Source organism: Muscardinus avellanarius (assembly GCF_963383645.1).
Source record: "Muscardinus avellanarius genome assembly, chromosome: 3".
Classification (NCBI taxonomy): Eukaryota; Metazoa; Chordata; class Mammalia; order Rodentia; family Gliridae; genus Muscardinus; species Muscardinus avellanarius.
The window spans coordinates 20844993-20979054 of NC_137788.1; the positions used below are offsets into that span (position 1 = coordinate 20844993).

Sequence of the window (134062 nt, forward strand, 5' to 3'; positions counted from 1 at the left end):
TGTTCTAGCTTTTTTGTCATTACTTCCTGAGCAATATAGTGTAATACCTACTTACAGGCTGGGTGCACACTTGTTATCCCAGAGGTTGGGAGGCTGAGACAGGAGGATCACACAGATTTGAAGCCAGCCTCAGCTACTTAGTGAGGCTCTCAGCAACTTAGTGAGACCCTGTTTCCAAATAAATTATAAAATAGAACTGGGGGTGTAGCCCGGAGGTAGAAAGCCTCTGGGTTCTACCCTCCAGTACCACACACACACACACACACACAAAAAAAAAAAATATATATATATATATATACACATATATTGTGTTGGATATATTAAAAAAAAAACCCTACTTACATAGCATTTACATTGTATTAGGTATTATAGGTAGTAATATTGAGAGAATGGTGGTTTGGTTTTTATTTTGAAACCATCTAGTTAGTTAAACTGGCCCCAAATTTCTGGTCTCAAGCAATCCTTCAGTCCTGGCCTTGGCCTCCTGAATAACATTAGTTACAGTTGTATACCACTTATATAAAATGTAGAGAAGGGTGTTAGTGGGTATTATAAATACTGCACCTTTTTTTGGGGGGGGGGGATCTGGTACTGGGTCTTGAACCCAGGACATTCTACCTCTGAGCTAAACCTCCAGCCCTATTTTATTTTTTTATTGGGAAACTAAGACTAAATTGCTGAGGCTGCCTTCTTTTTTTTTTTTTTTTCCGGTACTGGGGATAGAACCCAGGGGCCTTCTACCTCTGAGCTATACCCCAGCCTCCCCCCCCCCTTTTTTTTTTTTTTGGTGGTACTTGGGGTGGAACCCAGAGGCTTTCTACCTCTGGGCTGTACTCCCAGACCTTTTTTATATTTTATTTGGAAACAGGGTCTCACTAAGTTGCTGAGAGCCTCACTAAGTAGCTGAGGCTGGCTTCAAACCCGTGCGATCCTCCTGTTTCAGCCTCCCAAGCGCGGGGATTACAAGTGTGCGCCACCATGCCCGGTTTACCCCAGCCCCATTTTTAACTCTTTACTGTGATTTTTTTTTTTTTTTGGCGGGTCTGGGGATGGAACCCAGGGGCATTCGACCTCTGAGCTACACACCCTGCCCTATTTTTTATCCTTTTTTTTTGAAACCGGGTCTCACTGAGTTGCGGAGGGCCTCACTAAAGTAAGTAGCTAAGGCTGTCCGCGAACCGCGATCCACTGGGTCTCAGCCTCCAGAATGCTGGGATTACAAGCGTGTGCTACGACGTCCAGCTAACTCTACTTTGAAACAGGGTCTCACTGATTTGCAAAGGGCATGACTAAGTAGCTGAGGCTGTCTGTGAACAGAGATCCTCCTGTCTCAGCCTCCCAAATGCTGGCATTACAAGTGTGCACCACCACGCCCAGCTCTGAGGCTGTTTCAGCCTTCCAAGTACTGAAAGGATTTTTTTTTTTGTCGTACTGGTGATTGAACCCAGGGGCATTCTACCTCTGAGGTACAACCCTGGCCCTATTTTATTTTATTTTATTTTTTATTTTTTTAAATTTTTTTAAATTTATTTTTTTATTGGTGCACTGTATTCATACATCATAGGAGGATACATACTTTTGTAGACATACATGCACACTTTTCCCAGTCAGCCCCCACCCAATCCCCACCCCATTCTCTCCCTATCCCTCCCTCCCATGCTTGGCTTAGTAGTTGACATCTAGTATTATGGCAATTTATCTAAAATTAAAAATGATAATCTCACATAACAGTTTCATTTGTCTGATACCAAGCTTTTGATGACTTAAAGATGACATTTCAATATTTCTTTTTGCTTTCTTTCTTACCAGAGAATATTTTTTTTCTATTTTTTAGGTGAAACTATCATATATTTATATATTTATTTTTCAGAAAAAAAAAATCTATCCTAATATGGAATATGGACTCTAGGTACCCAAAACGATCTTGAAAAAGAACAAAGCTAGAAGATATATATTTTCTGATTTCAAACCATATAAAGCCACAATAATTGAAACAGTGAAGTACTATTCTAAAGGCAGATATATAAACCATTGGAGTTAAATAAAAGCCAAGAGCTAAATTTTTCCCTATATTGTCAAGTTATTTTTGACAAGGTTTCCACGAACATTTGGTGGTAGAAATATTAATCTTTTAACTAAATATTGTTAAAAAATAATAATTACATGGAAAAGAATAAAATTGGACCCATACCTAATCCCATATACAAATATTAACTCAAAATAGATAATAGACCTAAATATAAATCTTAAGACTATAAACTTTTAGAAGAAAATCTGGGTCATTAAACCTCACAACATTGAAATTGGTAGTGATTTCTTTTTTTTTTTTTTTTTTTGGTGGTACTGGGGTTCCTGGAAGCCCTTCTACCTCCGGGATACACTTCCACGGGCTACACTCCCAGACCTATTTTTTAACTTTTTTATTTGGAAACAGGGTCTCTTACGCCAGCACGGCTGGCCTCGAACCAGCGCAATCCTCCTGTCTCCGCCTCCCAAGCGCGGGGATTACAAGCGTGCGCCACCACGCCCGGCTTGGTTATGATTTCAATGGCACAGGCAACAGAAGAGTATACAAACTCCCTAAAAAATAAAAAAAATATTGTATATCCAAAGACAATGTAAACAGAGTTAACAGTTACTAATAGAATGGGATAAAATATTTCCAATTGCTATATCTGAAGGTATATTGATATTCCAACTAGAAATCCTAAAAATTAACAACAATAAAGGCAAACAATACCCTTTAGAGATAGGTAAAAGACTAACATAAATAATGAATCTCCACAGATAACCAATCTTAGTTGTCTTTTGGATGGAAAATCTTGTTTCTCTAGTTCTGGAGTGTGTTACCTATTTCTTCTTTGTAGTTAATCTCTTTGAGTATTTTCTCTAGCGCTGGTTTTGAAGACATAAATTCCTTCAGTTTCTGTTTGTCATGGAAGCTTCTTGTTTCCCCATCTAATTTGATAGAAAGTTTTGCTGGGTAGGAAATTTTTGGCTGGAAGTTGTTTTCTTTCAGAATTGGGAGTATGTTACTCCAAGCCCTTCTGGCTCTCATAACTTGGTTTGGGAAGTCTGGAGTGATTCTAATTGGTTTGCCTCTGAATGTCACTTGGCCCTTTGCTTTTGTTGCCTTTAAGATTCTCTGCTTGGCTTCCACATTGGTCATTTTGACAATTATGTGGCGTGGGGATCCTCTTCTCCGATCCTGTCTAAAGGGAGTTCTATAAGTTTCCTGGACCTCTGTATCAACCTCTTGCTCTATGTCTGGAAAATTTTCTGCTATTATTTCCTTGAAGAGATTGTTGATCCCTTTGGTTTCACTTTCTTTTCCCTCCTCTATTCCAATTATTCTTAGGTTAGCTCTCTTAAAATGGGCCCATATTTCTTCAATATCAGATTCCTGCTGTCGGATATTTTTTTCTAGATTAGAAACTATGCGTTCATTTTTGGATTACTCATCTTCTAAGAGCGAGATTCTGTTCTCCATGTGGTCTAATTGGTTGTTTGTGCTTTGAATTGAGGCCTTTACTTCATTAATTGCATCCTTTATCTCTTTTTGGCTCTCTCTGAGTTCTTTTCGAAGCACCTCTAATATTTCTACAGTTATTTTCCTGATTTGATCTTCTAGAAATCTCTGATTTTCAGTTTTATCGGGTTCTGATGTTGTGGGGTTGTGGGCATTCATTGCTCCAGTATTATTCCTCTTTCCCATGATTTCCGATGTTTGTGCCTTCTCTGGGTTCTTCCCTTGGGTCACTATGACTTCACTTAAGGTGTTCTGGATCTCGAGTCAGTAGTATCTCAGACCCCACTATTCCTTTACTGGGTTGTATCACAGAGTCTCTGACCCAGAGAGTTGATAGAGGCTGCTTTAGACTGTGGGGGGTGTCTGGTTGCAAATTCTCCTATGGTGTGATATCTCTGCCACTGCCCCTCCCCCACTGGGTCAAGTCCCAGGGAGTACAGTACTGGGATTTCTCCTCTGTGGCCCGCAATTTGACTCACTGTTCTTGAGTACGCAGATGTAGCTGTACTGGCCTCGCTGAATTCGGTGCTGCTGCCGCAGGTGGCAATATGGCGCCGCTGCTACGCCCTCGGCTATGGGGCTGGCGTTTTTCTTCTTGGTTTTGATTTCCACTCTGAATCCCTGCAGCATGTGCTGAGCTCGGCCACTGGGAGCTTTAGATGCTCTCTGCGCGGAGAAATCCCGCCTGGCTGTTCCGCAGTGGCTCACCTCGGCTTGCTGTAGCCGTCCCGTGAATTCGCCGGTGCCGCCGGCAGTATGGCGCTGCTGCCGCTGCTGCCGCGTCCTCGGGCGTGAGGCTGGTGTATCTCCTCTGTGGCTCTGTTCTCAGTCCGCTTTCTCTCTGGAGCCTGGTGATTTTTTGTTTCACTAGTGATGGTGTTTTCTGGCTATGAAAGGCGCTGATTTTGTGGTAATGGAGATTAGTTGTTAGCAGGGCTCTTAAGCCCCGCTTTTCTCGGTCGCCATCTTCCCAGAAGTCCCTTATTTTTTATTTTGAAACAAGAATTTCGCTAGGTGATTCTCATTACTTGCTGAGACTGTCCTTGATTCTGTAATCCTCGGGTCCAGTCTACCAAGCACTGGGATTACGGGAGTGTGCCACCATGCCTGGCTCTGAAAGGATTTGGATATTGCTAATAATTACTAGGTAAGCTAGGTGTGATGATACACATTTGTAATCCCAGTATTTGGGAGGCTGAGACAAGAGGCTGGGTATGTAGCTCAGAGATAAAATGCCCCTGGGTTCAATCCCCAGTAATGCAAAAAAAAAAAAAAAATCACTAGATAGGTAGGTAACTATCCTTTTATGTCATTATTTTTTTGCTAGCTGTATGTTGAAGCTTTTATTACAGAACAAAAGTTCTTTTACTCAGTATGTAAAGAAATGGTGGTGGTACATGGTGCCATTTCTGTTTTACATGCAGTGAATTAGTGACCACTCGGGTTGTTGTTACTAGGAGAAAACTATAGAGGTCAGTAAAGTACACTAAAGAATTAACACCATCATGTTACCATATACTATGTGGCATGTTTTGTAGCTGGGCATGATGGCACGCTGCAAAAAAAATTATGTTTAGCTGGGCGTGGTGGCGCACGCTTATAATCCCAGCACTTGGGAGGCTGAGACAGGATGATTGCACAGGTTCGAAGGCAGCCTCAGCTACTTAGTGAGGCTCTCAGCAATTTAGTGAGACCCTGTTTCCAAATAAAATATAAAATAGGTTGGGAGTATAGCCTGGTGGTAGAAAGCCCCTGGGTTCCACCCCCACTAGCACCAAAAAAAAAATTGTGTTTTGTCAATTTTCCCACATTCTTTTGGGGTGCTTACAAATTCAAAGGTTCTAGATTCATACTTCTTTCTTCCAGGGAGTGTACTGTACCACTTTTTGTTTTATTTTTTATTGACATAAACTGCCAAGTAATAATAACAGTAAACATTATAATGTTTCAGTTCTTGTTGTAAGTTAAATATAAATGACTTAGGACAAATCAGATTTTGTCTTTATTTTTATTTATTAATTTATTATGTATTTATTTTGCAGTACTGGGGATGGAACCCAGGGACATTCTACCTCTGAGCTACACTCCCAGCCCTATTTTTTATTTTCTTTTTTTTGAAACAGGGTCTCACTGAGTTGCAAAGGGCCTCACTAAGTAGCTGAGGCTCTCCACGAACTGCATCCTCCTATCTCAGCCTTCCAAATGCTGGGATTACAGCTGGGCGTGGTGGTGCACGCCTATAATCCCTGTGCTTGGGAGGCGGGAGACAGGAGGATCGCATAGGTTCAAAGCCTGCCACGCTGGCTTAAGAGACCCTGTTTCCAAATAAAAAAAGTATAAAAATAGGTCTGGGAGTGTAGCCCAGAGGTAGAAGGGCTTCTTATTTTGAAAGGATCTAACTACCTGCCGAAGGGCTAGACCGGTGCTGGGGCCAGCAAGGCCGGCATCGGAGCCTACCGTGAGGCGAGGCCAGCATCGGAGCCTGCCGTGAGACATGGCCAGTGCTGGGGCCTCCTAACCCGGGAACGGAACCTGCCGAGGGGTTAGGCCGGTGCTGGGGCCAACGAGGCCGGCATTGGAGCCTGCCGTGAGGCTAGGCCGGTGCTGGGGCCTCCGAGGCCGGGATTGGAATCCTGCCAAGGGGTTAGGCCGGTGCAGGGGCCAATGGCCAGCATCGGAGCCTGGCGTGAGGCAAGTTCACTCCTGCGGCCTCCAAGGCCGGGACCAAAGCCAGCTTAGGGGTTAGACCGGTGCAGGGGCCAGCGAGACCAGAACTGGGGCCTCCCATGAGGCAAGGCCGCTGCTTGAGCCAGCGAGGTCTGGATCAGTCCACTGAGTAGCCAGGCCACTACTGGGACCATCAAGAGTGGGATCGTTACTTGCAACGCAATATGCACAGAGAAATATCGCAGAAAATATAAATCAGACGCTTCTCTTAATCAGCAATAAATAGGAGGAAAAGGGCAACAGGAAGAGGTTGAGCTATAGAAAGGGCCCTATAGTGAAGCAACTAATGTGACCAATCAGAGGGTATGTAATACTGGAGGAGCCTCTTTAAAACGCAGGAGGTACATAAATAAATGTATCAAAGTAAATCACCAAAGAAGTGTGGGATGGAGGGAGGGGGAGGGAATGGGATGGGGGCTGGAGGAGGGCTAATTGGATGATATGTGCTTGTATATCCTCTCAAGTCTTATACTCCAATGTGATTGATATATGACTACAGTGTACCAATTTAAAAAATAAATTAATAAAAAATAAAAATAAAAAAATAAAAAAAAAAGAAAGAAAGGCTCTAACTAAGTTGTTGAGGGTCTTGCTGTGTTGCTGAGGCTGACCACAAACCTGCAATCCTTCAGTCTCAACCTTCCAAATACTGAGTCTTGGCCACCACACCTATCTTACCATCATTTGTATACAAAGAAACTGAGGCACGGATATATTATGAAATTTGCTGATGTTTAATGTGTTCAGGAATATTTGTTCAGACTTCAAATTCAAGAAGGCAGATCTGAATCTGTTCTGAAGCACTTCCCTGTATAGCCTCGCAAGTATACAAATATAAGATACTATTATTTCTACAGACTATAATTCTAGTGCTCAGGAGGCTGAGACAGGAGGATTGCAAGTTTGAAGGCCAGTGTGTGGTAACTTAGTGAGAACCTGTTTGAAAATAAAAGGGCTTAGGGTTTAGCTTGGCAGTAAAATGCTCCTAGGTTCAATCCTCAGTGTTGAGATCGGCGCCCCGCGCGACAACCAAGGAGGACCCCAAGCCACTCTCTTCATGCAAAAGCAAAGGTTTTATTCTTCCAGCATGCTGGGGCTCAAAGCATGGTCAGCAAAGCTGAACAGAGGCTGAGAGCCCCGAGCTTTGGGCGCAGGGGTTTTTATAGGTCTTACAAACAAAGGAATAAAGGTTTGGCAAACATCAGCAACCTTGTGGTTGTTCCAAGAATACAGTGATCCTTACACCGGCTCCAGCTTCAAGCACGTCTGCATCCCTAGTTTAGTCTCAAGGCTATCTCCAGGTTGTAACTGTCGAGGTTAGCCGGCTATGCAGCTGGAGCACAGTTCTCCCTTTTTTTAACCACAAGTGTGGTGTCAGCACAAGCAGGATAAAGGGGAGAGAAATAGGGGAGAAACGGGAAAGATCCTGTCTTGCTGCCATAGTTTGATCTCCCCTATTTCTTAGTCTGATTTCCCTTTCATCAGTTCCCCCCAAAACCCTCAAAACCTGTTTGTTATTGCTAGTTATAACTAAATCTTTTACTTACAGATAGTAATTAAACTCTGCTGAGTTCTCAGCATCTACTCTTAAATAGAAGGTGAGATAAATGTAGTTTAATTTTATTTTTTATTGGTGTAATGTATTCATACATCATAATGGTATAAAGAAAATACTTTTGTAGACATACATGCACACATCGCCCAGTTAGCCCCTACCCGATCCCCACCCCGTTCCCTACCCATCCCTCCTTCCCATGCTTGGCTTAGTGGTTGACATCTAGTTTTATAGCAATTTATCCAATATTAACGATGATAATCTCACAAAACAGTTTCATTTGTCTGATACCAAGCTTTTGATGACTAAAAGATAACAGTTCAATATTTCTTTTTGCTTTCTTTCTTACCAGAGAATATTTTTTTCTTTTTTTTTAGGTGAAGCTATCATACATTTATTTATTTTTCAGAAAAAATCTATCCTTATATGGAATATGGACTCTAGATACCCAAAACAATCTCGAAGAAGGACAAAGCTAGAAGATGTATATTTTCTGATTTCAAACCATATAAAGCTACAATAATTGAAACAGTGTAGTACTGTTCTAAAGGCAGATATATAAACCATTGGAGTTAAATACAAGCCTAGAGATAAATTCTTCCCTATATTGTCAAGTTATTTTTGACAAGATTTCCACGAACATTTGGTGGAGGAAATACTAATCTTTTAACTAAATATTGTTGAAAAATAATAATTGAATGAAAAAGAATAAAATTGGACCCTTACCTAACATATACAAATATTAACACAAAATAGATAAAAGACCTAAATATAAATCTTAATACTATAAACTTTTAGAAGAAAATCTGGGTCATAAAACCTCACAACATTGAAATTGGCAGTGATTTCTTGGTTATGATTTCAATGGCACAGGCAACAGAAGAGTATACAAACTCCCTAAAAAATAAAAAAAATATTGTATATCCAAAGACAATGTAAACAGAGTTAACAGTTACTAATAGAATGGGATAAAATATTTCCAATTGCTATATCTGAAAGTATATTGATATTCCAACTAGAAATCCTAAAAATTAGCAACAATAAAAGCAAACAATACAATTTAGAGATAGGTAAAAGACTAACATAAATAATGAATCTCCACAGATAACCAATCTTAGTTGTCTGTTGGATGGAAAATCTTGTTTCTCTGGTTCTGGAGTGTGTTACCTATTTCTTCTTTGTAGTTAATCTCTTTGAGTATTTTCTCTAGCGCTGGTTTTGAAGACATAAATTCCTTCAGTTTCTGTTTGTCATGGAAGCTTCTTGTTTCCCCATCTAATTTGATAGAAAGTTTTGCTGGGTAGGAAATTTTTGGCTGGAAGTTGTTTTCTTTCAGAATTGGGAGTATGTTACTCCAAGCCCTTCTGGCTCTCATAACTTGGTTTGGGAAGTCTGGAGTGATTCTAATTGGTTTGCCTCTGAATGTCACTTGGCCCTTTGCTTTTGTTGCCTTTAAGATTCTCTGCTTGGCTTCCACATTGGTCATTTTGACAATTATGTGGCGTGGGGATCCTCTTCTCTGATCCTGTCTAAAGGGAGTTCTATAAGTTTCCTGGACCTGTGTATTGACCTCTTGCTCTACGTTTGGAAAATTTTCTGCTATTATTTCCTTGAAGAGATTGTTAATCCCTTTGGTTTCACCTTCTTTTCTCTCCTCTATTCCAATTATTCTTAGGTTAGCTCTCTTAAAATGGGCCCATATTTCTTCAATGGCAGATTCCTGCTGTCGGATTTTTTTTTCTAAATTAGAAACTATGCGTTCGTTTTTTGAATGATCATCTTCTAAGAGCGAGATTCTATTCTCCATGTGGTCTAATCGGTTGTTTGTACTTTGAATTGAGGCCTTCATTAATTGCATCCTTTATCTCTTTTTGGCTCTCTCTGAATTCTTTTCGAAACACCTCTATTATTTCTACAGTTATTTTCCTGATTTGATCTTTTATAAATCTCTGAATTTCTGTTTTATCGCGTTCTGATGTGGGGTTGTGGGCATTCATTGCTCCATTGTTATTCAACTCTTTCCCATGATTTCAGAAGTTTGTGCCTTCTCTGGGTTCTTCCCTGGGTCACTACGACTTCTCTTAAGGTGCTATGGATCTCAAGTCTATGGTATCTCAGTTCCCACTACTCCTTTACTGGGTTGTATCGCAGAGTCTCAGACCCTGGAGGTCAATCGAGGCTGCTTTAGACCATGGGGGGTGCCAGGTTGGGCGTTCTCCTATGTTGTAATATCTCTGCCACCACCACTCCCCCACTGGGTCAAGTCCCTGGGAGTACAGTACTGGGATTTCTCCTCTAGGGGCCCCAATTTGACTCACTGTTGAGTGCGCAGATGGAGCTGTCGTGGACTCGGTGAATTCGCTGCTGCTGACACTGGTAGCAATATGGCTCCGCTGCCGCGCCCTCGGCCATGAGGCTGGCGTATTTCTTTTCTGTTTTCGAACTCCACTTTGAGTCCCTGCAGGGTGCGCTGAGCCCAGCCCCAGGGAGCTTTAGATGCTCCCTGCGCTGAGAAATCTGCCGAATCCCGCCCGGCTGTTTCGCAGCCGCTCACCTCGGCTCGCTGTCCGCTGCTCCTCTCTGGAGCTTGGTGGGCTGTTGAGTGCGTTGGTCTGGTGCCGTCCAGTGAACTCGCCGCTAACGCCAGCAGTAAGGTGCTGCTGCTGCGTTCTCGGGCGTGAGGCCGGCGTCGAGATAAATGTAGTTTAAGAGATAGGGAAATGGGAAGAAAACTACACATTCCCAGCTAAGGATTGGAGTTCTACTTATGACCAAGAGTTCTGTCCATCCTATGACTAACTTTCATAACTGGAGGAATCTGGGAATTCATTTTATGTTAATGATAATTGTGGCTATATGCCAGGCATGATGGCACATGCTTGTAATCCCAGTACTTGAGGCTGAGACAAGAGGATCACAGATTTGAGGATAGCCTCAGTAAGTAGTGAGACTCTCATCAACCTAGTAAGATTCTTGTTTAAAAATAAAAAGGGCTAGCCAAGCATGGTGGCGCACGCTTGTTATCCCCGCGCTTGGGAGGCAGAGACAGGAGGATTGTGCAGGTTCGAAGCCAGCCGCTTTCTCTGGCTTAAGAGACCCTGTTTCCAAATAAAAATATAAAAATACGCTTGGGAATGTAGCCCAGAGGTAGAAGGGCTTCCAGGAACCCCAGTACCACCAATAACTAACTAACTAACTAACTAACTAAATAAATAAATAAATAAGTAAGTAAAAAAGGGCTAGCTTGGCGTGGTGGGGCACGCTTGTCATCCCAGCATTCGGGAGGCTGAGACCTGGAGGATCGCGGTTCACGGACAGCCTCAGCTACTTAGTGAGGCCCTCTGCAACTCAGTGAGACCCGGTTTCAAAATAAAGAATAAAAAATAGGGCAGGGGGTGTAGCTCTGAGGTAGAATGCCCCTGGTTTCCATCCCCAGACCCGCAAAGAAAAAATAAATAAAAAGGGCTGAGGTTGTAGTTTAGAGGTTGAATGTCCCTGGCTTCCGTCCCCAGTACTCCCCCCAAAAATATTGTGCCTATAATACTTCACCATCAATTTGTTTTGTGGTGCCAGGGATTGAACTCCAGAGGCATTTAACCTTCAAGATACACCCCCTATCCTGATTTTTTAAAATTTCTAATTTGGAAACAGGGTCTCTCTAGGTTGTTGAGAGTCTCGCTATTTACTGAGGCTGTCCTTGAACCTGCAACCCTCCTGCCCAGCCTCCCAAATACTGGGATTACAAGGCATGTGCCACCATGCCTGTCTCACTATTAGTTTTTAACCTGGGGAGAAAAGACTACTACTCATTTTGCTCTAGTAATCTCTGGAGACAGATTGGTGAGGGAACAGGTTTTATTCAAAGCCAGCTTTGAGAAAGAGAAGCTATTCAAGCCAGCTTTGAGAAAGAGAAGACCTTTTGGAGACTTTTTTTTTTGTGTGTGTGTGTGGTATTGGGGCATGAACCCAGGGACATTCTACCTCCAAGCTACACCTCAGCTCTATTTTATTTTGAAACAGCGTCTCATGAAGTTATGGAGGACTTCCCTAAGTTGCTGAGACTGGCCATGATCTGACTTGTCCTCTCAAGTACTGGGATTACAGGCATGCACCACTATGCCTGGCTGGAGACTTTTTTTTCCCCCTTATTTTGATATAGAGTCTCCCTAAGTTGAGGAGGGCCTAAGTAGTTGAGGCTGGCCCTGAACTTGCAATCCTCCTGTCTCAGTACTCCCAAGTACTGGGATTACAAATGTGCTCCACCATGCCTGGCTAGAGGAGACCTTTTGATTTCTCAAATCTCTATCTTGACTGGCCACAGTGATTCTAGACAGAAAAATTGAAAGTTTGAAGTCAGACTGAGCAATTTAGTGAGATTAAAAAAAAAGAGCCGGGCGTGGTGGCACATGCTTGTAATTCCAGCATTTGGGAGGCTGAGATCTTGGTTCACAGACAGATTCAGCAACTTAGGCCCTCTGCAATTTACTGAGACCCTGTTTCAAAATAAAGAATAAAAAATAGGGCATAGGGTGTAGCTCGGAGGTCAAATGCTTCTGGGTTCCAGACCTGCAAAAAAGAAAGAAAAAACAAAGGGCCAGAAGTGTAGCTCAGTGATTGAGCATCCCTGGGTTCAATAACAATATATTAAAAAAAAACTTGGCCAAGTATGATGGCACACACTTGTGGTTTTTTTTTTGTTGGTTTTTTTGTTTTGTTTTGTTTTGTTTTTTTGGTGGTACTGGGGTTCCTGGAAGCCCTTCTTCCTCCGGGCTACACTCCCAGACCTATTTTATATTTTTGAAACAGGGTCTCTTACGCCAGCACGGCTGGCTTCGAACCTGCGCGATCCTCCTGTCCCCGCCTCCCAAGCGCGGGGATTACAAGCTTGCGCTACCACGCCCGGCGATGGCACACACTTGTAATGTGGAGGGAGGGTCAAGGTTTGCGGCCAGCTTCAGCTACTTAGTGAGGCCCTCCGCAACTTAGTGAGACCCCGTTTCAAAATAAAGGATCAAAAATAGGGCTGAGGGTATAGCTTGGAGGTAGAATGCTCCTGGGTTCAATCCCCAGTACTGCAAAAGAAAAAAGGAAGGAAGGGAAGAAGGGTAGAAGGAAGGAACGAAGGAAGGAAGGAAGGAGTAAATCATGAATTCCTGGTCTTAGGCTACTGAGGATCTGCTAACATGAGCTTTTCTGTCATTTTTGAGAAATCATCCCTGCACAGTGAGTTTGCATTATAGACTTTCATCTTTATGACAGGCAAGCTTTAATCACCTGGAATACAGGCAAATATAATTAAAGTTTCATACCCCAACTGGCTTGGGTTATGAAGGTATGAGGAACTTTAGCAGCAAGCTTTTATATTATATTAGAGTTATATTTTAATTCTCCTTCCTTTCTGTCTCCTTTCTACCTATATCTTTGACTTCTGCCCTAGCTCTCTAAGGAGTTGGCTGTTGGCTGGCAGCCCCTGGGTACATACAGGATGGGAGCTGGTTACTAGAAAGACCAAGGCAAGATTTGAGAGGACTTGTGCTCCCAACCTTTGGGGAAGGGAGTGGGTGGAGGTTAGGCCGGCCAACTGAATTAATCACTCTTGCCTAAGTAGTGAATGAATCCCCCATAAACACCCAAAGGGTCAGGTTTGGGAGCACTTCTGGAACATGAACATGTGGTGATTCTTGGAGGGTGGCACGCCTGAGAGGATGTGGAAGCTCTGCAGCTCCTCCCATGTGCCTTGCCCCATGCATCTCTCTATGTGTATCCTTTATAGTAAACCAATGAATGTAAGTAAAGTATTGCCTTCAGTTTTATGAACCACTTTAGAAAACTAGTCAAAGCTGGGGGTGGTGGCACACACTTGTAATCCCAGTACTTGGGAGGCTGAGACAGGAGGATTGCAGGTTCGCAGCAGCCTCAGCTACTTAGTGAGGTCCTCTGCGACTTAATGAGACCCTAAATTTCAAAATAAACAATAAAATTAGGGCTAGAGGTATAGCTCAGAGGTAGAATGCCTCTGGGTTCAATCTCCAGTACCATTAAAAAAACTCCAAAAAACAGAAAACTAGTCACACCCAAGGGGGGCAGTCATAGGAACTTTGATGTACTGGTAGTTGCTCAGAGACACAAATGAAACAATGGAGATTGTAACTGGTATTGGAAGTGGAGAGGTCTTGTAGTACTAAGCTCCCAACCTGTGAGATCTGATACTGTCTCCAGGTTGATAGTATGAGATTGTGAGTTGAATTAGAGAATTCTAATTCAAATGCAGAATTGCTTTCTTGACACAATTAGTGTCAGAAGATCAGACGCTTGTTGTAAAGAGTAAGTATAGTAGATCTGTTCTCTGAATGGTTATAAAAATGTTCCCGTTTACCCGACACCATAGGTAAACGGGAATGATGATGGATGATGTCAGGTAAACGGGAACTGAGTTACAGGGAATTAAGAGGTCCTAGAGAGTTCTGATTGGTTATTCCTTCATTCTGCAGTTTTGTCAGATAGCTGATGGCCATGCAAGAGAAGTACACAAGTGAGAGGACCTCTCATGCCACTTCACCAGGTCAGTAGCCAAAGTTTTCTGGATTAATTTCGGACTCTTATTTCGTCTTCTTTAAGGGAAATTCTGAACACATCATTCACTGATATGCTGGTACTAAAAGAAAAAATAATAATGGAGCTACACTGAATATTAAAACAGATCTGGAGCTGGACATAGTGGTGCATACTAGTAATTCCAGCACTTGGGAGTCTGAGATTGTAGGATCGCAGGTTCGAGATAGCCGTAACTACTTAGTGAGGCCCTCCAACTTAATGAGACCTTGTTTCTAAATAAAGAATAAAAAATAGGGCTAGCCAGGCATGGGGTGCACGCTTGTAATCCCAGCATTTGGGAGGCTGAGACAGGAGAATCACAGTTGGCAGACAGCCTTAGGTACTACTTAGTGAGGCCCTTTGCAATTCAGACCCTCTTTCAAAATAAAGAATAAAAAATATGGCTGGGAGCCGGGCGTGGTGGCGCACGCTTGTAATCCCAGCATTTGGGAGGCTGAGACCAGAGGATCGCGGTTCGTGGACAGCCTCAGCTACTTAGGTCCTCCACAACTCAGTGCGACCCAGTTTCAAAATAAAGAATAAAAAATAGGGCAGGGGTATAGCTTGGAGGTAGAGTGCCCTGGGTTTCATCCCCAGACCTGCAAAAAAAAAAAAAAAAAAAAATAGGGCTGGGTATGTAGTTTGGAGGAAGAATGCCCCTGGTTTTAATCCCTAGTACTGCAAAAAAACAGGTCTCTCAGGGAATAGTTATTTATCCTTGGCCCTGCATGTTTTTCAATAAGACCATGTAATTGTTTAGAGGGGCGGACACAAAAAGAGTTGGGCCAGGCATGGTGGCTTTTGCTTGTAATCCCAGCATTAGGGAGGCTGGAGACTGGAGGATCGAGTTTGTGCAGAGAGCCTCAGCTACTTAGCAGTGCCTCTCAGCCCTTTGCAACTCTGAGACCCTGTTTCAAAAATAAAAAATAAGCTGGGCGTGGTGGCACACACTTGTAATCCCAGCATTTGGGAGGCTGAGACAGGAGGATCGTGTTCGCAGACAGCCTCAGGTACTTACTGAGACCCTCTGCAACTCACTGAGACCCTGTTTCAAAATAAAGAATAAAAAATAGGGCTGGGGATGTAGCTCATCGGTAGAATGCCTCTGGGTTCCATCCCCCGTACCCCCCCCCCCCCACACACACATATAAATAAAAAGAGTTGGAACAGAATGACTTTGGAACTAGTTCGATTTGAAATCATTAAGACACAACATCACTACTGTGTTCTGTGTAGTCTTTGTAGTACTCTGGGTGGGTTCGTCATCTGCTAGCCCACAAAGATCAGAATTCTTGGATGCAAACAGTCTGTTTTGCTGTCATTAGAGACTTGGGAATTTGTCTCTAGGATAGATTTATAAGATTTTAAAAGTTCAGTAGATATACTAAGTAGATATTTTAAGTATATATAGCAGATGTGTAAATATATATGTAGGCATTCAGTTGACAAGGCTTATTTCCAACCAGTAGCATTTTTTATTTTTTACAATTTTTTATTTATTTTTGTTTTTTATTTTTTGTAGTACTGGGGATGGAACCCAGGGGCGTTCTACGTCTGAGCTACACCTGCAGCCCTATTTTTTATTCTTTATTTTGAAACAGGGTCTCCCTAAGTTGTGAAGGGCCTCACTAAGTAGCTGAAACTGTCAGCAAACCCGTAATCTTCCTCAGTACTGGGATTACAAACATGGGCCTCATGCCCAACTATTTTTCATTTCTTTATTGGTGCATTGTAGTCATACATCTTAATGGGGTACAAGATGATGGAGGCATACATGCTCTCATCACTCATTTAGCTCTTCCTCACTTGATAAGTAGCATTTTAGAGAAATAACTTCTTGAATTTTGAGGTATTTATCAAGAAAATACATTTTATTCAGCTAAGTATTTGTTTTATTCAACTTTAAATTCCCATAGTATCTTACTGATAGTAGACATCTGGTACATATTTGTGGTATTCTCCTAGACTTGCTGCCTTGCATACAGGAGGCACTAATATAAGCGTTTGTTGAATCTATTCAAGATTCACTCAATAAATACTGAATATTTTCTGTGTGCCCTGCACTTAGAGATGGATTGTAGTTCTTTATGACATTATGTGTGTAATGCAAGATTTTGGAATGTAGCAATTCCTAGCAAAGCTTCTTGCCTTTCTGATAACTTTGTCTCTGTAGTACCTCACTAAGATTAATAAGAGTCTTTGCTATAGCAAAAACAAAACAAAAACCCTGGGTTTTAATATTTGATAATGATGCAACTGAAAGGACATGTGACTTAACACAAGATTGAGCTTAGGCTGGGGATATTGGTACATGCTTGTAAGCCCAGCTGCTCAGGAGATTGAGGCAGGAGGATCACTCAGGCCAGTTTGGGCACTATAACAAGACTCTTTCTTAAAAAAAAAATTAATTAGCTGGGTGTGGTGGTGTACACTTGTAATCCCCACACTTGGGAGGTGGAGACAAAAGAGACCCTGTTTCCAAATAAAAAGGTATAAAAATAGGTCTGGGACTGTAGCCCGGAGGTAGAAGGGTTTCTAGGAACCCCAGTACCACCAAAAAAAAAAAAAAAAAAAAAAAAAAAAAAAAAAAAAAATTAAATAAATAATAATAATAATAATTTAAAAATTGTTCAGGTTTCAAACTTAAAATTCAAAATAAGCACAGTCTCTATAAATATACAAAAACTTTGATTATTTTTGGTGCTAGAGATCATACTCATGCTAGGCACACAGTCTACCACTGAGCTACATTCCCTACCTCTCAAACATACTTTTATTTTAAAATATCTCTTTAGTAGCTGGACCTGGTGGTGCACACTTGTAATTTCAACATTTGGGAGGCTGAGACAGGAGGACCGCTGTTCGAAGACACTATTAGGGCCTCACTATTTAGTGAGGCCCTTTGCAACTCAGTGAGACCCTGTTTCAAAAAACAAAAAATAAAAATAATAGGGCTGGGGGTGTAGCTCAGAGGTAGAATACCCCTGAGTTCCATCCCTGGTACCGCCAAAAATAAATAAATAAATCTCTTAAGATGAAAATATTGGGCAGGTGTCTGGAAAAGTAGTAGTAATAAGGACAGGAAGATTAGTAGTAATAAAGATTGGTTTCCAGTAGCAGACCAGGAATGTGATTCAAACAGTTTTAACTATTTCAAAAGACCTGGCAAGAATTATATACTAACTAGAGAGATAAAGCCATAATTGACTCACCAAGAGGTCAGATTGCCTTGCTTCTGACTAGAATCACACCAATTTAGTACTATAGTAATGGTCTCTAATCTTGTTGCTTAGAAGCTCTGATGGTTGACTATCTTTTTGTGTATGTATATGTGGGGGGGTGCTGGGGATTAAATCCAGGGGCATTCTACCTCCGAGCTACACCCCCAGCCCTATTTTTTAATTTTTATTTTGAAACAGGGTCTCACTGAGTTGTAAATGGCCTCACTAAGTGGCTGAGGCTGTCTGAGAACCTGTATCCTTCTGTTTCAGCCTCCCAAGTACTGGGATTACAAGCATGTGCCACCACACCTGGCTACTATCTTGTCTATTTTGCTGGGTGTGGTGGCACACGCTTGTAATCCCCGCGCTTGGGAGGCTGAGACAGGAAGATCACACAGGTTTGAAGCCAGCCTCAGCTGCTTAGTGAGGCTCTTAGTAACTTAGTGAGACCCTGTTTCCAAATAAAATATAAAATAGGGCTGGGGGTATAGCCTGGAGGTAGAAAGCCCCTGGATTTTACCCCTACTACCACCAAAAAAAATATTATAAGAGAGGTATGGTAATGCGTGCCTATAAACCCAGTACTTGGAAAGCTGAGATGGATGGATGGCAAGTTCAAAGACAGCCTCAGCAACTTAGTGAGGCCTTTAGCAAGGTAGAGAGACTCCCATTTCAAAATAAAAAATAAAATAGGTCTGGGGTGTATCAGAGATAGTATGCCCTGGAGTTCAATCTCTACTACCCCCACACACACACACACACTACAGATTACTGAGTATGTATAAATTGGGCATATTCTTTCAAATCAAGCAGTTCAGTATGACCCAAAGAATAAAAGTCCATGGGGAAAGTTATTTTGCCTTCAACAGAAAATGGAAGTAAAGGTAACAAGAAGAAAATAAGTTAAAAGATAACAGAAACTGGGCATGGTGGTACATGTCTCTAACCCCAGCACTTGGGAGGCTGAGACAAGAGCACTGCACAACCTCAGCAATTTACAAGACCCTCAACCATTTAGTGAGACACTGTTTCAAAATAAAAAGAGCAGAGCTCACATCTGCAATCCCAGTACTTAGGAGGGTGAAACAGGATTGTAGGTTCAAGGACAGCCTCAATAATTTATACTCTTAGCAACATAGTGAGATGCTGTTTCAAAACAAGAAATAAACTGGGCATAGTGGCTCGCACTTGTAATCCCAGCATGGGAGGCTGAGACAGGAGGATCGCAGTTCCCAGACAGCCTCAGCTACTTAGTCCCTTTGCAAGGAGGATCGTGCAGGTTTGAAGCCAGCCACGCTGGTTTAAGAGACCCTGTTTACAAATTAAAAAAAAAAAAAGTATAAAATAGGTGGGGGAGTGTAGCCCCGAGGTAGAAGGGCTTCCAGGAACCCCAGTACCACCAAAAAAAGAAAGAAGGAAGGAAGGAAGGAAGGAAGGAGCTGGAGCCAGGCATGGTGGCACACGCTTGTAATCCCAGCATTTGGGAGCCTGAGTCAGGAGGATTGCACAGGTTCAAAGCCAGTCTTAACAAGGGGTGAGAGTAGCTTGGAGGTAGAATGCCCCTGGGTTCAATCCCTACTATATAAAATAAATAAATAAATAAATAAATAAATAAATAAATAAATAAATAAATAAAGGTGCCAGGCTCCTATAATCTCAGTATTTGGGAGGCTGAGACAGGATGATTGCAGGTTTGAGGCTAGCCTCTGCAATTTAGCAAGACCTTCAATAACTTAATGAGACCCTGTTTCCTTTTTCTTTTTTCTTTTTCTTTTTTCTTTTGTGGTACTGAATCCATAGACCATCTACTTCTGAGCTATACCCCTTCCCTTTTTTTTTCATTTTGAAACAGTTTTACTAGGTTGATGAGAGTCTACTTGCTAAGGTTGTCCTTGAACCCTCGATCTTCCTGTCTTAGCCTCCCAAGTACTTTGAGGTTTCAATAAATAGTAGCTGCTACTGAATATGATTGTTTTTGGTCCCAGCACTCCTGGGTTCTTGGTCTTATTTCAATCTTTGAACATTCCCACTTAAAATTTCCTAACTCAGCCGGGCGTGGTGGCGCACGCTTGTAATCCCAGCATTTGGGAGGCTGAGACTGGAGAATTGCGGTTCATGGCCAGCCTCAGCTACTTAGTAAGGCCATCTGCAACTCAGTGAGACCCGGTTTCAATATAAAGAATAAAAAAAGATAGGGCAGGGGGTGTAGCTTGGAGGTCAAATACCCCTGGGTTCCATCCCCAGACCCACCAAAAGAAAAAAAAAAATCCTAACTCAGAGTTAAGAGAAATAGGCATGGGAGTGAGACAGGGGTAGAGTATTGCTAATCTCTCATAGGTTTGAGGGATTTTTTTTTTTTTCCGGTACTGAAGATTGAACCCAGGACCTTCTACCTTCAGACTCTACCCTACAGACCCTCCTTTTTTAAAAATTTGAAACAAGTCTTGCTAAGTTGCTGAGGGTCTTTGCAGATTGCTGAGGCTGGCCTCAAATTTACATCCTCCTGTCTCAGCCTCCCAAGTATGAGGATTACAGGCATGCACCACCATACCTGACTTTTAACTGGTTTTTTTTAAAAAAATGGCTCAAGGAGTTACCTCAACTGGTTCACAGTAAAAATAGAAAGTGCTTCTTGTTTCAGGTTCCAATGCAATTCCGAAGGGCAGTTCCTTGGGGACTGAATGGCAGACTCCAGTTATCTCGGAGGCATTTCGGAGCCGCTTCAGCCGATGTTCAAGTGTAGCTGACAGTGGGGACACAGCCATTGGCACATCATGCTCCGACATTGCAGAAGGTAAAGTCAGATGAATGATTTCATTACCAGCACTATGTCATCGTTTCACATTGAGTTGAAGATGTATTGTCATTTTGAGACTATTCATAAGGTCAACTATTCAGTCAAGGAGTCAGCTTGACTCTTCTATTTTTAGGACCTGAAGATGGAAGCTAGGGGCCCTCCACTTCTGTGCTATACCTCTAGCCTTTTGTAGTTTGAAATGGGGACTTGCTAAGTTACCACAAGCTAGGCTCAAACCTCTGACTCTGGCTAGACACGGTGGTTCACGCCTGTAATCCCAGTACTTGGGACGCTGAGACAAGAGAATCACAGGTTAGAGGACAACCTCAGCAAGTAGTGAGGCTCTCATCAATCCAGTGAGAGCCTGTTTCAGAATAAAAAATAAAATAAGACTGAGGGTATGGCTCAGAGGTAGAATGTCCCCGGGTTCAATCCTCAGTACCACAGAAAACAAACAAAAAATCCTGCCATCCTCTTGTCTCAGCCCTCTAAACACTGGGGTTACAAGGCATGTGCTACTAACCCAACAGGTTCCCAGCTATTTTTACTTTTTATTTGGAAACAAAGTCTCACTAAGTTGCTGAGGGCCTTGCTAAATTTCAAAGCTAACCTTCAATCTGCAATCCTCCTGTTTTAGCCTCCCAAGTGCTGGGATTATAGGGTGTACAGGTGGGTAACAGCTAGGTTCAAACCTGTGATCCTAGCTTTTTTTTTTTTTTTTTTTCTTCAGTACTGGGGATGGAACCCTGGGGCATTCTACCTCCGAGCTACACCCCCAGCCCTATTTTTATTCTTTATTTTGAAACAGGGTGTCACTGAGTTGCAAAGGGCCTCACTAAGTTGCTGAGGCTGTCTATGAACCTCAATCCTCCCATCTCTGCCTCCTTAATGCTGGTATTATAAGTGTGCACTACCACGCTAAAGCTGATAGGCTCCTTAGCCTCAAGTCTTTGTGCTGTCAAGATTAGTTTTGTAAAGCTTGAGTTCACAGTCTGCTTTTCCTGCAAATCCTCATTGTTCTCATTACTTGGAGGACAAAAGCTCAAAGCCTTCAGGTGTTCTGTGGCCTGGCTCTACTCAGCTCATTCTAGGATTCGTTCTCTTGGTGTTGCCAAGACTGCCATCTGTATTGTGAAGATACAGACCTGTTTCTTATTTGTTTTTTCTTATTTGTGGTACAGGGATGAAACCCAGGGGCCTTCTACCTATAGGCTACACCTCAGCCCTTTCTATTTTATTTTTTGCACTACTGGACATTGAACCCCAGGGCATTCTACCTCTGAGCTACACAGCCCTATTTTTCTTTTTTCTTTTTTGGTGGTACTGGGGTTCCTGGAAGCCCTTCTACCTCTGGGCTACACTCCCAGACCTATTTTATTTTGGGAAACAGGGTCTCTTAAGCCAGCATGGCTGGCTTCAAACCTGCCCGATCCTCCTGTCTCCGCCTCCCAAGCGCGGGGATTACAAGCGTGCGCCACCACGCCCGGCAGCTTTCTTGTATCTTTATTATCTCTACCCCTTGTTTTTACACTGCTGGACTATACTTTGCCAAGGGTATTTTTTTTTTCCTTTTAGATAATGAGTGCCTGGAGGGTAGTTATTATGATAATAATTAATTACTACTTACTATTACTTTGTGATCAGTACTATGTCCTATTATTACTACATTATTTCATTAGTGCTATTAAGAACTCACTCAGCCTGGTGGTGTATGCTTGTAATATCAGTACTTAGAAGGCGGAGACAGGAGGATTGCAGTTCACAAACAACCTCTACTACTTATTCTGGCTATCAGCAACTTAGGCCCTGTTTCAAAATAAAAAAATAAAAACTAGAGCAGGGGGTATAGTTGAGGTAGAATGCCCTTGAGTTTAATCCCCAGTTCTGAAAAAAAAAAAAAAATTGGGAGGCTCAAATAGCAGGATTGCAGGTTCAAGAAGGACAGCCTCAAAACCTAGCAAGATCCTGTTTAAAAATAAAAAATAGCTCAGAGGTAAAATGCCCCTGTGTTCAATCCCCACCACCTTAAAAAAAAGAAAAAGAAAGAAAGAAAGAAAAAGTAGCCGGGTGTGGTGGCACACATTTGTAATCTCAGCATTTGGGAGATTGAGACAGGAGGATTGTAGTTCACAGACAGCCTCAGCTACTTAGTGAGGCCCTCTGCAACTCAGTGAGACCCTGTTTCAAAATAAAGAATAAAAATTAGGGCTGGGGGTATAGCTCAGAGGTAGAATGCCCCTGGGTACTATCCCCAGGACCACAAAAATGGGTACCATCCCCAGTACCACAAAAATACATATATATTTTTTTTTGGTGGTACTGAGGTTCTACCTCAGGGCTACACTTCTACCTTCTACCTCCAGGCTACACTACCAGACCTATTTTTATACTTTTTTTATTTGGAAACAGGGTCTCTTAAGCCAGTGCAGCTGGCTTCGAAACTGCGCGATCCTCCTGTCTCCGCCTCCCCAATGCAGGGATTATAAGTGTGCACCACCATGCCCGGCAAAAATAATTTTTTCTTTTCTTTTCTTTTTTCTTTTTTTTTTTTTCTTTCTTTTTTTTTCAGGTCTGGGGATGGAACTCAGGGGCATTCTACTTCTGAGCTACAACCCCAGCCCTAGTTTTTATTCTTTATTTGGAAACAGAGTCTCACTAAGTTGATGAGGATCTCCCTAAGTAGCTGAGGCTGTATGTGAACCGCGATCCTCCTGTCTCAGCCTCCCAAATGCTGGGATTACAAGTGTGCGCCACCATGCCCAGCTGTGGGGCCGTATTTCTTTTTTCTTTTTTTTTCTTTTTTTTTGGTGGTACTGGGGTTCCTGGAAGCCCTTCTACCTCTGGACTACACTCCCAGACCTTTTTTTTTTTTTTTTAATTTGAAAACAGGGTCTCTTAAGCCAGTGCGGCTGGCTTTGAACCTGCGCGATCCTCCTGTCTCTGCCTCCCAAGCGCGGGGATTACAAGGGTGCGCCACCATGTCCGGCCATGGGACCCTATTTCAAAATAAAAAATAAAGCCAGGTGTGGTGGCGCACGCTTGTAATCCCCGCGCTTGGGAGGCGGAGACAGGAGGATCGCGCAGGTTCGAAGCCAGCCGCGCGCGCTGGCTTAGGAGACCCTGTTTCTAAATAAAAATATAAAAATAGGTCTGGGAGTGTAGCCCAGAGGTAGAAGGGCTTCCAGGAACCCCAGTACCACCAAAAATAAATAAATAAATAAATAATAAAAAAGGCTGGGGATGTAACACAGAGATAGAATGCCCCTGGGTTCAGTTTCTAATACCAACAACAAAAAACTTAATATCCATTTAATTTTGACTTTTGACTTCTTAAGATTTTATCTACCTATACAGTCATGGAACCTTTTCTTTTCTTTTCTTTTCTTTTTTTTTTTTTTTTTTTTTTTTGGTGGTACTGGGGTTCCTGGAAGCCCTTCTACCTCCGGGCTACACTCCCAGACCTATTTTATATTTTTGAAACAGGGTATCTTAGGCCAGCGTGGCTGGCTTCGAACCTGCGCGATCCTCTTGTCTCCGCCTCCCAAGCGCCGGGATTACAAGTGTGTGCCACCACGCCCGGCATGGAACCTTTTCATTTTGACTACCATCTCTGGCTACTAGTGCCGTGTGTGTGTGTGTGTTTGTGTGTATGTGTGTGTGTGTGTGTGTGTGTGTGTTACTGGGAATGAACCCAGGTTTGGTCTAACACTGAGCCACATCCCCACTCCTTTTTATTTTATTTTGAAATAGGGTTCTTGCCAAGTTACTGAGCCTGACCTCACATTTGCAGTCTTCTTTGCTTTGCCTCCCACATACTGAGATTTTATAGGCATGTGTTGCTATGCCTGGTAAAAAACTGTTCTTGGCCGGGTATGGTGGCACCTGCTTGTAATCCCATTACATTGGAGGCTGAGACAGGAGTATCACAGGTCACAGCCAGCCTCAGCTGCTTAGTGAGGCCCTCTACAACTTAGACCCTTTTTCAAAATAAAGAACAAAAAATAGGTCAGAGATTGTAGCTCAGAGATAAAATGCCCCTCAATTCAATCCCCAGTACTGCAAAAACAACAAACAAAATAAACCTGTTCTTTAACCCAGAAATTGCTTTCTTTTTTGGTTCTAAGAGGCTAATCAGAAATTATTTAGAGCCAGGCATGGTGGCGCACACTTGTAATCCCAGCATTCAGGAGGCTGAGACCAGAGGATCGCGGTTCACAGACAGCCTCAGCTACTTAGTGAGGCCCTCCGCAACTTAGTGAGATCCTGTTTCAAAATAAAAAATATAAAACAGGGCAGGGAGTGTAGCCTCGAGGTCAAATAACTCTGGGTTCTATCCCTAGACCCGCCAAGAAAGGAAGGAAGGAAGGAAGGAAGGAAGGAAGGAAGGAAGGAAGGAAGGAAAGAAGGAAGACTTAGAGCCAGGTAATCCCAGTACTTGGGAGGCTGATACAGGAGGATCGCAGGTTCCAGGACAGCCTCAGCAAGTAGTAAGACTCACTAAGCTAGCAAGACCCTGTTTCAAAATAAAAAAGAGAAAGGGCTGGGTGTGTAGCTCAAAGGTAGACTGCTGCCCTGGATTCAATTCTTAGTACCAAAAAAAGAAAAGAAAAGAAAATAGAAAAATTATTTAGGTTTTTGTTTGTGTGGTTTTATTTCACTGTGGCCTTTATGTATCCCCAAGATTATTTGAATATAGGAAATGAGGTACTCTGCACCTGCTATAAAGAATAACTTGGCTTGCCCATGTTGTTGTTTTTGTAGGAGGAGGAGGAGTAGTTATAGTAGTACGTGGGATTGAGCCCAGAAGCATTCTACCTCCAAGCTACACCCCTAGCCTGATTTTATATTTCTTACTTGGAAACAGGGTTGCATTATGTTTGTGAGAGCCTTGCTAAATTGCTGAGGGAAGCTGGCTTTGAACCTGTTATCCCTCTGTCTCAGCTTCCCAAGTACCAGGATTACAAGTGTGTGCCACCATGCCCACCTTGCCCATATTTTTATTTTTTTATTTGTTATTGTGGTACTGGATATTAAAACCAGGGGCAGAATATTCTGCCTCTGAGTTATACCCCCCAGCCTTATTTATTTGTTTATTTATTTTTATTTTGAAACAGGGTCCCATTAAGTTGATGAGGGCCTTACCAAATTGCTAAGGCTGGCTGTGAACTTGTGATTCCCGACTCTGCCTCCCAAGTACTGGGATTACAGGCATGCACCACCATGCTTGGCTTGCCCGTGTTTTGTTTTGTTTTTGGTGGTACTGCAGTTCCTGGAAACCCTTCTACCTCCTGGGCTACACTCCTAGACCTATTTTTATACTTTTTTATTTGGAAACAGGGTCTCTTAAGCCAGCACCGCTGGCTTTGAACCTGCGCGATCCTCCTGTCTCCACCTCCCAAGCACGGGGATTACAAGCGTGTGCCATCACGCCCGGCCTTTGCCCTTGTTTTTAAACAACTACTTAGAAGATGAAAACTCATCTGTATTTATATAATTCTAGAAAAACTGCAATATCTTTTCTTATTAATTGAATGGGCTCTGTGTTAGTTGATAGAAGAAGACAGATTGATAGTATCTCTTCCCATGTTAGATGTGCTTAATTTGGAAAAAAATACCAGGCATAGTTAAAAAGAAAGATTGTATTTCTTATTCTCTTTCTCAGTTTTCTGCCTGTTAAAAGTAATAGGTAGAGCCAGATGTGGTGGCGCATGCTTGTAATCCCATGGTTGGGGAGGCCAAGACAGGAGGATTGCACAGGTTTGAAGCCAACCTCAGCTACTTAGTAAGGCTTTCAGCAACTTAGTGAGACCCTGTTTCCAAATAAAATATAAAATAGGTCTGGGAATATAGCCCAGAGGTAGAAAAGCCCCTGGGTTCCACCCCAGTACCACCCAAAAAAAAAAAAAAAAAAGTAATAGGTATGTGACCTTACATTCCCATCTTAATTACTTACAGCCCACATTATTCCTATAACCTGTAATCCTCCTCAAAGTAGTGCTTGGAAGTTGGAAATAGGTAGAAAAGTGAACCTTACTGCAGCAGGTTTAATCAGAGAGTTATCTCTAAGACCAGGTAGGCACCAAAAGAAATATAAGTCTAGTCTGAAGTTAAAGAGTTAAAATCACAGTTGAGATTTTAATTTGAGAGGCAGGGGTATGATGGTACATGCCTGTAATCCCAATACTTGAGAGGCTGACACAGGAGGATCACAGGTTTGAGGCCAGCCTCAGCTACTTAGTGAAGCCCTGTTTGTTTGGCTTTGGTTTTTAGAGTCCATGATTAGTATTTATTTGTATAAAAGGAGACCGAGTCTAGTAGAACAAAGGGTTAATTTAGTTTTTTCAACAGATTAAAATAGTATCTTAAAAGTAGGCGTCTGTTATAAAAATTGCAAGAAAAATTAACACAATAATACAAACAGCTTAAGTAAATGAGACCCTGTTTCAAAATAAAAAATAAAGGCTGGGGGTGTAGTTCTGATGTATAATGCTCCTGAGTTCAATCCCTAATATAAAAAAAAAAAATCATAGTTAAATACAAACAAGGGTACAAATGAAAGGTAAAATATAAAACAGACTATTTGATTGTACCCACTTGAGAGTGCTCAAGTGAGAGTGAAACCTGAGAGTTACTAAAAATAACATTGCATATCCAGGCAGTCAGGTCTGGGATGTGGGAGAGAGAACAAAACCCTGACTCAGATGCTGTGCTCCCTGCTTTTAATACTGAGTGGGGCTGTCTGGTTCGCCTCATTCTTAGGTTAATTCCGATTCTTTGCTCACCGTCGCTAGGGAGATTTTAGAGGCCACAGAGTATTCTGGCATCAATCACTTGGAAAGGATATCTTTATTATATTGGATTACAGTTTGGAGTTGCCCTGCTCCAGAAGAGTAGGACCCAAAAGTAAGTGATTTTCTTTTCAGTTTTCAGCTTTGCTTATTGACTGATAGATTTTTATTCAGGTACAGAAGACAGATTATAAGTTAAAAGTGAAGCCATTATTGCCTTCTGTTTGTTTCTCTTCTGAATGGCATTTGAGATCATGGAACACACGTCTCCCAGTTAGGTCACCATGTCTTACTTTCTGATATGTTTAATAATAGTGCCTTCTCTGCATGGTCTGAGGGCAGGCAGAGAACGTCTCACATAGCAGCCAAACTCAAGAAAAACTAGCCGCTTCAGTTTTGACTTATGGAAGTCTATTCTCTCCGCAGATTTTTGCAGCTCAAGTGGCAGCCCTTCTTTCCAACCTATCAAAAGCCACATAACCATCCCAACAGCCCATGTGATGCCTTCCACTTTGGGGACCTCTCCTGCCAAGCCAAATTCTACAGCTGCTGGACCCTCTTCTTCCAAAGTCCCTTTGTCAGGGTTGGCAGAAAGTGTGGGGATAACAAGAAATGGAGACTTTGGTGCGGTGAAACGTTCTCCAGGCCTATCTAGAGATCTCGTGTATTTCTCTGGTGCTACTGGAGAAAATGGGATTGAGCAGTCCTGGTTTCCAGCAGTGGGCCATGAAAGAGAGGAAGAAATGAGGAAGTTTGATATTCCCAACATGGAGTCTACCCTTAATCAGTCATCTGTAATGGAAACACTTTATTCAGATCCCCACTACCGAGTCAACTTCCACAATCCAAGAACCGACACAAACAAGGAGTTATATAAAGTATTGCCTGAGGCCAAGAAGGCACCAGGCAGTGGGGTAGTATTTGAGCGGAATGGACCACACACTAACAGCAGCAGAGTTCTCCCCTTGGGACTCCAGCCTGCTCCTGGGCTCGCTAAGCCTCTGTCCTCTCAGGTGTGGCAGCCAAGTCCCGACCCTTGGCACCCCCGAGAGCAGTCTTGTGAACTCAGTACTTGTCGGCAGCAACTGGAATTGATCCGTTTACAGATGGAGCAAATGCAGGTAGAGACTCTTCTTCTATTTTTAAGGTTACTGTGCAGTTCTTTGAACTATATAGCCTCTGTCCTCTTAAGTTTTAACTCTAAAGAAAACATTTATTAATTAGGAAGATGTTACTAGGCATGATGCACACACCTATAATCCCAGTACTTTGGAATTTGAGACAGAAGAATTGCAGGTTCGAGGACAGCCTCAGCAGTGTAGCAAGACTCATATCAACCTACCAAGATCCTGTTTCAAAACAAAAATAATGCCAGGCATGGTATCGCACACTTGTAATCCCAGTACTTGGGAGACTGAGACAGGATTGCAGGTTTGCTGCCAACCTCACCTACTTAGTGAGGCCCTCTGCAACTTAATGAGACCCTATTTAAAAAAAAAAAAAAAAAATAGGGCTGGGGATGTAGCTCAGAGGTAGAATACCCCTGGGTTCAATCCCCAGTACCACCCCCAAAAAATAAAGGAAAATGTTTGTAGATAGGAAACGAAGGCTTGTGAACTATTAGCCATTGAATCTGAGGGGTCTAATTAAATATGAGATAGGTTCTTGCCAGGCGTGGTGGCGCACGCTTGTAATCCCCACGCTTGGGAGGCTGAGACAGGAGGATCGCACGGGTTTGAAGCCAGCCTCAGCTACTTAGGCTCTCAACAATTTAGTGAGACCCTATTTCCAAATAAAGTATAAAATAGGTCTGGGAGTATAGCCTGGAGATAGAAAGCCTCTGGGTTCCACCTCCAATACCACCACACAAAAAAAATATATGAGATAGGTTCTTTAATATAGAAGATTACAAGGAAACACTCCCCCTCCCCCCTAAAAAAAAACCCAGTGCTAGCACACTAACACTAGCTGCTTACTTATACTATATACCAGTCACTAGATTAGGTACTTTCATGTATAGAATTTTACTTAAGTCTCATAATACCTGATGAGGTAAATGTAGAAACTTACTGGATTTTTAGAATAAATCTGTCTGGGGCCACAGATATGCTAAGTACCAGAACTAGGGTTTAAAATTATCTTTGAAGTTGGGCATGGTGGTACATGCCTATAGTCCCAATACTTGGGAGGCTGAGGCCGGAGGATCACAGGTTTGTGGGCAGCCTCAGTAACTTAGTAAGGACTTCGCAACTTGGAGAGACCCTGTTTCCAAATAAAAAAAAATAAGCCAAGCATGGTGGCGCACACTTGTAATTCCAGCATTTGGGAGGCTGAGACAGGAGGATCACCTTTGGTGGATAGCTTCAGCTACTACTTGGTGAGGCCCTTTGCAACTCAGTGAGACCCTGTTTCAAAATAAAAAGGAGGGCTGGGGGTGTAGCTCAGAGGTAGAATGCCCCTGGGTTTCATCCCCAGTACCGCAAAAATAAATAAAATCAGTCTGATGGTGCAGCTTTGAGGTAGAATGCCCTTGGGTTTAATTCCTAGTACCACAAAAATAAATAAAAATAGTCTTTGAGCTGAGTATGATGGCTCATGCCAGTAATCCTAATAGTTGGGAGGCTAAGGCAGGAGAATCAGGTTTGAGACCTGTTTCAGCACCTTAGGAAGACCCTTAGCAACTTAGCAAGACCCTGTTTCAGTAAATAAATAAATAAATAAATAAATAAATAAATAAATAAATAGGACTACGGGTGTATGTAGCTTGGAGATAGAATGCTCCTGAGTTCAATCTCCAGTACCATAAAATAAATAAAAATTGTTTTTGAATGCCGTATTCTTTCCACTGTATCACTGTTTATTTAGTGGTACTAGGGGTTGAACTCAGGGATATTCTACCACTAAAGTACATCTCCACCCCTTTTTATTTTTTTTGTCTTAATAACAGGGTTTCTCTAAATTGCCCATGCTGACCCCAAACTTGGTGATCTTTCTGCCTCAGCCTCCTAAGTCACTGGAATTACAGGCATGCACCACCACACCTGGCTACTTTAATTTTTTTTTTTTTTTTTTTTTTTGGTACTGGGGTTCCTGGAAGCCCTTCTACCTCTGGGCTACACTCCCAGACCTATTTTTATATTTTTATTTGGAAACAGGGTCTCTTAAGCCAGCAAGGCTGGCTTCAAACCTGCGCGATCCTCCTGTCTCCACCTCCCAACTGCGGGGATTACAAGTGTGTGCCACCACGCCCAGCTACTTTAATGTTTTTAAAAACCCTTTATGCTCTAAATAGTGGGATAAAGAGACTAGGACATATTCCCCTTCCCTTGTTAGTGAGGCCTTTTTTTGTGTACGTGGTACTGAGGATTGAACCCAGGGGTATTCAGCCTCCTAGCTACACCCCCAACAGCCTGTTTTTTTTTTGTTGTTTTTTGGTTTTTTTGGAGCAGGATCTTCCTAAGTTGCTGAGTCTGGTCTCAAACCCACAGTCCTTCTGTCCCAGCCTCCCAAGTACTGAGCTTATACGCATGAGCCATCACGCCTGACTAGTAAGGACATATTAGCTCCTGGTTTGCCTCTGTTGCCAGTTAATAAAAGATAATTGAGATTAGAAACCAGAGCCTTTCTGAGTAGGGAGTGTTTAGTTGGCACAAATCTCCCTGGCAGGTTCTTTCCAGTCATGCATCAGAGCTAAAATTATTCCATAAATATTGTCCTTATCAGGCTGAGCCCAACTGGGCCTTGACTGCAGGCTAGCTGGGTACTGCTCAGGTGTTTTGAGGTCCTTATGCAGTCAAAATCAAGCCCTCTGGCATGTTTGTCTTCCAGCTTCAGAATGGAGCCATCTGCCACCATCCTGCTGCTTTTGCTCCTTTACTACCTACCTTAGAGCCAGCACAGTGGATCAGCATCTTGAACAGTAATGAACACCTTCTGAAGGAAAAAGAACTCCTTATTGACAAGTAAGGTGACAAGAGGTACAACATGGCCAGGCCCTGCTCTCCCAAGCCCCAGAGGGTCACTTAACAAGATCTCCCCAAGGGCCGTGCATCCCCTCTGTCTAGGCCTAGGCCTTGCATCGTGGTAGAGCTAGATTGATAAGGATCCTAGTCTTGTATCTAATGTGATAGAGCAGTTGTGTATCTTTGCAGGGGTTGTAGGAAGCACCGATAGGGAATAGCTGGTTCATTACAGCTGATCTCTCCTCATTTTTCCTCAGTCATCTTTTTCATTTGTTCTTCCTCCTCCAGCAAAACATGATGTCCACAATTAATGTCTTTGTTTATATAATAGGGATTGTTACCTATCAAGAAAAATAGGAGCTCATAAGTGGCAGGACCCCAGACCTCATTCTAAAGTCTTTTACAGGCAGAGGAAACACATCTCTCAGCTGGAGCAGAAAGTACGAGAGAGCGAATTACAAGTCCACAGTGCCCTTTTAGGCCGTCCTGCCCCCTTTGGGGACATCTGCTTGCTGAGACTGCAGGTAAACATTGGCAGTCATGATGGTAATTTTCCTTGTTGTAATTCAGTGTTTTCCCTTTTCTTGGCACCATTAGGTTCTAAAAGATACAAAAGGAGTCAAGTGATATAAGGGTCCCTGCCCTCAAAGAGTAAACATCTTGATTATAAAGGGACCCTTTGATGTGTCTTTATGTGGTGGAAAAGCTTAAAGGGAGAACAAGGTAAAGGTCCAGATGTCTTGGTGTCAGGACATACCTGGGTGAGAAGTCAGGCAGAGCATGGTCAGGTCTTAGAGCTGGTGGTGTTCTGAGAAGTCTTAATCTGCCAATCACAGCCAAGTGGAAGGAGAAGCAAAGGTAATGGGGGATTTAGAGTGTTTCTCATGTTTATTCTTCCATGTTTAAGAGCAACAAAAGAAAGCCATGCTCTCACTGAGGTCACTATCTGTGGAGATTGAGAGCTTGTAAAGAATCCTACTTTGTTGACCAAGCTTTTGCAACTTGGACTTTTGAGTAATGGGTGTTAGGTGTATAGTAGGTGTTTGCCACCTACTAGGCCTGTTCAGGTACTATTCCATCTCATAGAACCAGAATGTTCAGAGCGGGAAGGAGCCAGGCATGATGGCACACACTTGTAATCCTAGTACTTGGGATGATAGGACAGGAAGATCACAGCTTCATGGCCAACCTCAGGAATTTACGGAGGCCCTTCACAACTTGGTGAGATCCTGCTTCAAAATAAAAACTAAAATAGGGCTGAGGGTGTAGCTTAAGTAGAACACCCCTGGGGCAAATCCCAATCTCTCTCTCTCTCTCTCTCTCACACACACACACACACACACACACACACACACAGAGAAAAAAGTAAGAAAGGCCCTTAGATAAAAAATCTAGTTCAGTCCTCTAATTCATAGATGATTTTTTTTTTTTTTTCAGTATTGGGGATTGAACTCAGGGGTATTCTATCTTTACACCCTCAGCTCTATTTTTCTTTTCTTTTCTTTTCTTTTTTTTTTTTTTTTTTATGGTACTGAGGATTGAACCTGGAGCATTCTACCTCTGAGCTATACCCCCAACCCCCCCCCCCTTTTTTTAAATTATTCTTTATTTTGAAACAGGGTCTCATTAAGTAGCTGAGGCTGGCCAAAAACCTGCAATCCTCCTGTTTCAGCCTCCCAAGTACTGGGATTATAAGCGTGCGCCACCACCTGGCTTCTCTCTCTCTTTCTTTTTTTTTTTTTTTTTTTTTTTTTTTTTTTTTTTCGGTACTGGGGATGGAACCCAGGGGCATTCTACCTCCAAGCTACACCCCCAGACATATTTTTTATTCGTTATTTTGAAGCAGGGTCTCACTGCGTTGTGGAGGGCCTCACTATGTAGCTGAGGCTGGCCACAAACCTGCTATCCTCCTGTCTCACCCTCCCTAGTTCTAGGATTACAAGCATATGCCAGCTTTGATGAAAAAATTTGAAAACTAAGAAGAAGGAAGTACTTGTCTAAAATCATAGAGAATGAGTTAAGGGTGCCCAGCCCTGAGCGCAGGTCTTATAATACCTTGTCCTGTGTTCCTTCCATTATACTACAACTCCTCAGGTATTCCTTTAAAGCAATAGTTCTCAAATGTGAATGTGCTTCCAATTAAAGAGCATACTACAACATGGATTGTTGGGGCCTGTCCAGTTTCTGATTCAGTAGACTACAGGTAAGGCTCTGAAATTTGCATTTCTAGCAGAGTATGGCAATAGGTAATGTTGATGCTGTTTGTCCTAGGACCACACTTTGAGAAGCACTGCTTGAAGAAATTCTTGGAGAAAGATCATACTTGACCATGAAGTGTGCTGGGAATAAGTAAAGTACTTGGAACTTAAGGGGAATAGTTATACATTAAGAATATTTTTGGCAGGAATTACAGCGAGAGAATACTTTCCTACGTACGCAGTTTGCACAGAAGACAGATGCCTTGAGCAAAGAAAAGATGGAGCTTGAAAAGAAACTCTCTGCTTCTGAAGTTGAAGTCCAGCTCATCAGGGAGTCTCTCAAAGTGACGCTGCAGAAGCATTCAGAAGAGGGGAAGAAACAGGAAGAAAGGGTGAGCTGAAGCTGGGTTTGGTGGTGCATCCGGATAATCCCAGCTATTCGGGAAGCTGAGGCAGGAGGATTGAAGTTTGAAGTTAGCCTGGGCAGCTTAGCAAGACTTTGTCTCAAAATGTAATAAAGAGGTCGGGAGTGGTGGCACACACTTGTAATCCCCGCACTTGGGAGGCTGAGACGAGGATCGCACAGATTTGAAGCCAGCCTCAGCTACTTAGGCTCTTAGCAACGTAGTGAGACCCTGTTTCCAAATAAAATATAAAATAGGTCTGGGAGTATAGCCTGGAGGTAGAAAAGCCCCTGGGTACCATCCCCCAGTACCACCAAAAAAAAAAAATATTTTTAATTTAAATATAATAAAGGGGGCTGGGATAAAGCTCACTGATAGAATGCTTCCCCGGCATATGCAAGGTCCTGGCTTCAATCCTAAATACCATGAAAGACAGAGGGAGAAAGGAAGAGAGAGAGAACAAGTGAACAGAGGAGCTGATGACTCCAATTCACAAAGGAATTGACAGCCGTCTTTGCCAACAACCTAGGCTGCTTTTGGCTCCCATTCCTGGAACCAGAAGTGAGTTACATGAAACCCTTCACTGGCTTCATACACAGAACCCATCTACTAGAAACAGAGCCTCTCCTTTATGCTTCGTCTTGTTCACACAACTATCACAGTCACAGAGAGTTCTATAATTCCCTTGTTGTGCTGTTGGCTGTCCTGGGTGGAAAACCTGTCTGGGCAGTCATACCTGATGACACTGTTGCATGATGTTTAAATGCCTGTGGTGAATTTGTTCCATTCAGTTTGGTTTCTCCTGACCCTACCTAAAAAGTAGAGAAAGATTCCCCAGAGCAGACTTTGGGAGTTTATGTATGCTCTTAGTGCTCTTAGAAATACCTTCGGGTGAGGTTGGTCATGGGAGAAACTGGTTTAAAATCTTTTGGTCTTTTTGCCAGGCGTGGTGGCGCACGCTTGTAATCCCTGCGCTTGGAAGGCAGAGACAGGAGGATCGCGCAGGTTCGAAGCCAGCCGTGCTGGGTTAAGAGACCCTGTTTCCAAATTTTAAAAAGTATAAAAATAGGTCTGGGAGCGTAGCCCGGAGGTAGAAGGGCTTCCAGGAACCCCAGTACCACCAAAAAAAATTAACTAGAGCAGTGCTTCGCAAACTGTGTGTGTGTGTGTGTGTGTTAGTTACTGGGGTTTGAACCCAAGGGCATTCTACCTCCAAGCTACACTCCCAGTCCTATTTTTTATTCTTTATATTTATATATTTTTTGTGGTACTGGGGATGGAACCTGAGGCCATTCTACCTCTGAGCTACACCCCTAGCCCTATTTTTTTATTCTTTTTTTTTTTTTTTTTTTTCAGGTCTGGGATGGAATCCAGGAGCCTTTAACCTCCGAGCTATAGCCCCTGCCCTATTTTTTATTCTTTATTTTGAAATTGGGTCTCACTGAGTTGCAAAGGGCCTCACTAAGTAGCTGAGGCTGTCTGCGAACTGCGATCCTCAGGTCTCAGCCTCTCGAATGCTGGGATTACAAGCGTGCACCACCATGCCTGGCTTTATTTTTTATTTTGAAACAGGGTCTCCCTGAGTTGCTTAGAGCCTCACTAAGTAGCTGACGCTGTCCGCGAATCCAGATCCTCCTGTCTCAGCCTCCCAAATGCTGGGATTACACACGTGCGCCACCATGCCTGGCTTATTCTTTGTTTTTGAAATGGGGTCTCATTAAATTGCAGAGAGCCTCACTAAGTAGCTAAGGCTGGCCATGAACCTGTGATCTTCCTGTCCCAGCCTCCCAAGTACTAGAATTACAAGCATGTGCCACCACGCCTAGCTAAACATTTTTAGTTCTTGAAACAGGGCCTCATTATGTTGTTCAGGCTAGCCTCAAACTCCTGAACTCAAGCAATCTTCCTGCTGAGTAACTGGGACTACAGGTACATGCCACCATAGCTGACTTCTCAAGCTTCATTGTGCTCAAGAATAATTTAGGAGCGGCATGGTGATACACACCTGTAATCCCAGCTGTTCTGGGGGCTGACGCAGGAGAATTCCAAGTTTAAGGTCAGCCTGGGCAACTTAGCAAGACCCTGTCTACAGATTTTAAAAATGAGGGTTGGGGATATAGCTCAGTAGTAGAATGCCAGTGGATTCAATACCCTGTAATTTAAAAAAAAATTGTTTGGAATCTTGGAATCTTTTAAAAAATGCAGATATAGATCTGGGCCACATGGTGGCTCATGCTTGTAATTCCAGCATTCTGGAGGCCGACAATGGAGGATCACAGTTCTCGTACAGCCTCAGCTACTTAGTGAGGCCCTCTGTAACTAAATTAAATAACCAAATACCATAGGTTTATAATTAAAATTAGTAGTTCTGTGCCCCATCCTAACTCCACAGAGGTATCCATCCTCAGTTCTTTTTCCCCTGATATGTACCTCTATATTTCCAAATAATATTCTTTAGCTTTTTTTTTTTTTTTTTTTTTTTTCGTATTGGAGATTGAACCCAAAGGTTACTCTACCACTGAGCTATATACCCAGCTGTTCTGGAGGCTAAAGCAGGGGTGTATCATGTTTAAGGCCAGCCTGGGTAACTTAATGAAACCCTGTCTACAGATTTTAAAAATGAGATTTGGGAATATAGCCCCCCCTTTATTCAGTATTGGGGATTGAACCCAGGTGCATCTACCTCCAAGCTACACCCCCAGCCCTATATTTTTTTTTTCCTTCTATATTTATTTTGTGGTACTGGAAATGGAACCCAGGGGCATTTTACCTCCAAGTGACAACCCCAGACCTATTTTTTATTCTTTTTATATTTTGGGCATGTATCTCAGGTAGAATGTCCCTCAGCTGGGTGTGGTGGTACATACTTGTAATTCCAGTACTTGGGAGGCTGAGACAGAAAGATCACAGGTTTACAGCCAGCCTCAGCTACTTAGGCCCTCCACAACTTAGTGAGACCCTGTTTTAAGAATAGGCTGGGCGTGGTAGCGTGCACTTATAATTCCAGTACTTGATAGGCTGAGACAGGAGGATCCTGTGGTTCACAGACGTCAACTACTTAGTGAGGCCCTCTGCAACTAGTCAGACCTTATTTCAAAATAAAGAATAAAAAATAGGGCTGGAGGTATATCTCAGAGGTAGAATGCCCGTGTTTCATCTCCAGTACCCCCCCACTATCTATCTATCTATCTACACATACACACACACACACACACACACACACACACACACACACACACATATAAAAAATAGGTTGTAATCCTAGTACTTGGGAGGCTGAGACAGGAGGATCCGGGTTCATAGCCAGCCTCAGATACTTAGTGTGGCCCTCCACAACTTAGTGAGACCCTGTTTCAAAATAAAGAATAAAAAATCGGATGCCGGGTGTGGTGGCGCATGCTTGTAATCCCTGCACTTGGGAGGCGGAGATAGGAGGATCATGCAGGTTTGAAGCCAGCTGCGCTGGCTTAAGAGACCCTGTTTCCAAATTTTAAAAAGTCTTAAAAATGGGTCTGGGCGTGTAGCCCAGAGATAGAAGGGTTTCCGGGAACCCCAGTACTACTAAAAAAAAAAAAAAAAAAAAAATCAGGCTGGCAGCTAGGCGTGGTGGCACACGCTTGTGATTCTAGCATTTGGGAGACTGAGACAGGAGGATCGCAGGTTCATAGCCAGCCTCAGCTACTCAATGAGACCCTGTTTCAAAATAAAGAATAAAAATAGGGCTGGAGGTATAGCTTGGAGGTAGAATGCCCCTGGGTTCAATCCCCAGTCCTGCAAAAAATAAAAAAAGAAAATAGGGCTGGGGATGTAGCTTGGAGGTAGAATGCCCTGGGTTCAGTCACAAGTACTAAACAGAAACCACCACCACAAAAAGAAAGAAAGGAAGGAAGGAAGGAAGGAAGGAAGGAAGGAAGGAAAGAAGGAAGGAAGGAAGGAAGGAGACCAGTACTAGCAACTTAGCGAGACTCTTAGCAACCTAGTGAGACCCTGTTTAAAAACAAAAATTAAAAAGGGCTAAATCTGTCTTGGAGGTAGAATGCCTCTGTGTTCAATTCCCAGTACTAGTAAAATAAAGGTCAGGTGTGTTAACTCTGCAGTTTATACCCCAACCCCAAATTGTACAGTTTGATTACCTTCCTGCCTTCATTGCAGAAGAACAATGTGCATAGCCTTAAGAATAGAGACAGGGGTACTTTGAATCAAAGTTAATGTTCAGCCGGTTGTGGTGGCACACGCTTGTAATCCCAGCATTCAGGAGGCTGAGACCGAGGATCTCGGTTCGCGGATAGCCTCAGCTACTTAGTGAGGCCCTCTGCAACTCAGACCCAGTTTCAAAATAAAGAATAGAAAATAGGGCATGGGGTGTAGCTTAGAGGTCGAATGCCCCTGAGTTCCATCCCCAAACCTGCAAAAAAAAAAAAAAAGTTAATGTTCACAGTCCTAGAAGAGTGAATGGAACATACTTGACATTTTTCCCCAGGTCAAAGGTCGTGATAAGCATATCAATAATTTGAAGAAGAAATGTCAGAAGGAATCAGAGCAGAACCGAGAAAAACAGCAACGTATCGAGACCTTGGAGCGCTACCTGGCTGACTTACCCACACTGGAAGATCATCAGAAGCAGAGCCAGCAGGTAGCAGCAGTGTCTGGGCATACCCAGAGCAAGTAGGGAGTGGCCAGGTGGGGGTCTTCCTCATTATCTACTGTCTGCAATCACCCTGTGACTTCCTGCAAGGAAAATCCCAAAGGAGTCATGTTCAGATTCACATCTATCAGATTTGCAATTAGACTGCAAATTGTTTGGGCTACCTATTCAAAGTCTTCCTTGGCTTATTGACCTGAGCATGGGATCTTATTTCTTAGCTTAAAGATTCTGAGTTGAAGAGCACAGAGCTGCAAGAGAGAGTGACTGAGCTGGAAAGTTTGCTGGAGGAGATCCAGGCAACCTGCAGAGAGAAGGAGATTCAGCTGGAAAACCTGAGACAGAGAGAAGCAGAATTCTCCTCTATTAGTCCTAGGTAAATACCCCTGTGAAATTGAGGGGAGGAGGAGAGAGCTAGGTTCTGGTGCTAGTTACTCCACTTACCTATATGACTTTAAGTGATTGTGCAGATCTCTTTACTTCTTTGAGCCTTATGTTCTTTGGATAGTAAATAATAGAAAAGCATCTTATAGGCAGAGAATATGTCTTTGGAGTGGGGGATGTATAGTGGTGTAGTGGGGGCTTATTGTATCCTTCTGAAGGATCCAACCCAATGCCTGGCATATAATAAATCCTTGGGTTTGTATATATTGAATGAATGAAAATACTTTATAGCCAGGCATGGTGATGCAAACTGTAATCCCAATTACTTCCCCAAGTTGGGGCAGGATATTTATTCACAACTTGAATACCAGCCTTGGCAATTTAGTAAAACCCTGTCTAAAAAAAAAAAAAATGATGTAGATGTAGTGGCACAGGCTTGTAATTTTATTACTTGGGAGGCTGAGACAGGAGGATCAGGGTTTGAGTCCAACCTCAGCTATTTGGTAAGGCAACTTAGTGTGAGACCCTGTTTCAAAATAAAGAATAAAAAAATAGGACTGGGGGTATTGCTCAGAGTAGAATGCCCGTTCTATCCCCAGTACCACCAAAAGAAAAAAGAGTTGGGGATATAGCTCAGTGGTAGAGTTGGTTTATTCCCTAGTACCACAAAAAAAAAAAAAAAAAAATTAATGAAAAACAAAAGAAAGAGCCGGGTGTGGTGGCGCATGCTGTAATCCCCGCACTTGGGAAGCTGAGACAGGAGGATCGTGCATGTTTGAAGCCAGCCTCAGCTACTTAGGCTCTCAGCAACTTAGTGAGACCCTGTTTCCAAATAAAATATAAAATGGGTCTGGGAGTATAGCCCAGAAGTAGAAAGCCTCTGGATTCCACCCCCAGAACCACCAAAAAAAAAAAAAGAAAGAAAGAAAACATTTTTATGAACTAAGAAAATTATCTGTGTTGGGCACGATGGTCCATGCTTGTAATCCCAGCTTTTGAGACAGGAGGATTGCAGTTCGCAGACAGCCTCAGCTACTTAGTGAGGCATTTTACAACTCAGTGATGCTCTGTTTCAAAATAAAGAATGAAAAAATAGAGTAGGGGGTGTAGTTCGGAGGTCGAATGCCCCTGGGTTCCATCCCCAGTACCACAAAAAAAAAAAAAAAGGAGGAGGAGGTTATCTGTTTTTAAAAGTAGATCGTGATACCGAGGCCTGGGAATATTCTACATTTGGAATCTTGAAAGGTAAAAGCTACCAGGAGCATCTGTTTTTTCTTTGCCCTTAGGAATTGCTTTCAATTGCCAGGGCAGGTTCTGAGAACAAAACAAGAAGCCATAATGGGCTCTCAGGGTGTCCTGGGTGCTTTCTCCATATTAATAGCACTTTCTGAACATGTAGAGGCTTGTCTCAGTGGCCTATTGGACCAAATCCAGTCTCTAATGGGTGAATTGGATTTCTCATTCAATATTTAATCACAGTGAGCCATAGTTTAATCAGCAGATGGGCCATGCTTGAGGTGATTACAAGGGACCCATTGGAAGGAGCCCTTGGTTAGAGTCAGAATCAGGATTAGGGGATAAAGTTGGCTTTCCCCTAGACAGTGTGTACCTAGAAAAAAAATTCATTTGAGCCAAGTGTGGTTCGTGCCTTTATTCCCAGCTACTCAAGAGGCTGAGACAGTAGTATTGCAAGTTCAAAGCTAGCCTGGGCAACTTAGCAAGACCCTATCTCAAAATAAAGTAAAAAGGGTTAGGGATATAATTCAGTGAGAGAGTGTTTGCATTATAATCTAAATACACGTGATGCATGCTTATTTATTTATTTATTTATTTATTTATTTATTTATTTATTTTGGTGGTACTGGGGTTCCTGGAAGCCCTTCTACCTCTGGGCTACACTCCCAGACCTATTTTATTTTTGGAAACAGGGTCTCTTATGCCAGCGCGCTGGCTTCGAACCTGCAAGATCCCCCTGTCTCCGCCTCCCAAGCGCGGGGATTACAAGCGTGCACCACCACACCCGGCGTGCATGCTTATTTTTTAAATATCCAAAAGAAGCCAGGGGTGGTGGCGCACGCTTGTAATCCCAGCATTTGGGAGGCTGAGACTGGAGGATCCCGGTTCGCAGACAGCCTCAGCCACTTAGTGAGGCCCTCTGCAACTCAGTGAGACCCTGTTTCAAAATAAAAGAATAAAAAATTGGGCAGGGGGTATAGTTCAGAGGTCAAATGCCTCTGGGTCCCATCCATTCCCAGACCCGCCAAAAAAAAAAAAAAAAAAAATATATATATATATATATATATATCTCCAAAAGAATAAAAGAGCATATGGCAAGTAGAGAATTGATGGCATGGTGTAGATTCTGACCCCTAGAGAGAATCATCACTGAGCAGCTTCTGTGTGACACTGCCTACCTGTTAACAGACTCAAGACACCATCCCAGCTATGACTGGAGGGGTTTGCACATCTTGCCCAGACATACCTTAAATGGCAGAACCAGGAGCCACAGTCACATGCTCCTGAGTCCTTTGAAGAGGGAACTCTTTTTCAGCCTGCAAGATAAGTCTGCGGAGGAAGCCAGTGGAGACAGTCCCAAAGTAGAAATGGAGTCTCAGCGGAAGGAATGTGATTCCCTCCGAAAGGTAACTGAGGGTTTCTAGGCTGTAGTAAGGGGTAGGCTGGGAGGAAAGAGAAGATTGTGTTCTAAAAAGAAATCACGGCCAGACTTGGTGGCACACGCTTGTAATCCCAGTACTTGGGAGGCTGAGACAAGAGGATCGCAGGTTCGAAACCAGCCTCATCTACTTAGTGAGGCCCTCCACAACTTAGTGAGACTCCATTTCAAAATAAAATAGGGCAGGGGGTGTAGCTCAGAGGTAGAATGCCCCTGGGTTCCATCTCTAGTACTGCTAAAGAAAAAAGGAACGGAGGGAAGGAGGAGAGAAAGAGAACAAAAAATCATGAGTTCCTGTCTTAGGCCGCTGAGGATCTGCTAGCATGAGCTTTTCTGTCATTTTTGAGATGCCACCTGCACAGTGAGTTTGCATTTTAGACCTTCCATCTTGGCAAGCTTTACTCACCTCGCATGCAGGAAAAAGTTGGGGGAGGAGAGAGGGGGTGCAAACATGCCTCTCATCATCCAGAGGACCCAAAATGGTGCACTGAATCTTGGTGCACTTCATTTGCAGTTCTGGTTCATGCCAAACTGCTTCAGTTAGGCAGAGTTCTAACCAGTGAGAGGACTTGGTTTCTTAATTCAGCAGACAAGGAGGAGCTGGTGAAACTGGTTGTGGGTCACCAAAAAAGACCTAGAGCAAACATGGCGGCACATGCCTGGGAATTTGGGAGGCTAAGACAAGATTACAGATTCGAGGCCAGCCTCAGCAATTTAATGAGACCTTCAGCACCTTTGCAAGACCCTGTTTCAAAATAAAAATTAAAATAGGTCTGGAGGTATGGCTTTGGAGCTAGAACATCCCTGGGTTCAATTTCCTACTAATATCACGAAAAGCTAAAAGGGGGGGAAAAAAGACCCAGAAATGGTACAGAGAATATCTGAGGTTTGAAGGACAGGAAGCTGGGACTGTTCAGTCTCTCCTTGAATAGTCAGTATAAACAAAACTCTTAAGTAACAAAAACTATCACAGTCTTAGATAGGCAGGCTTCATTAAACTGAATTTTCAGCTGTGACCTTTTCCAAAGAACCACAGTATATAGTGACTATGTATAAAGTAGATTCTACTACAATCATTAGGGTGTTCCCTCTGTTAGGAGTCATCCATACTACCTTCCTGGGTCAATGTCTGTGTGATAGGAGTTATAGGAGTGTGAGACCAGCTAGTCATCAGGTTGGAGCACCTGAGTTAGATGTTTGTAGGTAAAGCTAACTAGTCTTTGCCCTGGTCTCACAAGTAATGGGCTAAAGCTAATGTGACTGACAGCAAGCCCACAGATCCCAGTGCAGCCCCTTGCCCTCTAGCCTCACCAGCCTTGAGCTGGCAGCCTTTCTTGATAACTTTGCCTTTCAGATTGTGGAGAAGCAGCAGCAGAAGATGGATCAGTTGTGCTCACAAGTACAGGTGAGCAGGGATCCTTGGGACATGGTGGGTAGGACTTAAGGTGGAAGCTAGAATTCAGCCTAGCATTGCATTCTGTTCTCTGCCGTGCAATCTGCTTGTGTTAGTGAAACAAAAAGAGTGAAACCAGGTCAGTACTTTTGAGCCTACAGTCTCTTTGAAGCTTCAACCAGTGAATGTTCACGTCACCCTTGAGGCCAAGCACAGAAGAGTCAGTGGAAGGAAGGACGTACAGGAAGGTTTCTGGAGATCCTGAGCCTTGAAGGCTGAGTAGGAGTTAGCCAAGCAAAGAGCTGGGTAGGATGGCACTAAAATTCCAGCGGGAATTGCATCATTAGGAACATGGCGGCGTGAAATGGTATTGTTTGAATGTGCACTGGCCAGCGGTTTGTATTGAAGCACAGTCATATACTGCTTTATGATGGGAGTTTGAGAAATGTGCCGTTAGATGATTTCTTTGTTATGCCAATGTCATAGATTGTGCTTAAATAGACTGAAACAGCTCAGTCCTTAGAGAATTTTTTTTCTTTCTTTCTTCCTTCCCTCCTTTCTTTTCTTTCTTTCTTTCTTTCTTTTTTTTTTTTTTTGGTGGGGCTGGATATTAAACGCAGGGGCATCCTACCTTGGAGCTACACCCCCAGCCCTATTTAAGTACTGGGATTACAGGCTTGCAGCCTCATGCTCAGCTCCTTGTTTTGTTTTGAAACAGGATCTCAGCCAGGCATGGTGGTGTACTCTAGAAATCCCAGTACTTGGGGGGCTGAGACAGGAGGATTGCAGGTTCATGGCCAGATGGCCAGCCTCACCTACTTAGTGAGGCCTTTTTCAACTTAGTGAGACCCTGTTTCAAAAAAAAGAATAAAAAATAGGGCTGGGGTTCTTGCTAGGTTGCTGAGAGTCTTCACTAAGTTGCTGAGGCTGGCCTTGAACTTGTGATTCTCCTGCCTCAGCCTCCCAAGTACTGCGATTACAGGCATATGCCACCATGTCTGGCTCCTGAGAGGATATTTTACAGGACCACTGTTGTATATGTGGTCCATCATTGATTGAACATCATTATGTAGCGCATGACTGGATTCAGTTTAAGGTTGTAAAGGGAGAGCTGGGAGTTCCAGGCTATGGGATAGTTTTGTCTTTGTTTTTTTTTCTTTAGGTGGGTGATGGGAATCTGTTACAGAATTTTTGGGGTATGGTGTGGCAGGCTTGCAACTCAGGCTTGAGTGTGGAAGATTGACAGCACTGAGAGAGGCCCGGGTGGGGGCTGTTGCTCAAATTCTAGATTGGCCATGAGGGACTGTGGCATAAGGAAGCACAGCAGGGACGAAATAGGAAGGGACGAATCAGAGTGGCTTTTAGAAGGAATCAGTGACAGGATGTAGAGTGTTGAAGAACAGGGAAGAACCAAAGTCAGCTCCTGGTTTCTATTTAGGGCCAGAGTGCGAACATCCTTAATTGGGTTCTTCAAGAAATACTGAGTGAAGCAGGTTCACTAAGGTCCTCTTTGAACTCTAAAAGAGGTGTTTGCACCTAAGGAACAAACTGGCATCTGCAGTCCTGCCTTTGATACCGTGTGGGTTGACAGTAAAACCTGGTGAGCATATCATATGCCCATTTGCGATGCCAGGTTTTTAGTAGAGTGTGTGTTTGTGTGTAGGGTGGGTACTAGGGATTGAACCCAGGGGTATTTTATCTCCGAGCTACGTCACCAGCCCCATTTTATTTGTATTCTGAAATAGGGTCTTGCTAGGCCGGTAAGTCTCACTACTTGCTGAGGCTGTCCTGTCAAACCTGCAATCCTCCTGTCTCAGCCTCCGAAGTACTGGGCGTACAGCCTCTGAAGTACCGCATCCAGTTTATGTGTTGATTTGTTTGTTTATTGTGGTGCTAGGAATGAAATTCAGGAGCCTTCTACCTCCAGACCTATTTTATATTTTATTTGGAAAAGGGTCTCACTAAGTTGCTGAGAGCCTCACTAAGTAGCTCAGGCTGGCTTTGGACCTGTGCAGTCCTCTTGTCTCAGCCTCCCAAGTACTGGGATTACAAGCATGCGCTACCACGCCTGACTTATTTTGAAATAGAGTCTTTCTGTGTTGCTGAGACTGGCCTCAAACGTGTGATTTTCCTATTTCAGCCTTTCAAATACTGGGATTACAGGTGTGCACCACCATGCCCATCTTGGCAGTTATATTTTTGATTAATACAAAGTGGAGAAATAGCTGGATATGGTGGCATATGTCTGCAATGCCAGTGAATCAGAAGGCAGAGGCAGAAGGATCCCAAGTGCAAGGCCAGCCTCAACAACCTAGCAAGACCCTGTCTAAAAATAAAAGGCTAGGAATATAGTTCAGTAGTAAGAACCCTTGGGTTCTTATCCCCAGTGCTAAAAAATGAAAGAGGAAAAAGTTAAACAATTTTTTTTTTTTTTTTTTTTGTGGTACTGGGGTTCCTGGAAGCCCTTCTACCTCCGGGCTATACTCCCAGACCTATTTTTTATTTTTGGAAACGGGTCTTTTAAGCCAGCGCGGCTGGCTTCGAACCTGCGTGATCCTCCTGTCTCTGCCTCCCAAGCACAGGGATTACAAGCGTGTGCCACCACGCCCAGCTAACAAAAATTTTTATACTTGTTCAAGTCAGTTTCAAAATGGGCAGAAGGACTGGAATAAATAGAATGAAATTCAAGAAGGTAAAAAACTTCATGAGCTGAGCATGGTGGCGCACGCTTGTAATCCCAATACGCAGGAGGCTGAGACAAGAGGATCGCATATTTTCGGCTAGCCTCAGCTACTTAGGCCCTGTTTCAAAATAAATTAAAAAATAGGTCTAGGGGTATAGCTCGGAAGTAGAATACCCCTGGGTTCAATTCAGTGTCTTCTTCTCTTTGGCTAGATTAGATAACTATGAGTGTGTTGTTCTACCCCCCCCCCTTTTTTGTGGTACTGGGGATGGAACCCTTCTACCTCCAGGCTACACTCCCAGACCGATTTTATATTTTTATTTGGAAACAGGGTCTCTTAAGCCAGCAAGGCTGGCTTCGAACTGCGCGATCCTCCTGTCTCCACCTCCTAGGTGATGGGATTACGAGCATGCGCCACTACGCCCAGCTACCCCCTTCTATCTTTCTCAGTCTCATTCTCTTTCTCCCTCTCCCTCTCTTCTCTCTCTTCTCTTCCTCTCCCTCCCCTCTCTTTCTCGCGTGTGGTTCTAGGGATGGAACCCAGGGGCATTCTACCTCTGAGCTACATCCCTAGCTCTTTTTTTTTTTTTTGGTGGTACTGGGGGTGGAACCTCAGGGCATTCTACTTCTGAATTACACCCTCAGCCCTTTTTTTTTTTTTTTTTTTTTTTTTTTTTTTTTTTTTTTTTTTTGGTGGTACTGGGGTTCCTGGAAGCCCTTCTACCTCTGGGCTACACTCCCAGGCCTATTTCATACTTTTTTTTATTTTTGGAAACAGGGTCTCTTAAGCCAGCACAGCTGGCTTCGAACCAGCGCAATCCTCCTGTCTCCGCCTCCCAAGCGCGGGGATTACAAGCGTGCGCCACCACGCCCGGCATTTATTCTTTATTTTGAAACAGGGTCTTACTAAGTAGCTGAGGCTGTCCACAAACCACAATCCTCCTGTCTCAGCCTCCTGAATGCTGAGATTATAAGCACACCACTATGCCCACCCCTCACCCTGACTCAGCCGAATGTGGTAGCGCACTCTTGTAATCCCAGCGCTTGGGAGGCTGAGACAGCAGGATTGCATAGGTTCAAAGCCAGCCTCAGCTACTTAGGCTCTCAGCAACTTAGACCCTGTTTCAAAATAAAGTATGAGATAGGTCTGGGAGTATAGCTCGAAGTAAGAAAAGCCTCAGGGTTCCACCCCCCAGCACTACAAAAATAAATAAATAAAACAGGGTCTCACTAAGTTACTGAGAGTCTGGCTGTGTTGCTAAGGCTGGCCTTGAACCAACTCTGATCCTCCTGTCTCAGCCTCCAAAGTACTGGCATTACAAGTGCATGGCACCACACCTAGCTTCCCCTTCCATATCTCTCTCTCTCTCTCTCTCTCTCTCTCTATATATATATATATATATATATATATTTTGCAGTACTGGGGATGGAACTCCAGGGGTATCCTACCTCCGAGCTACACCCCCGGCCCTATTTTTATTCTTTATTTTGAAACAGGGTCTCACTGAGTTGCAAAGGGCCTCATTAAGTAGCTGTCCACAAACTGCGATCTTCCTGTCTCAGCCTCCCAAATGCTGGGATTACAAGTATGTGCCACCATAACCTGGCTTATCTTCCATCTCTTTTATTTGGTTTTGGTTTTTGGTTTTTTGGTGGTACTATGGGTAGAACCCACGGGCTTTCTACTTCCAGGCTATACTCCCAGACCTATTTTATATTTTATTTGGAAAGGTCTCGCTACATTGCTGAGAGCCTCACTAAGTAGCTGAGGCTGGCTTCGAGTCTGTGTGATTTCTCTGCTCAGCCTCCCAAACGCAGAGATTACAAGCGTGCACCACCACGCCCGGCTTTCTTCCATCTCTTGAAAAGCATTTCATACACAGTATTGTTATGGGTATTTGGATGTTAGTTCCTCCAAGATGGGACTGTTAGGTGGTCTTTTCAATATTCTCTTTGCCTGTCTTAGTAAGTACTCATACTGAACTGAACTGAATGGCACGTTGTCTACATTCAAAACAGTTAAAGTCAAGTGAAGGAAAGATTCACGTATACAACCAACAGAATGCTCAGCAGGTGTACTCATGACCATGGTGGACACATGAACGACAGGTGACATTAGTATCAACTGGATCTCATTTGCAGATAGAAGGCACAGGTGGGCCCTGGAGGCTCTGTAGAGTGATAGGCAGAGCAAACGAGCAGCCTGAACAAAGAGGAGACATAAGCAATAGCCTTGGAGTGGAGCCTTCAGGGCTGAAGGCTAGTAGTCCTTCAATGTGGCTGGAGTGGAGGCTGTGTGAGGGTCAAAACAAATAGGGATAGGAAAGCAAATAGGAGTTGAATAGCCTGGGATGCCCTGCTGAGAGGCTGGCCTCAATTTGGTATAGGTCTGGGAACTATGTAGAACTATGGGAACTCACAGACCAGAGCTATTCCAAAATAATCTCTTAGCAGTAGTATATGTGGGGGGTGGGACTTCACTATAAGAGTTCTGGCCAGAGGTGACAGGTCCGGTCTAACCCAGACTTGTTAATGCTGCTGTGTTTGCCTTTCGTGGGATTCAGAGCCTCGAGCAGGAAGTGGCTCAAGAAGAAGGAGTAAGCCAGGCCTTGCGAGAAGAGGCTCAGCAGAGGGAGACGGCTCTGCAGCAGCTGCGCACAGCTGTGAAGGAGGTGAGCAGCATTGGCCAGGCCCCCTGGCACAGCCTCCACAAACCCAGCTTCTTTGCATGCTTTCCCCAGCCTCCTCCCAGTATTAGAGAGGTCCCCACTGAACTTTTTGAGTAGAGGAGCTGGAAGATGCTTGGGGTCATTCTTTATATTAAAGGCCTTAAACCTGTCAACCTGTTTTACAGTGACCATAATTACCCAAGTATGCTTTCTAGATGTGGGAAGTTATTTTCTCTCCCTGTCTTCTTGCAGTCACAGATGTGTGGAGTTGGAAGGAGAGTTTCAGAAGACTGAGGGTTTTGTAGTCTTCTTGTAGTAAATAAGAGCTGTAATCAGGGGCCACCAAGTTCACAGCCAGGTGCCTAGGAAGGAGTGTCCAGAGCTAGGATTGTCTCATGGCCTAGTGAGGGTGGAGGGCTGGGATTGGAGGAGGAACTCTACTCAGAGTCTATCTGTCTTTCATTTATTTATGTTCTACTTCTGGGCCATAACCTAGCCTTTTTTAATATTAATTAATTAATTTATTTATTTAGTGGTACTAGGGATGGAACCCAGGGGCCTTCAACCTCTGAGCTACACACCCAGCCCCATTTATTCTTTATGTTTGAAACAAGATGTCACTAAGTTGCAGAGAGCCTCACTAAGGCTGACCACGAACCTGTGATCTTCCTGTCTCAGCATATCAAGCACTGGGATTACAAGCATGTGCCACTCTGCCCGGCTTTCTTTTTTATTTGGAAACAGGGTCTCGCTGAGGTACTGAGAGCTTCACTAAGCAGCTGAGGCTGTCCTGGATCCTGCGATCCTCCTATCCTCCTATCTCAGCCTCCCACGTACTGGGATTACAGATGTTACAGATATGGGCCACCATGCCCAGCTCAGATTTTTATTTTATTTTATTTTATTTTATTTTATTTTATTGGTGGTACTGGAGTTCCTGGAAACCCTTCTACCTCTGGGCTACACACTCCCAGACCTATTTTTTATATTTTTATTTGGAAACAGGGTCTCTTAAGCCAGTGAGGCTGGCTTCGAACCTGTGCGATCCTCCTGTCTCTGCCTCCCAAGCATGGGGATTACAAGCGTGCGTCACCACGCCTGGAACCCAGCTCAGATTCTTTAGAACAGAATAAAGGTAGAGAGGAAAAGAGAATAGATTAGGCTATCAGAAAGGAGAAGGGAAGGAGACACATCCTTAGTTAATAGTTGATTTGTATAGCCTAACTTCCCAGAGGTGAGGGTCTGAAAAGTCAGGACCTTCAATTCTGGGTGCTCCAGGTCTCTACCCTCTCCATTTCTATTCCCAGTATCCAGTAGCTGTCATATTGTCTTCTTTGCCTCCCTTTTATTGCTCTAACAGCCTGTGATCAGGCTGGCTGATGGCCACTTTTGTCAGGGTGGCAGGGAGAGATTGAAACCAGTGTCTTCTCAGGTTTCACTGTTCACGTTAGGCCATCTCTAATAGCCTGGCTAACAGAGCTGGCTGAGGGACTGGCTTCAGATAGAGTTCCTAGGGGCGGGAGCATCCTCTCTGGTTCCTGGACAGAAACCTGGAGGCTGATGACTCAGAACCTGCTGGTGAGCAGCTTCCTGTCCAGTGCTGAATCCCTGTAGGCCCAGCTTACCCCCAGGAGGAAGCAGGCCTGTTAGGAGCTGGGCCTGGGCCTGTCAATAGGGCTAGGAACAGGGACAGGGGATATTGCTGTGACTTGTACTCTCCCCTCCACACACATAAGTCCACGCCCTCACACATTCAAATGTACTCTGCTTCTCCCTGGGCCGGGTTAATGTGCATACCCATCCATTTCCTCAGCTCTCAGTGCAAAACCAGGACCTGATCGAGAAGAATCTGACACTTCAGGAACACCTGTGCCAGGCTCAGCCAGGGTCCCCATCTTCACCAGACACAGCCCAGCTGGCATTTGAGCTGTACCAGGAGTTGGCCAGTTGCCTTCAAGATCTGCAAGCTGTCTGCAGCATTGTGACACAGAGGGCCCAGGGCCGTGACCCCAATCTCTCCCTGCTCCTCGGCATTCATTGTGAGTCCTCAGAAACGTGTTCATTCTCTCAGCCTTGCAGCTTTCCCGTCCTATGGCAATGTGTGAGCAGGGTGCCCGGGCTTAGTTGCTGCCCTCTAGAAGCTTGCTTTACAAAGTAGGTATTCAGTGACTCTGATTTGCAAACTTGCTTCCTTATGGGATCTTTGAATGCAGGACAAACAAAAAAAGTGGGCTTTAGGCAGCAAGTTACCAGCTCGCTGTCCCTAGCTACTTTTTTAGAAGTGCCATGATCCAGGGCTAGGAACATAGCTCATTGGTAGACTATATTTGCCTGTCACGCAGGAGGCCCGGGGTTTAAGCCACAGCACTTAAAAAGAAAAGCCATGTCACAAGATTATGGGCCCCAGGTACTTTGTCACTACTGTCCTTACACATGAAAGCAGCTCCCAGCTGACTAACACTCTTGAAATGTTTCCTCAGCCACACAGCACCCAGGGACTCAGCTAGATTTGCAGAAGCCAGATGTGCTCAGGAGGAAACTGGACGAGGTTCAACAGCTACGCCGTGACATCGAGGACTTGAGGACCACCATGTCAGACAGATATGCTCAGGATATGGGAGAAAACTGTGCCACACAGTGAGGAAGGCTGGCTGTGGGAGAGGCTCTGTTTCCCTAGGGGGACCTGTCTGCTGAGAGCCTAGCCAGCAGGTCCCTGCCATGACAATCCAGCCTCCTGTCTGCTGCTGCTCCCAGAGAATAGTCAGAAAGGGAGAGAAGAGAGCGCCTACATCCGAGGGCCAAGAGGCTGAGGGGAGCGTTCCTACACTGGCTTTGTCTTGTTGGATTATGGTTTGTTTTGTCCTAAGTCACCCTTTGAGGGTGAGTTACCAATTAACTTTTGCAGGTTCAACTGATAAATCCTCATAGCTGTTCCCAGCCTTTGGCTGCCATCAAAGGCAGACAAGCTTCTCACCTCTTCTCCCCATCTGGGATGGATCCACATTCATTCCCACTTCACACCTTGGTCCTGCTGGTGCCCAATAATTAGGCCTGGAAAGCTTGGATGCAAGTAACAGTGACCATTGGGGAATTCTCAAGTGCCCATGTGCCAGCTTTCCTGGACATTCAGCTGGCTTTTTGGGTTTTCTCAGACCCAGTCCCACTGCTCTTCCTCAGGGCCCTAGTTCTTGCAGAAGCCTCAGGGTAATCTAGTCATTAACAAAGTACCCATTAGGGTTGGAGGTGTAGGGATTACAGCCAGGGTCCTTTAAGCTGCCTGCTGTGCCATCTTTACTGGTGGCTCTGCTCCCCAGTCACCCTGTGTCCTGGACCTGGCCACGTGATCAGCACAGCAGCCTCCTCTTTTCTCAGGCCTTCTAGGTAGCTCCTTTTTTGGGCTTTGAGTGCAAACTCTTCTCTGTGGTTCTGGGATTGGGTGTAATTGCCTTGCAGAAGATCACAGGGCAACCATCAAACTGTTCACCTTTTCCCCCAGGAGGGGGTCTGAGTTGTGACTCTCATGTTGGGGACAGTCTTTTTCCTTTTCTGCTTTAGCCTCATTGAGAGTACCCAGCTTTAAAGTGCAGTTTTGTGTTTCCTGTGTTTTTGCTGGTTTGTGAAGGGCTGTTGGACCCTCTGCTTTCTGGTTTTCTTTGCCTCCCAGTTTAGGGAGCATCTCACAATTGTTGGTATCTGGTTGCTGGGCCATCCTCAGGTCCCTCCTAGATGTGAAGTCAAGCCAAGTAGGGGCCATATGCGGGTTTGGGGAGCAAAGCAATTCAGGAGCCCAGAGTCAGCCACAACCAGATTCTGGCTATGCTTTGGGTGGTTGGCAGCATCCTGGACCTCACGCTGAGGCCTGAATGAGCCTCCTTCTTCAGTGTTTTTACAAGTTTGTGTTTTATTTATGGAGTGACTTATCCCTTCCATTCAGAGCAGCTCCACCCGGCTGGCCATCCCCTCAGCCTCTGGGCTCTAGCTCCTGAAAGCAGAGCTGCCTGGTTAGTCTCCACCCTGTGTTGGAAGTCCAGCCACCATGCTCACGGGTATTTTTCCTCATAAAGTTTATAAGCAGTTATTTATATAAATCTTTGTTATGTCAACTGGTTTGTATTGCTTATTTTGATTACAGAATAAAATATTTAACAGACATCAGTTTTCCATACCCTTCATCACCACCATCCCTCCTCCTCCACCCCTCACTTGGCTTGTTGGAGCCAAAGGCTGGGTGTTTAGCCAAGTTCCCCAGGCAGCAGCAAGGAGGGACTTTTGCAGGTCCAGATCTCAATCATTTCTTTGTCATGGAATGGGGACAGAGAAGTTCTCTTCCCACACCACTTTCTGTTGGGCAAAGCTGCCCTGAGTCATAGAGCAAGTTGTCACTGGAAAGAGTTTCGCAGGCCTATCAGAGAGGAAGTCAGTGTGGCCCCTGGGTTTCTGTGAGGAAGTGGCTTCCCCAGAGCAAGGCAGGCAGTTTGCCTCAGGGCGCTATCCCTGGCCCAGGGTGGCTCCTAAAAGACATCATATCCAACCCAGCAGATAACAGTCTCTGGACTGGTTGTAGGAATGGCTCCCTCCAAATTCATGCTGAGAGTAGTAGCAGCCGTGCCATCTGCAGCAGAGAATTGGGTTTGGGGTGAGGCCACCCCAACAAGGGCCAGCCTGACCCCAGGCTCTGGAGTCCTGGCGCCAACCTTGGCCTCCACACTTTGCAGACCTAACAGCCAGGTATCTTGGGCTCCATCTGGCTTCTGGAGGGTGTGGTCCTCGCCCTTCGTGGTCTAAGCCTGCTTAAGCAAGAGGAGCTTTAGGGGAAATCCCTCGGCAGAAACTACCCCTCCGTTGGTGTGCTCCCCATTCAGGAACTTTGGGGTTGAAAGCTGCCCAAGCCTTCCAAAGCCCCAAACTGAGCGACCCTATCCTGGAGACCAAGGGTGGCACGGAGGGTGGGCAGTTGGGTGTATCCAAAGCTCTGAGCTGTGCAGCCTTCGCTAAACACTGGCCGGTGCCCTCCCAGGCTTTTCCTGCCATCTGGTTCTGCCCCGGCCTCACAAAGCGAGCCCCAGATCCGGCCGGGCTGAGGGGGCGGGCGCCCGGCGGGGCGGGGCGGGGCGGGGCTCCGGCGGGTGAGCTGCGCAGGCCCCGCCCCGCCCGCCCGCGCCACCATTGGTTCCCAGAGCGGTGACTCGCGGGCGGAGCAGGAAGGAAACCGCTCCCGAGCGCGGCGCGTCGTCTCCCGACACTACGGCCGCCGCTCCCGCCGGCCTGCACATCCGTCTGCCTGCAGCATGAGCGGCCTGCGCGTCTACAGCACGTCGGTCACCGGCTCCCGAGAAGTAAGTGCATGCGTGGCCGGCGCCGGGGAAGAGCGCGGCCGGTTCGGTGCTCCGCGCCCAGCCTCCTGGGACCCGCCCCCGCGATGGGGCGGGACGGGGTGAGGGGCACTGCAAGGTGCTGGGTCCCGGCTCCACGGCTCCACCCTGAGCCCTTCGCTCCACCGGGCGTCCTGGTCCTCGCAGCCCATCCCCCATCACTGGGACAACCGCCCCCCCCAACCCGCACCCCTGGAGGCATCCGTGGCCCGCCCGCCCTCTCCCCCACTGTGTGCGGGGAGTGCTAGTGCCGCCTCCAGCCAGCCCGTCTGCCTCGCCCGCTGGCTCCTGGCTCTCCCGCGCTGCTCCAGTCATTCCCTGCTTCACTTCCATCTCACCCTCCTCCTCAAAGGTGGTGCTCCCTCGCATCCCACCCACCGCAGTCCCCACTCACCGGTAGCTACAGCCCTGCCCTGGAGTGGGCAGGAGGGAATGAGACAGCGCCGGGTCACACCTGCCCAGAGTCCTTCCTGTAACTCCTCCAGCCTGCCCACTGACCCACCCCACCCTTTGTCCCCAGATCAAGTCTCAGCAGAGTGAAGTGACCCGCATCCTGGACGGGAAGCGCATCCAGTACCAGCTAGTGGACATCTCCCAGGACAACGCCCTGCGGGATGAGATGCGGGCCTTGGCAGGCAACCCCAAGGCCACCCCTCCCCAGATCGTCAATGGGGACCAGTACTGCGGGGTATGGGTCCAGGGATTGGGGGTGGGAATATGTTGTTGGAGGACCCTAGTCAGGATCAGACCTCAGCAGAGCACTTGGGCCTCCTGCACCTGTGCTCAGGTAACCACCCCACCCTCCCCCAGGACTATGAGCTCTTCGTGGAAGCTGTGGAGCAGAACACTCTGCAGGAGTTCCTGAAGCTGGTCTGAAGGGAGCCAGCCCCCAGGCCTGCTGGACTCGGCGCCATGTTCTCCCCACAGACCTCATCGAGCCTTGGAGGACCTTGTGACCAACTCCCTGTCATTCCAAACCTCTGACCTTGGAGTCCCTTCCCCCTAACCTGCACCCTGTCTCTTCCCTCTCTGTAGTCCTCTTTCAAAGGCAACATTCCTTACCCACTAGTCTCAGAAGTTGTCTTAAGCAATAGCCTCAAGGCTGGCTGTTCCCAGCCGGGCCTGGGGCTGCCACCCTACCTGGCACTGGCTGATGGGCACATCTGCTGCTTTCATTAGCCAGAGCTCTGCCAAAGGCCCCGCAGTCCCCCTCCTGGGAGTACCCTAGAAACAATTAAATGCCCATTCCACTGGCACTGTCTGTCTGGTTCTGACCTGGCATCTTGGGTGCCCACCCTGGGTTATGCTGGTAATTGTGATTGTGCTAAAGCTGTATACATGTGATGTCACCTCTGCATGTGATAGTGCAAGTGATGACTGCCACACACATGCCCGAATGGACCAGAGGTTTCTGGAGACAGTGGTCGGCCACTCCAGCTCGCGGCCTCTGGGTGAGTGGCTGAGCACCTGTGTTGGAGCAGATTGGCCAGTGTAGATGTCGTGTGGTGTACAGAGAGCTGTGGTTCAGTTTGAGGTCATGGGTGTAGTTGTGGCAGTGGCTAGAAGTGTCCCTGTGACCTGAGGGGGGTGTGTGTGTGTGCGCATGCGCGCGCACTAGCACCTGCTAGCTATGCACTTGGAGAGTGAGGCTCAGCTGCCTTGGCTGAGGCTGAGAGCGGAAACCCGTATGGGCTGGCCACTCCCTCTTCTAATCCTTCCTTTAGCAGAGTACACTTGGGCCTTCTTGGGAGAAAGAGGAACCTAGAAGACAAAGGCCTGGCCCCCAGCGGGGGCTCAAGTTACTGAGGGGAGGGTCAGCACCGCCCCTCCGTGCCAAGAGATGTGGTGGAGCTGATGGTGTCAGGGGTGGGCACTTTATTCACGGCTGATGCCGAGACTGGGGCCAGCGCGGGAGCCAGAGTGGGAGCCAACACGGGCGCCAGCGTGGGAACTAGGGCCAGGGCCAGGGCCAGGGCCAAAGTTGGCGGTGGACAGCGGGGCTCTGCGTGCCCGCAACAGCAGCGTGGCATTGGGCACCAGGCCTGCAGCTTGCAGCGTGAGTGAGTCGTCCTGGTAGACCACAGGTGGGAAGGTGCTGAAGATTTCAAAGGTGGTGGCATCCGTGCCCCTGGGGGCCCAGGAGAGCTGGTCAGGCCCGGCCATGGGCCAGAGCCTCCTGCTGCCCCAGCCCTGCCCCGAGCCCACCTGGCCTTTGCTAGCAGGGTGCGCACATCGCCAACAGTGTCCTTGGGCCACATCATCAGGAGGAAGGCCTGCTCCCCGTTCTCAGACTTGATGCGTAGCATGGAAAGCGGGGGCGCTGGCATGTCGGGTGCCCCCTGACTCCTACGGGCCCAGAGGCCTTCAGTGCTCCTGGTAGCCAAACTCCCCCAAGCCTGCACCTATGCCCTGCTCTCACCTCTCCCGCTCAGCAGCCAAGGCTGGAGTCTCCACTATGGTCTCCTGGATCCGGGCGGGCATTGGGCAGCAGTTCTAGAAGGCATTGGTGGAAAATGGACAGAGCCCTAGGCCCTGCCTGAGTCGTCCCCCAAGCCTTGGAGGGACTGATTCAGGGATGGGTACGACCAGGGAGCCAGCAGGGTGGGGCTGTTCTGTGTAAACTGAGGCCAAAGAGATGGGAAGCAAAAAAGGCCCTGGGAGGCAGCCCCATCGTTCCCCCTCAGTCCAGCGGGGAGGCAGACGCTCACACAGAGGCTGACCAGGCGGACGTGTACCCAGCCTGGCGGCCGGGGACTTCCCTAGGGAAATGACGCCTGAGCTGGAAGAGCAGGGTGAGTAGAAGTCCTGAGGAATGGAACAGGGCGGAGGTGCTTCCAAAAGCAGGAACACCAATGTTAAGGTCGGGGAAAGCTGCTAGAGGGGGTGAGATACTTGGAAAACCGCCAGCAGTTCACAGCTGAAGCTGGGAATCAGGTTGGACTGTGCACCGTGGTCCAGGCCTGTTACCATACTCAGGAGCCTGAGACAAGAGGATTGCAGGTTTGAGACCAACATCAGCAACACAATGAACCCCTCGGCAACTTAGCAACACCATTTCAAAAAATAGGGGGGTTGCTGGAGGCGTAGCTTGGAAGTAGAATGCTTCTGGAGTCAATCTTCAGTAACAAAAAAGATAAGGTTAGCGAGGGGGGAGTGGCGCTCCCTGCGATGCCCGGCGTGCTCCAAGTACCAGTCAAGGAACTTGGCTTTATCCAAGAATCCTTGGAAGGTTTCAACAGGAAGGCTGCAGGGGAGGAAGGCCAGCAGGGGAGGACACCAGAGCCTAGACTGGGTGGGGGAGTGGCAGCGGAGAGAAGGTGGGCTGGGGAGAAGTTCCAGGGTGGGAGATGGGTGGGGGTGGAGGAGTCCCGAGGACCTGAGCTTGTGGCCTTTCTCAGGCATGGACACCTGGACAAGCAGCAGGATGGGGAATGAAAAGGAAGGGTGCTGGGTCCCAGGAAGGCCGGGGCCTTGGGCACGGAGGGCACGGCCTGGACCCTGGTGCTGGCCCACTTAAGGCCACCCAGCTGCTCTCGGCCCACAGCAGGCCCGCACCAGCTCTGCAGTGTCCTGGAGACTGGCAGCTTCCCGCTGGGACGGGATGGGGGCTGGCCTCACCTGCAAGGTGTCCCTGATGGGGCCCCTGATGTCAACCACTTCACCTTTTCGGATCACAACCTTGGGGAGCCTGTTCAGAAATTTCTCGGCAGTCATCCTGGAACCTGCAGGGAGAGCATAGGGAACTTTGGCCCAGGGAGGCCTGGAGTGATGGAGCAGGAGGCGCCCAGGTGGCATGCAGCCCCACCCCAGCCTTCCGGCTCGGCCTTAGGCCCCGCGTACCTGGGTGCTGCTCCGCTCTGTCTGCAGCCTTGCGCAGCCTCTGTCGGCCCACCACTCGGCCCTCGCCTGGGAATGGGCCCAGCCCATCCTCCGGGTAGACCTGATTGCGCAGGTCGCTTACCTGGCAGGCAGGAAGGGCAATGCGGGAGCCCAGCTCTTCAGCCCGGCCAACCCCCTCCCCGCTTGCTCGAAGGCCTCCGAACAGGCCCAAGGAAGTGGAAGCCTGGAGGCGAGCAGGAGTCACAGCTCAGGCTGTCAGCCCGGGGCCCCACTCCTGTAAGCACCCCTCATGCACGCAAGCTGACACCACGGTGCTGACAACCCCATCTCAGCAGCTCACTGCCGGGAAGGGCGTGCACGTCAGGAGCGCAACGCCCTGCTGTTGTCTGGTCTGCAGCACAGACCCCGGCTGTGACTCACATGCTTCTGAGCTGTGGTGCGCACACTCCCTTACGTGCCCTCGCTGTGGAAGTGACTGCCACCCACGGGGCCACCTGTGCCCCGTGGCGGTGCCTTTCCTCTCAGTCCTGGCTGCAGCCTGGCTCATCTCCAGTCCTTGAGGCCCAGCACTTGTCCTGTCCACCCACACCTGTGGCTTGCGGCACTGCCTTTCACCCCACCACGTGCAGAAGCCTCTGGGGGAAGTGACCCCAAACTCAAGGAGTCCTGAAGGCTGGGGGGCAGAAGGGCAGTGGTCGAGAGGCCAAGGCTGTGCTTCCAGGGTGCCACCAGAGGGCGCTGCTTGCGCCCAGCCTCAGGACCTGGGGCTGCTGTCGCCTGGGGCGGGGCAGCCTCCGCACTGCCTCCCCTGCCTGAACCCTCAGAGCAGCAGGGCTGCGGCAGCAGCCCCTTGTGGAAGCTGTTTACCCTTGTTATCTCCAAAATCCCCACATGGGGAATGGTGGGTGGAGGTGCAGCCCATCACCTTAAAGGGGACCCCGTCCGGGTACAGCCGCTGGAGCTCCGAGGGGAAGAAGCCGTCCAATATATCCCGGAGGCAGCGCTGCCGGGGAGAGGAAGGGTGAGGTGGGCTGGGCCCGAGAGGAGACCCCAGCCGCCTGCTTCTGGGTTGGTCCCGGGGCCACCTCCCGCAGTGGTGGGCGGCGGGTCGGAGCCCCGCCTCCAGCCCCTACCTGTGTGGAGGGGTCGTAGAAGGGCCGGAAGGGCCCATCGAACATCATGAAGCCATTCCTGTAGAGCTTCAGCGGGATGGGCTCCAGGGCGCGAAGCCGCGCCCCCCCAGGCACGGGAGTCACCTGGGCTTCACCCTCCACCACCAGCTCACTGAGATCCTTCAGGCTAGCCAGCAGCCTATCGAAGTCCACCTCAGGGGGCACCACTGAATCCCCTGGCAAGGAAGACAGACCCTGTGAGCCGAGCCGTGGTGCCGTGGCCCCAGGCTGAGCAGTGGCCTCGGTCTCCTCCGGTGGCCACCTGAGGAAAGGGAAGGCTGGCTCGCGCTGGGTCAGAGCAGTACCTCTCGCTGAGCGCTTGGCTTGTGCCAGGGGCTCCGTACCACCTCCCTCCTCTTACTGCCCGTGCTGCACGGAGGGCCTGGAATCATGCCGACCCTCGAGATGAGCAAGCGAGCTGGAGAGAACGGTCCAGCTAGCCACGCGCAGCACGTGGAGAAGCAGGATCTGACCCCAGATCTGTGTCAAGCACGGGCTGCAGCTGAATAGCACAGGACCAAGCTCCCAGCTTGGCCCCGAGGCTTTCGGGGTTCAAATCCTCACTCCTTCGCTTCCCCAGGCATGGGCATGACCTCGGGTCACTGGGGGGTCTGTGCCCCAGCATTCTTTCAGAATGGGATGGCAAGAATCTGCCTCCCGGGGTGGCTGCAGACCTCCACGATGACCACGCAAAGGCCAACTTGGATCACACACTGTGCACATTAGACTCGTACCAGCCCTACCCTGCACAAGTGTTCCTTAGGCAATCCCCGAGGCTAGGAGGCAAGGACTATTTATCTCCACTTTAAGCTTGAGGAAACAGGCCCAGAGATATGAAAAGTGGCTTGCCCTGGGCTGCTTGGTAGGGTAGAGGCTAGGCAGGGACTCGAGCCAGCCACCCCTGCACCATCAGAGGAGGGACAGGTCAGGGTGTCGGGACCGTGCTGGACAGAACACATGTTGAACAAGCCTTGGGTTGTGCAACCATTTCTGTACAATACTCCCTTTGAAAGGTGTGTTGCTTCAGCCTCTTCTGAAACCTGTGCCGAGCGTGTAGCTGCACAAGCTTGAGAGGCTGCAGGTGGGGCGGGGCTACGACAGATGCCAGAGCAGAAAGGGCGGAGAGCGGGAGGATGCTGGCTGGGAGCAGGTGAGAGCCCTGGTGCCCAAGTAAGCTGCCCTGAAGGGCGTAACCCTACAAGCAAGATAACTTTGAGGGCTTCTTGAGAGCTGTTTTCACCAGGCAGCCCAGCTGTGGCAGGATGTGGGTCAGGGCTCTGGAGACCTAATTCTTTTCCCCACAGTGGTGCAGCAGTTGCAACAGAGAAGTACAGAGGTAACTGGCTGTGTTTCTTGTTGCTTTCGCAGCTGTTGCAATGGCAGGCCCTGGTCAGCCTTCCTGCTCCGACACTCCGGCTGTCAGAGGGGCCGTCCACCCCTTCTGGGGACCCTAGAGTCCCTGTGATTCCAGGAAAAACAGAATGTCCTGGGCATCCCTGGAATGATTCAGAATACTGACATCATTTTCCTTGAATAACTATTTCAGAACAAACTGGTAGCCAGGTGCAGTGGCACACACCTGCAACCCCAAGGAGGCTGAGGCAGGAGGATCACAAGTTAGAGACGAGCCTCAGCAGCTTAGTGAGACTTTGTCTCAAAAGCAAAAAGGTCTGGGGGTATACCTCAGTGGCGCAGCAACTTGGGTTCAACCCCTGTACACATTCACACACACACACAAAGAACAAATTGGTGAATTTTTTTAGGGGGGAAGAATGCGAGGTATTGAACCCAGGGGTTTTCTACATCTAAGCTGCACTCCCAGCCCTATTTGTGTGTGTGTGTGTGTGTGTGTGTGTGTGTGTGTGTGCGCGCGCGCGTGTGTGTGTGTGTGTGTGTGGCACCAGGGATTGAACCTTGAACCCAGGGGCATTCTACCTCAGAGCTACACCCCCAGTCCTATTTAGTCTTTTTTTTTTTTCTGGGTCTGGGGATGGAACCCAGAGGCATTTGACCTCTGAGCTACACCCCCTGCCCTATTTTTATTCTTTATTTTGAAACAGGTTTTTACTGAGTTGCAAAGGGCCTCACTAAGTAGCTGAGGCTGTCCGTGAACCGCGATCCTCTGGTCTCAGCCTCCCAAATGCTGAGATTACAATTGTGCACCACCACGCCCAGCTTAGTCTTTATTTTTGAAACGGGGTCTTCACTAAATTGCAGAGGGCCTCACTAAGTAACTGAGACTGGCCAAGAACACAGATCCTCCTGTCTGAGCCTTCTAAGTACTGGGATTACAAGCATGCGCCACCATGCTCAGCTACTATTTTGTTTTTATACAAAGTCTCACTAAGTTGCTGAGGCTGTTCTCAAACCTGCAATCCTCTCTCAGCCTCCCAAGTACAGGGATTATAGGCATGTACCATCACACCCAGCTCCAAATTGGTGAAAAGATCATCCCATGGAATAGCTGCCCCGCCTGAGCCTCTGCACCTGGGAAAGTGAGGCCTAAAAGATCAGATGGCCTGGCCTGGTCACACAGAACAGCCAGGAGCAGCGCCTAGCCGTGGTGACCCAAGCCAGGGCTCCTGCTCCTGCCCCAGGCTGCCTCCTGGGCCAAGGACTTCAGGGACTGACGTATGTGGGGTGGTCAGCCGGGGAAGGGGACAGGAAGAAGCCCAGGGGAAGATGTCAAAAAGCAGCAAAAGGGAACAGGATCTTATCAAGAACACGAGCCCCAGGGTCTGGGGGTGCAGCGCAGTGCTGGAGGGCTTGCATACCAAATGAAAAAGAAACCTGGCCCTGGCTGCTCCCTGCCAGCTGGGCTAGAGCTGAGAAGAGCGAGAGAATGGCAGGGTGTGGTGGTGCACACCCGCAACCCCAGTACTTGGGAGGCTGGGACAGGAGGAATGCAGGTTCAAGGCCAGCCTCAGCAGCTCAGTGAGGTCCTCAGCAACTTAGTGAGACTCTGCTTCAAAATAAAAAAGCCTGGGTTCAATCCTCAGTGCCAGAAGAGAAGCGGGAGCAGGTTCGTGAGTGGCCGACTGGGTGTGATGGACAGAAGCAGGACAAGGGCTGGCATGGAGGAATCACAGCTCTGGACAAACCAGGGCAGGGTAAGGACAGGAAGGGCCCGGTGCTGTGCCCCGCTGCAGAGTCGTGAAGCCAGTGAGCCCGGGCTCACCATGTTCAACAGGGGCCTGACCCCGCAGGGCAGAGGCCCACGCAGTGAGGGAGGCCAGAGGGCAAGCGCCAGCTCCGCCCCAATCCGACCAGGGCGGGATGGGTGAGGCCTCCCCTGAGCCAGTGTTCCTTTCTGTGGAACCAGTAGCCCTGGTGGGGTGCAGTGGTGCATACCAATAATCCCAGCTACTCGAGAGGTGGGTGTAGAGGTTCACAGGTTCAAGGCCTATGTGGACAACTTAGAGAACTTGTTTCAGAAAAATTAAAAAATAAATAAATAAACCTGGGCATGGTGGTGCACACTTGTAATCCCAGCATTTGGGAGGATGAGACAGGCAGATCGCGGTTTGCGGACTGCCTCAGCTATTTAGTGAGGCCCTCTGCAGCTTAGTGAGACCATTTCAAAATAAAGAATAAAAAAATAGGACTAGAGGTGTAGCTCGGAAGTAGAATGCCCCTGAGTTCAACACCCAGTACCACAAAAAAAAAAAAAAAAAAAAAGTTAAAATTAAAGGGTTGAGGTGTGGCTAATCTCAGTCCTGGAAAAAATAAAAAGGACCTTTCCTGCCCACAGGCCTGGCTCTGCGCCTGTCTGTAAGCACCCAGAGGCAAGTATGCCCCATCCCACCTTGCAGACAAGGAAACTGGGCCATGGGTGCCACGCCCAGGGTCACGCAGGGTGCAGGCCCCGGCAACTCAGCCTCGGCTGGCTGTGGCCGTGCAGGTTGGCGCCCAGGCGGTGGTACGGGGCAGGTGTCAGCACAGACTGGTCCGAGGGCAGATTTGAGCTGAGCTTGAAAGGTCAGCACAGGAGGAGGCAGGGCACCTGGGGGTCGTGAGGTGGGAGGGGCCGGGCCTGCCAGGCTGCCGCAGCACTTGCTGGGCCCAAGCGACAGCCCAGGGACAAGCCAAGTGGGTGCTGCTGTCCTCAGCGAGTGTGGCCTGGAGCTGGGGATGTGAACGGGGCACCAACCCAAACGCAGTGGCCTGGGCTTGGGGAGGGCGGGGTGCAGCGACATGGGAGAGAGGGAGGAGGGCAGGCCTCGAGGGGGCATGGGACAGTGACCAGCTCAGTGCCTGGAGCTCTCAGTGCCACCCATGGGACTGCAACCCAGGTCAGGACCGTCCCTTTCTGGTTTCCAGCGCCCTGGGGTGCCCGGCACACCGCATCCTGGAGGTGACCACACCCGCCAGGCTTCCCCTCTGCAGCCCCTTCCTGCAGGAGCACAACCCACTTTCCTTCCTAGGGCAAGAATCCCTGCCTCCAGAACAATCTACTCATCCCGCCTTGGCCTAACACCAAGGGGAGTGGTCTCCAAGAGGGGAGGCCAGGGAATGATCTGAGCAAGACAGCTCAGTCAGTCCTCCATCTTGTGGGGTTAACACACACAAGGAAATAAGGAATTAAGAGAGTGGCCCAGTCTTCATGGCTGTAAAGTTAAGACACCCAGGAGGTGGGAGGAAGGGAAGTCAGCTCAACCTCCAACGGCTATGTGGTCAGCAAAGGCACCAGGACCCAGAGTGAGAAAAAACACGGAGATTCAAAGCAAACGCATGGCCGGGCGTGGGGGAGAGGCCTGTAACCCCATATTGGGAGGCGGAGGCAGGATCACAGGTTTGAGGCCAGCCTTAGTAATTTAGCGAGACTCTCGGCAACCTACCAAGACCGTTTTCAAAACAAAAAAATAAAAGGGCTGAGGAGCCGGGCGTGGTGGCACACACTTGTAATCCCACCGCTTGGGAGGCTGAGAAAGGAGGATGGCACAGGTTCAAAGACAGCCTCAGCTACTTAGTGGGGCCCTGTTTCCAAACAAAGTATAAAATAGGTCTGGGAGTGTAGAAGGCCCCTGGGATCCATCCCCAGTACCAAAAAAAAAAAAAAAAAAAAAAAAAAAGGGTTAGCACAGAGGCACAAGAGCTGCAGGTGCAGCACGGGTTCCCAGGCTGCTTTAGCTGGGGCACTCTGCTCTTGAGGCGCCTTGCTCAGCACCAACACCAAAGCAGAGCGGGCGCAGCGGCGGGGGAATCGTCCACCAAGCCAAGGGTCTGACCCCAGGCCAGGAGGAAAGCTGCTCTCCCGCGAGCAGAGAGGACAGTGCCTGGGGCCAGGCCGTGGCAGAGGCAGGCCTCCAGCCCAGGCCCGAGGAGCTGCCTGCCATGACCGAGCCTGCGGTGTCCCTGTGAAGGCAGCCTCCTCCCTACAGCCATGCTGCCTGGCCTCCCTGACTCCCCCTGCTCTCTCCCAGGTACACGATCACCAAGGCCAGAGATGCCACCTCTGGACCCTCGGCTCTGCCCCCGATTCCTCTTGTCTGCTTGGATGGCTGTGGCCGTCTTAGTCTTGCCCGCCCCTCACTGAGTCTCCAGACTCCAGCAGTGGCTCAGCTTGCCCGTCTGTAAAATGACGGGCCTCTGCGCCATGCCAAGGCCACTTCTGAAAATGCTTCGAAAGCTGCATATCTTGCATGCGTGGGAAGTAACAGCTTAAACCGGCAGTGAGAGGGCTTGCCCTGAGATTTGGTGGGATCTGTTCAACGCTCAGGCCTAAACGAAGGCAGAATTCATGTTTGGAGTGTGGGTTTTTACCCAGGAGACAACTCGTGAAATCAAGCGGGCGCTGTTATCTTCCAGTCAGTCCCCCGAGGAGCAACGTTCCCATAAGAATGCCATTGCCTTCGGATCTCAGAAACAGGCGCTCCCGCTTACTGGGCGCTCTCGGTGAACCCTCTGCTCCCTGCAGCCTGAGGGCAACAGCACACCCCTGTGCTGGCGAGGCACTCAGGGCTCAGGGCAGGGAGCTCGCTTGCCCACGCCACCCTGGAACAGGTGACCTGGGTCCAGGTTTAACTGACTTGAGCCTGAAAGGTATCTCCTCCATTTGCACGCGCATGCGTGTGTGTGAGTGTGTGTGTGTGTGTGTGTGTGTGTGTGTGTGTGTGTGTGTGTGTGGTACTGGGCATGGAGCCCAGGGGCATTCGACCTCTGAGCTACACCTCAGCCCTATTTTTTATTCTTTATTTTGAAACAGGGTCTCACTGAGTTGCGAGGGCCTCACTAAGTAGCTGAGGCTGTCTGCGAACCACGATCCTCCTGTCTCAGCCTCCCGAAGGCTGGGATTACCAGCGTGCGCCACCACGCCTGGCCTTCCTCCATTCTTTGAAGACAAGGGACCCTGTTCCAGAAATGGCCAGTTCTATGGATCCAAACCTAGGGAGGAAGGATGGGCGGCATCTCTCTCTATATCAGCCATGGAGTTAAAACTGAGGAGTGGTACTGAAACAGGAGGGCTGTGGGTTTGAAGCCAGCCTCAAACACTTAGCAAGACCCTGTTTCCAAATAAAATAGGGCTGGGGTGTGGCTCAGAGGTCAAATGTCTCTGGGTTCAATCCCTAGCACCACACACACACACACACACACACACACACACAGCAATTGGAAGAGGCTGATTAGAAGTGTATACAGAAGCTGGATATGGTGGCACATATCTATAAGCCCAGTACTTGGGAGGCTGAATCAGGAAGATTGTAGGTTTTAGACCAGCCTCAGCAACACAGTGAGACTCTCAGTAACCTAGAGAGACTCTGTTTTAGACCAAACCATAAAAAGGGCTGGGGCTAGCTGGGCGTGGTGGCGCACGCTTGTTATCCCAGGACTTGGGAGGCTGAGACAGGAGGATCGCACAGACTCAAAACCAGCCTCTGCTACTTAGTGAGGCTCTCAGCAACTTAGGGAGACCCTGTTTCCAAATAAAATATAAAATAGGTCTAGAAGCATAGCCTGGAGGTAGAAAAGCCCCTGGTTCCACCCCCCAGTACTATTAAAAGGGGGGGGGGGTTGGGGGTATATCCCAGAGGTAGAATGTTCCTCATTTCAATCCCCAGTATAACAAAGAAAAAAAAAAAATGCTATAGAGAGTCGGGCATGGTGGCACACACCTGTAATCCCAACTTGAGACAGGAGGATCACAGGTTCAAGGCCAGCCTCAGCAACTTAGTGAGACCCTCAACAACTCAGACTCTTTTTCAGAATAAAAAACAAAATAGGGCTGGAGGTTAGACCTCTGTATTCAAACCCTACTACCGAAAGAGAGACAGAGACAGACCAACAGACAGATGGAGAGCCAGGCTAGGTGGTGTACTCTTGTAATCCCAGCATTCGGCAGGTGGAGACCGGAAGATCACGGTTCATGGACAGCCTCAGCTACTTACTTAGCAAGGCCCTTCGCAATTCAGTGAGACCCTGTTTCAAAAATAAAAAGACTAAAAAATAGGGCTGGAGGTGTAACTTGGAGATATAATGCCCTGGGTTGCATCCTCAGTACAAAAGAAAGAGAGAGAGAGAGAGAGAGAGAGAGAGAGAGAGAGAGAGAGAGAGAGAGAGAGAGAATATCCCGTAGAAGCAGATAAAGTTGGATGACCTAGCTTGTACATGAACCTGCAAAGGACCACGCTTTGGGGATCGAGGACAGCTTCTGGAACAAAGGGATTGCTTTCTTGAGGCAGCGGCTTTTGGGAGGTACATTCTGTGAACTATGAAGCCCGCAGCAGTGCATCCTGCTGCATCTCGCTGGAGCCTTCACAGATGAGCCTGAGACTCAGGCCTCAGCCTCCCTTGCCCCGCCCCCTCATGCTGGGAGGGGGCATGAGCAAGGGGCCTCTGGAGAGCTGCAGGTCACCAGGAAGCTGCCAGCACCCAGGGGGTTGGGGGGTCCAGGCAGGCCCGCCACTCTACCTGGCTTCCAGAACTTCTTGGCTGTCATCCAGTTCCTCTCGTCATCCTCTGAGATGGGCTTGTTCTCCGAGTCCTCCTGGTCCATGGGCTCACCCACCCACTGCAGGCCATAGTCGCCGAGGAACCTCTGTGGGGAAGAAGGGGGAGACTCGAGGCACCACACCCTCAGCCCTTCCAGGGGGAGGCGGCAGCGCCCGACCCTCAGCCCCAACTCAGTGAGACTCTGTAACCTAGCGAGACTGTTTCAAAACAAACCATGAAGATGGCTGGGGTATCCCAGAGGTAGAGCATGGTGGCACATGCCTGCAATCCTAGTACCTGGGAGCTGAGACAGGAGCATAAGCATCACAGGTTCAAGGCCAGCCTCAGCAACTTAGAGAGGCCCTCAACAACTTAGGCTCTGTCTCAATATAAAAATGGAAATAGAGATGGAGGTATAGCTTGGAGGTAGAATGCCTCTGTGTTCAAACCTCAATGGGGGGGGGGATTCCCATAGGGACAGATAGATTCGATGATCTGGCTCCTACATGAACCTGCAAGGGGCTCTACTGAGGGGACCACCGGGCCCTGTGGTAGAGGAAGGGCTTCAGGAACGAAGGGCTGCTGCATGTGAGGGCTGAGGTGGCCGGAGCAAGCTGCGAAGAGGAGCCCTGGGCTGCCACATCCCACAGGCAGCTCAGGGGCAGCTGTGCCCCCAGCTCCAGGTACAAGTGGGCCCAGAGTGCTCTTTTCCAGTTTGGGGCTTTATTTGCCATACTAGGGACACCCAGGGGCAGTCTACCTCCAAGCTACACCCCCAGCCCTATTTTTTCATTCTTTATTTTTGAAACAGGGTCTCCTAAGTAGCTGAGGCTGGCCGCAAACCTATAATCTTGTCTCAGCCTCCCAAGTACTAGAATCACAAGCGTGTGTCACCACACCTGGCTAGGTTGGGGTTTCAGAAACCTGTTAATTTATTTATTAATTTATTTTTGTCTGTGTATGGCATTGGGGATTGAATTCAGGGGCATTCTACCTCTGAGTTACACCCCAGTCCTATTTTATTTTTATTTAGAAACAGGGTCTTGCTAGGTTTGCTAAGTCTCACTACTTGCTGATGCTGTCCTCGAACCTGTGATCATCTTGTCTCAGCCTCCCAAGTACGGGGATTACAAATGCGTGCCACCACTCCCCAGCTCTAAAAACCCATTTTGCAAGGAGAGGGAGAGGCTGGTCCCAGGAAGGCCGGGCGAGGCCAGAGCACAGAGGAAGCAGGTCTGCCGCAGCCTCCCTCACCCAGTGCCCTCCAGTTCCAGCCTCCCTGAGGACTGGATGTGTGGAAGAAGAAAGGTGACTGAGATGGGGGCCCTGGGTCCTGGTGACCCTGCCTCATGGGGTTCGCAGAGGACGGGGCACCTGCCCTGCTGGAGGCCGGGAGGACCCTGTGGGGTGGGAACGACAGGATGGGCGAGAGGGGGCGGGGCCACAGGGATGGGCCTGGGTCCTGAGGTGGGGAGAGACCCAGAGGAAGGGCCAGCTGGAAGGGAGGCTGCTCAAGATGAAGGGAAGGAGGCAGGCAGGGGCTAGGGACACGGTTGGGGTGGGAGCCCCGAGGATTGTTGAGCAGCAGAGGGGCAAGCTCAGAATTTGACTCAGCCCAAGAGAATTGAGCCAAGGCACCAGATCCCTCCATGGGTCAGTAGCCCCCCTGGCCAGCAGGACTGGAGAGGCGGCTCCACCCAGAAGCCCAAGGGGAGACAGCAGGATCTGCCTCTCACCTCCATCTCCCCGACCTGCCGCTGCAGCTGCTGACACTCGGTCTCCAGCTCCTCCTGCCGACTGAGGGTCATCTTGCCTTCAGAGGAAGACCTGGGTGAGGGTCAGCTGTCCCGTGGGGGGCTGCCAGGTGTTCTGCCGGGAGGGCCATCTGGGGATCCCAAGAACTGCCTGGGGAGCCGTCTCTCTGGCTTCTCCCCTGTCCCCGTGGGGGCACCTGACTGCCTCTCAAGGGACTACCCTATGCCCTCGAAGCCATCTCCAGCTTTGGGTGGCACGCCCTGGGCTCCAAGATGGACGCAGTGCCATGTAGGACACCTCTGGGACACCAGAGGTGTCACCACCCTTCTCTGGGCTCAGCTGTTCAGACCCCACCCAGGAGTTAGCTGGATGCTCTTGGGGCCCTGATACCCGGAAGCCACAGAACCTCCAGGAGCTGCAGACATGTGGGAGGTGTGTGTACCGGGCTAGCGGCCCTCCATGAGGCTCTTACCCTGGTGCTGCTGGAGGTTCTGCACCTGCTCCTCCAGAGCCAGGATCTTCTGATCCTGCAGCAGTGAGACAAGGTGAGCGCGAGGCCCGGCAGGTGAAAAAGGGCAATCTTTAGCCCTTCCAAATGCGAGGTCCAGAATCAGTGCCTGTGTGGGGGCTTCAGGAAGCTCAGAGCCCCTGTCCTTGCCAACTCTGGGAGAGCCACTGCTGCTGTGCCTCAGATAACCGTGGAGATCCCCCGGGTGGGGACAGGAAGGGCCCAGGCTGGCTCCCGGCCACCCCTCGCCATCGACCCAGTCATTCAGTGGGGAGACGGACCCGGAACCCACCCACCCCGGCCCTCTGCTGCCTGGAGTCCTACCTTGGACTGCATCTCATCAGCCTGGGCCTTCACCTGCCGCTCCAGCTCCCGCAGCTTCCTGGCCATGAAGGACATCAGCTCCGACTCCTGGGTTAAGGGGCCTGCCAAGCAGACAGTCTCTAGAGTCCAGGCCTGGCGCTGAGGCTGAGGCAGGGAGAGGGTCCCACGAACAGAAACGAAAGTACTAACAGCGGATGGCGTACAACAGGGACTCCTCAGAACCCCACAAAGACCAGCTTAGGTCCTCCTCACAATACACCTGCGAGGTAAATGAGCTGTTTGGGAAACCGAGGCACAGGAAATAACTTGTCCAAGGCGGGCATGGTAGCACGCAGCTTTGCAACTTAGCATCACTCTCAGTAACCAAGGGAGAACCTTTTTCCAAGTAAAAAGTAAAATTGGGCTGGGGGTATACCTTGGAGGGAGAATCCTGGAGGTTGGCTTTCCAGGCTTGAGTAGATTCACAATGGCCTCTTTGGCTTTGAGGTGACGTGGCCTATGTATTACACCACTTACTTATATACTTCGGACAAATTATATTTATTTTGGTACTGGACACTGAACCCAGAAGCATTCGACCTCATGGGAGGCAAATCCAGACAGGGCCTTCCGTAGACGAGAGGCTGGGACTTGAATACAACCACTCCCTTGTTTTGCTTTGCTTTTGTCTTGTGGGGATTGGACCTGGGCACTCTATTGCTGAGCTACACATCCAGCTCTTTTTATATTTTGTCTTGAAACAGGATCTTGTTAATTGCTGAGGCTGGCCTCAAACCTGCAATGCTCCTGTCTCAGCTTCCCAAGTACTGGGATTACAAGTATACACCACCACACCTGGTTGAGACCCTGTTTCAAAACAAGAATGAAATAAGAGGTAGGCATGGTGGTGCACACTTGTAATCCCAGCATCCAGGAGTCTGAGACAGGACTGTGGTTCACCGCCAGCCTCAGCTACTTAGCAAGGACCTTTGCAACTCAATGAGACCTTGTTTCAAAATAAAGAATAAAAATAGGGCTGTGGGTGTAGCTTGGAGGTAGAATACCCCTGGGCTCCATCCCCAGTACCACAAAAAGAAAAAGTGAATTAAAAATAAAATAGGGCCAGGCGTGGTGGCGCACACTTGTAATCTCCGCGCTTGGGAGGTGGAGACAGGGATCATGCAGGTTCGAAGCCAGCCTTGCTGGCTTAAAAGACCCTATTTCCAAATAAAAATATAAAAATAGGTCTGGGAGTATAGCCTGAAGGTAGAAGGGTTTCCAGGAACCCCAGTACCACCAAAAACAAAAATAAAAAATAAAATAAAATAGGGCTGGGGGCCCTGGTCCGTCTCTTCAGTTTACATCCTGTGACGCACTAGCTCAAGTTTCCCGAAAGCCGTGCTCACGATGATCAGAATGCTTGCATGTGACAGTTGTCTTCTTGGTTTTGCTGCTCAAAGTATCTAATGCAGTAGTCTGTTCTGTAGCTGCTATCCTGCTGACTGTATTGTTGATTTTTTTTTTTTCTTTCAGTACTGGGGATGAAACCCAGGGGCATTTTACCTCTGAGCTATACTCCCAGCCCTAATTTTTAGTCTTTTCTTTCTTTCTTTCTTTCTTTCTTTCTTTCTTTCTTTCCTTTTTTTTTTTTTTTTTTTTGGTGGTACTGGGGTTCTTGGAAGCCCTTCTACCTCCGGACTACACTCCCAGACCTATTTTATACTTTTTTAATTTTTATTCCTTGGTTTGTCTGTTTATTTATTTATTTATTGGTGATACTGGGGTTCCTGGAAGCCCTTCTACCTCTGGGCTACACTCCCAGACCTATTTTTTATATATTTTGATTTTGATTTTTTTTTTGAGACAGAGCACGCATGCTTTATTCCACCTGCCAAATGGCAGAGACCAAGAGCCAGACACATGTTCTACTAGACTGCATCCAAGAACCTTCCAGGCTCAGCAGAATCAACTCCAGTTCTAAGTCGCCGCCTGGTTTAAGTTTCTTCCTCTTCTTCCTCCTCCTCCTCTTCATCCTCATCATCTTCATCAGAGCTGAAGGTGCTGTCGGGCAGGCTGTAGACATGGATGACCTGCTTGCTGGGGTCCTTAAGAATGAGGTACTTGCCCTCCTCCAGCTTCATGCAGATGTCGATGACAACGCAGCGCAGGATGCCCCAGGCGTTCTCCACGCTCAGGTTGATGTGGCTGGCAAACTCATTGGGCTTGAACTGCTGGGAGCCCAGGATGACGTGGCGCGAGGAGTCCTTCACGTGGTACCGAGACACGTATCCAAGCTTCAGGTACTCGGAGTCGGCCAGCAAAGCACAGCAGGTCCAGCGGGCCAGCTTGTAGCTGTTGTTCTTCAGCATGGTGGCGATGACGGCCCCGTGCTGAGTCCAGCTTCTGACGCCAGTCAGCGCCGTTGCAGTGCCTGGAATCCCACTTGTTGAGCGTCTGGATGTTGATGAAGGACACTTCCCCGCTGGCACCGGTCATGACGCCGTCATGCTCGCACCGCACAGAGGTCAATGTCCTCTCTAAGCTTCCACCGGCAGTACCGGTGAGCCACAGAGGCGATTTCATTCTTGTCCATGTCATCCTCCACAAAAGGGTTGGGATTCGGGAAGTTATATCTTTCCTTCCCCATCCGCAGGCACTGCTGGAGAAGTTGTGGTTGATGTAGGTCGCCTCCAGGGCCAGGTTGCGGGGCGAGTTGAAAGAGTTGCCTTCGTCCTGAGGGGGCTCGTTGGCAGTCTCACTCACAGTCAGGAGGTCAAAGTCCAAGTTGTCCCTCTTGTTAAAGAAGAGCTTGGACCCAACTCTCTGGACAACGATGTCCCAGGAATACACAGAGCAGGTGCAGCTCATCAGCGTGGCCAGGATGGCATCGGTGGCGAACACATTCCCCGGGGTTTTTGCCAGCTTGCGGATGACGGGGTCGTCCATGGTGGTGATGGCGTGGAAGATGCGCTCGATGCTCAGGCTTCTCGCTCCACGTGGTGATGCAGTCAAAGGCTTTGTCATAGTACTCCAGGGCCCCTGCGGCTCCGAAACTTCCAAGTAGCACATCTTCATCAACTGAGGAAAATCCATTTCCTCTTTCACCTCCCAGTCCCATTTCTGCCTCACTCCACACTGCTTCTGGAATTTCTTCTGCAGTCGTCTGCATTCTCTTGCTTTTCGCTTGGCGCTCTTAGGCAGGGTCTGCAGGTTGAACTGCAGCATGTTCCGTCGGTCTTTGTCTCTGCGGAGGTTCCGCTGTGCAAATCTCGTCCGGTTCCGCTGGTAGGCGGTCTTGTGTGTGCGCAGTATCCACCAGCTGGAAGCTTGTTTCATCCTCCTCATGGAAATAAGCATACTGACTTCCACCGCCAAACTGAGAGGAGTACTTATTTGTGTATTTTTTTTTTGGTGGTACTTTTTGTGTATCTTTTTTTAGGGGGGGGGGTTCCTAGAAGCCCTTCTACCTCCAGGCTACACTCCCAGACCTATTTTTACATTTTTATTTGGAAACAGGGTCTCCTAAGCCAGCGCGCGCGGCTGGCTTCGAACCTGCGCGATCCTCCTGTCTCTGCCTCCCAAGCGCGGGGATTAGAAGCGTGCGCCACCACGCCCGGCTTATTTATGTATCTCTTATCTTGGTATGTGGCACCCATCCAATCTGCAACCTTTCCCAGCCGATCTCCTTTGCTGAACGGCTGGTTAGGGCATATCCCGAAACTGCTCAGGAACTGCACAGGGACCCCAGCCCGAGGGGTTGTCCTGGATCACAGGTATCATAAACTTCGCCATCTTCTAAAACCTGAAACGGCTTTGGCCAGCCCGGATGGCAACAGGTGGTCCGGGCCAGAGACTAGGATCTGACAAACCCGGCGAGGAGGAAACTTGCACACGCCGAGGCCAGCTATATTTTTATTTTGAAACAGGGTCTCTTAAGCCAGTGTGGCTGGCTTCGAACCTGCGCGATCTTCCTGTCTCTGCCTCCCAAGCGCGGGGATTACAAGTGTGCACCACCACGCCTGGCTACTTTTTTATTTTTGGAAACAGGGTCTCTTAAGCCAGCGCGGCTGGCTTTGAACCTGCGTGATCCTCCTGTTTCCACCTCCCAAGTGCGGGGATTACAAGTATGCGTCACCACGCCCGGCAGTCTTTTCATTTTTTGAGACAGGGTCTCATTGAGTTGCAGAGGGCCTCACTAAGTAGCTGAGGCTGTCCCGTGAACTGAGATCCTCCGGTCTCCACCTTCCAAATGGGGGGATTACAAGTGTGCGCCACCACGCCCGGCTACTGTTGATTATTTTGGTTTTTTGGGTTGGAGGTAGAATACCCCTAGGTTCAATCTCAAATACCAAAATAAATAAATAAATATAAAAAGTCTGGGAAAAGAAAAGAGGGAGATGGTTAGAAGCAGGCCCTCACCACCCCCAGATACTGTCCTCAGTACAGGTGAGGAGGGAATCGCAGCCATTGCCCTGTGACTAGCAGGATGCCAAGGTGGGCTCCGGAAAAGATGGAGGAAGCTGAGCTCCTGAGCACGCTGAGTCACCACATTAACAGCCCTGGCGCTGCCTCTGTGGGCTACACGAACCCGGCTGCTGAGCAGGTGGAGTGAGGGCTCCCTTGGCCTGCAGTCAGAAGTGTCCTATGTGACTTGTAAATCACGTGTGGGAGTGCTCACTGCGACAACATGGAGGCCCAGGCAGGTGGCGCCCACACTGCTTGGCTGGGAAGGGGAGGAGGACCTGGTGGATGAAAAACGGCACCTGCCTGGTCCCTGCTGCTCCAGAGGCTGAGACACAAAGATTGCAGGTTTGAGTCTAGCCCTGGCAATTTAGCAAGACCTTGTCTCAAAAACTAAAAATAAAGCTGGACCCAGGCATGGTGGTATATACCTGTGATCTAGTATTTGGGAGGCTGAGCTGGGAAGATTGCAGGTTCAAGACCAGCCTCAGCAATTTAATTTAGTGTGGCTCTTAGCAACTTAGTAAGACCTTTCTTTCTTTCTTTCTTTCTTTCTTTCTTCCTTCCTTCCTTCCTTCCTTTCTTTCTTTTTTGGTGGTAGCAGGATTGAACTCAGAGACATTCTACCTCTGAGCTACACATACCCCCAGCCTTATTTTGTTTTTGATTTTTTTCAGTACTGGGGATGGAACCTAGGGGTATTCTACCTCTAAGCTATACCCCAAGCCCTATTTTTTATTCTTTTTCATTGAAACAGGGTCTCACTGAGTTGCAAAGGGCCTCACTAGGTAGCTGAGCCTGTTTGCAAACCTGGATCCTCCTATCTTAACCTCCAAATGCTGGGATTACAAGTGTGCCCCACCATGCCCAGCTTTATTTTTTATTTTGAAACAGGGTCTCACTAAGTTGCAGAAGGCTCATTAAGTGGCTGTGAACCTGCAATCCTTCTGTCTTAGCATCTCAAGTACTGGGATCACAAGTGTGCGCCACTCTGCTGAGCTGTGAGACTGTTTCAAAAAAATAAAAAAGTACAAGAAAAATAAGTGGAACAAGAAAGGCATTAGCAGAAACAGAAAACTATGGACAGAAAAACAAAGTGAGGGTCCTCTGGTGACGCCGCGCTTCCAACCTGCCTAAAAACACAAAATAGAGAAGGGAGATAGAGAGGATGAATGTGCTGAAAAGAAGAAGAAAAAAGCCAAGATTAAAGGTGAAGTGGAAGAGGAGGAGGAGGAGGGAGAACAAGATCACTAGAGAAGAGGGAGACATCCACGAAGAAGGCACCAAAAGGACCGTGTTAAGGAAGAGCCGCCTTCGGAGAGCAAGCCAGGACCAGCACTGCGACTCCTCGTCCAGAAAACAAGAAAAAGAGAGCAACACTGAGGACTAAGGGAAGGAGCCGCACCGCGGCGGGGGGCACCCAGGGACTCTCTCTGAGGTGGGCAGGGGCCAGGGAACGGAATCATCCAGCTTTCCAAACTTCCTGTGTCGACATCAGCACTGTTAACCCTGTCCTGTCATCATTTCTTAGAGTCTTAGTTATACAAATAAAAACGTTTCTTTGTATAAAAAATAAAAATAAAAAGTAACAGCTGGGCATGTGCTGCTCGCCTGTAATCCCAGCGCTTGGGAGGCTGAGACAGGAGGATCCCAGGTTCGCAGTCAGCCTCAGCTCCTTAGTGAGGCCCTCTGCAACTTAGTGAGACCCTGTTTCCAAATAAAATAGGGCTGGGGGTGTGGCTTGGAGGTAGAATGCCCCTGGGTCCCATCCCCAGTACCACAAATGAGTAAACTTAGGCACAGTGGTGCACACCTGTGATGCCAGTGCTTGGGAGGCTGAGGCAGGAGCATCATAGGTTCCAGGCCAGCCTCAGCTACTTAGTGAAACCCTGTTTCAAAATAAGAAAAAATAAAAATAAGAAGGGCCAGGGGTAGAGTACATCTGGGTTTAATCTCCAATACCACATACAAAAAATAAAGTAAATAAAAGGGGCTGGAGATGTAGCTCCGTGGAAGACCACTGCTGAGTCTGATCCCCGTGTGGTGGGCGGGGAGGGAAGAGGGGAAGCTGCAGTAGGAGGCAAGACCCTGGAGGAGGGACGGAGAGGCTGGGACTCGGGGCAGAGCAGAGCGGGCGGTGGCGTGGCATGGGGAGGAGGGACACGGTCAGGTGGAGGCTGCTGAGCAGAGAGGTGAAGCAGGACAGGCAGCACCTATTTAAGACCTCGGAGGTAACAACACCGGCAGGGAGCGTGGTGGGGAGTGAGTGACAGAGAGTAGAGACAGGACACGGGCAGGTCCTTTAAGAGGAGGAGCAGTTGCTGTGGTTACAGCTGAACACTTCCCCGCTGGGCATAGGAGCTCCTGGCTTTGTGACTAAATGGATGTGGGACTTGGCCAGGCTTACCCTCTCTCCTTCCACCTCATTCCCCACCGTCACATGGAGGGGGTTTGGTCAAGGAATGCCAGGCCCCTTCCTGTTGCTGACCTTCCGACAGGAGGTCACCACTGAGGGGGCCTTGTGGGAGCCACACCAAGAGGCTCTTGGCTGGCCTGGGCATCCGCCCCCACTTCCCCACACCTGCTAAACACGCCCTCTCTGGAAGGCCACCTGATTATCCCCACCGCACTGTGGATCTCTGCAGATGCTGTGGCCAGGTGCGGTGGGCCACCTACTAGACGCTGGTCCTGCAGGTGCAAGAAGCCTGAGGTTGAGCTTTCTCTTAGGCCCTTACCCTCTTCTGACCCTAAATCCCGGACATGCTGGCGTCACACTTGGTGGGGACTCCAGACCCCCATGGCTTAGCAGGCAGGGAGCGCTGTGTGGCACACAGTCATGGCTGCCAGAAGGGCAGGCAGGAGCAGGCGCTCCGCATGGGCCTTGCCCTTCTCTAGGAGCCCTCTGGTTGCCAGGACCCAGATCCCTCCGGCCTCTGAACTCACCTTGCCTAAACACGGGGGCACCCACGCTGCCATAGCAGGAAGGGATGGAGACCCGCTCCTCGGAGCCGTGTCCGTCATTCTGCATGTCCACCTCATCCTCTGCAGACAGGAATATCCAGTCACTGCCCCGGCAGAGTCCAGACGGCATGCAGACCCCACCCTAGCCAAGGTGAAGCAGCCTACACGCTGCCCCCAAGAGTGTGAGGGTAAAAACCTCAGGAGGCAGTGGGGTGGGGCGGGCAAGGGTCCAACTCCAATGGCCTCTTCTTGGGGTTCTCCCAGTCCAGCTCCTGGGGGTCCTGAGTGGTCAGTGACAGTACCACAGTGGGGCTGAGACCCAAATACTGAGCCCGTGTGAGGATGGGTGTCAGGGGAGAAAGGTAGTCAGGGGCTGGGGAGACCGCAGAGGCTGTGGGGAGGGGCTGGGCCCACACCTCCGCTGAGTACTCTCTTGGCCCTGGCTCAGTCTCTCGGCACTCACAGCCGATCCTGCAATGGACGGGAGGGCTCGGGTTCGAACGTTAGGAGGACCTCTCTGCCGAGGGACGGGGCCTCCCTGGGGGCCAGCTGCCAGGAGGGAGCCAGGCCAGGGAGGGTGAGCAGCTGCAGCACGAGGCAGCCAGCCAGATGCCCAGGCTGAAGACCAGGCTTCTGTCCCTTTCTGCCCAGCCATAGGAGGCCCAGGCACCCTGGTCCCGACACGTGAGGGCAGAGCCCATACTTACCATCTCCGTAGAGTTTTATCCCTCGTCTCCTGGGAACACAAGCAGGAAGGAGAAGGAGAAATGCGAATCAAGACCCCTGGAACACCCCTGGGGGAAGGTTCCAGACCCACACCCCAGCCGAGGCCCGGAAGGATGGAGGCTAGGCCTCTGGAGGACTTCTACTCCTGAGTCCCACCCTCGCCAGGGTGAGCCGAGGGATGCTTGGGAATGCGTGGCTCCTCCCAAGAAGAATGGGGAAGGCCGTGGGCAGATGGGGTTGGGAAGGCGGTAAGATTTCTAATACCCAGAACCCTGCCCTGGCTCGACTTTGAAATCACAGGCCTGTCAGTCTCTCTGGGTCACCTTGGCCTTAGAGTGACTCCAAGTGATATTCAGAAGAGGAAGAAGGAAACGAGGTCAAAAATGTTTTGCAAAGATGACAGTGCTAGTCAGGCCTACTAGTGCAGGCTGGGAGGCTGAGACAGGAGGATTTCAGGTTTGAGATCAGCCTCAGCAACTAGTAAGACCTTGTTTCTACACAAACAAACAAAAAATTAAAAAGGCCTAAGGGTTTAGCTCAGAAGTAGAATGCCCTGGGTTCTATTCCCAGCACCTCCAAAACAAAACCAGCCAACCAAAGCTAACAAACTAAGAGGAAAGTGCTAGAAGATATGAGAGCCCATTTACTTAGAAGCACCGCAGGCCTGGCCCAGGGTGAGCGGGCCATCGGTGTCTGCAGAGTGAGTAAACGAGCAGCTCAGGGCAGGTGCTGGGCTGCTCCTACAGGCTGGGATTTACAGAAAGGTGGTTCAGTGAGGGTTAGTCATAAAGGAGCACTCCCAGAAGGTACAAATACAAAGGTGGCAGCCAGGGAAAGTTACGGAACTCTTGTTGGTAATCCCAAGACATCAAGAGCAATCCTCCCTGGCAGGGGAGGCCAAGGGGCACAGGGGCGTGGACACAGGCCCCGCCAGGCCGCTCTGCTCCTTACCCAGGGCTCGCAGGCTCCGACTGCAGGGGTGTTTTCCGGGTCTTGCTAAGAGAGGCCAGAGGTGAGCTCATAGTTCTAGCAGGGATTCTGGCTGTCAGGAACTTCCTGAGAAGAAAGACGGTCAGCCCTTGATGACAGAGAGGACCCAGAGCTCCAGGACCAGGCGTGGCCTGACGCTCCCTCTTCCGTCTTCTCTTCCTAAGAAGCACTACCCAGGAGCCGCCCAGGCCTGGCGGAAGCTTCTGGAAGCTTCTAACATCTGCCTGCTCCTCTGGGGAGCTGACTCTCTGCTCTGAATTGGAGACCTTCGCCTGGTGATGCTTGGAAGGGGCTGTGGGGGGGGGGGGTCACGCTCCACCAAGCTGGGTTTTTCCCAGACTTCGAGCTGGGCACAAGACTCCACAGAGGCCTGGGGCTTCCGCTCAGCAGCCGGCAAGCTGGCTGACACAAAGCCCAGGCAGCTCTTCCTCTCCCACCAGAACCAGGCACCACCTCCAACATCTCAGAGGCAGAGACGGCAGCCCAAAGGCAGGATTCACTGCAGGTTCAGTCTGCGTGATACGGAGGCTTAGCACAGCTCTCCTGCCCGTGGTAGAACTGGCACCTCAATCCTTGTTGTAAAATGTATATAACGTCAACTATCTAGTCCAGTGCCAGGATCAAACACCTGAAAACTGTGTGTAACCAGGCACAGTGGCATACACCTGTAATCCCAGTACTCAGGAGGCTGAGACAGGGGAATGGCACATTTGAGGCCAGCCTCAGCAACACAGTGAGACTCAGCAACCTAGCAGGATCCTGTTTCAAAAACAAAATACACACTGAGCATGGCGGCGTTCACCTGTAATCCCAGTACTTGGGAATCTGAGACAGGAGGAACAAAGGTTCAAGACCAGCCTCAGCAACTTAGGGCGGCTCTCAGCAACCAAGTAAGACTGTTTCAAAACAAAATTTAAAAAGGGCTCGGGGAGCCTGGCATGGTGGTAACATTTGTATTCCAGCATTTGAGAGGCTGAGACCAGAAGATCGTGTTTCGCAGACAGCCTCAGTTACTTAGCAAGGCCCTTCACAACTCAGTGAGACCCTGTTTCAAACATAAAAAGACACCAGGTGTGATGGCACACGCTTGTAATCCCAGCATTTGGGAGGCTGAGTCAGGATGATTGCGGTTTGAGGACACCCTCCGCTACTTAGTGAGGCCCTTTGCAACTCAGTAGACCCTGTTTCAAAAAAAAAGAATAAAAAATAGGGCTGGGGGTGTAGCTCAGAGGTAGAATGCCCCTGGGTTCCATCCCCAGTACTGCAATAAATAAATAAATAGACTAAAAAATAGGGTTGGGGGTGTAGTTTGGAGGTACAGTGCCCCTGGGTTCAATCCCCAATACTGCAAAAAAATGGGGCCGCGGGGTATAGCTCAGAGGTAGAATTCCTCTTGGTCCATCCCTGGTGCTACAAAAATAAATAAATAAATAAATAAATAAATAAATAAATAGGCTGGAGGTATAGCTCGAGGTACAATGCCCCTGGGCTCCATCCCCAGTACACAAAATAAAACAAAATAAATAGATAAAGTAAAAATTACTTAATAAACCAGGTGTGGTGGCGCACGCTTGTAATCTCAGTACTTAGGAGGCTGAGACAGGAGGATCGCAGCTTTAAAGCCAGCCTCAGCTACTTAGTGAGGCTCTCAGCAACTTTGTGAGACCCTGTTTCCAAATAAAATATAAAATAGGTCTGGGAGTGTAGCCCAGAGGTAGAAAAGCCCCTGGGTTCCACCCCCAGTACCACAAAAAAGAAAAAGAAAAAGAAAATAGGGCTGAGGGTGTAGCTCAGAAGTAGAATGCCCCTGGGTTCCATCCCCAATACCACCAAACACACACACACACACACACACACACACACACACACACACACACACACCACTGCAGTCAAGACACAGACCTATTTGGTCCCCACAAAGGTCTTCCTCCTGCTGCATCTTTATAGTCATACCCAACCTTCTCTCCTACCCAGCCCTAATCCCTGTCAATACTACTTTTTCTTCCATCTGTATATAAATGTTTTACCTCAAGAAAGTTCTATAAATGTAATCATATATAGTTTTATTGAGGGTTTTTTTTTTTTTTTGGTACTGGCTTCCTTTGAGCTATGCCCAATTTGAAACAGGGTCTCACTAGGTTGATGAGTCTCACTAATTGCTGAGGCTGTCCTTGAACCTGCAATCCTCCTGTCTCAGCCTCCCAAGTACAGGGATTGCATGTGTACATCACCATGCCCGGCGTTTTTTTGTTTGTTTGTTTTTTGGAAGTTGAAGCCAGAAGCAGTCTAACTCTAAGCTATATCCCTAGCCTTACTCTGCTACCTGAAACAGGGTCTAACCAACTTGCTGAGGATCTAGCCAGCTGAGGGTGGCTTCAAACCTGTGATCCTCCGGTCTCAGCCTTCCAAGTATGGGGCTAAAGGTGTGTAACACTGAGCCCAGTTTCTACCTTCCCCTTTCTTAACAGGAGCCCATCATTTTACCACAAAAAGTGTCTCTCCTTCCTTCCTTCTTTTTTTTTTTTTTTTTTTTCAGTACTGGGGCTTGAACCCAGGGCCATTCTACCTCCAAGCTATACCTCAGCCCTATTTTTATTCTTTATTTTCAAACAGAGTCTAAGTGGCTGAAGCTGGCTGCGAACCTGGGATCCTCCAGTCTCAGTCTCCCAGGTACTGGGATTAAAAGCATGTGACATCATATTCTGCTTTTGCTTTTGTTTTTTGTTTTTGGTACTGGGGACGGAAGCCAGGAGAATGTACCTTTGAGCTACACCCTCGGTTCTTTTTTATTTTGAAACAAGGCCTCGCTAAATTGCTGAGGTTAGCCTCGAACCTGCAATCCTGTCTCAGCCTCCCAAGTACTGGGATTACGCCATTACGCCTGGCACTTCCTCCCCTCTTAATTCTATCAGTTGCATGCAGGTTAAACACTGACTCTGGTCCATTCCCACTGTTGACCACCTTCGTGAGACACTCGCTACATTTCTCTGGGACTGTCACAGTGGCCCCGCGCTAACTGCCCCGCTTGCGGTCTCACTGCAGTCCAATGCCATGCCCTATCTCCAAATTTATCTTCCCATGAGTGCTAAGAGGCCCCTGAGGGCAAAGATGGGTCTCCCCGTTAGTCTGGGGACTCCTGAGAGCGTGTCTGTCTCTTCCAACCTCAGACAGGGGTGGGTGAGAGGTAAGGGTAGGGCCACCGTGTCTACCGCCTTCACTGAGGGGGCTTCCAGGGCAGGGTGGTGTCTTCCCGTCTGGGTTCCTAAAGGTAGAGCTGTCTCCTCCTTCGGGCGAGCGCTCTCAATCTCTCTGGGACAGAACTCTGTACTGTGCTGGTCGGATATCCTTGGTCACACGTCCTCGGCCTATCTGTCACCTCGGGCCAGAGCGCTCCACGGCGCTGTCTGGCCCAGGCAGTGCACGCTTGCACTCCCCGACCCGCAGAAGGCCGGCTCGAGGTGCGACGCCGCCAGGACCCAGCCCCGCCCCTCCGCCTCCACGCGTGGCCTCTGGGTCCCGAATCCGCTCCCGGGGCTCGGGTGCCTGCTGATGGAGCCAGGCGGTGGAGCTCGCGGGACCTCGGAGCTCCAGGGCTCGGGGCCTAGCCTCCAGAGAGACTTCAGGCGCAGAAAGGCTGCGGGCCGGCACTCACCACAGCGAGCCAGCGAACCGTCCCGCGGCGCCGCCATCTTGTTGTCACGCGGTTTCCCAGGCGACCGGAGCCTGTGCGCTTCTCATTGGCTAATTCGCGGAGGGTCCCTAAACAACCAGCGGTCGGGGGACGGGTACCAACGACTGTGCTCGAATGCTATTGGCTCACCGTGTCCAGCCTCTTTAAGGGACCTTGCAAATCCCAGAATCCATCGCTCTGAGCCGATCACAGAGAACCTGGGGTCAGGCTCAAGAACCTGCTGGGTGTCTGGCGTGGTGGCGGCGTTGTAACCCCAGTGTTTGGGGGGCTGAAATAGGAAGATCGTAGGTTTGAGGCCAGCCTCTGCAATTTAGCAACACTCTCAGTTTCAAAATAAAAATTAAAAAAGGACTGGGGGGGGGTGTATTCATTTCGAGTCACCCCCTCATGCCATTTTGGCATGGGGCTGTATTTCCTTTTTCTGTATTTCTATCTTTTAATAAACTTCTTTAAATCTTAAAAAAAAAAAAACAAAAAAAACTGGGGGAACCGGGCATGGTGGCACACGCTTGTAATTCCAGCATTTGGGAGACTGAGACAGAAGAATCGCGGTTCGTGGACAGCCTCAGCTACTTAGTGAGGCCCTCCGCAACTTAGTGAGACCCTGTTTCAAAATAAAGAGTAGAGCCAGGCTGGGTGGCCCACGCTTGTAATCCCCGCGCTTGGGAGGCGGAGACAGGAGGATCGCAGGTTTGAAGCCAGCCGCGCTGGCTTAAGAGACCCTGTTTCCAAATTTTAAAAAAGTATAAAAAATAGATCTGGGAGTGTACTCCGGAGGTAGAAGGGTTTCCAGGAACCCCAGTACCACCACATAAAAAAAGAAGAATAAAAAGAAAATAGGGCTGGGGTGTAGCTCGGAGGTAGAATGCCCCCTAGGTTCCATGCCCAGTACCGAAAAATAAATAAATAAATAAATAAATAAATAAATAAATAGGAACCTGGTGTGGTGGCACACACTTGTAATCCCAGCATTTGGGCTGGAGTCTGAGACAGAAGAATCGCGGTTCATGGCCAGCTTCAGATACTTAGGCCCTTTGCAACTCAGTGAGACCATGTTTCAAAATAAAGAATAAAAAATAGGGCTGGGGTTGTAGCTCAGAGGTAGAATACCCCTGGGTTCCCTCTCCAGTATCACAAAATATAATAAATAAATTGGGCGTGGTGATGCACACTTGTCCCAGCATTTGGGAGGCTGAGACCTGATGATCGTGGTTCCCGGACAGCCTCAGCTACTTAGTGAGGCCCTTTGCAACTCAGTGAGACCTGGTTTCAAAATAAAGAATAAAACCGGGCATGGTGGCGCACGCTTGAAATCCCCGTGCTTGGGAGGCAGAGACAGGGGGATCACGCAGGTTCGAAGCCAGCCGCGCATGCTGGCTTAGGAGACCCTGTTTCCAAATAAAAAATGTAAAAAATAGGTCTGGGAGTGTAGCCCGGAGGTAGAAGGGCTTCCAGGAACCCCAGTACCACCAAAAATAAATAAATAAATAGATTAATTAATTAATTAATTAATATAATAAAAAATAGGGCAGGGGGTATAGCTTGGAGGTCAAATGCTGAGACAGGAGGATCACAGTTCATGAACAGACTTAGCTACTTAGGCCACTTGCAACTCAGACTCTGTTTCAAAATAAAGAATAAAAAATAGGACTGAGATGTAGCTTGGAGGTAGAATGCCCCTGGGTTCCATCCCCAGTACCGTAAAAAAAAAATATATATATATATATATATATACACACACACACACACACACACACACACACACACACACACACACATGTATATATACCAATGATGGGGATGCAGCTCAGTGAGAGAGTATTTGCCTTGCATTACTGCCAGTACCATGAAAAGAAGAAGAAGATACCTAGTTCCCTTGTGCAAGAACTGAGTAAGGTGCCCACCACTTTGGTAAGTAATTTCCCCTCCCTGAACTTCATGTGTAAACCTAAGGTATTGGATTAGCCTCAAGTCACCAGAGCAACTAAAGGCAGTTTAGTTAAGAGTACAAACTTTAGCATCAAGAGCCCTGATTGAGTCCTTGGGAATGTTTACACCTTAGTTTCTTCATCTGCAAAATGGGGATAATACATACCCCACAGGGTCGCCATTAGGATTAAATTTGATAATGCAAAGCACCTATTATTTATTTATTTTTGTGGTACTGGGGATTGAACCCAGAGGCATTCTGCCTCCAAATTATGCTCCCAGCCCGATTTTATTTCTTACTTGGAAACGGGGGGGGGGGGGGGGGGCGGTGTCTCTCTAAGTTGCTGAGGCTGGCTTCGAACCTGTGATCCTCCCGTCTCAGCCTCCCAGATACTGAGATTACAAGCGTGTGCCACAACGCCCGGCCTTTCTTTTTTAAAATATACTCTTATTGGTGCTAGATAGTCTCACAACACAACGAGAATCATGTTAACAGTGACAGGCATGCACACAACAATTGGTGCGCCCCTCCCTGTGTACGTGTCTTCAAAACATCTGCTATTCATCGCCATCATCTCTCAAGACTTCCAGCGGTTACAGTCTGACTTCTGATCTAATCCCCGGTGCCGCGCCGTCTTCCCAGTCTAAAGCTGAGCACGGCTCGTTTTAGCAGGAATGCTGCACGGCAGACGTTCCCTGGAACGAGCGCACAGCATCTACTTCTAGGAATAGTTTTAGGCATGGGGATTTGGGGATTTTTTGGAATTTGCCTTGTTACCAAAAAGATACTTGGGACTTAGGTTATTAATGGCCCCAAATTGTTTAAAACAATTCAAGATTTACTCCCTGAAGCTGTAACATTTATGTATGGGTTGCACCTAATTTCCAAATGACCCATCTAACAAGAATTCTATAAAGACCCAGACAATAACAAGCAGAACAAGCCTGAAAGGCAACCGATCCTCCCCAGGTTTTTCCCAAACAAATATTAACAATACACCTAAAACTAGCGGGCATGGTGGCGCACACTTGTAATCCCAGCTCTTGGGAGGCTGAGACAGGAGAATCACACAGGTTTGAAGCCAGCCTCAGCTACTTAGGCTCTCAGCAACTTAGTGAGACCCTGTTTCCAAGTAAAGTATAAAAATAGGTCTGGGAGTATAGCCCGGAGGTAGAAAAGCTTCTGGGTTCCACCTCCAGTAACACACACACACACACACACACACACACACACACACACACACACACACAAATACACCTAAAACAGAGCCAAGAGAAGTTGTTCCGACCATCATGAATTTTTTTTTTTTTTTTTTTTTTTTGCGGGTCTGGGGATGGAACCCAGAGGCATTTGACTTCCGAGCTACACTCCTTGCCCTATTTTTTTATTCTTTATTTTGAAACAGGGTCTCACTGAGTTGCGAAGGGCCTCCCTAAGTAGCTGAGGCTGTCCGCGAACCGCGATCCTCCGGTCTCAGCCTCCCAAATGCTGGGATTACAAGCATGCGCCACCACGCCTGGCCCACCATCATAAATTCTAAAAATCCAGCATATTTAATCAGAGGTAGGCTATGGTGGAGTGGCTACTGACCCCCAGTAACCCTACCCCCTTTGGTTGTACAATGGGTACATGGACAGCAGCAGAATAGATAGGTACCCAGGCACAGCCTTGGGCCATGGGAAAGTATGAAATGTTCCTCTCTGCCTATTGATTAAAAAACAATGATGTATATCAATCAGAGAGTATAATGCTTAGCATAGGATATTATTTTGTTATTATATTAGTAGTTAATAATAAACTTCTGATCTTTTCCATGGTTGCTTGTAAGAGGAAATATTCCCTTGAAAAAGAAACTGGCATTTGTCACCTTGCCTTGATGTATTAGTTCTTTGTATACTTACTGATGGATTAATTCTGGAAAAAATTGTAAGAGTAGAATGTAGCCAAAAAAGAAAGTATAAAATGCTTGCCAAAACTGAAAGTAGGGAGAGCAAAACTGTAAAATAAATAGAGCAGCTTCACTCTCCATTGCATCTGGGTGCTACTTCTCTGCCGTACTTCGCTCACTCCACTGCTCACAGACCCCCGACTCTTGCTAGGGCTGGACCCCAGCACTCCGGCACCCACTTGTACCCAGGTTCAACCTCCAAAGCCCTTTCTCTGCACAACTCAGATCGCACATTTTACTAGTTTATCTTCCACTTGACTTTTGGGGAGAGGAGGAGGGTGGTCAAACCCAGGGCCTCAAGCATGAGACAAGTGCATTACCACTTAGCTCGACTCCCAGCCCCCATCTCACTCTCTGATATATGGTATTATGGGGTGGGGATAGCTGGGACAGATTCCAGGGGAATGAGTGATTTCTAAGTGCCAGATGTCAACATTATAAGGTTTACAGATGAGAAAACAGAAGCACACCTATATTCCTAGTACTTGGGAAGCTGAAACAGGAGAATCGCAGGTTCACAGCCAGCCTCAGCTACTTAGTGAGGCCTTCCGCAACTTAGTGAGATCTGTTTCAAAATAACAAATGAAAAATAGGGCTGGAGTATAGCTTGTAGGTAGAAGGCTCCTGGGTTCCATCCCTAGTATGAAGGGAAAAAAAAGCTCAGAAAAAGGAAGTAACGCAAAACTGTACAGGAAGGAAGCAGAGTGGCCAGGCGTGGTGGTGCACACCTGTAATCCTTGTATTTGGGAGGCTGAGACAGGAGGATCACAGCTTCCACAACTTAGTAAGACCCTCAGTATCTTAGGGAGATCCCATTTCAAAATAAATAGGGCTGGAGGTGTGGCTCAGAAATAGAAGGCACCCTGGGTCCCACCTCCAGTACTACAAAAGAATAAAACGTGAATTCTTGCCGGGCGTGGTGGCGCACATTTGTAATCCCTGCGCTTGGGAGGCTGAGACAGGAGGATCGCACAGGTTCGAAGCCAGCCTCAGCTACTAGTGAGGCTCTCAGCAACTTAGTGAGACCCTGTTTCTAATAAAATAGAAAATAGGTCTGGGAGTATAGCCTGGAGTTAGAAAGCCTCTGGGTTCCACCCTCAGTGCCACCAAAAAACAAAAACACGTGGATTCAAAGCCAGAGCCATCTGCTCCTAGCATCTGTGATCTTTCTATAAAATCCCACTGTAGTAAAGCAAGCAAAGATAAGCAGAACAAGCAGGTGGTCCAGGCCCGCTGCCAAGGGAGGTCAAAGGTGGGTGCATGATTGCAGAGGGGCTCCCAGGACCCTTTCTGAAGCTTGAAGTCTATGAGGATGAAGAAGTTGGAGGTCATGCTGGGGCCGAGTGCTTTTGAGGGTTGTGGAAAAACCCTGGTAGGGAGACTAGCAACCTCATACTGTCCCTGTGCTCCAGAATGTAAGCGTGGACCACCAGTGTGGGAGGCAGAAGCCTCAGCAAGACCAGGGAATGTGAGTGGCATTTGCCCAGAGATCAGGATTTACCCCTGCCTCCTGCCCAGGGCCTGCGGCAGTCACACTCAGTCACACTAAGGGAACACCTAGTTACTGGGTGGCAGGTCAGAACCCTCCAGCCTATCAGGCTCCAGTTTTGTTTTGTTTTGCTCTTTTTTTTAATATTTTGTATTGGGGATTGAATCTGAGGCATTCTACCTCTGAGTTGTACCCTCTAGCCCTATTTTTTTATTTCTTATTTTGAAACAGGGTCTCATTAAGTTGCTGAGGGTCTAAGTTGCCAAGGCTGGCCTCAAACCTGCAATCCTTCTGTCTCAACCTCCCAAGTACTGAGATTCAGATGTGTGCCACCACAGCTGGCTCACATTATTTTTTTATGTCTTTCCCAAAAAGAAAATTATGAAAACAAGTCTTAGGTCACCTAGTATTTTCCCAAACTATTTATCCCCCATCTTAGAGGCTGGGAAAGTTTTCTGAGGTCTCTAGGCTCACATAGATGAGTGATGGGAGGATACTGGAGGACAATCCATCCATATACCAAGGTTAACTGGAATGGGAGTAAACTGGTTGTCGTTGCCTCTTCTCCTCCTCCTCCTCCTCTACCTCCTCCTCCTTCTCCACCTCCTCCTCCTCCTCCTCTTCCTCCTCCTCCTCTTCCTCCTCCTCTACCTCCTCTTCCTTCTCTTCCTCCTCCTCCTCCTCTTCCTCCTCCTCCTCCTTCTCCTCCTCTTCCTCCTCCTCCTCCTCCTCTACCTCCTCTTCCTTCTCTTCCTCCTCCTCCTCCTCTTCCTCCTCCTCCTCCTTCTCCTCCTCTTCCTCCTCCTCCTCTTCCTCCTCCTCCTCCTCTTCCTCCTCCTCTTCCTCCTCCTCCTCCTTCTCCTCCTCTTCCTCCTCCTCTACCTCCTCCTCCTCCTCCTCCTCCTCTTCCTTCTCTTCCTCCTCCTCCTCCTCTTCCTTCTCTTCCTCCTCCTCCTCTTCCTCTTCCTCCTCTTCTTCCTCTTCTACCTCCTCCTCCTCCTCCTCTTCCTCCTCCTCTACCTCCTCCTCCTTCTCTCCTCTTCCTCCTCTTCTACCTCCTCCTCCTCCTTCTCCTCCTTCTTATCCTCCTCCTCCTCCTCCTCCTCCTCCTAATTTTTCTTTTTGTGGTACTGGGGATGGAACCCAGGGGAATTCTACCTCTGAGCCCAAGCCCTGTTTTTAATTCTCATGCTATGCTGTTGAGGCTGGCCTCAAACCTGCAATCCTCCTGTGTCAGTCTCCCAAGTACTGGGATTACAAATGTACACCACCACACTTGCCTTTTACTTTGCTTTTAGGTAATTTCCTGACTTATCAGTTATGACCCCTTTGGTGTTTAAAAAATGTATTGAGTTCTAATAGTTTAGGAGGAAAAAATGATAAAGAAGAAAGAGGTCTACCAAGCCTGTGGATTCCCTCAGATAAAAACTTAGCTGGTGGGGCCTGTAATCCCACTTTGGGAGGCTGAGACAGGAGGATTGCAGGTTCATAGCCAGCCTTAGCAGCTTAGTGAAACTGTGTTTCAAAATAAAAAATAATTTGGGCATGGTGGCATATGTTATAATCCCAGTACTTAGGAGGTTGAGACCGGAGGATTGCCCAGGTCTGAAGTCAGCCTCAGCTACTTAGTGAGGCTGTCAGCAGCTTCAGCAGACCCTGTTCCAAATAAAATATAAAACAGGTCAGGGGTGTAGCCCAGAGGTAGAAGGTCCCTGGGTTCCATCCCCAGTACCACAAAAAAAAATAATAAATAAAATAATGCTGGGGGTGTAGCTCAGAGGAAGAATGTGTCTGGGTTCAATCCTCTGTCTGTCTGTCTGTCTGTCTTTCTCTCACACACACACACACCCCTAGCTCTCTCCCCCACCTCCCGTTTCTCTACCCGCATCTCTAGCTCGGTGTGACATGTGGAAGGAGCCTTCATATTCCGAGTCGTGCCCTCTACCCTTCTGATGTTCCAGACGCTATCATGCTTGTGCCTAAGTTTGGTTTCTCCTTGTAGTGGAAATATCCTTCCTTCCTTCCTATCTTTTGTATTTGGGGGGGGGGGGAAATCCCACTTGAACCCTCAAGAACCAGCTCAAATGCGCCGTTCTCCACGAAGCCACCTCTGGTTCACCCCCTCGGCCCCCAAAAGAATCACACCCTGCACTGTGAAGCCCTGCTGCTGCCATCGAATTTCCCATTGGGTTTTATGATTCTGACAGTAAGGCGCAGACTATGAACTCAAAGAAAGGGTCCCTCACTCGCTCATCTGGCCCAACACACAAAGGCATGAATAAATTAACTGAATGGAGGAGCAAAAAGATAGATGGATGGACAGATGGACGGATGAAGATTTAACTTGAGTGTTCTCTGGTGTTATTGGATCATAGCCCTCTCTTAGTGGGGGTGAAAAGTTCAGAGCACGTGACGCTAATATGTGCAGCCACACCCTTCTCTCTGCACCCCTGCTGTAGTCCATTCCATTACTGAACAAGTACAGCCTGAGTACTGAACTAGGCCCCGGGGACAGCCATTAAAGAACACCGTGAAACCGGCAGGGGGTAGCTGTGCATGCCTCGATCCCTCTGAGCTATGCGTAGGTCTCAGTACACACACTTTCCCCCAGTGGCCTGTGCTGACCACTTATCTTGAATATTTTCTCCTCTCTTCCTCTCTTCTTCCATTATCCTCTTGACTTGCTCTTAGCATTTATTAAAACTCAAAAGCCAGGTATCGTGGCACACACCTGTAATTCCAGTACTTGGAAGGCTGAGACAAGAAGATTGCTAATTTGAGGACAGCCTCAGAAACTTAGCGACTTAGCCTCAGAAGCATCAGCAACTTAGGGAGACTCTATTTTTTTTTTTTTGGTGGTACTGGGGTTCCTGGAAGCCCTTCTACCTCCGGGCTACACTCCCAGACCTATTTTATATTTTTATTTGGAAACAGGGTCTCCTAAGCCAGCGCGCACGGCTGGCTTCGAACCTGCGCGATCCTCCTGTCTCTGCCTCCCAAGCGCGGGGATTACAAGCGTGCGCCACCACGCCCGGCTGGGAGACTCTATTTCAAAATAAATATAAAATAGGGCTGGAGGCATGGCTTGGAGGTAGCATGCCCCTGGGTTCTATCCCCAGGACCAAAAAATAAAAAAGCCAGGCATGGTGGCACAAGCCTATAACCCCAGTACTTGGGAGGCTGAGACAGGCCGATTCGAGGGAGCCCTCTGCAATTTAGTGAGACCCTGATTTAAAATAAGGAATAAAAAATTGGGCTGGGGGTGTAGCTCGGAGGCAGAATGCCCTTGAGTTCAATCCCCAGTTCCACAATTTGAGGGCAGCCTCAGCAATTTAGTGAGGCTTTCAGCAATCTAGTGAGACTCTGTTTCCAAATAAGAAATAAAATCAGTCTGGGGGTGTAGCTCAGAGGTGGAATGCCTCTGGGTTCAATCCCCAGTACAAAAAATAAATAAATGTATTATGCCTTAATATGTATTTTCTTTTTTATATATCCAAAATGTGTTTATTGGGATGGTTTCCCACTCATCTTGATTTAGGCTGCTTTTAGTGTCGCTTCCTCCTGAAGGAACATCCTTTTGTAAGCCTTGCTTTTCCTCCTGTGGGAGGACCATGGAGCAGCCAAGACACAAAACTACAGTTTGCGCATGGTAAACACTGTGCTGATTTTGAGCATCCTGGGCACTTCATGTCCATGAAGCAGGAGTTGGGGCTCCGCACCAGGCGCTTCTTCTTGTGTTTCCGCTTCTCCTTTTCTGGAGAGGGATGAAGGAGCTCCTTTGCGAGAGGCATGTTCACATGGGGAGGTCGTCACCACCAGAAAAAAGCTTTTCTTTTTTTGGGGGGGTTACTAGGGATGGAACCAGGGGGAATTCTATCTTCGAGCGACACCCCCAACCCTATTTTTTATTCTTTATTTTGAAACAGGGTCTCACTGAGTTGCAAAGGGCCTCACTAAGTAGCTGAGGCTGGCTTTGAACCTGCGCAATCCTCCTGTCTCAGCCTCCCAAATGCTGGGATTACAAGCGTGCGCCACCACGCCCGGCTCTGAGCTAAATCTTGAGTAAAGAAGAGTATGTAGGTAACAGAACTCTGAAAGGGCTCTTCCTGCTGAGGAAATTACAGGATGTAAGAGAAAGCTGGGCTGATGTAAGGCTGAGGCTGGGACGCAGTGTATACTGCCGCAGGAAGGTCTTATAAGGGAACGAGGCTTGAGGCTGGGGAGGTGTTAAATGTCACCTATGAGTTTGGTCTGGATCCCTGAGGACTGTTGCAGATGGCGTGGACTGAGATTTCCCACATTGCTAGTTCAGGTTCAGAGGTCAGGTTTGGAGAAGGCGTGTGACGCTCAGGCACTGTGCTGGGCTCCAGCCCCAGCTCTGCCACCAACTTGCCCTCAATTTTTGTGTGTGTGTGGTACTAGAGATGGAACCCAGGGGCATTCTACTTCCAAGCTACACCCCCCAGAGCTGTTTTTTATTCTTTCTTTTGAAACAGGGTCTCACTGAGTTGCAAAGGGCCGCACTAAGTAGCTGAGGCTGTCCTCGAACTGTGGTCCTCCTGTCTCAGCCCCCCGAATGCTGGGATGACAAGTATGCGCCACCATGCCCGGCTACCTTCAATTTTTTTATCTGTAAAACGAAGATTTCTTTTTTGTGTGTATGTGCGGCACAGGGGGTTGAACCCAGGACATTCTACAAGCTACAGCCCCAGTCCTGTGTTTTTATTCTTTGGGTTATTTTTTTGTGTGTGTGTGGTACTGGGGATGGAACCCAGGGCCTTCTACTTCTGGGCTACACCCCCAGACCTATTTTATATTTTGTTTAAAAACAGGGTCTCACTAAGTTGCTGAGAGCCTCACTAAATCGCTGAGGCTGGCTTTGAACCTACAATCCTCCTAGCTCAGCCTTCCAAATACTAGGATTACAAGCATGTGCCACTACCCCCAGCTTATTTTTTATTTTGAAACAGGGTTTCAGGCTAGGCATGGTGGCATGCACTTGTAATCTCAGCATTTGGGAGACTAAGAAAGATCGTGGTTCGTGGACAGCCTCAGCTACTACTTAATGAGGCCCTTTGTAACTGACTGAGACCCTGTTTCAAAATACATAATAAAAAATAGGGTTGGAGGTGTGGTTCATAGGTAGAATGCCCCTGGGTTCAATCCCCAGTACTGAAAAAGAAGAAGAAAAAAAAGAAAAGAAAAAAAAAGAAGCCGGGTGAGGTAGCCCACGCTTGTAATCCCAGCTTTTGGGAGGCTGAGACCAGAGGATCGTGGTTTGCAGACAGCCTCAGCTACTTAGTGAGGCCCTCTGCAACTTAGTGAAACCCTGTTTCAAAATAGAAGAATAAAAAGTAGGGTTGAGAGTGTAGCTCAGAGGTCAAATGCCCCTGGGTTATATCCCCAAACCCACAAAAAAGAAAGAAAAGAAAGAAAGAAAGAAAGAAAGAAAGAAAGAAAGAAAGAAAGAAGGAAGGAAAGAAAGAAAGAAGGGAGGGAGGGAGGGAGGGAGGGTGGGTGGGTGGGAGGGAGGGAGGGAGACCCACATGGTGGCACATTGTAATCCTAGTACTTGGGAGGCTGAGACAGGAGGATTGCACAGGTTTGAAGCCAGCCTCAGCTACTTAAGTGAGGCTCTCAGCAACTTAGTGAGACCCTGTTTCCAACTAAAATAGAAAATAGGTTGGGGGGTATAGCCAAAGGTAGAAAGCCTCTGGGTTCTATCCCCAGCACCAAAAAAAAAAAAAAAAAAAGAAAAGAAAAGAAAAAGAAAAAGAAAAAGAAAAAGAAAAAACAGGGTCTCGCTAAGTAGTTGAGGCTGGCCGCAAACGTGTGATACTCCTGTCTCAGCCTCCCAATTACTGGGATTACAGGTGTACACCACTATGCTCAGCTAAAATGGGGGTTTCTTTGCGCTCCCTAAGCTTGGTGACTAGGGCTCTCTCTATGCAGATATTGTCCAGACAGAATGTAGCTGCTCGCAGGGCAAAAGAAAAAAAACACTGGAAGCTCCTACTTCATTCCTCAGATATGGACAGACCTCAGAAGCCCCTCCATGCTCCAGGTCCTGATGACCCTTAAGAACCCTCTAGCACCTTCACACCCGCACCCCCGCTTCCACCCCACACAACTCAACCTTACACCACTGCAGCCTCTGGCTGGGAAAAGGAAATTTTGGGATTTGCTTTCATTTATAATTTTTTATAGATTTATAATTTTTTTGTGGGTCTGGGGATGGAACCCAGGGGCATTCGACCTCCGAGCTACACCCCCTGCTCAATTTTTTATTCTTTATTTTGAAACCGGGTCTCACTAAGTTGCGGAGGGCCTCACTAAGTAACTGAGGCTGTCCACGAACCACGATCCTCCGGTCTCAGCCTCCCGAATGCTGGGATTACAAGCATACGCCACCACGCCCGGCTAGATTTATAAATTTTTGTTTATAAATTTCATTCTGGGGGTGTGTGGCTCAGTGGCAGAACATGCACTTTGCATGTACGAAGCCCTGGGTTCAATCTCCAGTACCAGAAAAATTAAAAATCAATATTAATCTGACTTTTCCGTACCCTCACAGGCCTCTCTAGCGGGGAGGAACTAACAAGGACTCAGCCCTTTCAGCTGCTTCTTCACAAGAGGGGAGAAGATTGCCCAATGTGATGGGGACCAGTGTTTAGCAGAGCAATCCTGGGCTTCTGTCCCCTAAACCAGGTTGTTCCCAGTACCTGAGGCTTCCCTGGCTCTCGGATGCCCCACAATCATATCTCCACTACCCCAGGCAGCTGAGAACTTGAGAGCCAGGAGGGTGAAGGCACAGACAGGGGCAGAGTCACGGGCAACTGGATCCCTCCATTTCCTGACTTTCTCCCCAACTCTATCTATTTTTTGTTTTTGTTTTTTGCTGTACTGGGGATTGAATCAAGGGCCATCTACCTCCAAGCTAGCTACACCCCAGTCCTATTTTTTATTCTTTATTTAGAAACAGGGTCTCACTAAGTTGCAGAGGACTCACTAAGTAGCTGAGGCTGGCTGTGAACCTGCAATCCTCCTGTCTCAGCCTCCCAAGTGCTGGGATTACAAGCGTGCCCATCATGACTCACTTTTTTTCTTTTGAACCCCTGGGTGCCCACTCAGGTTTTAACTAGGCTTGTGACACAATGCCCTGACAAGAGAAGGGAAGCTCAGGGGAGTCCCCTTAACCATCTGCCATGTAAATAAGACACCAAGTAAAGTGAGCCAGGGAGATGGGTGAGGCAGGCCAGGCTGCAGAGCTAACACTGGGGCCTGGGGAGGAGGAAGAGAGGAAATAAAGACTTAATCAGGGAGGACAGCATGGTGGTGCACACCTGTGATCCCAGTACTTGGGAGGCAGAGACAGGAGGACCACCTCAGCAACTTAATGATACCCTTTACAACTTAGTAAGACCCTGCTTCAAAAAGATAAAAAGCAAGCTGGGGGTGGTGGTGCACACTTGTAATCCCAGTACTTGGGAGGCTGAGACAGGAGGATTGCACAAGTTCGAAGCCAGCTTCAGCTACTTAGTGAGGCTCTCAGCAACTTAGTGAGACCCTGTTTCCAAATAAAATAGAAAATAGGTCTGAGAGTGTAGCCCAAAGGTAGAAAGCCTCTGGGTTCCATCCCCAGCACCACACACACACACACACACACACACACACACACACACACACTAAAAAATAAGCCAGGTGTGATGGCACATGTTTGTAATCCTAGCATTTGGAAGGCTGAGACAGGAGGATTGTGGTTCACGGACAGCCTCAGCTACTTAGTGAGGCCCTTTGCCACTCAGTGAGACCATTTCAAAAGAAAGAATAAAAATAAGGGTAGGGGTGTAGCTCAGAGATAAAATGCCCCTAGGTTCTACCCCACATCACACACAAAAAAAAATCAAGGTGGAACCGGGCATGGTGGCACACACTTGTAATCCCAGTACTTAGAAAGCTGAGACAGGAGGATTGCGCAGGATTGAAGCCAGCCTCAGCTACTTAGTGAGACCCTGTTTCAAAATAAAATAGGCCTGGGAGTGTAGCCTGAAGGTAGAAGGCCCCTATTTTTTATTCCTTTTTTTTTTTTTTTTTTTTTTTTTTGCGGTACTGGGGATGGAACCCAGGGGCATTCTACCTCTGAGCTACACCCCCAGCCCTATTTTTTATTCTTATTTTGAAACAGGGTCTCACTGAGTTGCAAAGGGCCTCACTAAATAGCCGAGGCTGTCTTTGAACCATGATCCTCCTGTCTCCGCCTCCTAAATGCTGGGATTATAAGTGTGCACCACCATGTCCAGCTGCTGCTGCTGATGCTTCTTCTTCTCCTTCTTCTTCTTCTTCTTCTTCTTCTTCTTCTTCTTCTTCTTCTGTACTGGGGATTGAACCTAGGGACATTCTACCTCTGAGCTACACCCTTAGTCCTATTATATTTTTTATTTTGAAATAGGGTCTCGCTAGACTGCTGAGGCTGGTCTCGAACCTGTGATCCTCCTGTCTCTGCCTCACAAGTATGGGAATTATAGGCATGTGCCAACCCACTCAGCTTGAACCTCTTTTAAAATGGGTTATTACTGCTTTTAATCACCCGGCAGTGGTGGGGCTTTTTGTTTGATTTTTTTTTTTTTTTTTTTTTTTTTTTGCAGTACTAGGATTGAACCCAAGGGCATTTTACCTCAAAGCTACATCCCCAGTTTTATATTTTATTCTTTATTTTGAAACAGGGTCTCACTAAGTGGCAGAGGAACTCACTTAAGTAGCTGAGGCTGGCTGGGAACCTGTAATCCTCCTGTTTCAGTCTCCCGCGGACTGGGATTACAAGCGCATGCCACCATGCCCATCTATCAGGCAGCTCTTTTGTTAAAGGATCAGAGATACGGTTTGGAGCCTGGGGTCACAGGGTTGGCACATGTTTAAACCAGATTCTTTACCCAGGGTGCATGGCCCTGTTGGCCCCTTGGTTTGCTGAGCACTCATCCCCAAGGGTTTGGCTCACTCCCCATTTAGAACTTATTATCCACGTCTCAGCTACCCCACCCCCGCCTTGGAACCTGGAGACTGGTTTCTTCTACTCTCTTCCCCAGGCGGAGAGAAGGAAGCCCCCCGCCCAGCCCGCGGTAGGCCCTCCTTCCTTTCTCTACTCCTCCCCACTCACCCGGCCTCAGGATTCAAAAGCAGCCAAGCCAAAAGAGGCCTGCAGAAGCCCTGAGCACATCTCCTAAAGCTGCTACCAAGAAAGACCAGCAAGATCCTCCCAAGATGAGAGGCTTCCTCTTCTTCCCACTCACCATCAGTCTCCTGGTTATGATTCAGGTAGGAGCGGTCCCTCAGAGTACCCAGCATGACCCTTACCTTTGGGACTCCCTGACTTGCTCAGTATAGGAGGCGGGGAGGGAATGCAGGCTCCCGGAGCCCCAGCTCTCTCCCACTGGGGCAGAGGCAGACCGACTCCAACAGAGATCCAGGGACTCAGGGAGCTTGTCTGCCCAGGCTTCCAGCCCCTCATGCTGACCCTGAATGAAGGCCCATGTTCACATCTGGGGAAGCTCACAGGGTGCCAGGCACACTGAGGCCCCCAAGAGGGAGCTGGGCAATACTAGTAAATTAAGAAGAGTGGGAAGACAGCCCTGGGTGAGGGTGGCGTCAACAGGAAGTTGGTGGAAATGGTCCTGCTGGCAGGGGATAAGGAAATGTTCAAGTAGAGCCTGCTCTGCTTTTGAAATTAGGGAGCCCCTGCTCCAGTAGGAGAGAAGCTGGCGGTACAGATATAAAACAAAAATCTCCCATTTAGTCTCTAAAGCAACTGCAATTTCAGGAGGCAGCTTTGGTGGCATCCCATGTGCCCAGAGAGGCCGGTCAATAGAGAGGAGCCATCAGTACTTGATCAAGAACAGCTTGGTCAACCATCAAGGACAGCTTGATTGCCATAAAAAACAGTTTAATTCCCATTAAGAGCAGCTTCAGTTGCAGCTCACTCAAGTGTCAAGGACAACTGGTCCCCTTCTGGCCATTTCCATCACCCCATCCACCCACCTGTACTTTGCCAAGGGCCCTGGCCCTTGGCCCGGTTTCATGTCCTCATGAGAACTGTGATGGGCTCTTCACCCCATTCAGAACAGGAAACCCAGGCTCAGGGAGGTTGGGTATGTTGTAGGGCTAGGAAGGTCAAGGGCTGGGGCTCTTCTGTCTTCTTCTTGGCTGGAGGAGCTGGTGGCCTAGGAGCAGTGAAAGTGGCTTGTGTGGAGGGTGGGTTCACCTCTGTCTCTGCCTGCATCAAGGCAAAAAGCAACCAAATATCTTACCAGGATATGTGGCAGACGTGTTATGGTGGCCCAGAGCTGGGGGGAGGAATAAGGGACAAACACATCTTTAACAAACATGAAATTCAAAAGCCACATGAGATTTCCCCCACTTCTCTTGTAGATACAAACTGGAGTCTTGCAAGAAGTGACCACCCCCATGCCTGGCACCTCCATGCCCAGCACCACCGTGCTCACCACCCAGGTCGAGGGCACCCACTTGTCCATGGCTACCATGTACTCCACCTCCAGCAACACCTTCTCAGAGGCCTCTCCTCCTGACTATAACACCGTGCCCTTTCCCAACCAAACCAGGTCCTTCCCGAACATAAGGCCCACCTTCACGATCTCCACGATCTCCACGGTCTCCACGGTTGCCACTAAAAGCGGGGCCCCAACTCTCAGCAACATGGCCTGTGTCAATTTCCTTTTCTTCTTGACCAACACCCTCATCTACCTCAGCTGAGGTGATAGTGTCACCTCTAGCCCTATGCCCCTGAAACAGCTGCCACCATCACTAGCCAGAGAACACCCCCCTCTCGCCCCAATCTTCAGGATGGGTCAACGTCCCCTCCCCCATCCCAGGCGGTGGAAATCAACTGTGACGCTGTGAGGGCAACAACTGGAATGGAGAGGTGAGGGACGAACACCACACAGCCACCAATAAAGTTATTGTATTTGGAGGGCGTCCACGTGTCATCAGTGGACATCTCCAGGCCCCCAGCCGTGTCTGCAGTAGAACCAATGATCTTCCCATGTCCCTATTAGCAAAGAAGGCAGCACCCAGGTGCCTCCCCAGGCCCACTGCAGAGGGCCCACCCCCTACCTTCCCCATGCAGGGACAAGGCTCAAAAACTGCCACCCAATCCGGGAGTGGTGGCGCACACTTGTAATTGCAGCATTTGAGAGGCTGAGACTGAAGGATCACGGTTCATGGACAGCCTGAGCTACTTAGTGAGGCCCTCCGTAACTTAGTGAGACCCTGTTTCAAAATAAAGAATAAGCCAGGCGTGGTGGCGCACGCTTGTAATCCCCGCACTTGGGAGGCTGAGACAGGAGGATCGCATGGGTTCGAAGCCAGCCTCAGCTACTTAGTAAGGCTTTCAGCAACTTAGTGAGACCCTGTTTCCAAATAAAATATAAAAAAAGGTCTGGGAGTATAGCCTGGAGGTAGAAAGCCTCTGGGTTCCATCCCCAGTACCACCAAAAAAATAAATAAAAAATAAAAATAAAGAATAAAAAATAGGGCAGGGGCTGTAGCTCGGAGGTCGAATGCCCCTGGGTCTCCAAACCCGCAAAAAAAAAAAAAAACCCTGCTATCCTCATGGTCTTTAGCTGCATTTGTTTCACTTGTCCCTGAATGTTTGGAGGTGACAGTCCCAGAAATCCCATCACCCACTCCCCCAGCCCAGTACCTAGGCATTCTCAGAATAACAGATTCAGAGAGTTCCCCAGTTTCAAGAGTTCCCCTCCCCCCTTGTTTCTGGGGATCTCTAGAAAACCAACTCACAAACCACCAACTCTCCAACCACCGGGGACCAGAGGAGGAGGAAGAGCCGTCCGCTTCTTCCTCCACAGGAGAGAAGGCAGAAAGGACAAACAGCTGCTCTAGCCACTATCACCCCTCCGAGGTCTGGGTGGGTCTGGGCGTGGATGTTTGGAGCGACAGAGAGGGAAGGAGGCCCCAGAATGCCCCAAGGGATCGCCACCAAAGGGCTGCAGAGCGGCCACAGATGTAGGTCCAGGGGCAGAGGGTGCTGCTCCTCTCCTGGCTTCTTTGACTGAGGCCAACTCTGGTTGGGGGAAGTGGAAAGGAGCCCGAGGACCAGGCTCGAGGCTCACTGTGTTTCCACCTGCTCAACCCCACAGCTTTCACCCCTGGGCATGTCCGCATCCCTGGAACACTTTCCTCTGCCGCCCAGGAGCTAGCTTTCACACACACTCCACTTGTGTTCTCTCCCCACTGGCAGTGTTGCCCTGCGCACTGGAAGCCTCCGCTGGACAGTGCGTTCCCCAAGGGCAGGGACAACGAAGAAGCTCTGTTGGTGTCTGTGTCCCCACAGACCGGCTCCAGCAGGCTCTGAATGCCACATTTCCGATCATTTAGGAGACCCCAGGAAGGACCAGCACACCCATTAGGCTGGTCCCCACCTCCCTCTAGTGGCAGATGGGAGATTTTCAGCCAAGTCCTCCTCCCCTCCAAAATGGGAGGGAAGAGGCAGCCTGGGCCCAGGAAGGCCCCAAACATCAAGGTGTGAGACAAAACTACCACGCAGAATATTAGAAAATAGCTTATGTTACAACAACAACAACAACAACAACAACAACAACAACAGCAACAACAACAACAATCAAAACATCTCAGCAGAAGCCTCCAGGGCTAGGGAGGAGGGAGGTTCAGAGCACGCTGATGGTCCAGATCTGGGATGCCCTCTCCTTGGCCGGCTCCCACAGCACCACGTGGTCCCGGTCATAGCCTCGGCCACCTGGGAGGGGTTGAGGGATTTGGAGGTGATCAGAGGGAGCCGGGGCCATCCCTGCCCTCAGCCCCCTCCCACATGCAAGCCCACATTACCCTTCACGTCAAGGATCTGGCCTTCGAACATCTGGCTGCAGATATGGCCCAATTCATTGATGCTCCATGTCTGGCGGGGCAGGCGGCTCTCGGCCCAGAGCACTACCTTGGAGCCTGGGCTGGGAGGTCCAATCACCTGCAGACTCATGGTGGGAGCCGCCTGGTGCCCCAGGATATCATTAGACACCATTTTTCCCACGGAGACTCTACCATACTCCAGATAGCCCAAGACATTAGTTTTTGGTTTGAATCCCGGCTCTTATGGACTGTGGTAAGTCCTACATAAGTCTCTTAATCCTTCCAAGCTTCACTTTCTTTGGGGATGGGAATCCCCCAATACTAGGTTTTTGGGGGCTTAATATGAAAAACCATAAAAGAACTGGAAAAATACTAGCTCCTCCAGAAAACCTCCAGAACTGACCCCCAAAGCACGGGCTCTGGCATCAGACAAACTTCCACACTTTTATTGGCTGTGTGACTTCCAGCAAATGACTTACGCCTCTGTGCTGATTCTATCACCTATAAAAAGGAGAGGATAATAGGATGTGCCCAGAGTGTGCTCTGGGAAGCCAGGCGTGATGGTGCATGCTTGTAATCCCAGCGCTTGGGAGGCTGAGACAGGGGGATTGTAGGTTCAAGACCAGCCTGAGCAACTGAGACACTGTTTCAAAATAAAACAAAAGCCTGGAGTGGTGGCGCATGCTTGTAATCCCAGCGCTTGGGAGGCTGGGACAGGAGGACAGCACAGGTTCGAAGCCAGCCTCAGCTACTTAGTGAGGCTCTCAGCAACTTAGTGAGATCCTGTTTCCAAATAAAGTATAAAATAGATCTGGGAATATAGCCCAGAGGTAGAAAAGTCCCTGAGTTCCACCCCCAGTACCACAAAACAAAACAAAAAACCAGCCAGGCGTGGTGGCGCATGCTTGTAATCCTAGCACTTAGGAGGCTGAGACAGGAGGATTGTGGTTCAAGGACAGCCTCGGCTACTTAGTGAAGCCCTTTGCAACTTAATGAGACCGTGCTTCAAAATAAATTAAAAAAATAGGGCTGGGGGTGTAGCTCAGAGGTAGAATGCCCCGCGTTCCATCCCCAGTACCAAAAAATAATTACCCCATAATGTTCTCTGAGAACTAGGGGAGCCATTCACGTGAGGGCTCAATCCAATGCCTGACACACAGCCAGTATTTCATTCCAAGTAAAAGGCAAAAACTCACAACAGCTGATGAAGACCTGTAATCCCTGTAACCTTCCTCCCCTCATCTCCTGGCACATTCTTCCTCCCTCGCTGCACTGCAGCCACTCAGTGGCCTTGCTAATCCTAGAAAAAGCCAGACATGCACACAGCTCAGGGCCGCCACGCACACTGCTCCCCCAGACATCAGAACAGCTGCCTCCCTCGCTCGCCTCCTTCTCAGAGCTGTCAGAACCCCTCTCCTCCTTCCTCCGTCTGTCCTTTCCTCATTGTCCTTTTCATCATCTAAGATGATAAGGTATTTTATTCATGTAAGTTGTCTCTGCCTCTCTCCCCCCAACTAGAATATAAGCTTCAGGAGAGCATGAGTCCTTTCTGTCTCCCAACTGCTATACGTACCTAGAAGAGGGCTTGATTTACAGTGGTGCTCAGGAAATTTTGGAGTGAGGGTATTGCTATTTATAGGGCTCAAGTTCCATCGCAGAATAGCAGAGATGGGGCAGGGCCTTACAAGCATCTGGGTCAACACTTGTGCACACAGAGCATGACTTGCCCAAGGACCCCACCTGCACCCTCTGCCTCCCATGGATCCTGCTCCCAACAGGGCTGGATACACCCCAAGGTGGGCTTGCAGATGCCTGGGGCTTAGGAGTCCCTGCCCAGCCACAATCAATACCTGGTTTTTCAGTAGCCCATCTTCATAGTACCAGATGCAGCTGCCTCCAGCTCGGGGCTCGGAGACCACCACGCGGCCTGCCTTCATGTCCTCCACATGATCCGGCACTGCCAGGAATCCTCCCAGGGCTGCATTCCAGAGGCGGAAATAAGCTCGGCGCTGGTGACCGGAAGACAAGAGTCAGGAGTCCGGGCCAAGGACGCCCTCACCGTCCTCAACTCTGTGCCTAGGACCGAGCTCCCAGTCCCTCCTTCCTGCCCCCAAACTGGCCTGGACTCTGTGTCAACCTTCTGTACACACTTACTGAGGGCACATGCATAGCACACATACACACACATGCACAGTTCTGTGTCCACAGATCCATGAATTGACACAAAAGTTCACAGAAGACACGCACACACACGATTATCTGCGGCCACCAGACTCACACCCTAATGAAAACACAGGTCCACCCAGGCTGCTCTGCGCCAGGTACTTATCTCTGCTACAATGACAGATGTGTGTAGCGATACAGATGTGCACACACACACTTACAGAGAAGAGTGCAGGCACGTGCCTGTGCTAAAGAGGCATCAAAACGGGGTGGATGCTGGGCTGCCAGACAGCACACCTGCCATGTCTGTGGCTCTGCCACAAATCAGCAGGGGTCTCAGACGGTGGCGACAGTACTGACAGTAACAAGAACCACAGATAGTGTTGGTTGAGTACTTCCCACTCAAGCACTGTTCTAAGGGTTCTCTGGACATTCTCCATCTCCACTCCTCAAACAAACCCACAACACTACCTGCTATCACCATTTTAAAGATGAGGAAACAGAGGTCCATGGAGGTAGGGTGCATGCCCAAGACTGCAGAGCAAATCCTTGTCCACTTCTCTGGGCCTTTATTTCCCCAACTATAAAATGTGAGGGTTGGAAAAAATCTCCAGGATTTCTTTCAGCAATGATGTCCTAAGAATCTGTGAATATCGGGACTGCACAGACACCCTCACACACAGACACATGCACTCAGTGGGGTCATGGACACAGGCACAGGCAGTCAGAGTTGGCACACCCCCAGGAATGTGCACACTTGGGGTCACTGTCAAAGTGCGTGGAAGCACGCACAAATAACTTCATGGGCAGAAAAATGTCTTTGGCAGTACATGTACACACACATGTACACACACACACAGCCCGTGGCCGTGCTGCCACAGCAGTGCCTGAGTGAGAAATAAGACCCATGTCTAGACAGACAGCACACACACTCATGGCAGACACCGTGTTACCCACGCTAGGCGTGGTCATTACTGGGAGCACCACATGAGATAACTTTCGGTCCTAGGTGGAAAACCACTAAGCAGACAACAGTTCCAGAAGAGTGATGACAGAGAGGACACACAGATGCTGTGTGGACACCCCAGGCCCGCCCAGACACACTCATGCCGAGGGACGAGCCACGCACCTGCTTGATGGGGTAGAGGGAGCCCACCCTCTGCGTGCCGCTGTAGGTCAGCCAGTTGGTGATCTCACAGCTGCCCAGCAGCCACTGCCGGCCCCGGAAGTCACTGTGCTCACACAGCACCCAGCTGTCCCAGACACAGACAGGAGCAGAGACAGACAGGAAGAGGAGGAGGTGATCATCAGGGTGGCCCTACCTCCTCTTCTCTCACGCTGGACTCCTCTGCCTGGGCCCAGGGTCCACCGGAGGAGGAGACTAGAAAGTGGATTTGGGGTTTGCAGGGCAAAGGAGGGGCCCAAGGGGCCCACAGGGCTGGGTCGGAGCCCTAGAACCACTGACCCTTCTAGAGCTGCATTTCTCCCTCCTTCCTAGCTTGGGGGACAGGGTGGAGGGGGCAGATATGGGGAGGGGAAAGAGGCCCCTGGGAAGCCATCCTGCCACTCACACCGCCCCACTAGCAGCCAGCACGCCTCCCTGTGACGCACTTACACGCCCCCCTTGATCCGCACGGACAGCACGTGGTTGTTGAAGCCCTCAGCTTGCAGGCTCCGCACCTCCCCACTGAGCTCAATCTCCTTCCCCTCGAAGCACTCCAGACCATACAGGAAAATGTCGGGCTCTGAAAAATGCTGAGGGGATGGGGAGGAGAGGGGTGAGGCCACAGGAGCCCCAGACTCTGCCCCACAGGCCCAACTCATGGATGCCCAGGTCCACGCTGCAGGTCCAGGGTCTCCTGAGCTCACTCACATACTCGAGGACCCCCCAGTAGAGCATGCCCAGGGCCTCAGACGCAGCCTGTATCAGCCTGGACCCCAGCGTCCCCCGCAAATGGCCTCTCTGGTTAATGGCACCTCTGAGAACTATGGGCCAGGCTGCAACCTGGGGCTCATCCTGTCCTTTTCACCCCCACGATGAAGACACTATAATAACAGCAACGCTGGTAACAACAGTCGCGCTCAGTCATTCTGGGCTCGCTGCGGGCCAGAGCCTCGGCTGAGCATTTTATCTGACCTCGTTCTTAACACTTCAACAACCCTATCAGGTACACACTATCGTGACCCTCATTCAACAGAGGGGAAGCTGAGGCTGGAGAAGGAGAAGTAACTTACTCGAGCCCCTACATGTGGGCTTCAGACCCGAGTCTGTCAGTCTCAGAGCCAGGCTGCCCGGGAAGCACTGGGGAAGAACCTAGAGGCATTCTAATTCCAAACTATGTACCGCCTATTACCAGCTGAGCAGCCAGGAGCGAGTCCCAGGCAGCTCTGTGCCTCAGTTTACACACCTCACGGGGGTGTAATGAAGGCTAAAGGCCTTTCCCAGTGAGTGGCAGCAGCTCTGACAGCCAGTCCTCCAGGTGCCACTGAATAGGGCCCCTATCATGTCTGTCCATCTCCTCCCTGGTCCAGAACATGATCACTCATCTCAGAATCAGACGGCCCTGCCTCACGCCCCCTGTGTGTCCTGCCACAGAGCCATCTTCTGGTCGATCCTGACACCCCTCATTGTGTAGACCATGACCAAGGCAGTGTGTCCCCACAGGCTCTCCGAGTGTCAGTCCTTCCATCCCCGCCCACTGCTGCATCCGAACACACCACGCTGCCCTGCACTCAACCCAACTACCTACCTACCTTCTTTCTTTTATTTATTTGGTTTTTTTTTTCACCCCAAGCCCTAGTTTTTTATTTATTTGTTTGTTTGTTTGTTTGCTTGTTTATTTATTGGTGGTACTGGGGATGGAACCCAGAGGCTTTCTACCTCCAGGCTATACTCCCAGACCTATTTTATATTTTATTTGGAAACAGGGTCTCACTAAGTTGCTGAGCACCTCACTAAGTAGCTGAGGCTGGCTTTGAACCTGTGCAATCCTCCTGTCTCAGCCTACCAAATGCTGGAATTACAAACATGTGCCACCACGCCCAGCTCCCTATATTATGTTTTATATGGAAATATAGAAGCTGGCTTGGGAACCTGTGATCTTCCTGTTTCAACCTCTAAAGTACTGCGATTATAGGCAGTGCCACCATACCCAGCTGCCCTATAATCTGTAGGTCCAAGTGAACATGGGCTCCTTGAAAGCAGGGCTGTCTGATTTCTTCTGGTGTTCCAAGGAGCCATCTCTATAGATATCTAGTAAGTTGAACTAGCTTGAAAGGTCCAGAATCGAGGGCACCTGGGAAGTTCTGGAAAAGACCACTCAATCATCCCCCTGACCAGCCCACTAGGCAGTGAGGTGGGACTCGGTGTCCAGGATTGCCCCAGCACGACTGTCCCTCTGCCTCCAGGCCTGCCTGGAACTGGACAGGAGCACTCACCAGGGGTACCTTCCGGAGAGAGCCAGGGACCATGGAGGCGAGACAGCCCATGGCCATGAGAGTGGGGAACTCGCCCTCGGAGAGAACGTGCTGGTCCCCCTCGAAGTTCTTCTCATCAAACAAGATCCAACTGGGGAGAGGGAAGGGTAGGAGAAGGTGAGGGATTCTCTGAGCCCACCTGAAACCTGAGAGTAGACACACACTTGACAGGTTCCCCTAGTAGAGGGGCGGTCAAGGATGGACAGGCACTTCAGCAACAGAGACTGAGGTCAGACCAAGTGAAATCAAACTGCAACAGAAATGAACACGCCATAAGCAATTACTCAGCAACCCTACATTAGGAATCTATCCTAAGAACACCCTTCAAAAACATGAAACAGCTGTGTGTGGTGGTGCACACCTGTAATCCTTGTACTTGGGAGGCTGAGACAAGAGAATTGCAGGTTCAAAGCCAGCCTCAGCAACCTAGTGAGACTCTGTTTCAAGAACAAAAATTAAGCTGGGCGTGGTGGCGCACACTTGTAATCTCCACGCTTGGGAGGTGGAGACAGGAGGATTGCGCAGGTTCGAAGCCAGCCACGCTGGCTTAAGAGTCTCTGTTTCCAAATAAAAATATAAAAATGGGTCTGGGAGTGTAGCCCGGAGGTAGAAGGGTTTCCAGGAACCCCAGTATCATCAAAAAATATATATATTAAAATTGGGCTGGGTGTGTAGCTCGAAGATAGAATGCCTCTGGGTTCAATCCTCAGTACCACAAAAAAGTAAAATTAAAAATAAATAAATTTTAAAGAAGAGAGGGCTGAGCCAAGTGTGATAGTGCACTCCTGTGAGCCCAGTACTTGGAAGGCTGAGACGGGAGGATAACAGGTTTGAGGACAGCTTCAGCAAGCGGTGAGATTCTCATCTACCTAGTGAGACCCTATTTCTTTTCTTTTCTTTTCTTTTCTTTTCTTTTCTTTTCTTTTTTTTTTTTTTTTCTGTGTGTGTGGTGCTGGGGATTAAATCCAGGGGCCTTCTACCTCCAGACTACATTCACAGACCTATTTTATATTTTATTTGGAAACAGGGTCTCACTAAGTTGCTGAGAGCCTCACTAAGTGGCTGAGGTTGGCTGTGAACTTGCACAATCCTCCTGTCTCAGCCTCCCAAGTGCTGGGATTACAAGAGTATGCCACCACGCCCTCCAGACCCTATTTCTAAATAAGAAATAAAATAGGGGTTGGGGTATAGCTTGAAGGTAGAATGCCTCTGGGTTCAATTCCCAGTACCACCAAAATAAATAAATAAACAAACAAACAAACAATAAAATATAGGGCTGGGATATATATATATATATATATATATATATATATATATATATCCCAGCCCTATATATATATATATATATATGTATAGCTCAGAGATACTATGCCACTAAATTCAATCCCCAATATAAAAAAAAAAATTAAGGCAGGGTGTGGTGGTTCATACTTGTAATCCCAGTACTTGGGAGTGTGAGACAGGAGGAGCTCAGGTTTGAGGCCAACACTTAGCAACTCAGCCAAACCTGTCTCAAAATAAAAAATAAAAACGTGCCGAGGATGTCGCTCAATGGTAGATCACCCCTGGGCTTACTCCCCTGTGCCACACACACAGAACAGAATTAGGACTGCAGTGTAGCTCAATGGTCTCGCCTAGCAGGCTGGGTTCAAGCCCCAGCACTGAGAAACAAACACATCACCACCACAACTAAACTGAATTAAATAAAAATGGAAAGTATTCCTAAAAATCGAGAATAAATTAATGTATCTAACTGTATACCATCTTGGTGACACAACCATACAAAATAAAGGACTGTTTTAACTGTCTTTAAAACAGGGCATTTTGAACAATACACTTTTTTTTTAATTTTTTTTTTTTTTTTGGTGGTACTGGGGTTCCTGGAAGCCCTTCTACCTCTGGGCTACGCTCCCAGACCTATTTTTTACATTTTCATTTTGGAAACAGGGTCTCCTAAACCAGCGCACGCAGCTGGCTTCGAACCTGCGCGATCCTCCTGTCTCTGCCTCCCAAGCGCGGGGATTACAAGCGTGCGCCACCACGCCCGGCCTGAACAATACACTTTAAATGGAAGGTGACGTTCTAAGGATGAACCACAAAAGAAGCCTCAAACGGCTTTCAGTGGGTTTACTGTTAGTAGGAATCCTGGTGTTAAAATTTTGCAACACCTAACATGCAGATTTTGGTCCCTACCATTTCCCACTAAAAGGAACCAGAGTTCCTTAGGAAATAGCAGATTCCAGATTTGGGGCAAGAAATGCACAAGATGATCCTGAAGTATTAGGCTGTACCAGAAAAGCAGAAGTTCTCAAAATTATTGAGGTCATATCACAAGGACCCAGAGGCAATTTGAAGGGGCTCTCATTGGCCAAGATGGAACAATCTGAATATTTAGGAGAATAAGGGCTGCAATCGGCTGAAACATATCAAATATCAAATACATATGAGTTTGTTATATGTATTTGCTATGCTTCAGGTTTGTTAAAATATTTTAATTTTTTACTTTAATTTTTATATGTTTGTTATTATATATATATATATATTTTTTATTTTTTATTTTTTTGCAGGTCTGGGGATGGAACCCAGGGTCATTTGACCCCTAAGCTACACCCCCTGCCCTATTTTTTATTCTTTATTTTGAAACAGGGTCTCACTAAGTGGCAGCGGGCCTCACTAAGTAGCTGAGGCTGGCCGCAAACCCCAACCTTCCTGTCTCAGCCTCCCGAATACTGGGATTACAAGTGTGCGCCATAACACCTGGCTTGTTATACTTTAAAAGGCCTTTCTCAATACTTGGGAGGCTGAGACAGAAAAATCACAGGTTAAAGGCCAGCCTTAGCAATTGAGCAAAACTTTTAGCAACTTACAGAGCCCCTGTTTTAAGTGTAGCTCAGAGATAGAATGCTCTGGGTTCAATCTCCAATAACACACACAACACACACACACACGATGACTCTGGACAAAACAGCTATCTCAAGGAAGCTGAGAGAGAAAAATCCTCTGACAGACGGTGCCCCGACCCCCCTTCCACATGCCCACCTGCCACCATGGACTCTGCAGGACTGGGGCAGGAAGGAGGCGGGCAGAGAAGCCTGGTCATCCTCAAAGGAGATGTGATCACCCAGGAAGTCTGGACCTGAGAAAAGCTGGATCTGGAGGCAGAAAGAGTAGATGGGAGTGGAGGATGGCGAGGGATCAGGGGTCGGGTGTTGCTAGGAATTGCAATCAGGGTTCTGTGCATGTTAGGAGAGCTGCACTCCCAGCTTAGGGAAGAAAAGATGGGTGCCCCATGCGCTCCTTACCTTTGAGACAAAGTGCAGATCGTGCTCCCCGACCTGAAGGGAAGAACCAGTTTTGAAGCTCATGGAGGGTGCCAGCCCTCAGCCTCAGTTCCTGAAGTTTAATATCGCCCAACCCAACGGCGTCCCAGGAGGACAACAGCCCCGCCCTCCCCTGCGGGCCCCGCCCACCTCTGTGGGCCCCGCCCAGACACCAAGCCCCGCCCTCCCTGCGGGTTCCGCCCTCCCCTCCGCAGGCCCCACCCTCCCCTGCGGGCCCTGCCCAGACGCCAAGCCCCGCCCCTCGCCGCCAAGCCCCGCCCCTCGCCGAGGCCCGGGCGCGCACCTGCAAGACGGGCTGCAGGGAGGCCAGGGCGCTGTTGCCAGCTCCCCAGTCGTCGCAGTTGCGGTACACACCCTTCTCCAGTACGTACTGCTCTCCGGAGAAGCCCACCTGCTCATAGGCCACCCACCTGCGGGAAGAGCAGGGCGGTCAGCGGGAAGCCGCCCGCACCTCTGCAGGCCCCGCCTGGGCCTGGCCCGCCCAGCCCACGGGAAGCCAGCCTCACTCACACTCCGCTGAGCACGTGGATGGCCTGTGTTTGCGGGCCGTGTTGCACTAGCTCCACGTCTGGTAAAGCGGTGCTCACCTCCACGCCCGGCCCCTCGAAGTCCATGGCCTCAAACAGCACCACGGCCGGGTCCCCGAAGTCCTAGGCCCCAGGGACAGTCGGTTCTCGATACCGCCTTGGGAAGAAACCCCTGGGAGCGTCCAGACCCCCGGGACGCAGCCCACCCGAGAACTAGGGGTGAAGGGCCAGGGCGGCCTGGGGAAGAGCCGTAGGAGGGAGAGAGATTATCCTCGGGAATGCTTCCCGGATAACTGGGAGAGGGTACAAAATTTCCTCTAGGATTGTCCTGGAGAAAGTGTGGCTGCGCCCTCCCTTACTTACCGTCCGGATGACTCGCAGGGAGGTCAGCCACTGGTCATAGCCTCCCCAGTGGGACCAGTCAGGGTATTCGCCCTCTTCCAGCAGGTACTGGTGACCTCGGAAGCCCTCCTTCTCATAGCCCACCCAGCTGGAGGCAGGGGAGGGTGGATAGACACAGTCACAGGAAGCCTAGGGTGGTAAGACAGCTGCCCCCCAGCCCAAGTGGCCCCCATCCCCAAGCCCAGTAGAGGTGTGAGGTAGGAGGAGGCACCCCCTGTCCTCACCAGCCCCCAAGAATTCGCAGGGAGCCCACAGAGGCCAGGTGGGGACTCTGGCTGTCCTCTGGCTGCTGAAGGTTGTAGATGTCTCTGCTCACTTCCCAGCTCCGGCCCTGAAAACCGGGCGCCTCATACACCACGGCCTGGGGGGAAAGTATGTCAGGTTCATGAGGTGGCATCTGCACCCAAACACAGCCGCCCAGGAGTGACCCCCACCCAAGCCTCCTTCTGCTTTCCACCCCAAGCCATGAGAACCACCATCCCCACACACCAAAGACCCTCTTCACCTGAAGCCCAGACCCTTACCTTGGGCTCCCCAGGCTTCTCCACGCTTGGGCAGCCCTGCAGGGGAGACAGTGCTGAGACACCAGCCCAGAGGGAGGGGAGACAGAGGGGGCTGGGATCTAGGACGTTCTCCTTCCTGAGACCCCTAAACATGGCCCACCTGTATCCCCCCCACCCCTGGGGTAATCCTCTGTTTCTTCCAGTCCTGTGCACGGAAGGAACTCCTAAGGAGAGTCTCCAAAGAGAGTTCCAACTTCCTGCTCCCACCCCCCCCCCCTGCCCACAGATGCAGGACCCGGGACAGACTGGCCTGTGGGCGTGCCTGCTCCTTACCAGTTTCACTGGCTTCAGGGAGCCCACGCTGGGGTCTGATGTCCCCCAGGCCTCCAAGGTGGGGTACTCTCCAGGCTCCAGAATGTAGGGGGTGTCTTTAAAGAATGGTTTGGGGTACAGCAGCCACCTGGGGGAAGGCAGAGAGGCTACTGCACCCCAGGCCCCAAGGAACACTGATTGGTGGATGGAAGGAAGGTTTGGAGGGGAGGAGGCAGTCTAGAGGGGAGGGTCCCTCAGGGGTACTTGGGAAGTATTTTAATTCTCTCTACCCTCCCTCACAGTAGCCACCCCCTTGGGATCCCTCTGATCTTACCCTCTTCAGTTTCACACAGCATCTAGAACGTTCTTTCTAACACACATATCTGATTTTAAACCCCCTAGTAGTTTTTTGGGATTGAACCCAGGGGCATTCTATCTCTGAGCCACATCCCCAGCTCCTTTTTCCTAGTTTTTTTTTAAATTATTATTTATTTATTTATTTATTTACTTATTTATTTTTGTGGTACTGAGGATGGGAACCCAGGGGCATTCTACCTCTGAACGACACCCCCAGGCCTATTTTTTATTTCTTTTGAAACAAGGTCTCACTGAGTTGCAAAGGACTTCACTAAATAACTGAGGCTGTCCTTGAACTAAGATCCTCCTATCTCAGCCTCCCAAATGCTGGAATTACCAGCATGTGCCACACCCGGCTCCTACTTTTATTCTGAAACAGTTTTTATTTTGAAACAGGGTCTTGCTATAAATTGCCGAGAGTCTCACTAAATTGTGGGGGCTGGCCTTGAATACTGATCCTTCTTTCTCAGCCGCCCAAGTACTAGGATTACAGGTGTGTGCCACTGCACCAGGCTCTAAAACCCCCAGTCTTTCTGGTCAGCTTCACAATAAAGCCCAACTACACAGAGGCCCCTGATTTGGCCCTTTCCTTCTTCCTGGCCTCACAGCCTCTCACTTGCTGGTTATGCTGCAAAAAGATTGATCTTTTTGGTTTGTTTTTGTTTTTTTGGTGTTGGGGATCAAACACAGAGCCTCACCATGCCAAGCAAACACTCTACCATCCCTCAAAACCCAGACTGAGCTTTGGAATATTAGATCTCTTACCACTGAGTCTTTGCACACACTGTTCTCTCTGCAAAAGAGAGGAGAGAGAGAGAGAGAGAGAGAGAGAGAGAGAGAGAGAGAGAGAGAGAGAGAGAGAGAGAATATGAATGTGTGTGTGTGTGTGTGTGTCTAAGAGAATGAGAGAGAAAGAGGGACAGACAGACAGAATAGGAATTGAACCAAGGAGCATTCTACCTCTGAGCTACACCCCCAGCCCTATTTTATTATTTTTATTTTAAGACAGTATCTCATTAAATGACAGCATACTATCCTCAAATCTGTAATCCTCCTATCTCAGCCTCCCAAATTCTGGGATTACAGTCATGGGACACCATGCCTGGCTCACCAGATATACTCTTATTCTATTCCCCATTCATGCATGTAACAAATACTAGGGCCATTAAATATAGACCAGACCCTGCTTTGGGCATCAGGGCTATGGAACTAAAAAGAAAACAAAACAAAACATTTGTGTGTGTGTGTTGGAGGGTATGGAAGGTTGAACCTCAGAGGTGCTTTATCACTGAGCTGCATCTCCAGGCCTTTTTTACTTTACCTGTTTTGAGATAGGGTCTCCTGAGGTTGCCCAGACTGGCCTCAAATTTGTGATTCTAAGCCGGGCATGGTGGCACACGCTTGTAATCCCCGAGCTTGGAAGGCTGAGACTGGAGGATCATGCAGGTTTGAAGCCAGCCTCAGCTACTTAGTGAGGCTTTCAACAACTTAGTAAGACCCTGTTTTCAAATAAAATATAAAATAGGTCTGGGAGTGTAGCCCAGAGGTACCACACACAAAAAAAACAAATTTGTGATCCTGGCCAGGCATGGTGGCGCACGCTTGTAATCCCAGTACTTGGAAAACAGACAGGAGGATTGCAGGTTCAAGGCCAGCCTCAGCTACTTAGTGAGGCCCTCTGCAACTTAGTGAGACCCGTTTCAAAATAAAAAAATGAAAATAGGTCTGGGGTATAGCTCAGAGGTAGAATGCCCCTGAGTTCAATTCCTAGTATCGAAAAAAAAAAATCATCTGTGCCAGCTTATCCCAGCTGAAGTGTCTTCTCCTTGGGGAAGGCTTCTTTGGTTACCTCACCACCACCACCTCCCTCCTACCACTGGTCTGATGCTGCGTGAGTTTCTGCAGCCCTGTGCAGCCCTGTCCTAGAACTCTGGACCGCTACTGTCTGTTTACTCGCCTGTCCCACCAGTAATCTGAGCACTTTTGAGGCCAGAAACTGTCCTGTCACCTCTCTCTCTCGCCCCAGCACCCAGCACAGTAAATAAATGTTAAGTGAAAGGATTCCAGAATGGCCCAGACTCACAGTCCTGTGGAGACAGTGACCGATGCCACCTGCAGGGGCTTCTCCAGGCCCTGCGAGTCCTTCAAGGCCTCAGTTAGCACCATGCGCTCTCCCCTGAGGCCCTCCTCAGAGAACAGGCTGATCTTCGGGGTGCGGTAGTCCTGCAGAAAGAGAAGCAGGAACAATGAAGTGTAAACCAGCTCTTCTCAGACACTAGTGTACCCCACCCTGCTTCCCCAAGTCTGTCCTGTGAGGGGGCTTCTGAAAAAACCAATCTGCCTGCCTCTCCAGGAACCAGGGTCAGAGGGGCGACTATGTTGTCTCTGCAAGGTCAGCCAGGCAAGCCTGAGACCAAAGCTCTTGCTGGTCCCTTGCTGGGCCTTGAGGACTGGACCTGAGACCAAAGTTCCCAAAGAAGCTGCAAAGCATCATGGTCTTTTCTTGTCTCTGCATGACCAGACTTCCTGCCTGCTGGAGGGATGGGCAAAATAGACAGCCACTTCCTGAGGCCAACTTTTGTGTGTGTGTGTGGTACCAGGGAGTGAAGCCCCAGGGACATTCTATCTCTGAGCTACACCCCCAGCCCTATTTTTAAAGCTTTTTCTGTTTTTGGTGGTACTGGGGGTAGAACCCAGAGGCTTTCTACCTCTGGGCTATACTCCCAGACTTATTTTTTATATTTTATTTGGAAACAGAGTCTCACTAAGTTGCTGAGAGCCTCACTAAGTAACTGAGGCTCGCTTCGAACCTGTACGATCCTCCTGTCTCAGCCTTCCAAGCGCGGGGATTACAAGCATGAGCCACCAAGCCTGTTTATTTGTGAAATAGGGTCTCACTAAATTGTGAAGAGCCTTGCTAAGTAGCTGAGGCTGTCCGCAAACTGAGATCCTCTAGTCTCAGCCTCCTGAATGTTGGGATTACAATCATGCACCACCACGCCCATCCCCTATTTTTTATTTTGAAACAGGTTCTCACTAAGTTGCAGGGGGCCACACAGTACCTGAGGCTGGCCGCAAACCTGTGATCCTCCCATTTCAGCCTCCCAAGTACTGGGATTACGGGTGTGCAGCACCACACCCAGCTCTGAGGTTCAAGTTAATGTACAATTCCTGTCTCTGTCTAGACTGGGCAGTTTGCAGGGGAGCGGGGTGCTGGGGATGGAACTCAGGGCCTCGTACATGCTAAGCATGCGCTGTGCCACTGAACTACCCCCTCCGGCCTCCAGACTGGCTCTGACTGGTGTCTCCTCATGCCAGGCAGCACAGGCCCCTAGGCATTCTGGGTGTTTCTTCCTCACTAGGACCGTTTTCCTCCACTCACTCACACATCACAGGGTTATGAAGCATCTACTAAGCGCAAGGCACCAGCTAAGGTTATGTCCTACCCTGTCTCATTTAGCCCCTGCATTGGGTATTATGGGTCCATTCAACTAGGAAAGCGTGGCTTGGCAAAACTAAGCAACCTTCCCCAGGTCACATGGCTTATAAGGTGCAGAGCCAGGGACAGAGCAGGGTCGTTTCGGTCTAGTGTTGCAATCTAGCACCTCCCAAGTACCTGGCACACAGTAGGTACCCACTCAGGGCTGAATGAATGAAAAGCTTCTAAAGCAGTCTAGCTTCAAAGCCCTTGTACCTCATTACCTCCCACATGAAGATGAATTTATTGTGAGTTTCTCATGATAAATTGTCCACAAATATTGTTTCTGGAGAGGCTTTGAATTTAAACTGCCATACCCTCCTCCCAGGCCACTGCCTACTTAAGGCTCATCCTGTCTCACTGCCTCTACCGGGAAAATTGCAAGAGCTTTGAATATCTCTCTCTCTCTCTCTCTCTCTCTCTCTCTCTCTCTCTCTCTCTCTCTCTTCATAGGCATTATATCTCTGAGCTACATTCCCAGCCCTTTTTATATTTTTATATTTATTTATTTTATTTTGAAACAGGTTCTTGCTAAGTTCCTGAGAATCTTGCTACGTTGCTGAGGCTGCCCTTGAACCTGAGATCCTTCTTTCTCAAGGAAAGCGCTGGGATTACAGGCACATGCACCTGACTGGTCCCCTCATTAAAAGCAACAAACAAAACAAACATTAAAAGCAACAAACAAAACCTCTGGTGGCCATGCTTAGAGTCACTGCTCTTTCTCCAGGATCTTCTTAGGGGTAAAAGTCAATTTGTCAAGCCTAAGTCCAGTAACTTGTTAACTTATGCTAATGAAAGTAGTGTTAACAGGGCCTGTAATCCCAGTGACTGGGAAGGCAGAAGCAGGAGGGTCAATTTCAATTCTGTCTCAAAAATAAAAGTGCTAAGGCTGGGTGTGGTGACACACACTTGTAATCTCAGCATTCGGGAGGTGGAGACCAGAGGATCACAGTTTGTGGGCAGCCTCAACTACTTAGAGAGGCCCTCGCAACTCAGTGAGATGGTGTTTCAAAAAAATAAAAGACTAAGCCAGGTGTGATGGCATATGCTTGGAATCCCAGCATTCGGGAGACTGAGACCAGAGAATCATAGTTCATGGACAGCCTCAACTACTTAGTGAGGCCCTCCACAACTTAGTGAGACCCTGTTTCAAAATAAAAAATAAAAATAAAATCGGGCTTGGGATATAGTTTGGTGGTAGAATGCCCCTGGGTTCAATTTCCAGTACTGCAAAAAAATAAAAAATATAAAAGAATAAAATCAGGCTGGGGGTATAGCTTGGAGGTAGAATGCCCCTGCATTTCATTTTCAGTACTACAAAAAATAAAAAATAAAATAACCATACACCCCTCATTTAAAAACTGAGAGGTGTCCCTGGGACAGAAATCTCTGACCTTCCTGGTCTCCCTGTCTTTTTTCCTCCTGGCAGTCAGAGGGGTCCTTCCTCCCTCCCTCCCTTCCTTCCTTCCTTCCTTTTTCTTTTTTTTTTTTTTTAATACTAGGGAAGGAACCCAGGGGCATTCTACCTTTGAGCTACTCCCCCAGCCCTATTTTTTATTCTTTATTTTGAAACAGGGTTTCACTGAGTTACAGAAGGCCTCACTAAGTAGCTGAAGCTGGCCGTGAACCTGCAATCCTCCTGTCTCAGCCTCCCAAATTCTGGGATTACAAATGTGTACTACTATGCCCAGCCTTCCTTTTCTTTTCTTTTCTTTCCTTTCTCTTTTGTTTTTTTTTTTCTTTTCTTTTTTTTTTTTTTGCAGTACTGGGGATGGAACCCAGGGACATTCTACCTCCAAGCTACACCCTCAGCCTGATTTTTTTTTTAGTCTTTTTATTTTTTGAAACAGGGTCTCACAGAGTTGTGAATGGTCTCGCTAAATTGCTGAGGCTATCCATGAACAGTGATCCACCATCTCAGCCTCCTGAATGCTGGGATTGCAAGCGGTGCACTACCACGCCTGGCCCCTTCCTTTTCTCTGTGTGTGTGTGTGTGTGTGTGTGTGTGTGTGTGTGTGTGTGCGCGCGCGCATTCATGTATTATGGGGTTGAACCCCAAACCAGTTTACCTCTGAACTACACCCCCATCCCTATTTTATGTTAACTTGAACTAAGTTTCAAGGTCCTCACTAAGTTGCTTAGGCTGGCTTCAAACCTGTGATTCTCCGTTCTCAGCCTCCCAAGTAGTGAGATAACAGGCATGCACCACAATGTCTGGCTAGAGAGGTATTTCTAAATCCCCAGTCTGGATATGTGGCTTTCCTGTGTGTCCATTCTGCAGGGTGGAGGGCGCACCTCATCACCTGCCTGGCACGGGGCTGGTGCACAGTAGACGCTAGTGAGCAGTGATGTGTACTCATCCAGGCCTGCTGCAGCACCTCTTCCCGCTTCCCCAGGCTGGTGCCTGGCCTCTGCCTGGCCCTTCCTCCCCACCAGGCCACACACACCCAAGGGCCCTTCTTCCCCAGGGCCTCCAAGGTCAGGAACCTGTAGGTCAGTCCATAATAGATGCCCTATGCAATCTGTCCTCAAGATGCCCACCCTAGGCACTGGAGTCTGCCCTCACACACACAGGGATTGGGCCCCAGGGAAGACTGGGCAACATCTGTCCCCACCCTAGCCCACTCACCCAGACAACCCTCCTTAGGGAGCCGATGCCTTGGGGACTCCATGCTGGCCCGGGGGCTCTGAGTTCAACATCTCCTTCAGGCAGGACCAGCTTCCGGCCCTGGAACCCTGGCTGTTCGTACAGCACCCAGCTGTGGACAGAGACGCACCAGGGTCACAGGGGGGAGGAGGCTGCACCCATGGATTCTGGGTAGCCGATGGGTTTTCTGCCAGCGTCCAGACCTTCTCTCCACACCCCCAGGCTCACAGCCAGGCCCCCTGCGGGCCCCTCCCCACTCACCAGCCTCGCACCACCCTGACGGAGGCAGCGGCCCAGCCGGAGGCATCAGCCTGATCCTCCCAGACCTCTCTGCTGCTGCCCTGGCAGCCAGGCTCCGAGAAGACGATCACCTGAGGAGGCACCGCAGGTGACCCCAGCCCTGCGCAGGCCCACCTCGCCCCCCGTGGCCCACATGCCTACCTTCCCAGGCCTGGTGTTTGCCTTGCCCTGGGTCTTCAGTGCCGGGCTCTGGAATGGAGAGGGTGACAAGAAGGTCTCATGGAGTCACTTCCTTGCCACAACTGTCCCCCCACAAGGATTCCACATCCTCTCGCTTGGCTTCCACCCCCAAAGGAGCTAGTCAAAGAGGATGACATGTTGTTTCCAACCCCCAGGGGCCTCCTCATCCTGTCCTAGGAGCTGGGTACCAAGGAGCCCTTTGGAATCCATAGCGTGGACCTTGCGCTGTGTGTGGAGGGAGACTGAGGCCCTAAAATACATCTCGACAGGTCAACTGACCTGCACCTCAGAGCCAAGCCTCCACCTCCAGGGACTCTGACTCCCAGAACCATTGTCCTTTGACCCAGGAGAGGCCAGATGCCTCCCTTGCCGGCCCAAGGCCTCACTCACCCACCCCTCCCGGGGCTGGACACGTGTGGGCTTCTCCGGTAGTGGCCTTCTGCTGCAGAGCAGGGTCAACTGTCCTGGAACTTTCCTGAGCCCGGGCGGGGCATGGGGCGGCAGAGCAGATAGCTTCGCGCCCAGCGGTTCTGGGGTGGAGGCCTCCTTGGCGGCAGGCACCAGGCCGCCAAAGAGGAGGCTGCCTCCCAGGCGGGAAGCGGGCCAGCTGCTGGCCTGCGGTTCCAGCCCTGACTCGGGCTGGGGGTTCTTGGCGCCTGCTACGTGCTTCTTCATCATCTCCAGAGGGGTGCAGGAGACCTGGGTGGGCCTGGCAGGGCGGGAGTCCCACGAGGGGCTGGGCCCCGCTTTCTCCTGCCTGCGCTGGAGCTTCTCATCGTCACTCAGGTAGGGGTTCTCTGGCTCTTCCTCCTCCTCCTCCTCCTCCTCCTCCTCCTCCTCCTCCTCCTCCTCCTCCTCCTCCTCCTCCTTTTCCTCCACTTCTTCTTCCAGTTCTGGCACCTCCTGGGGGCTGGGCCCTAGCACCCATGGCCCAGGCTGGTCCTCCTCAATGGCAGGCAACGTGGCGTACATCGCCAGGTAGGAGGAGCGCGGGGCGCGGGGCAGCCGGTGAGTGCGGAGGATCTCAGGAGGCTCCATGCTCCGTAGCGTATCCAGGAAAATCTCCAGGTCAGCAGCCAAGGCTATCTCGTCCTCCTCATTGGATGGCTCTGGGGGTGCCTTGCCCTGGGTAGAGTCAGGGACAGGCCGGGGCTCCACACTGGCTTGCACCCCCACTGGCACCAGGGCAGGCGTGCCTTCCAGTGGGGGAGACACCTGCTCCGCTGAGGAGGATGGGGCAAGGGGGACAGCAGGGCTCTGGAGAACTTCTTTTTGGGTGGGAGATGAAATGGGGCTCCTTTGGGAACCTTGGGCAGCCTTCTGCTTGGGGAGCCGGGGAGCAGGAGCAGCTGGGCCTGGGACAGTCTCCTCCTTGGTAAGGGAAGGGGCAGGGCTGCCTTCAGCACCACAGACAACCTTTGGCTGGCTTGAGCCTCCTTCAAGGCCCTGGACCACCTGGGATGGCTTGGGGGATGGGAGGGCAAGATCACTGGGACCCTGAACTGCCACTTTCAGAGTAAGGGAGGAGACAGGCACATCTGCAGAGTCCTGAACACACTTGCTCATTGGGGAGGGTGAGGCAGAAAGCCCTCCTGGGCCAGGGTCAGCCTTCCTCCTCACAGAGGATGGGGAGAGGGGCGCTGTAACAAACTCACTCCTCACCACGGGCTGGATGGGGGGAGCAGGAGGATCCGCGAGTGCTTCCCTTTTGACAGGGGGTGAGATGAGGGGAGTGGACTGGGTCCTGGTGGGACTGGGCACCACAGGCTTCTCTGGGGGGTGGCCCAGGCCTGGGGTAGGGGGATGGGTATGGGGTGTGGGGGAGGAGGGCACTGCTGCTTGGCCCTGAGAAGTCTGGAGAGGATGTGGAGTGGGGCTGGAGGCTCCCTGCCGGCTTGGGGACTCACGGGCCCTGGCGTCTGGGGCTCTGCCTTGGTCTTGGTCCGGGTGGGCTGCAGGGACATCCCAGTTCTGAGGCGGCTGAGTACCCGTGGGGATGCCTGCTGAGGCCAGGGCTGAACTGTCCTTTAACTCGGTAGTCTCATGCAGCTGCCCCACGCTGGAGCCCCCTGTGCTGGTGAGGCCTGGGCTCCTTGGCGCGGCACCCACCAGCCTGGGGAGGCGGCTGGCAGGTGGGCCGCGCTCGGCAGGCACAAGGCTGCTGAGCAGCTCTAGGGCCTGGCTGCGGCTGGGGGAGCCCTCAGCCTGGGGTCTCACCACAGTTGCCTGCACCGTGCGGACCACGTTGCGGCCCCGGGGTGAGACCTCGCCTGCCGGGGCCGGCGCCAGGGTCACAGAGCTGCTCACCCGGCGCTCCACGTGCCCTCCCACCACCGTGGTGGTCCTGACGGTGCGCGTCACACGCCACTCCTCCTGGTGCCGGGGGCTCCTGCTGGCAAGGCCCGGGCCTGGGTGGGGACTCGGCTCTCGGGGCCCAGGCAAGGGCACCAAGAGCTCTGTCCTGGCCATGGCTCCTGTGCCTGGCGGCTCGGTCCTGAGAGCTTGGGGGCGGCCATCACGCTGCTCTGAGGCCTCCTTCGGCCTGCCCACCGGCCTTTTCTCCTTGGGCGGTGGTGTGTACTTCTTAGAAAAGATGGGTCCATGGCTCTGGAATTTCACGGAGCCACCAGCCTCATCCCGAGGACCCTGATAATTCCCAGTCTCTTCTTCTCGCGTAACAAAGCCATTGACTTCCTGCTGACGGAAGCGGTGCTCAAGCATCTCCTCCTTGGGGGCTTCCATCCGGGTCCCTGACACCAGCGACACCTTGTGAAAGCGGTGTCTGGCCTCTTCCTGGGCAGGAGGCCGCTGGCGCCAGGTCAGTGTGGCACTTACCACTCGGGCCTCGGCCCGGGCCGGGGGCCCTGCTGCCTCCTCCATGTTGGGCCCCGGCAGCCTGTCCTGAGGTACCCTTGGCTTCCTGTGGTCCAGCTCTCTGCAGACAGAGCCAGGAAGAAAAGAGATGAGCCACAGGGGTGAGGAGGTGGCTCCCCAAAGTGGAGAATGACTGTCCCCGCCAGTCAGGCGGGGTGGCCTCAGGCAAGGCACTTCACCTTTTGGTCTTTGTTTCCCCATCTGTAAGGTGGGTGCAATATTCCTAGCTCTGATTTAATTCATTTGAGCCCCTTACCCACATATCACCCCACTTTCAAGTGATTCCCCCTCTGTCAAGGTCCTGCAGAGTGTGAAGCTAAGGCCTGCACCTGAAGGGGGAGAGCAGAAAGGAAGATGTGCCTGGCACGCTGGCCTCAGGGGCTGGGCCTCTACCCAAGAAGCCCTGGAAACTGGGAAGCTGGAGCCTTGTCCTTTTCTTTTTTCTCTTTCGTTCCCCCCCTCTCCCCCTCTCCCCCCTTTTCTTTTTCTCTTTCTTCCTTTCTTTCTTTTTTTTGGTACTGGGTATGGAACCCAGGAACATTCTACCCTTGGGGCTACACCCCCAGACCCTTTTGTCTTTTATTTTGAAACAGGTCTCAGTAGGTTGCCGAGGGTCTTGCTAAATTTCTGAGGCTGAGCCAGGCGTGGGTGCATGCTTATAATCCCAGCACTTGGATGGCTGAGGTAGGAAGACTGCAGATACAGTGCCAGCTTCAAGATGGACATGATGGCACACATCTGTAATCCCGGTATTTGGGAGGCTGAAACAGGAGGATCATAGGTTCGTGGCCAGCCTCAATATCATACTGAGGCCCTTCACAATTTAGTGAAACCCTGTTTCAAAATAAAAAATAGGGCTAGAGGTAAGCTCAGAGGTAGAGTGCCCCTGGGTTCAATCCCTAGCACCACAAAAACAAAACAAAACAAAGAGCTGGGTGTGGTGGCCCACGCTTCTAATCCTAGTACTTGGGAGGCTGAGACAGGAGGGTCACAAATTCAAAAACAGCCTCAGCAAGAAATAAGACTTTCATCAACCTAGAGATCCTGTTTCAAAATTAGGAAATAAAAATAGGGCTGGAGGTATATCTCGGAGGTAGAATGCTCCTAGGTTCAATCCTCAGTACCACAACACACACACACACACACACACACACACACACACACACACACACACAGCCAGCTTCAATAATTTAGTGAGGCTGTCAGCAACTCAGCAAAACCCTCTTTCAAAATTAAAAAAATAAATAAATAAACTGGGCATGGTGGCGCATGCTTGTAATCCCAGCATTCAGGAGGCTGAGACCAGAGGATCGTGGTTCACGGACAGCCTCAGCTACTTAGTGAGGCTCTCCGCAACTTAGTGAGACCCTGTTTCAAAATAAAGAATAAAGCCGGGCGTGGTGGCGCATGCTTGTAATCCCCGTGCTTGGGAGGCTGAGACAGGAGGATCGCATGGGTTTGAAGCCAGCCTCAGCTAATTAGTGAGGCTTTCAGCAACTTAGTGAGACCCTGTTTCCAAATAAAATATAAAAAAGGTCTGTGAGTATAGCCCAGAGGTGGAAAGCCTCTGGGTTCCACCCCCAGTACCACCAGAAAGAAAAAGAAAAAGAATTTAAAAATAGGGCAGGGGTGTGGCTTGGAGGTCGAATGCCCCTAGGTTCCATTTCCAGACCCGCAAAAAAATAAAATAATAAAAATAAAAATAAAATAGAACTGAGGGCATAGCTCAGAGGTAGAATACTTCTAGATTCAATCCCCAGGGCAATCAATCAATCAATCAATCAATTTGCAGAGGCTGGCCTGCTGTCAAGGCCGTCTTGCTGTCTCAGCCTCCGGAGCGCTGGGATTGCTGGCATGCACCACTGAGCACAGCCGCATTGTTCCGACCCTGTTCTTGCCAGGTTCCTTAAAAGGGAAATCAAGCAAGAACATGTGCCGGCCTCCAGCCAAGCCAGGTCCCCCAAGCCCCGAGGCTCCCTGACTGGATGTCCCTGAACAAGCATTTCAGGTGTCAGGATCCCCAACCACAAAGCTGGAGTGCTAAGAATATGTGCTTCACAGGGCCTTGCCAGATCTAGTGAGACAGGAAGAATACAAATTTACCTTATAAACCAAAATGTTAGCTGGATTACAGGCAGTGGTGCATGCCTGTAATCCCAGACCTGGGAGGCTGAGACAGGAGGATCGCAGTTTGTGGCCAGCCCCAGCTACTTAGTGGAGCCCTTTGCAGCTCAGTGAGACCCTGTTTGAAAAGAAAGAATAAAAAAATAGGACTGGTTGTGTAGTTTGGAGGTAGAATGCCCCTGGGTTCCATCCCCAGTACCGCAAAATAAATAAAATAAATAATTAATTAATTAATTTAAAAAATCAGGCTGGGTTGTAGCTTGGAGGTAGAATGCCCTTGGGTTCCAATCCCTAGTAACTAATACACACACACACACACACACACACACACACACACAGAGCCTAAAATGTTGACGCATAAACTTCTCACTGCCATCTTGAGATTCATGATCAGCTGTTAGCAGGTATGCAATGAGCACTAGCAGAGGCACGTAGTGGTAATGGTCAGACAGGGACACCGTTGTGTGCATCTGCGGCTCTCCATGGAGCCCCTGGGACACAGCACCTGGGCTTTATGATGCACCTTCCTCTTGGCTCTATCCTCTGAAGTTTATAAGAAACTAGCAGTGAGTGAAGGGTGACAGGCCCAGGGTGATGCAGCCACCAAGTTCCACACTGAAGTCTGAGTCCCGGCCTCCTCTCTGCGACCCTCCAGGCCGGGCGCGGGCTCATCTGGTTACTCCTGTGACCCTCCTCTGCTCAGCATGCCTCCCGCACTCCTTAAGAGGTGGGCCTGGGTGTTGTTTCTTTTCTGACCTCCCTTGATCTCTCAAGGGTCTCATAACCTCCCTTACTAAATAGGGAGACTGCTAGCACGTGCCTGAGCAGACCTCTGCACTCCTGAGGACCCTGGCGCGTTCCTTTGCTATAATGGAAACAGCAGCAGCGGCTGCCACTTGCTGAGGGTTTCCTCGGTGCCACACACCTTGCTAAGGACTCAATGTCCTGCTGAGCCTTAGAAGTATCCTATTAGTCTGCGACCTCATAAAGAATAAGTGGGGAGCCGGGCGTGGTGGCGCACGCTTGTCATCCCAGCATTTGGGAGGCTGAGGCTGGAGGATCGCGGTTCGCGTACAGCCTCAGCTATTTAGTGAGGCCCTCCGCAAGTCAGTAAGACCCTGTTTCAAAATAAAGAATAAAAAATTGGGCAGGGGGTGTAGCTCAGAGGTCAAATGCCTCTGGGTTCTATTTCCAGACCCAAAAAAAGAGAAAACTTATAAACAAATTTAAAAAATTATAAACCAAATTATAAACAAACATTCCTATTTTGCAGATGCAATTTTTTTTAATGGTACTGGGGCATTGAACCCAGGGGCATTCTATCTCTGAGCTATGTTCCCAGCCTATTTTTATTTTTTATTTGGAAACAGGGTCTTGCTAGGTTGCTGAAAATTTCACTACATTGCTGAGGCTGACCTCTAACCTGTGATCCTTCTGTCTCAGACTCCAAAATACCGGATTACAAGCATGTACCACTATATCCAGCCAGATGAAATTTTAAAAGATTTAGAGAAGAAACTTGCCCAGAGTCACACAGTAGCAGAGTCAAGATGAGAACTGCAATCCTAAGTATTTACGCACCATTCCAAACTTCCTACAGTATTTATCATCTGGTTAACTGAGTCTCTGGTTTCAGGGTTAACCTTTTTTTTTGGACACAGGGGATTGAATCTGGTATCTATCTTCAGGCTACACCCCCAGCCCTATTTTTTTTTTTTTTTGGTTTGTTTGTTTTGAAAGAGTCTCTTGAAGTTGCTGAAGAAGGTCTCACTAAGTTGCCGAGGCTGGCCTTGAACTTGCAATCTTCCTATCTCAGCCTCCCAAATACTGGGATTACAGGTGTGTACTGCTGCACAAAACTGTTTTTTCTTCAGGGACCACCACCTCACTCCTGGAGGGGCATCCATCCTCACTTGCTGACTTCCAAGACCCCAAGAACTCCAGAAAAGTTGGCCTGTTCATCCCCACTCTCTGAGAGCTAGCCTGTCTCCAGATCTGTACCCCCTCTCCATGAGGCAGCCGCCAGAGGCTCCAGCCCAGGCCAGAAATGGACCCACTGGCCCAATTCCCCTCCCCCCTGCACCTCCCTCCCCTTAAGGAGCTGGTAGAAGCCAGAACTTTGACCCTGCCCTGCAGCTCCAGCAGTGACTCAAGTTTTATGAGGGGCAGAGATGAAAGGGGCTGAGGCCTCAGCTGCTGGTGGCTGGTAGCTGTGATGGCATCTGGGATGGGCCTAAGGGGCCCTGACAGCCTTCTGTCTGGGGTATGGGGGGCGTGATGGATCCCCAATCCTTCCCCCAGGCCAGGGCTACCTGAGAACAGGATGCACCCCAATGCATGGACCTCAGGCCTCCAGGGAGGCCCTCAGCAGTCCCATCCTCTCTAGGGAGGCCGTTCTTCTAGTGTACCCTGTCGTCTGCCTGGGATTCCTCCATACACTGCTTTACCCCTTTCCAGAGCCCCCCAAAGTCCCTGCTGTCCTCACTGCATCCTCTCTACTTCTGAGCAGTTATAACAACTACCTGCCATTCACTGAAATTCCTCGTCCCCAAAGGGGCTGGTAGGAGTCACAGTCCTGAGTTCCAATCCGCTCACTCATTTAATGCTAACATGCCCTGCTCACCCGAATCAGCTTTCTCCAGAGGTGGTATTGCGGAAGTCCGGGGTAAAGAATCCGACAATTGGAAGGCCCCGTGGACTTTGGCAAAGACACCGGAAAGCAGCCTCCAAGGAAGCTGTTGGTAATCAGCTCAGATATTGTCCGTGACCTCCTGGCAATCAGGATTCCATGCCCTGCTCAGCCCAGCCCAAGCCCCGACGACGCCCCTGCCCGGCATTCATTCCACAGATATGTGCTCACCGGCTTCGCCATGCATACTTCTAGGGACAGGGAAGTCACCACTTGACCACGCCTGTCGCATCCCTGGATGGTCATCACTGATTCAAAGAACATCACTAGAATGTTCTTCAAACTCTGCGGGGGTCTGCCTGCCTGTAGCACCCCCCTTTGGTTCTTGCTCTGGAGACACACCCCACTAACCCGGCTGCCTTTCCTAGGCAGGCAGAAGTGGCCTGCTCCCAGGGTCCTCCCTTCTCCAGGGTCGCAGACCAGAGGTGGCTTTGTCTGCAGGGTGACCTGTGACCTCCAAACAGGCTTGTGGTGTTGGGAAGGGAGAGGCTGAGGAGGGGACAGGGGGAGTGTGGGAAAAGCCTTGTCTAACCCAACGAGTCCTGGATTCTCCCCGCTTACCTGTGAGTCACCCCAAAACTAGGCCAAACCAGTCCACAGGCCCACATGCTGGCAACCGCACGCCGCGTCACGCCGTGCACAGAGTCACACAGACCCACAGTCACACAGCCCAAAAATACACACAGACAGACACAGCCAGAGACAGCACAGCTGAACAGACTCTCACCAAGAAACAAACCCACACAGACACTCGGAGACACACAAGCCATAGCCACAACACACACCAGTGCACACATTACACACACACACACACACACACACACACACACACACACACACACTGGCCCACCCTGGAACTTCGCCTACGCTCAAACACGGACGCATGTTGGTCTTACACGTTCCCACCTGCAGCGCCCGTGCCCCCAGTCCTGGCCTGTAGAAGACTCCCCCAGAAAGTGGACAGAGACAGCTGGCATCCCTGGAGGTCACCATCCTCCCTAGCCTCCCACCTGAGGCTGTCCTTACCTACCATGCAGCCGGTGAGTGCCAGAGCCCCGGGTCCCCAGCTCACCCCACGATTCTTTCCCTTCCCCTCTCCAAGGCCAGCCCTCCACCCTCCATCCTTCTCTCTGCAGCCTTCTCCCCGTGCCAGGATACCCAAGCAGTTCTTGGGCCAGTCTGGGCCCCACATCTGCCTCTTCCTTGGTTTCAGATGGCTGCACTAACACCTGCCCAGAGGACTGGCCATCCCTCCTTGGCCTCTGCTAGCACAGCGCTGCCAAACCCGCGCCAGAGGATCACAGAAAACCCAGGGCCCCACAGCAACCACACTCAGTCCCCACTCTCTGCCCAGGATGCCAGAGAGGACGGGAAGATGATCAGAGGATAAGCCCGGGAGTTGCAGAAACCTGGGTGTGAATGCTGGCTCCTCCGCTCCCTGGCCAGCTGACTTTGAGCAAGTCCCTCAGCTCTGCTGGGCCTTAGCGCCCCACCATAATCATGCGATGATGGTGGTGGGATTATCCCCACTTCATGGGACTGTTGTAAGGATTAAATAGAATTACTCGCCCAGCGTGGTGACGCACACTTGTAATCCCAGTACTTGGGAGGCTGAGACAGGAGAATCGCAGGTTTATGGACAGCCTCGGCTACTTAGTGAGGCCCTCTGCAACTTAGTGAGACCCTGTTTCAAAACAAAGAATAAAAATAGGTCTGGGAGTATAGTTCAAAGGTAGAATGATCCTGGGTTCAACCTCCAGTACCACCATAAGTAAGTAACTAAGTAAATAAATAAATAAATAAATAAACAAATAAATAAATAAATAAATGACTGGGGATGTATCCTGGAGGAAGAATGCTCCTGGGGTTCAATCTCTAGTACCCCCCAAAATTAAGAATTATGCTGAGAAACAAACTGTAAATGACAGCCCCCCTCACCATCTTCAGGAGCTTCTCAGCCCTGAGGCCCAGGGTCCCTTCCTGGTCCTCCCAGGGAAATCCCGTGTCCATCTCTCCTCACTGAATTTTGAGGGATCTACATTCTCCTCTCTGAACCCACTAGCCAGATTCAGGAGAGTCATTTCAACACAAATAAAAACTCAAGCTTGGGAATCTCCGCGCTGATCCTGTGGCCGCCAGCACACATCCCGGTGGGGTAATTACTGCTGCCACTGAGGGGTAATTAATAAGCATCCCTGCTATTTGGGTAGCCCAGCTCTCTGGAGTTCAAAGCATGTTCATATAACCACCTTCTTCCTCATCCCTGGCTGCCAATCCACTCAACAACTCAAGTCCCAGAGAGGTTAAGCAACTTGCCCCAGGATACCCAGCACCTTGGCTGCTCGCCTGTTCCCAGGGTAGGCCAGCGGCCTCCGGAACAGGACTAGGGAGTGGTGGCTGTTGCTGAGAATAAGGTGACCCCCCAACCTGTCCACCCTCTTCATGATGGAGTTCACCCCCCAGGTGGAAGAGAGCAGCAGTGGGGGTCAGAACGCAGCCTGAGAGACAGGAACAGAGGGCCTGGGAGGGGCGGCAGAGGCGGCCCACGCTCGGTGCCAAATGGATGAACGGACCTCGAGCTGGAGAGGCCAGGATGGGAAGAGGGACCCAAGAAGGGGCAGCCATGCCAGGCTCCCCTCCCACGGGGACCAGGCTCTACTCACCGTCTACGTGGGGACCCAGGTTCCCAGCCGGCCTGGAGCTCCTGCCGCTGGGCCTTGCTCCCCTGAAGCGCCGGGGCTCTCAGCCGGGGCTCCCGGGGCGGGTCTGCCGGGCACCCCGTGATGGGGCGGGGCCCCTGGGGAGGCTCCTGCCAGCCCCTGGATTCCTCAGGGCCGCAGGGGTGGGGAGCTGGTTGGGCCGGTTCCTCGCCCTCCTCCCCAGGTGCCTGCTTGCACCCCTGGAGGGTGACAGTGATGTGGTAGCGGGTCCTCCTGGCAGAAGGACACATGTGTAGGGTCTGGGCTGGCTTCACCTGGGCTGGCCCTGGGGTGTTGGACTCGCCCTTTGCCCCTTCGACCCTGGGGAAGGAGATGGGGCAGGGCAGCAGGGGCGTGTCTCCCAGGTTGCCCAGTGGCTCTATGCGTGGGGATCGCTGGCAGGTCTCGCCTGGGGATCCCCGTCCCACATGTGGAGGGTGGGGCTCCTCTGGGCATGCGGGGTGCTGGGTACCAGTAGGCTCTGCTGAGACCATTGCCAGTCCCAGGCCCTCAAGCCCCAGGGAGGTACAGCTGGCCAGGTCGGAGGCACTGCCCACAGCTGGCCTCTGGAGGCGCCCCAGGGGCTGAGCGGGTTTCCTGGAGATGTGCTGTCGCTTCCAATTCCAGAGACCCCCGTGGCTCCCAACCCGAAGGTCCCATTCTGAATGGCTCTGGGCTTGGACCTGGAAGAGAGCAAAGGCAGGGCTTGGTGATGGCACCTCTCCCTGTCCCCAGGAACCCTGGAGACCCCTGGCTGCTGTCCTTGGCACAAAGGAAGCTGGGCAGGACTCTGACACCAAGCTGAGTTGCCCTAGGGAGAGGCTGCCAGGCCACCAGAGCTGGACAAAGAACAGGCTCCATAAAAGGCCATCAGCATTTAACCCCCCCATTCTACACATAAGGAAAGAAAGCGAGGCCCAGAGAGGGCAGTGACGTGACCAGGACTGCACAGCAAGGCAGTGAAGGTTCCTGAATCTCAGCCCAGGGCTGGGGGTGGAGCTCAGTGGTAGAGTACTTGCCTAGCATGCATGAGGCCCTGAGTTCCATCCCCAATGCCACCAAAAAAAAAAAAAAGTGGGGAGGGAATCTCAGGCACTGCTCTGCCTCCCCATCTGGGTTACCAAGGTCTGCCCGTGCCTTCCAAAGCTGGCAATCCCAGCCTTCTCGCAGGCCTACTGCCACTTTCCCAGGAGTTTGCAGACCTCAGGCCCCCTTGGCACCTGCAGCCCTGAGTATGAGGCAGGCCTGCCTCTAGTGCCCAAGGTACCTGGGCACAGGGATAAACCAGAGACTCGAGAGAAGGAAGACGAGGTTTCCTCTGAAACTGGGCCCATATCTGGCTTCTTCCCGTTCCTCTACGGGATCTCGCTTGGCCATGGGAATGAGGGGAGTGCTCAGGATCCCAGATCCACACAGACACTGGCCCGAATTACCAGTTTTCTGGGATCAGCTTGTGTCCCTGGCAGCAGAGGAATCAAATCTGGGGTCAAAGTTTCTCCTAGCAGGAGCCCCTGATCCCAATTGCTTTAATTTACTCATCTTCATCTATGAAATCGACACAGCCTGTCGTTCCCCAGGCCTGGGCCATCAAGAGACAGGAAAGTAGGATGATTAGTACGAGGGCCTGGACCGAGACCACCTGGGCCTGGATCCCGCTGTCCCACTTGGCCAGTGCAGTTCTGCCTGCATCCCAGTTTCCCCAAGTGTAAATGGAAGCGATAAGCAGAGCACTACCGGGAGTGCGCGCAGATGGTGCCAGATAATCCATGCCAAACGGGGCACATAATGTCTACTCAATTAGATGCTAGTAATTACTCATGGCATTTGGGACCAGAGAGAGCCACAGGGCTGCTTGAGCCACCCCAGGAGGCCGCTGCCCTCTGCTCCTCCAGGGGGCGCACGAACACAGGCCACTGTCCAATTCATGACTCAGGTTCCCGGGCCACAGAAGGCTAAGCCACAGACCCAGCATCACCTCTGGGGGGCCATGTCGGGGAGTGAGAAAGGGCCCAAAGCGGGGCAGAGGTCAAGGGACCTGGGGGGGGGGGCAGGACCCCAGCATTGGGAAGGTTTCTGAGCACCAGGCCCCGCCCTGCATGTTCCACACCAGTTACTTCCTCTGAGAGAGGCGTAACTGTTCCCACTTTGCGGATGAGGACACAAGGTGCAGAGGAGGGTAGGGACCTGCCCACGGTCACACGGCGATGGAAGCGCCAACGGTCTGACTTGTAATCGGGGTTCTCGGGCCTGCCCACCCTCCCGGCTGCTGCCCCACTGCCCCTTCCTGGTGGATCTTCCCTACCTTGAGGCTGACATCACTGGTGCTGCCCTGGCCCTGGGCCAGGTCAGGGCAGCTCCGGCCTCCCCAGGGCCTGGGAAGGAAGCACAGGGGAAGAGATTGGAGTAGCCACCTCCTGTGCCAACACCAGCACCCCCAGTGACCCCACCCGCTCTCAATGCCCACTTTTCTGCAGGATGAGCCCCTCGGGCCTTTGGGGAAGGCCCATGTGGCCCCTCCTCTGCTCTCACCCCCACCCCCAGCTGGCTGCTCCAGCCCTGGAGGCAGAAAAAAGGACAGGAGATACAGAGAGAGGGCACTGCTGGGATGACTCCAGAGCTCCCTGTGCCAGGCCACTTCTGCTTGCCAGGCTCGGCACTAGGTTTTGTGCCTATATTATCACTGGTAAGCCTCACAATCATCCTAGCAGGTGATACTAGTGCCCTCGTCTCTCAAATCAGGAAAGTGGGGCCCAGAAAGACAGAGTGACTTGCTCAGAGTCACCGGGCTAGTGAGCCTTGGAGTTACGTCACCAAGATTGTCCCACTCCAGTCTGGCTGGGCATCACCACACTAATGGGGGCAAGACGATGATGTGCCTTGGTCCCCCCCAGGGCCTGGGCCTGGGCAATCAGCAGGGACCTGATGCCTGCGCCTCTGTGCAGGGTGCCCTTCCCCATGGCTGGTGAGAACGGAGTCCATGGCATGTGTCATCACACGGCACCTCCCCTGCCCTCCTCCTGACTCACCTGCACCCTCAAGCCCGCCCCCTCTCCTCTGAGAGTGTGTGTGGGGGGGTGCCTGGGGCAGGTTTCTGCCAGACAGGGTAAAGAGGGAGGGTGTGTCTTCCAGGAGGGGTGGGCAGGGCACTGGCAGGGTGTGGGCACCCCAGGGCTCTCAGGCTTCCAGGCATGGGTATCTAGGTCCTCCCCTTCCCAGGGTGAAAGCAGTACAAACCCCTCCCTTATTCTGCCCCCCCACGCCCTCCCCCTCCTGGGGCAGGCCAGAGACGGCTGTGTCATAAGATCAGAACAAATTGCCAGCAACTGCACAGACACACAAACACCCGCTGCCTGACAGCTCGCTCTGCCGACACAGGGCCTGTGGGCTGGTGGGCCCTCTAGGATTTCCATTATCCCCACCCCCTCCCAGCCACCCGGCTGGGCTGCCCCCAGAGACATCAGCTACCACGAATGGGCTCGCCAGGTGAAGCAACTTGCCCAATGTCACCTGGCCACTGGCACCCAGGGTTAAGAGCCTGGCCCCCCAGCTTCCACCTGGACACAGCTCCAGTCTGACTGCATAAGCGTGGACCCCAGGTTCACTCCTTCCACCTATGTGACTTGGGGCGGGTGACTTCACCTCTCTGAACCTCCATTTCTGTTTCCGGATCTGAATCATGAGGAATGCCTGCCTTAGAGGGCTGCCAGGAGGAATTCAAGAAAGATCCAGAAAACTATGCAGCAAGGGGAGAATAGAGGTTTATTGTTGCTGCGCTCTAGCACTACCCCCAGGTGCGGGAGTGACGGGGGGGAAAGCTGTTCCTGGTACGTGAGGGCAAATGCAGGGTGGTGGACACTCCTAAACTGAGAACCTGTCAGACTCCTGACAAAGGACCTGATACCAGAGCGACATTGGCCTGTGATGTGGGAATCAAAGTCCACAGCAGCAGGGGAACTGCATGCCTGCGTTTCAACTGTCTCTGGGGGAGGAGATCATCTGCAGGCTACCTGTTTGACTTAGGAAATTGTCAACGTTGTTTTAAGGGTTTAAAAGAGGGTAGAAGCCAGGCATGGTGGTGCACACTTGTAATCCCAGTACTTGGGAGGCTGAGACAGGGGGATCGCAGGTTCCCCGCAGGCCTCAGCTACTGAGTGAGGCTCTCAGCAACGTAGTGAGACCCTGTTTCCAAATAAAATATAAAATAGGTTTGGGAGGGCCGGGCGTGGTGGCGCACGCTTGTAATCCCCGCGCTTGGGAGGCAGAGACAGGAGGATCGCGCAGGTTCGAAGCCAGCCGCGCGCGCTGGCTTAGGAGACCCTGTTTCTAAATAAAAATATAAAAATAGGTCTGGGAGTGTAGCCCAGAGGTAGAAGGGCTTCCAGGAACCCCAGTACCACAAAAAAAAAAAAAAAAAAAAAAAAAGGTTTGGGAGTATAGCCGGGAGGTAGAAAAGCCCCTGGGTTCCACCCCTAATTCCACACACACAAAAAAAGAAATAAAGAATAAAACATAGAGCTGGGAGTGTAGCTTGGAGGTAAAATGTCCCTGGGTTCAATCCCCAGAGAGGGGGGGAGGATAGAGGTGGGCTACATTCACAGATTCAAAATCGTAGTATACTGCCATATTTTATGCTCTGAGATGTTCATACACGCTAATTTCAACACTCATTACACACAGATACACACATGAGCCCCCCACATACACACACCCCTAGGTCCGGCCGCCCCACCCGGGTCCTTCTCCATCTCCCCTCACCTATCTTGGGATTTGGCCACCTCTGAAGTCTCCTTTCCCCTGTGCTCCCTCCGGAGCCCTAGCCCAGCCAGGAGGCGGGCCAGGCGGGCTCCCAGGCCTTGGCGCCGGCGCTCGGTCATGGCGAGGCCAAGCCCGGGGACCTGGGCCCTCTGGGCACCTGACAGCGGGGTCAACCCGGATCCGCTGCTTAGGCGGAGAAATGCCTCCTCCGGCCCGCCCGCCCTGAGCAAACAGAGGCTGCGCCCGCAGCCTGTGCGGAAGGGGACCTGACCCAGACGCTGCCAATGCCGGGGGACAGGAGATGCCCTCTGCAGGGGACTGTCCCCACCCTGGGCCGTCGCCCCCAGACGCTCCGCCGCAGCCCCACCCCGACCCCAATCCCCGGCTCTCTGCTCTGTCCGCACAGCTTCTTCGGGCCTCTGCAAGCGCCGAGGGCCCACCTGGTGCGCGCCCCCGGGAAGCTGGACCCGCACGAGGCAGGAGAGGGAGGAGGGGTCCGGGACTGGTAGGGGCAGGGCGGGGGGCTGAGCGAGCGCGCCCCCGGAGGAGAGCGCGCGGGGGGCGGGGCCGGATCAGGGGCGTGGTCTTGTCCGCTGGGCGGAGCCTAGCTCCAGGGCTGCCGGCTGGAAGCTAAAGGTGCGCGTAGCTCAGGCGTGGAACCCGGGCCTTCGGTCCCGGTGTGGCCAAGCTCACCCTGCCATGACCCGGCCGTGATGGGTTCCCTGCGAGGGATCTCTCGGTGTGGAGTCATATACAACACAGAGCGCGAATCTCACTCCACACCACGGTGGAGAAGACGCACGGAAACCCACAGGGGCGAGACTGGCGCCCCCTGCCGGACGTCGGCCTGAAACCCCTCTCTCTGAAACGTGTCTCTAATAATAGCCTTCCTTTATTGTGATTGTAACCTGGGCCTCCTGCCTCCCAGGCGTGCCCTTTTCCACCTGAGGGTGCCTTTGGCTCACGAGTGGGAGTGGGGAACACCGGGCAGCCTTGAGAGGTTCCCCTGGAACCGCAGGGGGAAGGCCATCAAGAAGGCTCCAATTAG

The 134062-nt window shown here is 49.6% G+C and overlaps 4 protein-coding genes and 2 pseudogenes across 7 annotated transcripts; 2 read left to right on the forward strand and 4 right to left on the reverse strand.

Annotated features, from left to right (window-relative positions):
• Window positions 1-14318: 14318 nt before the first annotated feature.
• CEP85 (centrosomal protein 85) lies at window positions 14319-50861 on the forward strand (the record flags this gene model as incomplete). 2 transcript variants are annotated; one of them, XM_080692794.1, is made up of 13 exons in its annotated part: window positions 14319-14373; window positions 20268-20420; window positions 27638-28332; window positions 31040-31173; window positions 31580-31697; window positions 33578-33763; window positions 38256-38408; window positions 38639-38793; window positions 41353-41443; window positions 42830-42880; window positions 48116-48223; window positions 50034-50259; window positions 50701-50861. In XM_080692794.1, 13 exons carry the CDS (start codon window positions 14319-14321, stop codon window positions 50859-50861), a joined length of 2286 nt encoding a protein of 761 aa, XP_080548920.1. The 2 variants fall into 2 exon arrangements, with proteins under 2 accessions (XP_080548920.1, XP_080548921.1); XM_080692795.1 differs by lacking the exon at window positions 20268-20420.
• Window positions 50862-53508: 2647 nt separating this feature from the next.
• On the forward strand, window positions 53509-54468 carry SH3BGRL3 (SH3 domain binding glutamate rich protein like 3; the record flags this gene model as incomplete). Its single annotated transcript, XM_080691357.1, has 3 exons — window positions 53509-53556; window positions 54113-54280; window positions 54403-54468. 3 exons carry the CDS (start codon window positions 53509-53511, stop codon window positions 54466-54468), a joined length of 282 nt encoding a protein of 93 aa, XP_080547483.1.
• Window positions 54469-55467: 999 nt separating this feature from the next.
• Window positions 55468-78269, reverse strand: UBXN11 (UBX domain protein 11; the record flags this gene model as incomplete). The annotated part of the gene is made up of 14 exons (XM_080691359.1): window positions 55468-55720; window positions 55798-55938; window positions 56012-56085; window positions 57211-57314; window positions 57433-57553; window positions 58358-58435; window positions 58566-58780; window positions 66513-66639; window positions 68270-68346; window positions 68761-68815; window positions 69121-69221; window positions 76504-76602; window positions 77229-77257; window positions 78199-78269. 14 exons carry the CDS (start codon window positions 78267-78269, stop codon window positions 55468-55470), a joined length of 1545 nt encoding a protein of 514 aa, XP_080547485.1.
• Window positions 71094-72891, reverse strand: LOC308260582 (eukaryotic translation initiation factor 3 subunit D-like; annotated as a pseudogene). Its single transcript has 2 exons — window positions 72717-72891; window positions 71094-72487 (listed from the first exon to the last, which is right to left on the reverse strand). The product of its transcript is annotated as a eukaryotic translation initiation factor 3 subunit D-like (transcript).
• A 12571-nt stretch (window positions 78270-90840) lies between the features above and the next one.
• Window positions 90841-91086, reverse strand: LOC308259685 (small ribosomal subunit protein eS27-like; annotated as a pseudogene). Its single transcript has one exon. The product of its transcript is annotated as a small ribosomal subunit protein eS27-like (transcript).
• Window positions 91087-99990: 8904 nt separating this feature from the next.
• On the reverse strand, window positions 99991-128570 carry CRYBG2 (crystallin beta-gamma domain containing 2; the record flags this gene model as incomplete). The annotated part of the gene is made up of 20 exons (XM_080691360.1): window positions 128224-128570; window positions 118264-120808; window positions 117835-117882; window positions 117655-117764; window positions 117376-117505; window positions 113352-113491; window positions 110933-111059; window positions 110621-110656; window positions 110321-110457; window positions 110058-110184; window positions 109678-109817; window positions 109451-109577; window positions 109129-109161; window positions 108866-108978; window positions 105788-105917; window positions 103965-104104; window positions 103479-103602; window positions 102037-102195; window positions 100169-100328; window positions 99991-100079 (listed from the first exon to the last, which is right to left on the reverse strand). Exons 1-20 carry the CDS (start codon window positions 128508-128510, stop codon window positions 99991-99993), a joined length of 4902 nt encoding a protein of 1633 aa, XP_080547486.1. The 5' UTR covers window positions 128511-128570.
• Window positions 128571-134062: the final 5492 nt, after the last annotated feature.